The sequence below is a fragment of the Bos javanicus genome, chromosome 9 (genome assembly GCF_032452875.1).
Source record: "Bos javanicus breed banteng chromosome 9, ARS-OSU_banteng_1.0, whole genome shotgun sequence".
Classification (NCBI taxonomy): Eukaryota; Metazoa; Chordata; class Mammalia; order Artiodactyla; family Bovidae; genus Bos; species Bos javanicus.
In genome coordinates, this window is record NC_083876.1 from 91130015 (window position 1) to 91274193 (window position 144179).

General features: G+C 43.5%; 1 protein-coding gene and 1 pseudogene across 3 annotated transcripts; one reads left to right on the forward strand and one right to left on the reverse strand.

Annotated features, from left to right (window-relative positions):
* Window positions 1-314: 314 nt before the first annotated feature.
* Window positions 315-108760, reverse strand: CNKSR3 (CNKSR family member 3). 3 transcript variants are annotated; one of them, XM_061428372.1, is made up of 13 exons: window positions 108604-108718; window positions 41942-42105; window positions 33437-33639; window positions 32895-32982; window positions 26357-26398; window positions 22560-22679; window positions 20920-20979; window positions 15735-15803; window positions 15321-15467; window positions 8597-8721; window positions 5842-6047; window positions 5286-5375; window positions 315-1841 (listed from the first exon to the last, which is right to left on the reverse strand). In XM_061428372.1, exons 1-13 carry the CDS (start codon window positions 108653-108655, stop codon window positions 1543-1545), a joined length of 1665 nt encoding a protein of 554 aa, XP_061284356.1. In that variant the 5' UTR covers window positions 108656-108718; the 3' UTR covers window positions 315-1542. The 3 variants fall into 3 exon arrangements, with proteins under 3 accessions (XP_061284356.1, XP_061284357.1, XP_061284358.1); XM_061428373.1 differs by having other exon boundaries at window positions 41926-42105; XM_061428374.1 differs by having other exon boundaries at window positions 1569-1753; window positions 108604-108760.
* A 7860-nt stretch (window positions 108761-116620) lies between these two features.
* LOC133254461 (non-histone chromosomal protein HMG-17-like) lies at window positions 116621-116998 on the forward strand (annotated as a pseudogene).
* Window positions 116999-144179: the final 27181 nt, after the last annotated feature.

Here is a 144179-nt window from a genome sequence, read left to right on the forward strand (position 1 = left end):
CCCTGTAACCCCCGTGAAACGGCTATATCTTCACTGCAGTTCCCTTGGGGGTTGGGTGACACCAAAACAGCCTGACTGAATTCATTCACACAAATACACTAAGTGGTTGCCAGTTCCCTGAAGCTCACCAACTCCCTCAATCGCATCTAAAGGAAGATGTTTGCTAACTCCAAGAAATCTCTGATTTCAGGCAGTTCAGCAAAGTAGACAATTCAAGACAAATACCAGCTTTGTCCAGGGGTACAGCTCAGAAAAGTCCCCAAATGTAAACTCCACACATGCCCCCTCCATGTCCCCATTTCTAATCCATACAATTCTAAAATTGCTTCAGAGGGTTTATTTTTTTCTTTTTTAACAATAATGCCCACGGTGGCAACAGCCATGGTGGTCACTGGTAAACCTGAAAACATCTTGAACACTTTTTCATTAGCTTCCTGTAGGACACCAAACAGAAATATACCAATTACATGTGACTAAGGTAAGAAAAATATACAACTATATTTAAAACACTTAAATTAACAAGATAGTACTTTTCCATTCTAACAAAGTATCATACATTCAGTTTAAACAAGAGTTAATACAGACACACTTTTCCAAAATACCATATGCTAGTTGAAAATGAGTGACCGTGAGATTTTTCCAAGAGGTTTCTAATTAGCAAAATGTACAATTTTGAAGAACTGTCCATTCTTTTCTGGAAGATAGTCACTGAACAGGTTAAAATGCAAATTGATGTCTCTCTCATAAACCTAAGTATGCTTGCTTCATTTTTCTGAATGAGACTTTGGCTGTCAGCAAGTCTATTATAGCTTCTTTTCCCTTAAAGACAATAATATACACCATCAACAATGACACCCCTTACAAATAACCATAAACTTTGTGTGTAGTAAGCCCTATCTAAATGTTTTCACGTGTTTCTGTATTAACTGACCTACACTGATTGTTATGCAAACTGCATTAAACAAGTGTAACAGGTCTACATTTATACCTCTGCTCTGAAAGAACATCAGATGCTGCCCACGTGTTATTTCAAGGTCAAGGCTGCTACACGTTTGCATGTGGTACAAAACAAAACTTTTCTCCACTGGCTTTTTCAGGTGAAGAGGTTGGACCAAAATCCAACACATCTGTGTGACAGCGGCCACCAATTGTAGTTCGACCCTCAAAACGAACAATGGCCCGTTCTCTGTAATGATCATACCATTCCTGGCCAAGGCTCTGCTTTACAGAATGTGTCTCTGTGTTCTGACTCTTAAGGAAGCAAAAAAAAAAAAAAAAAGGTGGGGGCGGGGGGCAGACTCTCCCCATTTCTCTCCTTTGGCCGCCACAAGTCAGCATCTGATCTAAGATTCTCTGGATTTATTCCCATCCAATGACTTCAAAATTCCAAGAAGTGCAATACACAACTTTCCAAAAAAGAAACCCACGAAATTGCAAAAGATCGCTACATAATACTGTGAATGAAAATCAGAACAAGATTGCCAACCGAGGAAACAAGGCACTTGGTAGCAGGAGTCCAGGAGGCCCCAGGGAGCGTGGGGCTCAGTGAGTCAACAATTTCAGGCGAGTCAACCAGCTGACCAGCAGGGATGGTTCTGGAGACGAGGACTTGGCGGCCGAGGAGCCGGCTTTCTTTTTGGTCCCTTCTTCCGGGAACGGAATCGTGGCGCTGCTGTGGAGATCCGAAGTGATGTAGCACCTGCTGCCTCGGATGTAGTCTGCGCCTCGGACCAGCTGCCTCTCGGTCCCGGGCCTTGAGAAGCGGTAGGTGGGCGAGGAGCTTTCTTCGAGGATGGGAGGGATACGCTCGTTACTGAAATACCGGCAGAGGGCATCCTCACCTGTTATCGGATAAAGCCCACAAGCGGTCCATTAAAATACCCATCATCCACACACCCGCTGCTCAGACTTGCCCTGCTTCTGAAACAGACACCGCACCCTGCCTTCCACGCACGGATGGGCTACCAGGTCCCCCAGGCGGCTGGGCCCATCCCGCAGGGCTTTGAGAAAGCAGAAATGGAAGACATTCACACTTCAGGCTGCTTTTCTATCTGAGAGGTAACACGGGGGCAGAGAAGAATCAGTGAGCCTGCCCTTTTTAATCAGTATAGGATTTTCATAATTTCACTTGAGATCAAAAAACAAAGAAAATCTTGTAATGCTGTCACTCCTTCCACACCTGTGCTTGTTCAATACCTGCACCCTGGAGCACCGGCCCTTGGAACCACGGTTCTTACGCAGGAGCATCCCTCAGGGGCATTCAGGAAGGTGGGGTGCCTTTGCTTGTCACCCTGACTGCAGGGCAGGCACTCTCCACCTTTAATGGGTGGGGTTCAAAGATTCTACTGCTCTGCAAGGCTTGGGACATTTCTGGAGAAGAAAGAATGATCCTACCCTAAAAGTCAGCCCCCCTGGGCTGGGGAGCAGGGCCGGGGAGGTAAACGTAAAATACAGGGCACCCTGGCAGCATGCAGCCTTCTTTTGATCAAGAAGTTCCACTTCTAAAAATGTATGAAGATTGGGACTTCCCTGGTTAAGACTCTGCTCTTCCACTGCAGGGGTCACAGGTTCAATCCCTGGTTAGGGAACTAAAATCCTACATGCTGTGAGATTCAGCCAAAAAAAAAAAAAACATAGGAAGATCTATGTACAAGGTGTTTCTTGAAGCATTATTTACAATTGAGAGGAAAAAAACAGAAATAACCTAAATGTCCAACCATAGCAGACTGAATAAGTGGTTCAAATGGTAAAGAATCTGCCTGCAATGCAGGAGGCACAAGTTCAATCCCTGGGTCAGGAAGATCCCCTAGAGAAGGAATTGGTAACCGACTCCAGTATTCTTGCCTGGGAAATCCCATGGATAGAGGAGACTGGTGAGCTACAGTCCATGGGGTCATAGAAGAGTTGCACAGGACTTTGCAAATAAACCACCTACATTGATGAAAGTGAAAGAGTAGAGTGTAAAAGTTAGCTTAAAGCTCAACATTCAGAAAACGAAGATCATGGCATCTGTTCCCATCACTTCATGGGAAATAGATGGGGAAACAGTGGAAACAGTGTCAGACTTTGTTTTTTTGGGCTCCAAGATCACTGCAGATGGTGATTGCAGCCATGAAATTAAAAGCTTACTCCTTGGAAGGAAAGTTATGACCAACCTAGATAGCATATTCAAAAGCAGAGATATTACTTTGCCAACAAAGGTCTGTCTAGTCAAGGCTATGGTTTTTCCAGTGGTCATGTATGGATGTGAGAGTTGGACTGTGAAGAAAGCTGAGCACTGAAGAATTGATGCTTTTGAACTGTGGTGTTGGAGAAGACTCTTGCAAGTCCCTTGGACTGCAAGGAAATCGAACCAGTCCATCCTAAAGGAGATCAGTCCTGGGTGTTCATTGGAAGGACTGATGCTGAGGCTGAAACTCCAATACTGTGGCCACCTCATGCAAAGACTTAACTCACTGGAAAAGACCCTGATGCTGGGAGGGATTGGGGGCAGGAGGAGAAGGGGACGACAGAGGATGAGATGGCTGGATGGCATCACCGACTCGATGCACATGAGTTTGGGTGAACTCCGGGAGTTGGTGATGGATAGGGAGGCCTGGCGTGCTGTGATTCATGGGGTCGCAAAGAGTAGGACACGACTGAGCAACTGAACTGAACTGAACTGATTGCCGTAAGACAGATTACTAACGCAACTATTACAAAAAATGCACGTGTTCCTCTTACATAGTATTTCTGAACATCTATCTATTCCATTTTGCATATTTTTCCTAAGTGTATAATATGTAAATACAGAAACAATTAGAAGATATACAAAACACTCAGAGTGAGTATTTCTAGGTCGGGGAAGCGGATTACAGGAAGTTTTCTTATATTTTTTATTTGTTTTGCTTTTGTAATCAAAGGGGGAAAAAGTTACTTTTAAAAAGTGCCCGTAGGAGTCTATTCATATGAAATGCCTTAAATAGGTAAATCAAGAGATAGAAAGTAGATTTTTGGTTGCCAGGAGCTGAAGGAGGTGGGAGTGAGGAATGACTGCTTACAGGGTTTTCTTGTTGAAGTGACAGAATATTCTGGAATTAGTACAACTCTATGAATATACTGAAACCCACTGAATTGTACATTTTAACAGGGTGAGCTTTATGGTATGTGAGTTGTCTCTCCAAAAAAAGGTCATGTTCTGTTTTGTTTTGTTTTCCTGAAGTATCCATTATTTTATGCAGATAACTTTCCTTCTAAAATGATAACACCAGGAAAATGTGGAAGGTGGGATAGAGGTCAGGTATCTTTCCATTTTCCCAACCTCACACTCCCCACCCCTACACCCCGTATCTCAAATATTAAAAGACTACATCTGGGGCGTCAAAGGCTAAAAAAGACTGGCAACAAGGCTGTGGACATCTCAGATCTAAACAAAGGACTGCCCTGCCCCCTGCTGTCTGCTCCACAGATTTTCCATGTCAGCTAAGGGTGTCTTGGACCTCAGATGGCATCTTCTTCCTTTTTCCAATTTAGTATCATCCAGGTAATTCAGCTACTTAGGTGACAAACTTTACCAAGTCCCAGGGAAATGTCAGGGGTTGAGCACTTTGGCAGTTGAGGCACCAGAATTTATTTCTTCTTCCTTTTCCTATCTCAGGCCAACCTGCTGTCTATCTTTTCAACAGCTCTTTGTTCTAGCACTGCAAAATCAATGTTAGGCTGTCTTGACAATCAAACGTAATCTGGGTCAACATTTCCCTTAAGAGAAGCATCATCATCAGTAACTTGGAATAGAGTGTAAATTAAACACAAGTTTCTTTTCCAATGGTAATTATTCTCTAATATAAGGACGGGGAAGAAAAAAAGCTACGCCTGTCCATCAAAAATAAGACAGACTCCAATAATGAAAAGCTAAAAATTGAGGATGGGATCGTTTTATGAATAAGGTATTTCTACTTGTTTAGAAATTGGACCATCGATGTCTACAGCCGGTGTAAAGCACACAAAACTAATTAGGAGATTTACAAGCACTAACTAGGATTCACTGATTCAATGGACCTGAGTTTGAGCAAACTCCCGGAGACCGTGAAGGACAGGGAAGCCTGGTGTGCTGCCATCCATGGGGTTGCACAGAGTCAGACATGACTGGGCAGCTGAACAAAGACATAGGTAGAAACTTAGAGGCCTTCAGCAGCCCTGATGTAGATGAGAAGATGACTTCTGTGGTCACTGACCACACTTAGGAAGAGGCCCAAGATGAAGGCCTGGGCTTTACGTTTGGTGCTTTTCCGTTTGCTTAAACTTACTTTTCCTCCCATGACCTCGAGGTCTAGCAAAAGGGTCCACGATGCCCATCCAGCTCGCGTCCGCAGGCATTGACAGAGGCCGGGGCTTGCCTTCAGAGGAAGGGGAAGAAAAAGGAGAAGTTGAGAGTTTCTGGACTTCAGAGAACCCTTTATTTAGAACTAGACCGTCCTGCACCCCAACACCACACTCACTGCAACGTAAGCAAAACCTAAAGTAGGGAAAAAGTGTTTTAAAGCGGTGGGTTTCCTCAGCACGCCATGAGGACAGAGGCGTGCTAAACTTGAGTCTGTGGGTCCCCGGAGCAAAACAACTGCAAGTTGAAATGCAGGCACTGAAAGTTAAAACCGTAACATGATCTCACCCCACTGGGCCTGGATGCCAGGCGGTGTGATGACTCAACCAGCCTTGGCTTTGGAGAGATGAATAAAGGTCTCATACTTGGAATTTCATTGAGGTTTATGTTTTCCTCAGATTACCCTGCAAGTCTGCCAAATTCATCCAACAGTCCCAAATAAGGAAGGGGGAGGGGAAGAGGACAAACACCCCGCAGCGTACCGTAAGATGGCGTTTTCTCTCTCATCTTTGCCGGCAGAATGTTGGTTTCCACGGAATAGCCAGGCAGCTGATCAGAATCCGCGATGGTGAATCTCCGTCTCCGGCTTTCCTGGTCCAGGAAGGAATTGGGGGACTCGGAACCCTTAGGACCAGGCTGTGGCTGTTTACATTTACTGAATCCGTAAACAGAACCCCCATTCTCTTCCCTGCAGGATGGAAGGCAATAATTAAGTTGCTTACAAAGATCCTCTCAAACAAAAGAATTATGAGGCATACTATTGCCAGCACACAGAAGACAACTTAAATTCTCCTTTTCCTCTGGAGGAAAGAGCAATACTTTTTCAAGCACAGCTGCTTCTCAAATACATAAAGATCCTATTAAATAAAAGTAAATATCATGATCCTACTAAATAAGGGGAAATGAGACTTTTTCATATATGTAGTTTAAAGGATACAAATATACCTTTGAAAAGCTAGCTCTGGTTTTCCTGTACACCTATCCTATAGTAGAACTGGATCTCCTGTTTACTACAGACACCACAAGTGAAGATATAACCAAACCTTTTTTCTCATGCCAAGATTAGTATCTTTGCCAAGATCAAGCAAAGAAGACACTTGAAGTATGGCAGTTGTTAGATTTGAAAATGATGTCAAAAACTACAAAGGGGCCTTTATAGTGACCAATGGAAACTGTCTATTTTCTGAACTAAGTACAGAAAATCAGCAAAAATTGGACCACTGCCTGCAACTTAATTCTTTCTGAATGCCAGCTTATACTAAGACTTATAAAATTAATTTTAGTTGAGTCCAAGTTACCAGCTGGTTAACTTTTTTGCATTTAGTAAATTCCATTAGGGGATCATTGCAAAACAACTATATAAATACAGAGTCTACTAAGTCCAAACAGTCTAAAGATCAGCCTGGCCTACTGGTATTCCCAGTGAGTCTGCTACTTGTACCCACCCTCACTGCCACCATGAATCTGTCTCCTTCTATACTTTTAAACCTGGAATACAGCTTCCCCATTCGCAACGCTTTCCACACTCACCGCTTGTCCTCTGTGACCATTTGCATGTTTCATTCCTAATAAAATATGCTTTATTAATGGTGTCTTTCAATATGTATGTGTCCCCACATGTCTTCTCCAAATACATTAAGAGCCCCAGTTCCCTCTTGCCCTTACTATGTGCATACTCTTTTTCTTGCCATGGCTCTTGTGACCCCCTCGCTGAGACTCAGGCAAGAATATTCAGGATTAGGGGTGTTGGGGTGATCCTCCCTACAGTTTCTGATAGAACAGTTCACATGCTGGTCATCAAAGCAACAAACAGCTCCTTATAGTTTTAAACGCACTTAAGATCCAACAACCACAGGAACTCTTGTCTGTGAATACGGGGAAGAGTCTTATCTACCAACCGGAATGCCCTGATCACTGAGGTCACTGCTCCACCTGCTGTAATAAGTTCTGGGCAAACCAAGACTCAAGGAGGAGGATAATCATGTTACTTCTTTTTTGTGCCCAGGAAAGAAACACAGTGGATGCAAAGAGTTCAGCTTAAAACAAAAACAAATGAAAAACTCCAATATAAAGTGAAACATCACTACAGGTTCAGTCCAGACTTCTATCTTATGAAATATTACAGCATGATTACGTATTTCTCAATTTATTCTTGAACAGTTGACTAAGACACTGGCAGTTCTCTAGGGGCAAGAACTACATCTGTTTTGCATAAGATGGTAAATCAGGCCCAACTCTCAGGAAATATATGTTGAATAAATGAGCCAGATTCTCTAGTTTTACTAGCATATGTAAATGTGTCAGATGGTATAAATAAGCCTGTATTTCATACCTCAATCACCCCCTATATAACATCTGGCATGACCATCCTCACTTCACCATAAACATTTAAAATAGCCATTAAGAAAGCAATGATCTTTAAGAATTCATAATAGATAAATACACATAAACACATATGGATGCACAAATACAGGCCATTCACACCTGTTTTCACGTTTTTTAACTCCTATGAAGAACACGTGTCTCTCTCAACAAGATAAAACTGACTTCGATCTTGCAGAAATATTTATTATCTTTCTCCCCAGAGATAAGTTTACCATGTAGTTAATGAAACTTCAGCTTCAGGGAACCCCCAAACAGCCCATTCCACTGCCCAGTGAAGAATGAAAATGACATGACCCAAAAGCACATGCTTTAAGGACCCCCCTCCTCCCCATCAAACTGTCTGACTTCAAGGTCCATAAAACTGGATCTATCCCTACACTTCCCCTTTAAGAATTACACTTCCGTCCCCCAGTTTTTCTGAGATATAATTGACATATAATGTCATATTCATTTCAGATGTGCAACATAATGACTTATGTATATATTGCAAAATGATCACCACAATAAGCTTAGGTAACATCCATCACCCCACACAGTGACTAATTCCTTCTTTCTCCTGATGAGAACTTTTAAGATCTAGTCCCTTTGCAACTTTGAAGATACACAACACAGTATTGTTAACAGTCACCATGCTGTTGACCCCAACAGTCCATTCCCAGGACTCAGCCTGTAACTGGAAGTCTGTACTTTTCTGAACCCTTCACCCATTCCTGACCCCCACACTCAAGTCGACGCTTTCTGACAGTGGATTCGGGCCTCAGCCTCCTCTTGAGATGCTCGTGGTCTTCCCACCACCAGCAGCATCCCCAGGCCCAGGAGACGAGCACACCACGAAAATGGGCACGGACTTACCGGGGCGAGTAGGGAACACTTGGTGGAGGAGGAATATAAAGATCCAGGATGGCTGGCTTCTCCTTCTTCAGCGAGGCATCCATCGTGCTGTCCGGGGACTGGGTGGTCGTGGTGGGAGGTGAGGTCTGAAAGGGAGCAAGCGTAAAAGCTTGGAGGTTAACTCAGAGATCGTTCTCCACAAAACCAACCCCAGCCTCTGGGTAAACAGGGTCCTGGGTCATTTGCGTGTCTGCAGCTACTAGCAACATTCAACATATATTCTTCTTTGAGACACTTACAATCTCTTTGTTTCTTAATATGGTTGATTTACAATGTTGTCTTAGTTTCAGGTGTACAGCAAAGTGATTCAGTTATACGCATGTAAGTATGTGTAACTGAATATATTTCTTTTCAGATGCTTTTCCATTATAGGCTATTACAAGATATTGAATATCGCTCCCTGTGCTACACAGTAGGTCCTGTTGGTTATTTTATGTATATTAGTGTGTATGTGTTTAATCCCAAGTTACTAATTTATCCCTCCTGCCCTTCCCCCTTTGGTGACCATAAATTCATTTTCTGCCTGTGAGTTTACGTTCTGTAAATAAGTGCATTTGTATCATTTTTAGACTCCAGATTAAGTGAAATCATATGATATGTGTCTGACTTACTTCACTTAGTACGACACTCTCGAGGTCCGTCCATGTTGCTGCAATGGCATTAGTTTATTGTTTCCTATGACTAATGTCCCATGGTATGTATAAACCATTTACCAAGAGTTTTGAAAGGCTAGATGCATTGTGAGAATCCGAGGCCTGGGAGTCAGGTAACCAGGAGGTTAGAATTCTGGCTCTGAGCAAAGCACCTAAACTCCCAATCCTCGGCTTCCTCCTCTGAAAAGCAATCATACTGACAGCACCTCTCACGGAGGGCTGCGGTGAGGACAGAATGAGTTAGTTCACACTGATCACTGACAGCACTGCCACTGACTAGGAGTGTGGCCTCGGAACTCGGACTCTCTGGGTGCAATCCTGGTTATACCTCTGATTCGCTGTGTGTCTCCAGGCAAATCACGCAACTTCTCTGTGCCTTATCTACAGAATGGGCATAAACAGGAACAAGCATAAAACTCCCATGGACAGAGGAGACTGGCAGGCTACAGTCCACAGGGCCACAAAGAGTCGGACACGACTCAGTGACTGAGTGTGCACGCACACACACGCGCACGCACACACACACGCACACACACACACACGCACACACGGTAGCAACAAAGGGCAGCTGTGAGAATTAGGTAACACATGTAACGGGCTTTAGCACAGGCTCATCACACAGTAAGTACACAACCTTATGCTGTTTGAGTATTCACGAGCTAATATTTTAAATTTAAAATTCACATGGCTTCATTTTAATCGTGTTATTGGTCTCAGGGGACCTATTTTTTTTTAAATCTTGTGAGACCTTCAATCGTATCTCTCCTATAGTCTAACAGTGACGATCAGCCCTTTCTGGTTGGTAAAAGAACAGTGAGAAGGCCATGGCAACCCACTCCAAAATTTTTGCCTGGGAAATCCATGGACAGAGGAGCCTGGCGGGCTACAGTCCATGAAGTTGCAAAGAGTCGGACATGACTTGGCAACTAAACAATAACAAAAGGAACAACAGCAAGGAAATCTGAGTCAAGGCACGAAGATATGTGGGGAAGGCCAGGGGGAAGCACCATGTGAGAACTGCGCTAGGCCCTGGGGAGACAGAGAGAGACACCGAAGCCCTGTCTGGCCCAGGTGATGATTGCTGGAGACCCTCCCAGAAGTGAGAGTGTGAAATGGAGTCTGAGGCTTGGCAGGATGGGAGTAGCAGTGCTCCCAGAGCGACGGCCCCATTTGGGGGAGGACGTTGAGGCTCAGGGAAACACTCCCCAAGCATATACAGAGAGCCTGGGAGCGCTCTGCACCAAGGAATGGATCCACACCTCAGCCTGACCATCTTAGACAACATCTGAAGACACGGGGCCCAGGACCCAGGCTCTCCACAAACAGAAGTAGAAGGAAATGGGCATTTCCATAGAGCAGGTATTTCCCTAAACTCCAACACTGATCATTACTTCTAAATCAATAACCTTCGTTTACCAGGGTGGTGGCCTAAAAACAGAGCAATGAATACCTTTCTAGTAATAACATTAATGATACGGACAAGAACTAGAGATGCTCCCTCCCAGCAGAGGTGGGCACCCAGGCATACAGACCCCTGAAGAACAACACAGAGGGCAAAACCCAGGATGGGGGCTGAGAAAGTGTACAGAGTACTGGTCTACCAGAGTTCTTGTTCTGAGAAAATCGTGGACTCAGTGCCAGGATACTAAGCTATAAAATGGCCTCTGAATTTTGTTTTTGGCTGCATCAAGTCTTAGCGGAGGCACAAGGGGTCTTTGCTGCAGTATGCGGGCTTCTCTCTAGTTGTACTCATGGACACACAGGCTCCAGAGTGTTTGGGTTCTGTAGTTTGTGACACATAGGCTCTTGAGTTGGTATTCTTGCCTGGGAAATCCCATGGGCAGAGGGGCCCCGCGGGCTATGGTCCATGGGGTTCCAAAGAGTTAGATGTGACTTAGCGATTAAACTGAAGAAGGCAATGGCAACCCACTCCTGTATTTTTGCCTGGAGAATCCTGTAGTCAGAGGAGCCTGGTGGGCTGCTGTCCATAAGGTTGCACAGAGTCAGTCACGACTGAAGCAACTTAGCATGCATGCATTGGAGAAGGAAATGGCGACCCAGTCCAGCATTCTTGCCTGGAGAATCCCAGGGACAGAGGAGCCTGGTGGGCTGCCATCTATGGGGTCACACAGAGTCGGACACGACTGAAGTGACTTAGCATGCATGCATACACTGGAGAAGGAAATGGCAACCCACTCCAGTATTCTTGGCTGGAGAATCCCAGGGACAGAGGAGCCTGGTGGGCTGCCGTCTATGGGGTCGCACAGAGTTGGACACTGAAGCAACTTAGCAGCAGCAGCAGCAGGCTCTTGAGTTGGGGGCTTGGTTTTCCTGTGGCATGTGGGATCTTAGTTCCCCAACCAGGGATCAAACCCGGGTCCCCTGCGTTGGAAGGCAGATTCTCAACCCCTGGACCTCCAGAGAAGTCCCCAGCATCTGCATTTTGATGGCTGTTCTCTAGCTGGGTTGGAAGTGAAGCTACATGTTTCATTCCTCACCTTCATCTCTTCCCCCAAACTGCACAGTGAGTGGAACTTGGCAGGAAGGTAGACAAAGGAAAAAGGAAGCATGTCCCTTTTTAAGTGAATTTCCAGAGGTCAAGGAACTGACTCTAGCCTATACTTAGAAATAATGTTCACTTTCCTTCTGAACACATCCACCTGATTTTTCCTCTGTCATTTCAAACTCAGTGATGATCAGAAGACCTGCCATCTCTGCCTCCTAGATGGTTCTCTTCTGATTGTGTGATTTCTGTCACTGGTATCACCACGCAAGGTCACTGCCACATTTCACATCTGCTTCTCGCTTTCCCTGCCTGCCTACCCCTAACCCAAAGACTTTTCTAAAGGTTACTATGAATAATTAGAATTGAGATTTAGAAATACTAACTACTTGTCTGAGGTCTCACAGCTAAGATGAGTCAGAGATTGGATTTGAATGCAAGGAGTTCAGTTCTGGACCCCCTTCCTCTGTTTTGTGAGTCCTCTTGATACTTCTTCCAAAGGATCTCTTGAGTTAGTCTTTCAGAATCGCCCCAGTCCCAGCCTCACCCAGAAGCCAGGTGGCTCAGTGGTAAAGAGCCTCCTGCCAGTGCAGGAGATGAAAGTTCGATTCCTGGGTCAGGAAGAAACCTGGAGAAGGAAATTGCATCACCCTCCAGTATTCTTGCTTGTGAAATCCATGGACAGAGGAGCCTGGTGAGCGACAGTCCATGGGGGTCACAAGAGTCAGACATGACTTAGCAACTAAAAATCAAAAACAACAAAAGACATGTAGCACCTCCCACCTGCTGTTTCAAGTTTAGATAGTGTCATGGGCTAAACTGTGTCCCCGGAGCCCCCAGTAGCTCAGAATGTGACTGTACTTGCAGTCTTTAAAGATATGCTTAATTTAAAATAAGGTCACATGAGTGGGCCCTAATCCAGTCTGACTGGTATCCCTGTAAGAAGAAGTGATTAGGACACAGACATACAGAGCAAGCTCCAATACTCTGGCCACTTAATGTGAAGAGCCAACTCATTGGAAATGATCCTGACGCTGGGAAAGACTGAGGGCAGGAGGAGAAGGGGGCAACAGAGGATGAGCTGGTTGGATGGCATCATCGACTCAATGAACATGAGTTTGAGCCAACTCTGGGAGATAGTAAAGGACAGGGAAGCCTGGAGTGCTGCAGTCCATGGGGTTGCAAAGAGTCAGGCACGACTTAGCGACTGAATAACAACATACAGAGCAAAGACCACATGAAGACACAAGGAGAAGATGGCCATCTGCAAGCCAAGGAAAGAGACGTCACAAGAAGCCAACCTTGCTCTCAGATCGCCAGCCCCCAGACTTCTGAAGGAATACACTTTCATTTCAGTGACCCGGTCACTGGTACTTGGTTATGGCGGCCCTAGCAAACCAACCCAGACATTAGTGTAAAAACCAACTGTCAACCTGTTGACATTACCTGCGGGATGAGGTCCGTGCTCCTTAGCCTAGAACTCTATACCCACCTGTCCAGCCGAGCCCACTGGTCCAGCTTTCTCTCCCACCCCCTGCCTGAGAGTCTGGTCTACTTATTCGTGCCGGACAGCTGTGATGTTCACCCAGAGCCCCTCTGGTTAGCCAGTGAACCCAGCTGCTGTGAGTATCTATTGCTAAAAGCTCACGGTCACCCCCTGCTCCGTAGAATTGCTCTCAGCCGACAGCAGACACCCCTGCGTACAGCTGCCAGAGCCTGTGTTGTGTGGTTACACCTGGGTAACAGCCCAAGACTAGACTCTACCTGAGACAGCACCTTGCGGGCTTCCCCTCCTTCGTCTGCCTCCCTCCCTCCTTGCCAAGTTTTACGGGAAGTACCTGCCCTAAATCATTTCACAAGAACGTCTGCCACACTCTCTGCCTCCAGGAAATCCTATCTGGGCACCACCCGCCCTGACGGCAGTGTATCCTCCCTTGGTGGCTGTGTGAACAGCGTTCATCTACTCCACCAAGAGCCTCCCATCTGCCTACGAAATCCCACCGAGTTTTCCAGGCTCCCACCGCCTCGGAAGAGGTGCTTTCGCTCACCTGTTCATGCCCATCACCCCTTCCTCAGAACCCAACATTCACCCCCCTGCACCAAGGAGCTGGCAGAGCTGGCTGGCGGGAAGCCCTCCATCAACTACCGATGGTAAAGTAAGACCTCTTCTGTGTTAAGTAACACATTCTGAGAAATCCAGAAGTATTGAAAGACGGTGCCCTGTGTGCTGAGTGATGCAAACAGAACAACAGGGAAGGCTGGCGTGCTGCAGTCCATGCGGTCGCAAAGAGTCGGACACGACTGAGCAACTGAACTGAACCAAAGCAAACAGAAGCTGCTGGAGTGTGATTGATACGTTCCCTTTTTATTTAAGAAGTGGCTTTAATTATGTGCCCCTCCTGGCTCCACTGTCCACATCCTGTTCTTTATTTTTATGGGTCCCCTGCCCCGCTAAGGTACACACGCAGACAGATTTCCAGCGCTCTGTGCATCACGAAAACAGCCATTGATAGTGTGAGGTACTGCCGTTCCTTCCATTTGAAGATGGACAGTAAAATCACAGAGAGTTACACATAAGTGGCAATCTCAATCTTATAAAAGAGCTTTAAAGTGTGCTGCTTTTCTTTCATGGTTTAGAAATTAAACACAAAGAACTGATGATATAAGGAGAGGGTTGGTGGGGTGCATGTCCACTCAAGTGTAAGCAGTAAGGAGTGCATTGTCTGTAGAGAATTCAAATAATAAAACTAAAAGCCAATCGGCTTTTTATTCTCATCCAAGACTACTAAATCTAACAAAGGAGTGACGGAGCTCCCTGCCTTGTGGGTGGGTCTCACAGTCCCTACCCCTGCCTGGATAAACCGATGTTGAGGACTCTACCCCAGGCGGTCTCAGAGCAGTGTTCAAACTGGATTCCTTTATGGGAGTGTGTGTTTGAAACGGGAGAGGAGAAGGGCCAGAAGGGCCAGAAGTCTGCCACCGTCTGCAGCGATGACAGACAGTTGCCACAAGCGGCTACCCAGCACCTGAAATGTGGCTGGTGAGACAGAGGAACTGAAGCTTTCCTTTTAATTATTGAAACAGTCACAGGTGGCTAGTGGCTGCCATATTAGTCAGCGCAAATCCAGCAAGTCTGCTCTCATGTACGCAGGATTATTGGATGGGCTTCCCAGGTGGCACAGTGGTAAATAATCTACCTGCCAATGCAGGAGATGGGGGTTCGGTCCCTGGGTCGGGAAGATCCCCTGGAGGAGAAAATGGCAACCTGCTCCAGTATTCCTGCCTGGGAAATCCAATTGATAGAGAAGACTGGCAGGTTACAGTCTATGGAGTTGCAGAGTTGGACGCGACTGAGCAACTCAGCACCTGTACATACAGGATTATAGAATAATTATCCGTTCACAGATAATCCATACACTCCCGAAACCAATCAAACTGTAACCTTTTTTTTTTTTTTTTTAGACAACTCAGGTATTATACATTGTTCCTGCACCAATGTCAAAGAAAGGCTTTCAACCAATAACAGTACCTGCACCAGAGGCGGCTTCCACCGTAGGTTTTTCAGGGGGGCAGGAGTGAAGTTGAAGGAACTCGTGGGGCGCTTCTTAAGCAGTAACACAACTCCAGTAGGATTCTCTCTCAACTTTCTCACCAGATTTTTTAGCTGCCATCCCACCTTCAAAGAAAGATAGTGAGGAGAGGGGACTTACTCATGAATAATGAAAACTCAAGCCTATTTGAGTTCAAGGAATTCAAATTTCCTTGAATTCATCTCAAGGAAATCAGCTATGAGCAAATAGGCAGATACAAATCTGTTCATTCTAGCACTGCTTAAAATTATGGAAAGCTGGATATAAACTGCAAATTTTTTAAATGCAAGCAAAATGGTTTAGAAGTTTTAGAAGGGGAAGATGAAGTCTGAAGCTTCAACGAACAAACTCACCACAGTTTGCTGATTAACCTGAATGACTTCATCACCAGCATGAATCTTCTGAGATCTGTCTGCAGGAGACTGTTAGAGACAAACAGAGAGAGACCTGTCTTATTTTTTAAGCCTCCTTTTTCTTCTGCTTCTATTTCGTCTCCCTTCTTTCTTCTACACAAAACAAGCAATGGGAATACAATTTTCTCAAGAACAGTTACACAGTGTGCTGGAGATTCCTAAAACTACACAGCCTGTAAAACTTGGCATGTGAATACGCGTGTTATCTCCAGTGGTTTGTTACAACAGATAATCTGTCAGTAGGAACAGCCAAGGTTCATCTAACCTACCATGAAGAGTGGGACGCACTGTCCACCTAACAGGCTGATCAAAGCCACTGGTTCATCTAAAAAGTACCTTCCCTATATTCCTGTCAAAATTAATCTTGTAAAAGCTGACCAACTGCTTAACATGTAAAGATGGTCACTGTAACTCTGTCACATAATTGCTTTTTATGTGATTATTAAAACTAACTCTTTATTTTACTCAAACTTGTTTTACATGTTATCATCACATTGCTAAAATAGAAAGATAGTGAAAACAGAAGATATTTAGAAAAAATTTAAATTTTTTTTGTCTTCAGGTTGAATTCTAAATGGATGCATTTTCACAGTATCAAAACAAAGTCCAGACTTCGTGCGCTTCAAATAACAATTTGCTACAAATTTGCAAATATCTGTGTATGTATATATATATATATATATATATATATATCTCCCCACATATGTGTGTATAGGCAGATAAATATATGTAATCTATTTGTCAAATATTTTCTCATGGTTTCTTGTTCATTTAATCAAATTGTAACTCAATGTGTAAGAAATTTCATACGATTTTAAAATATGTTTAAAAAATTCTGCCAACAAACTTTACAGATATCATTAGGCTTATTTTATGGAGTTTTGAGGAAATTGACATTCAGTGGTAAATAACTCAGTTATGGACACACAGTAAGTGAAAGATGCAGAATATAACTTTATGCTTATTAGGTGGTTTTTAACATGAAAGTAATACCTTAAAAATTTTCCCCTGATAAATTGTAACTATATGTCGAAGTATTATTTCATCTTAAAGGGAACCTGTGCCATAATTTCTTCTCAACTTTTTTTCTCTCATTAATACCTTTTACAGACTAAACATTTTGACAAAGAATTTGAAAAGTATTTTAGGATAAGTGTAATGTCTAATCCTACCTAGAAGTATAGGTTTATTATCATTATTTAATTGCAAAAACAATAAATTCATGGAATAAAATAAAACAGAATTATGCAAAAAAAAGATACTTCATATGATCAAAAGAGAAGGAAAGGATGAAACTTTGATTTCAAATTCTAATCAACTGTTACTGAAGCCAGAATGTTTTATTTTGTGACTTATATAACTGAATCTTCAAGCAATTTACAACCATCCTTTATAAATAGCACCTTTGAACACAGTGATGGGGGTAGCAACTAAACTCAAGACACCCTTGCTGAACTTTCTCACTCAGCTGTTGTGATAGGCTCAACAAGAAATGAGCAGGGAAAAGAAAAGAAACGAGCGAGTAGCATTAAACTATCGGAGAAGGCAATGGCACCCCACTCCAGAACTCTTGCCTGGAAAATCCCATGGACGGAGGAGCCTGGTAGGCTGCAGTCCCTGGGGTCGCAAGGAGTCGGACATGACTGAAACGACTTAGCAGCAGCAGCAGCATTAAACTGTAGAAACAGTCTCTTGGATTCTGGGCCAACACAAGGCACAGGTAACTTTTGAAACCTGGCCAACACAAGGCCAGCTACTTTTGAAAACATTTAACTTGCCACCGTGACTACCAGCTGTGCCTCACCCGTGAGACCAGCATCGTGGGTACCACGGGGAGATGGTCTGTCTCCAATCCCCTGCTCCTGAGGCACTTCTTAAACAAACAAATGTGTCAATGCTCCTTTCTTGCCCCTGGTGTCAGATGCCGAACCCATGGTTACAGGTCAACTTTAGCAAGTCTGATCATAATCAGTCCAGTCCCAGTTAATCTTCCTAGGCTGGGGATTCATCTAAGGTAAGCGTCACTTTCTAAAAGATAGCCTTGAAGCCAGAAAGTCCCTGTTTACAGATAAGCAATCTTAAAAAAAAAAAAAAAAAGTCCCAGTGTCCTGAACTGACTTCCATTCCTAAGGATCTTCACATATTCATTTCTCCAATGTCCTACCAAATGATTAAGCGTTGTGCTTGGCAGAACACTGGTAAAGAGAGAGCCTGATACCAAAATTCTTCCTAGGGTAGTTGCTCTTGATGATCTTCACCGTGTGCTGGACTACTGAAAAATGATGCTTGATCTGGCCTACTGCAGAAGAGTGATGCCCTGGAGAAGAATGCATCCATTCTTCAGAGGCTCATCTATTTCCCAACTCATGTCAGGGGTAGGGAAGAGGAGTAGGGCTAAGATCCCATCAGACTTCTGTCAAGGTCCTGAGCAACATCAAAAAAAGAAGATAGACAATCACCAGATCCTGTTTGTCTGATCTTGGAATGATCCTGACTTCTCAGGTAACCTCAAAAAAAAAAAAGGACTAAAGGCCTGAGATGACCTGCTGGCATTGCTGGCATTGCGTCAACTGGAGTCCAAGATAGAGGAGTGTGGAGACAATTCACATGAGAAAGAAGTTGGTGAATTCTGTCCACTCTAACCCTTCAACACCAGGCTTTTATAAAAACATTCTGACTCTAAAATCATAGCAACCTTCAGTGATAGACAGAAAGCTGTCCTGGAACTGGCATTTTCTACTGGCATTTAACATTTAAGTGTAAAATATCCAGCACTAAGTATAAAATATTCAGATCAAGTCCTTGAGAAGTGGGCTCTTACCTAACTCCCCACTGTCATCGACAAGAATTACAGAGTATGTAGCATATTCCAGACAATGAACATAAGGTGACTGCAAGAATGAGGGACATTTTCCAGCAGATTACCAGACGGAATAAGATCAGTTTCCCCTTCTCTGATTTTGAACAAGAAGGAAACCATTTCTCTCTAGGATGACTTAGGTACCATCCTACGTGGAGGCACTAGGAGCAGCCACATCCAGGTAAATCCTGAATCTCTCACCCAGTCCTAAGAGTCTGGTAGGAATTCTACGGAATGTATCAGTAGACATTTGATTTGATTCAAAGCTGGTTTTCTTTAGCTTACAGTGCGTGGGGGGAAAGCAGGCTAGGGATGAGGTAGACAGTGAAAGGAAGTAACATTATAGTGTTCTATATGTTTATCCAAGATTGAAATTGGTTCAAAGACCTGATTGAGTCTGGAACTGCACAGGTCTGGGTTGTTAATGCAATCACCAAATTACTAGACGCAAAACTTCAACTGTTTAAAAGCTAAAATAGGACTTTCCTGGTGGTGCAGTGAATAAAAATCTGCCTGCCAATACAAGGGACATGGGTTCAATTCCTGGTCTGGGAAGATTCCACAACTAAGCCCGAGTGCTGCAACTACCGAAGCCGTCATGCCTAGAGCCCCGCTCTGCAACAAGGGAAGCCACCAAAATGAGAAGCTGGAGCAGCCAGCGAAGAGTAGCCCCGCTCACCACAGCTAGAGAAAGCCCGTGCAAAGCAACGAAGACCCAGTGCAGCCAAAAACAAAATAAATAAAATGTAAAAACTGAAGTGACATTCACCATCCCTCTGAATCTATCCAGCTTCAGAACAATGTACTGAGTGGTACATGAGCATATTCGTGTCATGGTGCTGCTAAATACACAAAGTCTCTGACAAGGATGAGGGAGGAACATTTGTGGTGATTTTTTTTTGCACCGGCCCCAGCCTAAAAGGAGAGGATCCTGGGCCATTTTTGCCTCTCGGGTGCCATGGTATAAAAATTCCCAGTGGTCTGAGTGCTCTCACTGTAACTCAACAAACAATGCTTAAAGACACTACCAGCTTCCACTCACTTGTCTGCCAGAACCACACAACTTATTTGTAATTCATTGAATGCCTTACAGTGCCACTTTCTTTCTTATTATAAAAATCAAATGTGTCACAAACTCTCATCAAAGACCATGCCATTTTATTTTATCAACAGACCTAGCAGCTGAAGCTCAAACTTCGACACATATTTCCATCAGATCAGAAAAGTATTTCCCTGGTGGCTCAGTGGTAAAGAATCTGCCCACCAGTGCAGGAGACCCAGGTTCAATCCCTAGGTCAGGAAGATCCCCTGGCAAAGGAATCTGCAACCCACTCCAACATTATTGCCTGGAGAATTCCATGGACAGAGGAGCCTAGAGGGCTATAGTCCATGGGGTCGACAAGAGTCCGACATGACTCAGCGACTAAAACAACAACGATGAACAAAAGTAGTCACCAAGTTTCTTGTGTCTTGAATTACATCCTCTTGTCTTATTTGATTAAATAGCAATTAATTCCATAGACACATGCTATTTTTACACAGATGCAGAGAAGTTTTTCTGACATTTCAAGCTCTGTATCAATGTCATTCAAAAGCTAGCTGTATTGTAGGTGGCATAAAGAAAGCATTCAATTAGCTCTACTTTTCACAAATTCAAAATGTTTGAGGAACTAAGGGAAAACCTTTTATGTAGCAGAATTTTCTAAAGGATGATAACAGAGTACAAGTTCCTCACAACAGAAATGGCCCTGCTTTTTCTATTCAAATGATTAAGGGGGGAAAAACTAAATTTCAGTATCATGCAAGTATTATGAAATACAGCTCTATAAAAAGAAACTTCGTCGTGCAAAAACCCGAAAATAGTTGCTTTGGTGACACATATAAATTCCACTTTAAAAAAAAAAAACACTATATTTAACACATATGGTCACCAATTCCAGCTCTTATAAGAGTGATTCTCAACAACAAAGAGATCACTGCTTTTGTATTTATGGGTTAACACTTCCAAGAGCGCAAAAAAAATAACACAGGATGGCAAAAGCTGGGCAAAGTGTGTGAATGAGAGCAATAAAGGACAATTTAAATAATACATTGATGACAGCTGGTGACGAGCAGCACACTAGCAACAGAAATAAACAAAACAGGCGCCCACACTCCCTTACAGATAATAGAACAACATACGCATAGTTAAATGAAAGGAATAGGGACGCTGTCAAATCTGCTTGAAGGTACAATAGCTTTTGCATTAAATGGATATGCACTTACATTTTCTGTGGTTCCAGTAATCACGTGCAATCCATCATAGGTCGATTTGATGTACATACCCTAGAGTGAGTCACAAACATATTAACTCATTACTCCAACGTTTAGAAACAGAGCCACAAGTGAGACTTAGACTTGACAAAACATTAAAGGCAGTCATTTCTGAACACCCCTCATTCTTCAGCCTTCTGAAACACTGTAAAACGAGATCCAAAGAGCAGTGAAGGGGAACTAACCAAATACTAGTGAAGGAAATCAGAAACGAGATCTCTTTGATATTATAATTTGTGTACCAGGCACACAGAATTTTGCTCTATGTCTGAGGACTCAGAAGGAATGTTCTCAGATCTGCTGCATGAATGAGGTAGTTCAAACAAGGCCGGTCCTCTCCCGACCATCTCTCTGTGTAGTGACACAATATATTCACTTAATTTGGTCTCAGCAGTCACTGCACGGTGACTTATTCAAGCCACGAACAACCAAACCAGGATGTAAGAGCAGAGACTGCTCAGGAACACAATATAAGAAATAAATTAGAAACAGGCATTCCTGCATTTTAAGGGAGGCATAAATATTAATACACTCCATCCTTAAATGCCCAGTGGGCAAACTCAGAGGTGAACGCAGAGCCTGGAAGAAATATCTCTGCAGTTTGAGGCACTTTGTATTATTTTTAAAAAATGTTTATTAAACTTTTATAAGACGGGGAAAGAGCAAAAGGTAGAGAGAGCAAAGAGTGGTTGCTCACCCTGGTACCAATGCTGTAATAACACAGAACCTCCTCAGGAGTCATTTTGACAGTGAACTTGCCCTGCTCAGCAATCTACAAGCCTCTGGGGATGAGTATCTCACCCAACACTAACACCTTCACGTTTCTGCCCAGGCTCTCTGTTCCTGCTATTCACTATCAGAGTAATCAGCCTCTCCCTCTGCATGGTATTCCTCTTCACAGAGCTTTGCTTGGGTAACTTCACCATTTGGAACGGCAACTCCACTTCTGCCCACTCGGGCACTTCTCCACTTCAATATGTGGATAAGCCCACCTCCAGGAAGCCTTCCATGTTTACTTCAGTATAAGCAATCATTTACTTTGAATTGGAGCAGTCTCGGTATATACATTTCTCCTTACCAAGAATGTGGACCTAGGTGCTGATCTAGGTATCCACCTGCAGACTCTCGGGGCCTGTTACTACAGAGCTCAAACAGTATGTCTAAAACATTTCTGAACTTTTTTAAAACCATCATTTCTTTCAACCTGTCTCTTCTCACATAAAGCCTAAGTGCTAATAGAGACGTCATAGCAGACTTTGTTTCCTACCCAGAGACCATCTTTACTTTGTGGAAATGTGCTCTATCTCCTTGTATTGCTAAGACCTAAAAATAAAACTGTTAAGACAATTCCTCAAGACACGAGTTTACAGTTTTAAAACTGTATTTATTTTTATACTTTGAAGACGCTTTGATATAAAACATATCAACAGTTCAAGACGGCAAATTCTTAACCGCATAATGGAAATCAGTCTAATTCTACTATTCAGAATTCTAGTGAAAGCAATATGGAATTATTGTTTTTAAAAAAACACAGCAACTTTAATAAAACCATGATGCTATCCAAAATAAACAAATGCTGTTAGACGCCTTACCAAACCTTCCCCAGGTTTAATGTTTGGTAGGTGAACTTCTTCCAGACACGCACACTGGCTCATTACAGGATCCGTGGTAGATCGGATGGTCTTGTCACAGATGCCATTTAAAACCTTGACCTAGAGTTGGAGAGGCAAATAGAGAAGGTCAATCATTAACCAAGTTTATCTCCAGCTGAATTCTTTTTTAAAAATGCACTTCACTGACCATCCTTAGCTCTGGCCGTAACACTGTGATAAAACCACCCAGTCCACGTGGCACGTGGCTTCCATATTTGCAACGTGTAGAATAGTGCCATGATTCCAGCTTTGCTTTAAAAGTGCAGCTTTTAGATTAACTTATTTACAGCCACTGAAGTGCACAGGCTGGGCGGAAACCCCCTTTCAGCAGCTAAAGAGAACCATGTATTCCCAGCCATCTCTGCGTTTTTTTAAGAATGGCTCACATTCTCTGCATACCAAATACTGACAACATAAAAAAATAATCATCTTGTCCTGCACCTTTTTTGAAAAATGCATTTCATATTTTAAAATAGTTTTAAGGACTTCCCTGATGGTCCACTGGTTAAGACTCTGTGCTTCCAATGTGGGGGGTGTGGGTTCGATCCCTGGTCAGGAACTAAGATTCCACATGTCACTGGAGTGGTACAGCCAAAATATTAAGTAAGTAAATAAAATTAAAGCTGTTTTCATTTTAGAGAAAAAACAAGCAGAAATTACAGAGTTCCATCTATTTTCTTTTCCATCTCAACAGTTTCTAACACAGCTATATTATTATAATGGTTAATAATAAGATACTATTAACATCAGGACTTCCCTGGTGGCTCAGACAGTAAAGCGTCTTGCTTACAATGCAGGAGACCTGAGTTCGATCCCTGGGTTGGGGAGATCCTCTGGAGAAGGCAATGGCACCCCACTTCAGTACTCTTGCCTGGAAAATCCCATGGACAGAGGAGCATGGTAGGCTACAGTCCCCGGGGTCGCAAAGAATCAGACACAACTGAGCGACTTCACTTTCACTTTCATTAACATCTTGCATTAGTATGGTGTATTTGTTACAACTGACCAAGCAACAGTGACACATTATTGTTAACTAAGTTCCATAGTTTACATTAGAATTCACTCTTTAGGGTGTACAGTTCTACAGGTTTTGATAGATGCACAATGTCATATATTCACCATCACAGTGTCATAGAGAATAGCTTTACTACCCTAAAAATTCCCTCAGTTCCACCCACCTGTCTGTCCCTCCTCCCCCAGAATAAACCCCTAGCAATTACTGATCATTTTATTTTCTCCATAGGTTCTCTTTTTCTAAAATCTCATATGGTTAGAATCATACAGCATAGAGATTTTGGATTTTCAGATCGGCTTCTTTCACTTGGTCATATGCATTTCAGGGCCCTCCATATCTTTCCATGGCTCGATAGCTCGTTTCTTTCTATTGCTGAATAATATTCCATTGTCTGGATGTTCCAGGTTGTTTATCCAGTCACATACTGAAGGACACCTTGGCTACTTCCTAGTTTGGGCAGTTATGATTAAAGTGGCTAGAACAGTCCATGCAGCTTTTGGTGAATATTAGTTTCTTTCATTTGGGTAAACACCTAGGTGGATAACTGCTGGTTTGTACGGTAACAGAATGCTTAGCTTTGTAAGGAAAAAAAATGCCACAACGTCTTCCAGTGCGGCTGCACCATTTTGCATTCCCACCAGCAATGAACGAGAGTTCCTCTTGCTCTACATTGGTGTCATCATGAGGTAGAGTTTAGTTACCCTATTAAGTGTGTAGTGGTACCTCACTGTTATTTTAATTTGAAATTCCTTAATGAAATGTGATGCTGAATATCTTTTCATATACTTACCTGCCAACCGGTATATCTTTTATCATGAGGTGTTTGTTCGGATCTTTCACCTGCTTTTTAATTAGGTTGTTTGCTTTCTTATTATTGAGTTTTGAAGAGTTCTTTGTGCATTTTGAACATAAGTTCTTTATCTGATGTGTGTTCTGAGAACAACTTCTCCCAGTCTGTGCCTTGCCTTTTTGTTCTCTTAACATTGCTTTGATGGAGCAGAGATATTAATTTTAATGCAGTCTACCTTACCCATTTTTCTCTCATGGATCACACTTTTTTATTTTTTCACTCCTGAGTTTCCCAGTGGACTCAAACATCCAGATGTGCTCTCTAGCTGGGATTGGCTCCATCCTTCATTAGTAAAAAGAGTCAACAAGTTGATCTATCCATAATCCAAGGCATTCTTTTTTTTTTTTTCAAGCAGACTATTCTAATCTTCTTATTTGTTTTTATTTATTTATATTTTGGTTGTGCTGGGTCTTTGTTGCTGCATGAGCTGGACCTTTCTCTAGTTGCAGTGAGAGGGGGGTGCTCTCCAGTTGCATTGCGAAGGCTTCTAACTGTAGCGATTTCTCTTGTTGCAGAGCATGGGCTCTGGGGTATGCAGGCTTCAGCACTTGCAACGCATGGGCTCAGTAATTTCAGTGTCTGGACTCTAGAGCACAGGCTCAGTAGTGTGGTGTGTGGGATCTTCTCGGATAAGTGATAGATCCCAAGTCCCCTGAGTTGGCAAGTGGATTCTTATCCACTGCACCACCAGGGAAGCCCATGGATCACACTTTTCACATCATATCTAAAAACTCATCATCAAACCCAAGGTCAGCAAGATTTTCTCCTGTTGCTGCTAAGTCGCTTCAGTCGTGTCCGACTCTGTGCGACCCCAGAGACAGCAGCCCACCAGGCTCCCCTGTCCCTGGGATTCTCCAGGCAAGAACACTGGAGTGGGTTGCCATTTCCTTTTCCAATGCATGAAAGTGAAAAGTGAAAGTGAAGTCGCTCAGTCATGTCCGACTCTTAGGGACCCCATGGACTGTAGCCTACCAGGCTCCTCTGTCCATGGGATTTTCCAGGCAAGAGTACTGAAGTGGGGTGCCATTGCCTTCTCCTTTCTCCTGTTATTTCTAGGCATTTTATAGTTTTGCATTTTACATTTAGGTCTGTGAGCTTTACAGTGACCACTCACATTCTCTGAACACCAAACACTGACCAGATAAAATTACTGTAGAGACATGAGGATCCCTATTAAGTGGTCTCCATGTAGAAATCCTAGTGGCTACGTGTGGTTATTTCTCCCAATCCCAGATTCATCTAACCTTTCAAAATTAAACAACCAAAGAAATCAGGATTTTATAAAGAGTGATGTTTTTCTTCTAAGGGGGAAGAATCTAAGAAGTGACACTTTTGCATGCCTCCAATGTGTTTAACCTCCCTATTTATGGAAAATATATTTATAGCGGTTTCATTGCTAAATTCCTCAACATCAGTAGGAAGAAGGCCTTATCAAAAGAGCACAGGCTGGCTTATGTCAAAAGGAGGAAGTGATGATGAATAGTTACAAAATGCTCTTTAAACAGTCACAGTACATCCCCCTTCCATCATAAGATTTTTGCCAAGATTTTTTTTAATTAAAAAAAAAAAAGTGAAATTTGCACATCAGTTTAACCCTGAGAGCTGAGAGTTAGCTATCTAAATATAATTATACCTTGAAGAAGTGTTGGGGGGAGCAAAGCAGAGACCCTAATATACCCAATTTAGTTGGTCTTGTTGTTAAATAACTTGTATTCTTGCCTTTCTACCTAAATTAAGAGATTCATATCCCAAAAGTCAGTATTTCAAAGCATATCCCAAAATACCTAACCACAATACATTTACTTTAATTAATGTGATTCCCACTGTTTTGGGAAAAGGAATTTTACAGTAACTTTTAGAAGGTATACTTACTACAGCCAAAACTTTATCCTCCATTTCTGCTACAAGGCAATCCTAAAGGAATAAAGAAGAAAATTAAGCTATAAGAGATAAAAACTTTCAGATACAATTGGCTTAGCTTGCTAGCTATTTCCTGGGACCCAAGGAGGTCCCTGACACACACACCTCCGACCCTGCAGCCTGTAGTCCTGAACTTCAGGGAAGAGAAGACTTCGAAAAGAGGGCAGACATTAGATTCCTCCCAAGACTCTACTGTCTCCAGATCCAGGATGCTAATCATCCAAGGAACCCATCTGACCAATTATTTAATCAGAAAGCCTATAGAAATCACCTGAACTAAACTCTACCCACTGTCCAGACTGTACAGAGAGTAGGAAGCCAGAAGTCAGAGTCCAGGAAAGTTGATGATGGTTCTCAAACCTGACCCCAGGCTGAGTTAGCACTGAGCCAACAAGCCGGGAGCCTTTAGTTCTGGGCCTGCCCATAAGAATAGCTTTCAAATAAGGGTTTGAGTAAACTTAGCCACAAAGTTTATTTTAAGCACCACTGAGATTAAATCAGATATTTCAGTCCTTAACGGATGAAAGGGGCTCAACAAAACATTCATTAACACGCTGCCAAAAAAGTGGTCTTGAAGTATGCTATTGATGACATTAAATAATGGGCCGGAATGCAAAGCATTGTTTACTCAGCTTAAGAACAAAAGACTCAGAACCCTATGAACCCAGTTAGCTGATTATAGGAATCACCATTGTCCTGACTGAAAGCAGCCAAAGTGAAACTGACAACGTGAAACTCTCCGTTAACCTTCTAGAACAGGATCTACAGCAGAAGAGCTCAAGCTACGCAGCACTGTGCATGCCGAACAAGAGGGAGACCAGTGAGGTCCTGAGAGTTTATCTGGCACCACTGCCCGCCAGTGATGAGAGATGGTGGTTCGCTCCCCAGTCTGGATGATCCCCTGGAGAAGGAAATGGGAACCCACTCCAGTATTCTTGCCCCATGGACAGAGGAGCCTGGCAGGTTACAGTCCATGGAGTTGCAAAGAGTCAGACACGACTGAAGCAGTTCAGCACCCAGCATGCACCAAGTATAATCCCAAACTGCGGCACCCTAAGGAAAATTCAAAGTATTTCATGTACGGGAAGGACACTCATCAACTCTGTTGGAATGATCAAAGATTCTTGCTTCAGTCAAAATGTCCTTTTAGGTCATTTTTTTCTGCCACTGGGAATAGGGGTTAAAATGTACGGCATTCTACCCTATGATTTTATAATCAGATTTTAGTGCTTTCTGAAAATTTTGTTTAATTTTCTGTACTAGATAAAAATGTGGGAGATCATAGTCATTCTACTGCTCTTAAAATTTACACTGACTCTCAGGCAAAGAGCAGCCTGGAGAAAAAATACTTAAAAAAAGAAATTCAGGAGTATGTTTTTGCACATGTGAGTCTGATGTAAATTCAAACTCCAGGAGCAACTTCTGTAAAATATGAGTGATGACAGCCCAAAAATGTGCTTTTCATCCTCCATCTTGTGCACGAAACCAAACCATCAAATACCATGACAACCCCTCCCCTAATTCAAACCAGCTGAAGGACAGAAATATTAAGTAAATGTCAACTTGAACAAAACAGAATATTTATAAGGTCTTGTTCCGGAAATAAAACTAATGGTTTGTGTCTATGATTTTTCATTTTGTATATGTGTGTGCACGGTCGTGTCTGACTCTTTGCACCTCTGTTGACTGTAGCCCACCAGGATCCTCTGTCCCTGGGATTGTCCAGGCAAGAACACTGGAGTGGGTAGCCATGCCCTCCTTGAGGGGATCTTCCCGACCCAGGGATCGAACCGTAAGTCTTACATCTCCTGTGTAGGCAGGCGGGCTCTTTACCACTGGCACCACCTGGGTAGCCCAGCATTACAAATCCCCAAATAACAGGGGGACTGTCATCCTGGTGAGGCAGAGAGCTCCTCTCCATACACCGGGGCCCAGACATCAAGGTGCATGTGTGACCTCGTGGTTCCTCACATTAGATTCTTTGACGGATCCAAGAGCCACCAAGAAAGAAAACGGGCTCCCGTGGTGATGGAGCCAAGTTGGGTGAGGGGTGCTCCTGCCTCCCCGAACCATCCAAGGCAGCGTGTGAAAGGGCGCGCTTTTTACCTTCCGCCCTCGGGGACGTGGGTTCCCACACCCATTCCTACCGGGAGGAAGCAGCTGCAGGCCTGACTTCATGCTGTTTGGCATGAAGGCAACGGAATGGAAAAGAGAAGCGCTGGAACCAAGTCAGGCCCTCGGGGCTCCGACAGCAGGGCTGAGGTCTGTCACATCCCTTGGTCAAGTGGATGAGCTGAGCCCCAGTTAAGGATAGCATCCGCTCCCCTCCCTCCTTATTCTCCCTTCTTACTGACTGAGGAGCCTTGGAAGATGGGTTTAACCTCTCCACACCTGAGCCTCCTCCTCTGCAAAGCCAGGAGGAGAACAGCTATCTCAGAGAATTGTTGAGAATTAAATGTGATAAGACACGTCAAGCGGGGTAGTCCACAGCTGAGACCCAACCAATAAAAGGCCCAATAAATGGTCCCCTGGCTCTCCCTTCTCTGGGGATGGTCCTCTCTCCTTCTCTGTTTCCTGGGCTCTCTAGGACTTCCCTGGTGGCTCACATGGTAAAGCGTCTGCCTACAATGCGGGAGACCCAGATTCAATCCCTGGGTCAGGAAGATCTCCTGGAGAAGGAAATGGCAACCCACTCCAGTATTCTTGCCTGGAAAATCCCATGGATGGAGGAGCCTGGTGGGCTACAGTCCATGGGGTCACAGAGAGTTGGACATGATGAGCATCTTCACTTTCTAGGGCTCATTCCCCCATTTCGTTCTACACTGGGACCCAGCGACTGCCCTGACATTTTGTCCCTCGCCAGCACAACACGTGTTCATGTCCTCACAAAGAGGAGAGAAGGAAGATAGAGGTCAGAAGGCCTTCCCACCACAGGAGGCTTCCGCTGAAATACAGCCTGAAAACTGGATGGAAGGTCTCTCCGTGGACTCGGGTGGGGTGGCTGGGGACTCCAGCCCAAGCAGGCTTAAAAGAAGTGTGCAACAGGACTGAATCACTTTGCTACACACCTGAAACTAACATGACATGACAGATCAACTGCACTTCAATTAAAAAAAAGAAAAGAAAAAAATTACTGAATACACACACACAAAAGAAGTGTGCCGTTTCCTTGCAGGCGAAAAAAACAACTCTCTATCCTTCCAATCAGGAGACACGCCCACTGTCATGGGAGGGAAGGATGCAGAGAAAGTTACAAGAGGACAGGAAAGGGGCAGCATGTGGAACAGAGGAACAAGAAAAGGGACAAACGCCTCTCTTCACAGACAGGAACACCAAAATAAAGACTCCAGGAGAACGTGTCCCTTGTCACTAGAAATAATAGAGACCCAGCTTTTACTCCTTCAATTCCCCAGGAAGAAAAAGCAATAAATGGAAAAGGCAGGCTTCTTCCTAAAGAGTCAAAAGATTCTCTGCCAAGAAGTTCTGAGAAAAACTGCACGTCCCCCAGTTGTGAGAGGGTGTGAAATCCCTGGCAAGGTGAGCCTTGCGGCTGCCATGACACCTCCCGTGGAAAAAGACAGTCCACACATCCTTCCACTGTGCACGCAAATTTTACCATTTGCCAAAGCACCTATGCGCTCTAATCTCTACAGAAAACACATGTTCCTCAGGAGCTAAACATGTTTTTTCAACCCAAGTTCATAAAATGGCATTCCATTTTATGATGTATATATTTATACATATATATGTGTGTATATATATACATTTATATATATATATAAATGTATATATTTTATACATTTCCAGTCTTAATCTGTAACAATTGTTCAAATTTCAATAAGCTAGAAAATACCAGAAATACTAACATATGTGGTAACTTGGTCTCCTTCTTAAGCCAACAAGTTTGGTTCCAGAAAACTGGTACCAGAAAAGACTTTTATATTTCCTACTATAGGTTATTATTTCTTAAGTAGACATTGTGCTTTTCATATATCTTCTTTAATCTGCATAATCTTTTTGAGGTAGAGTTACTATGTTTTAAATATTTTATATTTCTCTTCTAGATCCATTCTTACATGAATAAATAAACATGATCACATACATGCTTTTTTGTAAATGACAAAATGTTTTCTTGTCTTTAGCTTGACTCATACATCATTCTCTCTCCACTTTTCTCCCTGCCAAAGTAAACCCAACTTTTCTTCCAAATTTCCCACTGTATTTAGATATTTCTTTGTATATAGGTTTTCAGATGTATATGTGTATTACAAATACACATACATTTTAAAATGTGTCTTCATATTACACTTTCTTCCTCCTTTGTTCTTATTCCACAATAAATTGTAGAAATTGAAGCAAATCATCTGGTAAGGTAATTGTTAGTATTCCCAATTAACAGATGGGAAAATTGAGGTTCATAACTTTTAAGTGAATTGTCCAAAGTCCCAGGGCTAATTAATGGTAGAGGGAGAATTTGAACTCACAGCTATCTATCTCTGAAGCATATGCTCAATGAGTACCAATGGGAAAACAAAATAAACACAAAAACAATACTTCTTGTGTCCCTTAAGTCTGGGTTAAATTTTTCATGTTAAGAAGTAAATTCTCATCAGCTTATTTGTCAAAAGCATTATCTCATTCATTTCAACACACATTTAGAAAGCGCCAATAATCATGAACCAGGCATCACATGGCCCCGGTGAACAAGGCCAAACGCAATGAGTGGGTACCCTTCTGAACAGGATCTGTACCCCTGGGCACCCTCCACCAGAAATGCCAGGACATGATGGCTACATAATGAATACAGCATGACTGGTATCCGATTTTTTGTCAAAATTACTTTATACACCATAAAGAAAGAGCTGAAACTCAGCATCTCTCTATTGCTCTGGGCACTTTTCTAAAAACATGGCCTCAAAAGCATATGATGAAGTCACACATGCCTCAGGTTCAAGGGCCGCTCAGGACTGGACCTGAAACAACAGCCAAACTTCACTCTTCGTGTTCCAGGAACAGTCAGAAAGCACGTGGCTTTTCAGAACTGCATCATTTTATGGCGTGGTTGGAACTGAGGAAAGGATGTTCTTTACTCTGCCAAATCAGCAGTGAGAACAAACGTGCAATCTCAGAATATCTGAACCAAGTGGGACATGAAAAAAGAACAAGCTCTTCCTTACATTTTTATGGCTTCAACTCAATTTAAGAATAATTTCACAAGAGTCTGCTACGTGCCAGTTAATATCTTCCTGGCCTTCACTAAGGTTTGAAAGTCTGGCCAATGAATGGTGCATGAAACGTGTCACTTCCAAACCAGATCATCTGTCAGTGTGAAAATCACCCAGGTTCTCTGTCCCTCTGCCTTGGGGAAAAACAACGTGAGATTCTGTCAGCCTACATCCTGAAGTGAGGAGAGCTGAAGCAGATCTCCCAGCTGACCCATATACACGTAGATAATCCAGGAATAAGTTGCTGAGGAGTGAGGGATACTTGTTACTGCATCATCAATGACTGGTAAATCCAGCTACCACAGCTCAAACCAAAAAGAAAATTAAGAAGCAGATACAATAACACTGCAGATGGTGACTGCAGCCATGAAATTAAAAGATGCTTACTCCTTGGAAGGAAGTTATGACCAATCTAGATAGCATATTCAAAAGCAGAGACATTACTTGCCAACAAAGGTCCATCTAGTCAAGGCTGTGGTTTTTCCAGTGGTCATGTGTGGATGTGAGAGTTGGACTGTGAAGAAGGCTGAGCACCAAAGAATTGATGCTTTTGAACTGTGGTGTTGGAGAAGACTCTTGAGAGTCCCTTGGACTACAAGGAGATCCAACCAGTCCATTCTGAAGGAGATCAGCCCTGGGATTTCTTTCGAAGGAATGGTGCTAAAGCTGAAACTCCAGTACTTTGGCCACCTCATGTGAAGAGTTGACTCATTGGAAAAGACTCTGATGCTGGGAGGGATTGGGGGCAGGAGGAGAAGGGGACGACAGAGGATGAGATGGCTGGATGGCATCACCGACTCAATGGACGTGAGTCTGAGTGAACTCCAGGAGTTGGTGATGGACAGGGAGGCCTGGCGTGCTGCGATTCATGGGGTCACAGAGTCGGACACGACTGAGCGACTGAACTGAACTGAACTGAACAATAACATACTCAGAACAAAGATTAGGGTGAAATGTTGTTACTCCAGAATTTCTATTTTTTAAAAATTTAGTGTTCTAACATTTTAGAGAAAGCACAGGCTTATTAGGTCAACTATTTTGAAACAAAAGAAGGCAATCTTTGATGTAAAGGCTACTGGTCATTCTTTACAGAAACTATCTGTATAACACATCTAATTTAAAGCCTTTCATCTCTCCCTAGCTCTGATGGGGAATAGGGGGGAAGAAGGAGAGAAATACAGACTGGTACTTCATACCTGAATGTAAATCCTTTGAAGAAAAGGGAAAAGGAAAAAACTTTTAGAAAACAACAGTGATGCACTGACCTTCTGGACTGTAGTGGTCAGGTCCAAGCAAAGCTGAATAATTTTATTCTTCGTCACTGAGAAATCAGTGATCCCTGTAAATGGAGCCCTAGAAAGCAATAAAAATTCTCTTTAAAAAAAAAAGTGAAAACACTGAAGCCACCAGGATCCCACACCGTGTATTAACAACCACAATATACAACAAGCCAGTTTAAATTGTTATGTAAGTTTCCTCCTAAGTAACACACAATATAGGAATCTGAATAGCAAAGAGACAGAGAAGTTCTAGATTAAAACCCAACCAAAAATGAGCCAAGGGAATGAACATCCCTTCAAAAGTCAACTAATAGCCTTCATGGAACCAGATAATCAGTAATGTTTAACCTCAGTAAAGCTCAAGTCTTCTCTAAGCTGAGGTTAATCTGTTCCTGCTACTCACCTTCTCCAGAACTTCCAAAGGGACCCTAAAATGGACCACTGACCCCGAACTCCTGAGGCAAAGGACAGACTTCTACGTGCCTCAGACCTCCTTTCACAGGACAGTAAAGCACACCATCACTTACCTGTCTAGCCAAGCTAACAAGGCCTTGGCAGCACCTATGAGCTCCACCACAGAAGTCAGGAACTCATTGGGGGGCTTGTGGGAGGTGTTCCCATCATAAGCTGGACTTTTCCTCCTGCTGCTTATGTAATTCTGTAAATTGTGGGAGGACGCTCGCAGTTTCAAAACCAAGTTCTTCATATTGTCAGTTTCAAGGCCATAATTCTGGAAAACAAAATCAAAGGGAAAAATTCAAAACAATCAACAATGTCCAAACTCTCATAATAACTCAAAACCCACTGAGTCACTTGAACAACTCCTATGTCAGCCACAAAACCCTACATGATTTACCCGCAGTATTGATCTCACCCACATGAGCCACACCAGCCTTCCCTCCATTACTTCCATAGCCTACTCTTGCCTTAGGAACTTTATTCTCGATAGTTTCTCTTCCCAAAATGCTTCTCCCACAAATTTTGTCAAAGACAGCTCTTTCTTATCACTTCCATCTTGTGTGTTCAGTTGCTTAGTCATATCCAACTCTTGGTAACCCCATGGACTGTAGCCTGCCAGGCTCCTCTATCCATGGGATTCCCAGGCAAGAATACTGGAGTGAATTGTCATTTCCTTATCCAGGGAATCTTCCAGACCCAGGGATGAAACCTACATCTCCTAAGCATCCCCTGCACTGCAGGCAGATTCTTTACCACTAAGCCACCAGGGAAGGCCATTAACATCCTAATTAGCTCAAATATGCCCTCCTCTTCAAAGCTTCCAGGACCATCTAGAGCAGGTTCTCAACCTGGACCCTACTGACATTTAAAATCTAATAATTCTCTGCTTGGATGGTAAGGTAGGATTCCTATAGCCATAGAATGTTTAGCTGGCTTCCACTTGTTAAAATCGGTAGTATCCCTTCTCCAGTTGTGACAAACAAAAATGTCTCCAGATATTGCCAAGTTTGTCCTGAGGTCACTCTCTAGCCCATCACCTCTCCGTCATCTCTAGACCACCTTGTTCACTGTCTTCCTCACTGATACATGGTCCACCAGAGCTTGGCTCTGCATACATCCCTCAGAACTGCTCTTCCAGGACAGCAGACATAAAGCAGTCAGTGAGTAGATAAATGTCCATCAAATGAAATTCACGCAGAAACACAGCAGCACTGTCGAAACACCAGTTCACCTGAAAGGTCATTTCTGTCCCATGAGCTTCTAATCTCTGTTCCCTCTGAGCAACGTTCAACCTATGTGGGTGCTTTTAAAAAATTCATTGTGTATGACAATATTGCCCTAGACTACTCCTTTCTCTGCAAGGAGATCAAACCAGTCCACCCTCAAGGAAATCAACCCTGCCTATTCATTGGAAGGACTGTCGCTGAAGCTGAAGCTCCAATACTTTGGCCACGTGATGCAAAGAGCCGACTCATTGGAATCTAATGCTGGGAAAGATTGAAGGCAAAAGGAGAAGGGCACGGCAGAGGATGAGATGGTTGGATGGCATCACCGACTCAATGGACATGAATCTGAGAAAACTCTTGGAGACAGTGATGGACAGGAAAGCCTGGCATGCTGCAGTCCATGGAGTCGCAAAGAGCTGGATAAGACTGAGTGACTGAACAACTCCCTTCCAGATAAAGAACAAATCCCAAGAAACAACATGAAATTTGAGACAACCTTAGGGGGGAGGGATGAATTTCAGTATTTCATGTACATGTCCTAAATTGGTGTTCCATCACTCTTTAACAAAAATAAATAAATAAATATCTCTGGGGTATATTAAACTATGTCAATAGCATCCCAATGCAAGAATGTGGTACCATGTAAAATTTGGTCATAATATATGGCCAACACTATCGAACATGTTATGCCAGAAACTGGGCTAAGTGCTTGGCAAACATTATCACAGGCAAACAGCTTATGAAGGTGGAAGTGGTATTATCTATATTCTGCAGGTAAGCAGACTGTGGCACAGGGACATTAAATAAATTCTCCGAAGTTACACAGCTAATCCGTGGAGGCGGTAGAATCTAACCAAGGTGATCTACATCAAGGTACAAGCTTTGGATCCCAAAGCCATATATCCCCACTTCATTACCCCCTGTCCAAGAAAGGGCAAAGTGATGAGACAGAAAACAGGATGGATACGGGACAAGGAAAAAGAAGAGTGGCCAGTCACCCCAGATCCAGCCCAAACTTAACCTCTCTGAGTTCTATCCTGACCTGCTCCATTCCCTGTGATATGTTAGAAGCTTCCTTGACAGGCTTCGGCCATCCGGAACCTCACCCTTCTGGAAGGCCAGCAGATTTTCTTTGGATCTAACTGCTGCTTCTGTCCCCCCTGTATCTAGCCTGTCTTTTCGCCCCTCCTCTGTTACCGCCTTCATTTCTTTTTTTTTTTCCACTTTTTTATTTTTTAAATTATGAAAGCATGACAACATTTACAGGAGACTTGGAAAACACAGAACAAAGTTACATATAGTTCCTCTATATATTATGATTATATTTTAAGTAGTAAAATAAGATTTTTTTTAGTTGGAGTTTCAATTTCAAAGTCTTAAAAATTAATAGAATTAATATACTGAAAAGTAGAAGGATATAGTAGACCTGAAAAGCACCATGAACCAATTCAACATAATTAAGATTTATACAATTTTCACACAACAGTAGGATACAAATTCCATTCTAGCTACCATAGACTATAAACCAGGAGACAGACACTGGAACATATCCAGGGACATTAAATAAGGTACAAAAAGTTCATGGTCTTAAGGTATTGAAATTATACAGTCTTTTTCTCTTACAGCCCTCATTTCTAATGTCTCCAGGAGGGGTGAGCAATGGCCCCAAGTCAAGATACATAAAGTATAAATATACCAGGGAGTCTGTGAGAACTTTTTCTTTTGGCAAAATGAGCAATAGCAAATAGTAACAGTAACAAAAGACAATACCCTGAATGAAAACATTTCTAACTCTAATTAGATTTTATGTGAAGTTTAAATTTATGTGGCATCTTACTTCTTAGTAAAATTTTTTAAAAAATTTTAATTTAGATAGAGGGAATTCCCTGGTGGTCCAGTAATTAGAACTCCATGCTCCCACTATAGGGAGCATGGGCTCAGTCCCTGGTCAGGGAACTAAGATAAGATTCTGCATGCCACACAGCGCAGCCAAAAAAAAATAAAAGAATTTAGATAGAAAAAAATTAAGAACAAATATAAAGACAAAAACTCTTCAGCTGCATTAACTGAAAACTCTTTGCAAGTTTTTACAAAAATCTAAATTTCGTAACAGAAATGAGTCTTCTGTATCAACAGGAATGTTCCATCTAAACCTTACATTCATCCATTCTTTTTTTTCACTGTCATTTTCTGGAAACCAAAACATGTCATCGTCCTTTAATAGAGAAGACGGAAATAAAAACATGGATTTTCACCGTGGCTTTTGAAATTCAGAGAATCAAAGACTCACAACTGAATGGATAAATAGCCACCTGACGCAGCCTGTTTGAAGGACCTGTGACTATGATTAAAAGGAACTGTCCCCTTATTCAGTTAATTACTCAGCCTGCCAACTTATGGCAGGAGTTCTGAACTAAGAGCAGGAAGCTCGGCTTTCTATGGCTAGTGTCACCATGAATTACTTGGAACCTTTATTACTGTACAGTATTTATTACTGTACAGCATTTATTTCTTTAATTCAAAGAGGATTAAATGCATTTTAGTGTTACAGAAAATTTTAAACCTCAATCTTCTATTAAGCAACCAGTTTTAATATTAAAGGAGGAATGTAGCTTGTTAACTGGTTCTTTTCATTTCCACTGAGATGAAAATTGTTTTTCATTTCCCACAAATCATGGGACTAGAAGGATGAACAGATGTAGTATGACAGATTATAATTCTATTTTTAAGGTACTTTAGATATTTTAATAGGCTTTATTAAAGTATACTTTATGATCCATAATATTTACTAATCTTAAATGCACAACACAGTCACTTTTAACAAATGTATGTTGTCACATAAGCACCATCACAATGACAATTATAGAACACTTGCATCACTCCCAAACATCCTTCACACCACTTTACACTTTCCCTAACCCCTCGTCCCCAGCAACTTCTGATTTTCTTCCTGTCAGTCACTATAGTTCTGCTTTTTTTACATAGATTATGATTTTAAGAAGCAGTAAAGAAGGAACAAAGGAAGAAAGGAAAATGCCTTCCCCTTCCACCCTATTCCACAATAAGAAAACAAGAAACTGATTATATTAGTTCCAAAGAACTACTGTAGAAACATAATCAGGAAAGGATTATTGACTTAAGTGCCCCACAATGAGAGTAAATGAATAATTTCCCAGACCAGATTTGATCATTTTCACTAACCTTTTCCTTAACGTCTATCTCCTTCAGAAACTGCTTAATTGAAGATAAGGTATCGAGAAGGTACAAACTAAGAAATGAAATGAATCTCCAGAAATTTAGACATGTACTAAAAACTTTCCACCAAGATCCCACTTCATTAGAAGCTATCCATCAGGGGTCATTTCATGGTCTGGCCAGAGAAACAATAGATGAGACAGGGAGAAAGAGGCAGTCCGCTCTTCTGGTGTCATTAATTGCACACATTTTCGCTATGGACAAATCTTGCACATCTTCTCTTCTACTTTCTTTTCCCATTCATAAGCAAGACCAAGGTAAACACAACAGCCAGCAAAGATTCCTCTTCTTGAGTGATTTCTCCCACAAAAAGGATATTTGGTGGGAGGGCGGGCGGTAATTCTCTGGTGGTCCAGTGGTTAAGAATCCGCTTTGCAATGCAGGGGACGTGGGTTCAATCCCTGGTTGGGGAACTAGCCTCCCACGTCTCAGAGCAATTAATTAAGCCCACTCACCACAACTAGAGTCCATGCACCCCAGTGAAAGACCCCACATGACACAAGAATCCTGCATGCCGCAACTAAGACCCCATGCACCAAAGAAATGAATACATATTGAAGCTTTAAAACATTGTTTTAAACTGTTTTGCTGAATGGTAAATGATGAATGATGGGTCATCTCTGGGGTACACAAGTGCACAGAAGCCCCCTGGGCAGGTAGACACATCACAGGTATTTCGTTTTAAGCACATATGTAGATGGCATCACTTGATATGTGTATGACTTCCAACTCTGTTCACTTTCCTGAGCCTACTCCAACCTTAAAAATATATCTGTCCCTCTCTTGGTCTTCAGGAAACTAGGGTCTGGTTGATCTGGAAAGGAAATGGGTTTTACAGTTATATTAGTACCTTCTTATTCTTCATCCCACCCTAGAGACGAATGCTGTCCAACAGAACCTTCTGCAATGATGAAAATGTTCTCCGGCTGCACTGTCCAAATATGGTAGCCGCTGGCCACAAGTACCTACCGAGCACTTGGAATGTAGCTGTGCGACTGAGCAACTGAATGTTACTCTTTCGTTTTAATTCATTTTCATTTAAACGGTCACATGTAGCAGCTACTGGACAAAAGCAGTTCTACAGCCTGTCCCAGTCACCCCCTGCCCCAGATAAGAGGGAGGAAAAGCTGGATTCTGAACTCAGTCCTGAGAAGTGGTCTTGGTTCTGCCTCAGAAAACAAGTCTCTCTCCTAAGCCACTCTAGCCAGCTAAGGCCAGTGTTCACAAAAGGGAGTTCTCCTTGTTCTGTATCCAGAACCAGAACCAGTGGCCCATCTGTTTGCTGGTTTCGGGATCTTAATAGCAGTTCCTTACTTTAGGTTCAATAGATTCTATCTGCCCTTTTCTTTCCAAAACTTTCCAGTGTTTTTGTTTTTTCCTCCCTCTCTTGCTTCTAATTCTACTCATTTCCTGTCCATCATAAAATCAACATCCACTAAACTGTTTACATAGAAATGTCTCTCATAATACCAGGGACAATTGCAAATACATATTAACTGTCCCAGGGATGGACTAGTTAAGGCAAAGAAGTTATTTAAATATACGCTTATTAAATATACTCTTGTTTAAATATACAAAGATCTATATGGTGTAAATGGATTAAACATGGTATTGATATAATAAACAGATGTATTATAATAAGAATATTTTAAAAGGAGATTATAGCCAGGCTAAAGATATTTTACTGAATGCTCGAAAACCCTCCCTGACTCAAAATAGGCACATTCATTTAAGACCCTTCCATGACCCTCCTGTCAAATGCATTCACTGGCACTCTGCTACACGAAACATGCCCAGAAAGAGTCTGAGGTCAAAACTTTGTCTACAAAGGAAATTAGAAGGAAATTGTAGGAGATAAAACACAGCTTTAGGTTCTGGCATTTCTCCAGCTTTGTTCACTTTAGTCTAATATTTTAAGAGGTAGAGAAGGGAGGGGAAGCAGAGAGGCAGCTGTTATGTTAATTATCCTGCTTGACATCCACAATGTGCCCGTAGTCCATCCTGCCTCCTCTCCTTCCATCTTGTGGATTTCAAAGTAATTTACCTGCCCTCCAAGCCCTACCGCAAAGCCAAAGAGATGATCTGAAACAGCAGAAAAAGACCAAAAAGCAATGTTCCCAGAAAGCGCAACATGAGTAAACTCAAACATGTCTTACTGGATGAAACACGTAAGTTTTAATCATAAACAGGACTAGGACATCTTCTGGGCAGCGCAAAACACCTACGTGTTACTACACAGCTAAATGCTGGTTCTGCTGCCGTACTCTGTGGGGCAGGGAGGAAGTCTCTCCGACCCCGAACTCCCGCCCCCATCCCTCTGACCTCTCTTTGCCCAGATACACATGATCCTGTGTGATGGGCAGCTGTGTCTAAAAGCTCGCACCAGGCTCTAGAGAAGCAGACTGGCATGCTAGTACGGAGGATGGACACCTTGATCGAGCTGCTCAGCACTGTCCTGGGGCCATGGCCGCTTCCAGAACCAAGCCAGAAGGCCATGTAGCAGCTGGACCCATCCAGGAAGAACCAGGCTACTTTCCCCGGGGATTGAAGTCAAAGACAATCTCCCTGCTGCTCCTGACGCAGCCCCACGCATGAAGCCCCCAAGGTGTGAGGACCACAGGGGGGCCCACCTTGGGGTGGATTGACTCCCTGATTGGTGGATGCTGGACAGGTCACCGGCTGAAGAAGGGAGGCTGGGGCCCATCTCCTACTGAGGCTCCAAACGGGAAATTGATCACCCCTGTCCCATATGCCCTCAGCAAAAACCTCCTCACTCTGCTGCTACAGAGTGTAGGCTTTCACATCTAAGGGAGTGTCACTGCACAAATGGGGAAAACAGACACTGCGGTCTCCCTGGAGGTCACAGAGCCAAGAGTGTGCAGCAGAGCCTGGATTAAAATGCAAAACCCTGCCTCCCAGGCCAGCGCTCACACCACTTGGCCACAGCGTGTCCCTGGTGGCAGCTCATTCATCAACCACAATTTCCCCCGTTACTTTCCTAAACAAGTGTAGGGCATCTCAGAGCAGAAGACAAGGCTCTGTCCATTTTAAGAAGAACACGCAGAATGCAGCAAGTGTTATGTAATCAACGGGACGCGGACTGCCAATGGCAAGCAATCGGCAGCACATTTTTTCCCACCATTCTCAGTGATGTAATTGTATATGCCCTTGGCTCAGGTTCACAGCAGAGCAGTCCGAATGCTGCCGACTTTGTCCAAAGCAAGACAGTTAAGGAAATGGCATCCTTTGCATGGCACCACAATTGACGTGGATCCCACCCTATGCCAGCCAGTTTATAAGCACGATGCCCTTGGAGGTGGTTTTAGCCCACGCCTAAAAGAGCTATAAATACTCGCCACATCACAGATGCAATGAAGAGTCAGAACCTGGCCAGATTTAACTCACTCATGTTCAAGCCAAAACTCAGTCAACTGCGAAATGTAACTAAGTTCACATTTCTTTTTCCCCATCCAGCTGCCATTTCATAGGCTGAATATTTCAAGCACCAGCATCAGTTATTAAACTATCAAAAATATCTGTAAAATATAAAAATGATTTTTACGTAACAAAAACAGACCAAAAAAATCAAACCCCATTTGTCATTTCAATGGAGAAGATGACATGTTCATTCAGGACCATCTTCATCTTTTTATTCTTTATAAAAGATAGGAAAATAAAATGAATACAGAATTTTTTCCATAAAAGGAAAACGTTTTCTGTAAAGGCCAAGAGAGCAAATATTTTCAGCTTCAAGTGGATACACTGTTCCTGAAACAACTACCCAACTCTACCACAGTAACATAAAAGTAGTCACAGATAACACTTAAATGAATGGGCATGGCTGTGTCCCAATAAAACTTTATTTACAAAAATAGACAGCAGGCCAGATTGAAGGTTCAGGCTATTGTTTGCCAGCTCTTCCTAGAAAATTATTTCTTTTCTTCCCTTCTGATATTATCTTCAGCTCATGCTCTACTTCAGCGGATCATTAAGAAAATGATGACAAGCAAGATAGCAAAACCAAGGAGACTTAAAAGGTGAGACCCTTAAAAAACCATCATCGCAGTACAGATCACCTTTTCCTGAACTAACCAGTGCACAGAGAAGGTCGACAGCCTCCAGCACAAGTTCCTGGTGTCCAATGCGTGTGACACCCAGCTCCTCGAGATCCTGGTGGGAAATCTGTAGCAGCTGCTCTCCGTTAATCTTCTCTCGTTCAAACTTGTGGACGTACTGCTGCAGGCAATCATCTAAGCCTACCGAGAAAGCAAAACAATCCATTATTGTCACTTTGTTCCCTTACTCCAAAAAATGCCCACATTTAAATCAACCTCAGGAATCACCGGTTATGCTCCACTATTTGATGGTCCACACAATCAAGTGTGCTCTCATCTTCTTAAACAAGTTTTAAATCTAAATTTTAAATTTAAATCACAGTTTAAATTTTCAGATGGATCCCACAATTTTGACAGTTATCTTTCCATTCCCTTTTAGCTAGAAGAATAAACACTAACCCCTGGTGGTTTGAAAAACTAGTTATCTGTGCTACACATACATTTGTCTGTTGGCTAAGCAGTCTTTCTCTAGAACATCAGCCCTCCCCCAGCCCATGTGATTCCAGTGGACATGCCAATGAAGATGCTCTGCCACAGTGATTGGCCACACTATTCTATCCACCAGCCAGTAATAGGTTCAGGGATGAACACGTGATTCAAGCAGAACCAATCAAAATCACCCCTGAGATTTGATATGTGAACAAACGAAGACAAAGTCTCTTTCTTCTTTTCCAATTAGAAGTCATAAAGATACAGTCTTAGGGATTTTGGGAGTCACTTTTCTGATTTGTTTTTTTTTTTTTTTAATAAATCCATTTGAGGCAGAGAAGATGCCCCAGTAATATCCTACGTGTCCCTGGATCTAATCCTGTTTAAAGATACTTCTAACCCCAGAATATTTTTACTTATATCAAAATAAATTTCCGTTTTAGCTTAAGCTTATCTGTGTTGAATTTCTGTCCCTTGCAAATGAAAAGTTCTGATGAATACAGAACCCAGAGGAGAAGCTTTCAGGAGTGGAGCCACACAAAGACAATGTTCAATGGGTTCACTTATGGGAATTTTTCCAGGTCAAATACTACTGCCAACAGGGCTGTATTTTAATATTCTTATACAATGATTGAAATAGGTAAGCCCAACAGAACTTGGGATTCTTTATTCCTGTATAGAGAACTCTCTTGTCAATATGTTTGAATGGTTTTACTAGCATATTTCACTCTAAATCAGTTTATCTATTTAAGCCTAATAAAAGCCACCTGAGTGTTTTAAAAGACTAGATTTATATAAATTCAATCCCACACAAAGGAGGAAAACTCAATTTAACCTGAAAAAGTATGTGGAAGGCATGTTGCTGTCCCCTCCCCCGCTAAACACACACACACACACACACACACACACACACACACACACAAACTTCATTTACCCCTCCCGAAAGCTCTCTATGTGGGTACTCTGAACCAGGAAAGTAGACATAGGTCTGGCACTTACTTTTGGCAATACTAGAGTCCACGAACCTCAAAATCTAGAGTCCATTTAGCACTCAAAATGTGTTAAGTGATATCTCTGCCCCACTATTTTGAAAGTTTTTAAAGTGGCAAAAACTTTCACCATTTGCCTCCTGATAAGATGTAGAAAGAGAAACAGAGTCCTAATAACCATTTGGGACTATCAAATACCTGAAGCAGAGATTAAGAAAAAATTAATTTTATGGTAACAAGTTACTACAGTAACTAGTAGTAACTAGTCTAACCCACCCTCCCTGAAGAGACATCTGTCTCACAGAGGGGTTCTGTCACACAGCAGTGAGGTTGTGGCAACTATATAAACCCACCTCCACTTTGATGGCCTCGAGCCACCGGGGGCCTCCACTGCATGTGAGTCGAGCAGGTAGTGGAGGCCACACCAGCCAGCAGGTATCGAGGGTCACCGTCCAGGGTACCCAGTACCCAGGTACTGCAAGGGGGCAGAGTCTATCTGCAGGGCACAACAGTGATAGTTCTAGAGACAAGGAGAGCCTCCTTACAACTCCATTCCCATTTCATAGATGACTAGATCAAGGCTCATGGAGATTCTGTACCTTGTCCACGGTTACATAGCTGGTACCATGCCAAGAAGACGATTTTGTTAGCCATTTTCTTCAGCCCAATATGGAAGAAAAGAGCTCAAATTCAAATCAAGGTTTGTTGACACAAGCCCCAATCCTCTTGCATTCTACCCAGCAAACATGGGACTATAACAATTCCTCTCCAAGCTTGCTCCTAAATAAGGAGTAAGGTCTAATCACAGCTGTTAAAACAGAAGCATGGAAACCCAGGGCTCCTGAGAAGGTACTTCACATATCATTGACCCCCAAAACTGGGAAAGTATGAACAAAAGACTAATCACTGTGAATTTTACCCTAAATTACTTAGCCAGTTTTAAGCCAGATTGATTCAATATCTTATACCCTCCCCTCCTTCAGAATGTTCTCTTTCCTTGCCTGCACTTAAGCTTTAAAAGGAATTTTTGGTCTAATTTGTCATAAATGTTTAGGACAATTATATTAAACATTTAAACCCTGTTACAGCTGAATCAATCTTCCCAAGATACATATGTTGAAGTTCTAATCAGCAGTACCTCAGAACATTACTGAACTTGGAGGTAATGTTTTTAAAGAGTTGATTAAGTCAAACAAGGTCATATGGGTGAGCCCAAACCCAATATGAAGGAGGAAATGGAAACTGACTCCAATATTCTTGCCTGGAAAATCCTATGAACAGAGGAGCCTGGTGGGCTACAGTTCCTGAGGTCACAAAGAGTCGGACACGACTGAGTAACTGAGCACACAAACCCAGTATGACTGGTGTTCTTATGAGAAAAGGAGACATACGTACCCAGAGAAGAGCATGTGAAGACATATAGGGGAAGGTCTCTACAAGCCAGGAAGAGAGGCCTCAGAAGAAACCATCTCTGCGAATACTATGATCTCAGACTTCTGGCCTCCAGAATTTGGAGAAATTAAATTCCTGTTGTTTCAGCCACCCAGTCTGTGGGGCTATGTTATGACAGCTCTAACAAACCAACACAAACCTAAGGATACTTTACTTCATGTTCATCCACACGTGATAAACTTTTTCCTAAAATAAGCAAGGCCCAGTGACCAACAGAATTACGATTCATGTTTACTGTGCCAAGCAAGTTATTTGCTCAAAATAGGAGAATGAGACCGGCTCACGTGACTTCTCATGTGGAGAATAAACTAGTCCATTACACTTAAAGTGCAGGACCACACGCACCACAGGTGTTCACAAAACTCCATCCTTTAATAGTAAGTAGAAAGAAAGATGAGGCCAGGTTTCTCTTTTAACTGCGAAAAGTTCCACTGAAGAAACAAGATTTCAGAAATACCTTCAGAGCATTAAGTAAATATTTTGGACACAAAGAAGAAGGCTGATATGGGAGATGTAAAGACGTTTCTGGATAGGACGAGAGAGAAGTGAAGAAAAGAGCAGAACATTTGCTGCGAAAGGTCCAGCATCTCCTGGAGGATTCAGAGGACTATAAATGATTTGACCTCGACTAATCAAAAGATCCCCAAGATGTAGTAGAATTACCAAGTAGAAACACCATGTGATTACCTGCCCAAATACAGAATCTAGAGCGACTTAAAGACTCCCCACTGTAGAAGCAATTTAAATGCCCATCAAAAGACAAATGGATAAAGATGTGATGCACACACACACACACACACACACGCACTGGGATATTCAGTTCAGTTCAGTTCAGTCGCTCATTCATGTCCGACTCTTTGCGACCCCATGAATTGCAGCACGCCAGGCCTCCCTGTCCATCACCAACTCCCGGAGATCACTCAAACTCATGTCCATCGAGTCGGTGATGCCATCCAGCCATCTCATCCTCTGGCATCCCCTTCTCCTCCTGCCCCCAATCCCTCCCAGCATCAGGGTCTTTTCCAATGAGTCAACTCTTTGCATGAGGTGGCCAAAGTACTGGACTTTCAGCTTTAGCATCAGTCCTTCCAAAGAACACCCAGGGCTGATCTCCTTTAGAATGGACTGGTTGGATCTCCTTGCAGTCCAAGGGACTCTCAAGAGTCTTCTCCAGCACCACAGTTCAAAAGCATCAATTCTTTGGCGCTCAGCTTTCTATATAGTCCAACTCTCACATCCATACATGACCACTGGAAAAACCATAGTCTTGACTAGACAGACCTTTGTTGGCAAAGTAATGTCTCTGCTTTGAATATGCTATCTAGGTTGGTCATAACTTTCCTTCCAAGGAGTAAGCGTCCTTTAATTTCATGGCTGTAATCACCATCTGCAGTGATTTTGGAGCCCCCAAAAATAAAGTCAGACACTGTTTCCACTCTTTCCCCTTACTCGGCCATAAAAAAGAATGAAACAATGTCATCTGCAGCAACATGGATGAACTTAGAGATACTAAGTGAAGTTAAGTCAGAGAAAAGCAAATAAATAATATCACTTATATGTAGAATAAAAAAAAAAGATACAATGAACATTGAAAGAGACTCATGAAGAAAACAAACTTACAGTTACCAAAGGGGAAGGGATAAATTAAGAATTTGGGATTAATAGACACAGTACTATAAATAAATAACCAAGAAGGACTTACTGTATAGCACAGGGAACTATATTCAATATCTTATGATAACCTACAATGGAAAAGACTCTGGAAAGGAATAGAAAAATACATATATATGTATAACTGAATCACTTTCCTGCATACTCGAGACTAACACACCATTGTAAATCAACTATACCTCAATAAAAAACTTCAAAAATAAAAAGACTTTCCCCTCAAGGGACACATATATTGAATATGCTATGTTTTAAATAGTATTGTCTCCAGTTTTATTATTCCAATACATCATGGCCTATTGTTCAGTTATCCTATTGTTTAGAATACAATTAAACATTCACAAACAGCCAAATCAAACTATTATGCAGTCCCACAAAGGAGGGGAAAATCCCCAATTTAAAATGAACCGGTTTTAGAACTTGTAATACACCTTGCACTTTAACTTATTTGTCAAATGTATCTATTTACCAGTTCTTTGCTTCAAGGAACTTACAGAAAGTCTAGCAGAGCTGAGAGAAAGACATAATTACACAAAATTAGATTAAAGACATTCCATTTATACAAATTAAATTAAACACACAATTCAATGTGAAAAGAACCACGAAGGAAAAGGATAGGGTTCCCACAGAATGGAAGCCGCAGGGAGAGACACCCAGACTCGCCCCATTCTTAAACCTGCAAATAATCCTACACTCTCAAAGAAATCCCAAAGGCAAAAAGGAAAAAAACAAACATCTCATGATTTTTAAAAATACTGTTCTCTGATTTATGTCAGAAAAGCCAAGAGGGCAGCGGTTAAGAGCCCGAGTCCAATCTCCGTCCACTTCCTGCTAACTGGGTACCTGGAACAAGTAGCCCAGTTGGCTCACTTGTAAAACAGAGATAATAACACTACCTACCACCCAACTCTATGCTTCTGGAATTACTGTTCTTTGTCACCCCGTTTTGTCAAGGTTTGTTGGCCTTAAGTTTAAAGCTGGTTGATACCAGTGGTTTAGGTACAGCTGTCCGAGTTCCGGCAGTAACACCATGTTTGAAACACAGGGTGTGCTGAGTTTTAGCTCAGTTAAAGGACTGAGGAATACTTTTTGCTTTATCAGACAAGCCTTTGACCCACTGGCCTTTCTTAATGAGTCAAAAGAACAACCAGTGTCTCTAGAAGGAGAAAGGGAGGTGATTCTGTTGCTGACCACGGTGTTTGGCCTCCTTAATCAATAGAAATTGATAAGAGATCAGACAAGAAATTCAGGAAAGGCTTTACTGGGGACCCTGTTGCAGCAAGGGGAGCAAAAACAGGTAACATGTCCCCTTACTCCCTCCCCGAGGCGGGCAAGCTGGTTCCTTATATGGAGGGAGGGTAGGGGCGGGTCCAGGGCTCGTTTGAAGGGGAGGCTTAGCGGTTTGCCCAGCACTTTGGTGCTCCTGTGTGCTGGGGGCAAGTGCAATACCCTGTTTTGCTCCCAGCTCTTCAGAAGTGGCAGTTGAGAGTTTTTGGTCTTTTTGTATCTTATTGTCCATAACTTGCCCCAATTGGGCATGCACATGCTTATTTTTGTCCCTTCTAGTTTCTTTGTATTCTGTTGCTCCAGGAGATGTTTGTCCAAGCACTGCAGCAAAGGGTCCCGGGTCCCAGCCTGTCTCAGCCCCAGGGACAGCCTGAGACAAAAGGGCACAGCCAGCCTTTGCACCTGCCAATGGAAGCACAGTTCCTCCCCTCAACCTGGAAGAAGCCGGTTTCCTCCCAAGCCATCCTCTTTCTCCCCTATCATAATATCCCGTATCCACTTTAAGGAGAGAAACTACAGCCATGACTTCTCTTTTTCGGCTCAAGATCCTCTGTCTTCCCCTACTGATCTGAAAAGCAAGAAAAGCAGAATGAACTGCACACTGAAGGTAACCCAAGCACAAGCTAACTATTACAAGGGGTGAACTGATGTTTTTAACCTAATCATGACCAAATCTAAGAGAAATACAGTATCACATCTCATGTTAATGAATAGTCACACATTAAACAGGTATTTGTTTTGTGATTTTTTAAAAAAAATATTTCTTACCCCTTTGGAAATGCCTATTTCTTATATTGGGGCTTCCCAGGTGGTACTAGTGGTAAAGAATCCACCTGCCAATGCGGGAGAAGAGGGTTCCATCCTTGAGTCAGGAAGATCCCCTGGAGGATGGCATGGTAACTCACTCCAGATTTCTAGCCTGGAGAAGCCCCATGGACAGAGGAGCCTGATGGGCTACAGTCCATAGGGTCACAAAGAGTTGAATACGACTGAAGCAACTCAGCACACTTCTTATATTGAAGGCAAAAGGAGAAGGAGGCGGGAAAGGATGAGGTGGTTAGACAGCATCACTGACTCAATGAACATGAATCTGAGCAAACTCCAGGTGATAGCAGAGGATGGAGGGGCTGGCGTGCTACAGTCCAATGTGGTCCCAAAGAGTCAGGAACAACTTAGCAACTGAACAATAAATTTCTTATATTAGGTTTCATAATATGCACACTAGTCCAGCAGAATGTGTGCATTGCTTATAGTTAAGTATCCATGTATTGCTGATGTGTGACCTGGGAAAGCACCATCAAAAATCTCAAAGCTACAGGGGCTTTCCAGGAGGGCCAGTGGTGCTTTCACTGCAGGGGGCACAGGCCAATTCCTGGCTGGGGAACCTGAGACCCCGCATGCTGTCCATTGTGATAAAAAAAGGAAAAACAAAAAGCCTGAAAGCCACAGATCTCTACAGTGATGCCTCCCAGGTTCTTTTAACTAATCTAAAACTCAAAACAATTCAAACCTGAACTCCTCATCTTTCTCATCAAGCCTGCTTCTCCCCCACTTTGATCATTTTGGTCAATGACTCCAAGACTTACAGAGTTGTCCAAGCTAGAAAGTGGGAGCCATCCCCCTCCTCCTCCTCCAGATTCTTCCTCCCCAGGACTTCCAGTCTTCAGGCCTTTGCATTCTCGCCCTCTCAATGTTGAGTTGAGAGGGCCTCCACCAGAGCCCTCCATCTCATCTCATTGTCACAGCTGCCTGGGTGTCTACACTCATCTAGAAACTGGTTGCCCTGTGCAGTCCCTTCTTCCCCTTAGTTCAGCCTCCACAATCCCTGAGCAAAAACCATCCTCTGCTTAACAGATCCAAATCCGTGAGCTTAGCAGGGCATTCTAAGACTTTCAGGAACTGTCCTCTTCCAAACACCTCTACAATCCCACTTTTCTATAATATTCCTCCTTCTGCTGATGATGGAGAAAACACCCTGAGTTTCTCTGAAAGGAACAAAGGTGTAACTCAGAGACTGGCAAATACAACTGATGGGCCAAATCCAGCCCACTGCTCCGTTTGGGAGGTAAAGTTTCATGGGAACACAGCCACGCTCTTTTGTTTACATATTGTCTCTGGCTGCTTTCGAGATACAGTAACAGAACTGAGTAGTTGAGACAGAGACCAAATGCCTCCAAGGCCTAAAATATTTACTCTCTGGCCTTTGACAGAAAAGGTGCGCCAAGCCTTGGTAGAACCAACAGCAGCAACGAGTAAGTAGTTCTGAGGGATGATAAATCTGCCAACTGGAAAAACAAACAAGACTGGGAATGAGGTGACTCTGATTCCTTTCTTTTTGTATTTTTAGAAGAATCACTTGATATAATTACACCGAATTAAAAAGCAGGAAAAAAAAATGTTATCTCCCTTCCTCTCACCCCAAAAAAGTCCTGAACATGTTTTAGGAGACACTTTACAATTTTTTTTTAATAATTTTATTTTTATTTATCTGGCTGCACCAAATCTTAGTTGTGGCACGGGGAATCTTTAGTCTTCACTGCAGCGTGTGGGATCTAGCTCCCTGACCTAGAGATCAGGAACCCCTGCATTGGGAGCGTGAAGTATTAACCACTGGACCACCAGGCAAGTCCAGACCTCTTACAATTCCTATCCACTTTATATACAACAAAATTCACCCCTTTTCAGTTTACAAGTCAATGAATTTTGACAAATACATACAGCCATGTAATGACACCTCAATCATGATGTGAACATTTCTATCACCCCAAACAGTTGCCTTGGGCCCTTTTGCTGGGTCAATTCTTTCTCCATGGCCCCTGGTAAGCAATGCCTAATGGTTAAGGTTAATGCCTAAGGTTCCCTTCTAATGAAGGGAACCTGGTTTCTCACCTGGCTTTGGTCCCTGTCCTGCCATGCACAACACTAGCAAAATCACTTTATTTCCAGTTCTTGGGCCCCTCGTGTGAACTAACAGACTTCCATTAAGACTGATACCCCCACACACTTTTTACTCACTTCTTTGATTTTCTCAGTCATCCTACCAGGCTTCTGGTTAAATATAATTTGAAAAAAGAGGACCAGAACTAAAGATAATGTCTGAAAAGAACTCTCAGGGGTGGGAGAGAGGTTCAAGTAGGAGGGGATACATGTACACACATGGCTCTTGTACAGCAGAAACTAATACAGCATCATAAACCAATTATCCTCCAATTAAAAATAAACTTAAAAAAATAATAAATTTTTAAAAAGCTCTCTCGGTACTTTTCAGATCTAAAAGTCTACACTTCTCCACTTAGTACTGATACCTGCACTTACAGTTGCAGAGTATAAAGAAGGAAATAAATTGCTCAGGAACTGGAATCCCAAACCTCCTTAGGGCCAAAGACAATCATCAAAATGAAAGAATCTGGTCTTGAGAAAAACTCCATCAGGGTTTCTGCCCTCATTAGAGCTCTGAGTATACAAAGTCATGCCCAAGGCTGCCGCCGCCCCGAAAGCAGAAGCTGCTTAAAATCCAAACACATCCAAAGATGCAGCCACAGGGATACTAGAAGCTCAACTGCGAACCAACAAAGCCTCTTCACTATGTTCATGGGATGGAGCAGCTTATTTTGAGGAGGAGGGACACTCTGCTGACTATCTAGGGTGGGGAGGAGAGGGGCAGGTACCAAGCTGAAAAAATAGAAATACTGAAGACAAAATAAAAGTCTGTGCTTTTCTGTTTACAATAGCTAGGACATGGAAGCAAGCTAGATGTCCATCAGCAGACGAATGGATAAGAAAGCTGTGGTACATATACACAATGGAATATTACTCAGCTATTAAAAAGAATGCATTTGAGTCAGTTCTAATGAGGTGGATGAAACTGGAGCCTTTTATACAGAGTGAAGTAAGTCAGTAAGAAAAACACCAATACAGTACATTAACGCATATATATGGAATTTAGAAAGATGGTAACGATGACCCTATATGCAAGACAGCAAAAGAGACACAGATGTAAAGAACAGACTTTTGGACTCTGTTGGGACTCTTTTGGACTTCTCTGTGGGAGAAGGCGAGGGTGTGATGATTTGAGAGAATAGCATTGAAACATGTATAGTACCATATGTGAAATAGATCACCAGTCCAAGTTCAATGCATGAAATAGGACACGCAAAGCCGGTGCACTGGGACAACCCAGAGGGATGGGATGGGGAGGGAGGTAGGGGGTGGGGGGATTCGGGACAGGAGGACACGTGTACACCTGTGGCTGATTCATGCAGATGTATGGCAAAAACCACCACAATATTGTGAAGTAATTAGCCTCCAATTAAAATAAATAAATTATTATTTTTTAAAGTCTGTGCTTTTAAACATTTAGGAGAGGCTGGTCCACACATCATGGAAGAGCTGCAAAAGAATGTAGCTTTGATGTCTTATGGAGAAGCAACCAAAGTTTCTAAAGCAAACCAAGTTTCTTGCTAGTAACCAACCTCTTCTAAGACTTACATCACTCTGAGGACATCAGAAGATGGAACCAAATAGCCAGCCAACTCCTTGGGTTTTACTATATACATGGATTTATGACTGAAACAAAACTTGGAAATAGCAAATATATCCACGCCAGGATAATTTAAGAAAGTGAAAATAGGAGTTCAAGGATTCAAGTTACCCAGAAAACAACAGTCAGATGAGCTGCCTTCATTTGAGGTTTATGAACTAGGAAAGAATGCAACTCAACTGAAGACTTTCACCAGGAAACTCTGGCTTCCAAGATGCAGGTCTGGCAACTCCTCCCCTGTCCCCTCCCCTGTCTGAAGTTGTGTCAGACTCTGCACAACTTCTGATGCTGTGAAAGGGCAGCCTGCTATGCCCCCAGCATCCTGAGTCCAGCCTCAAAGGGGAGACCAGAGTGGGGACAGGGGAAAGGACAGAAGTTACTGTTGTCTGAAACCATCGTTTGGGGAAGATATTTATACTGCTCTAAATCACTGAAAAAGCACTGACATGTGAATCAGAATCAACCAAAGAACTGATGGTCTACAGGGATGATGAAAATTCAGAATGTAATAAGAGCTCAGCATTGCATTCCCCTTCCCTTGCCCCCAACCCCCAAAAGTATGATAAACTTGAAAGATAACACCGAGGGCAGGAAAGAAATTCAACAGTGATGTAGACGTCTGCAGCTCTGTGTGTGCGTACACAGACATATAACCGTTGTTATTAAACAAAGACAGTAAGGCAAGTGTTCAGATGCTAAAAACAAACAAACAAAAAAAAATTGTGAAGATGAACACAAAGCAAGCCACAATACTCTGGGGTAAAAGAAATGTGAACTTTCCAAGGCCGGTGTTGTAATTCAGTAACCAAACCGCTGTATCCAATTCTGGAACCATGGACCGAGACGGCAGGGAGGGGGGCAACACGTGAAAGATGAGAAAAGAATTTACTGTCCTTTGCCCAGTGAATTATACTCTCCCCCACCCCCAGCACAGTTTATTTTTCCAAAACTATAAATTAGATTTGGTCTAAAAACCAAACATTGGCTAAAAACTATTGTCACTGGCATGCTTACCCTGAACCCAGTTTCCTGGACACACAGCAAGTTCAAGTTCATGGTGCTACAGACAAGCCACTCAAGAGTGTGGACCAGGTGGCGGCCACAGGAGCAACCTGGAAGCTGCGCTCATTGCTTGAGTGTCAATACCACCCAGGAGCACGTTCTACCTTGAGGAGATGAACACGCAACACAGTCACCTCCAGTTTGCCTGAGTCCATTGAGATATCCATGGAAAAACTACAGTCTGTCCGATCCTCTGGGATTCCCAGGTAGTGCAGTGGTAAAGTACTCTGCCTGCCAATGCAGGAGACACAGGAGACATGGCTTCGATCCCTGGTTCAGGAAGATCCCCTGGAGGAGGAAATGGCAACCCACTCCAGTATTCTTGCCTGGAGAGTCCCATGGACAGAGGAGCCTGGTGGGCTACAGTCCACAGGGCTGCAAAGAATTGGACATGACTGAGCAACTGAGCACATGTACACACACACTCACACACACATGTGAGCCATGTGAAGGACAGTACTGAAGCCTGTATGAGATTGGAAGACCTGAGGGTTTTGTTACCCTCCAGAGTTCTTCGCCTCCTTCAACAGAAATTGATCAAAGGCCAGGCAAGAAATTCAGGCAAGGCCTTATCCCCCCTGCTTCAGCAGGGGGAGTGAGAACAAGCACCAGGGTGAGAATGGGGTGTGTCCAGGGGTCGGGCTGGAAGGATGACAGGTGGCTTGACGACCCCTTAGGTGGTGTTGAGGGCGGGGGGCATGCGCAGTATCTGCTTTTGTTCCTGACTGCCTACTTTCACTCTGGACTCTTCAAAAGGGGCAGTTGGGTTTCTTGGTCTCTTTGTATCTTCTTGTCCATAATTTGGCCCAATTGCTCAAGCATGTAGTTATTTTTAGTCCCATACAGTTTCTTTGTATTTTGTTGCTGGAGGAGAGGTGTGTCCAGATGCAAACGTTGCAGCAAGGGGTCCCAGGTCCCAGCCTGTCTCAGTTTGATGCAAGAAGCTGACAATATCAGCAGCTGATGAAAGGGATGTTCACATACAAGGAGAGTGGAGAAAGGCCCGCACAGCTGCAAAGTTGGTGACAGATGCCTAGGACAATGGAGCAGGTTTGTCAGGCGGCATCAATCTTTTTTTAATAACAGCTTTATTGAAGTAGCATGTACAGAACCTACAATTCACCTACAATTCACCTATATAGAGTGTACAATTCAATGAGTTCTGATATATTCTGCAACCATAACCACAACCAAATTTACATTTTCAATCCTACCCCCCCCCAAAAAAAAACCTCTGGACTCTTTAAGTATTTACTGCCCATTTCACCACCCCACCCCCACCAGTAGGCCAAATGAACCTACTTTCTGTCTTTCTGGGTCTGCCTGGCTATTTCACATAATGGAGTCTAGATATTGCACATAAATCAGGTCATATATGATTTTTGGTGCTTGACACCTTTCACGTAGACTAACATTCTCTACGCTCATTAAAACCTTCTCAACACACAGTTTAAATGTTACTCCCTTGCTCCAAGTCCTGCTGGCTCCCATGGCACCTGGGGTAAAATCCGCAACCAGTAAAGTTCAGACTGGTCTGTCTGGGTCCTGCCCGCCTCTCCAACTTCATGTCCTGCATTATCCTCCTCAGACCACCATGCTCGACATGGAGGATATTTGGTCCTTTCTACCTCAACACCTGTCCCCATGATGTTCCTTGAACCTGGAATGCGGATTCCTCCTCACCCCTCATCTCAGCTCAGATATCACATTACAGGGAGAAAGGTCTCCACTGAACATCACCATTGTTCGTCACTGTATGTCCTGTCTGCTTCCTTCCTAGGACTTAGCGAGCCTGTGAGCACCTCTTTGTTCATTAGTCTGCATTTGCCTCTCTCTCTAAAACATGAGACCCGTGCATGCTTCTGTTGATGACCCACCTCAGATACTGGCTGGATAAAATAGAAAACAGAAAAGAAATCCTGGCTGAGGTTGAAGACCCCAACTCCGAAGGGGTGAATGGTGAAGGCTGTAGGACCCCACCTCCCTCCATCTGCCATCCTCCTCTGAGGGATCCCGTCTGGCTCTCATCTCCTCATCTTTCTTTCTGGAACCCCCTCAGACCAGAGCTGTGGACATTCCTGATATTCCTGATGGGAAAACCCATACAGAAGGTCCTAGCCCTTGCAGCTGTGATGTAGCAGAGGAAGAATCTTCTGGGTTCTTTCACACAAAATCCCCACAAGTTTTCCATAATCGTGGCTTGACAAAATGTCCACTCTGGTTTCCTGAAGGATTAAAGTGACACTTTCTCCTCATTCTCCAGAAAAGTCCCAATTTTCACTACTCTCTGGTAAAACGTGAAACGTCCCACGTCCTGTGCTGCTGAGTGGCACTGATCTCATAAGTCGTCAGCCTGCAAAGTCACTTTTGTGTTGTGCGGAGTGAAGAGCACGCAGGCCTGTGACTCCAGGTCTCAGGAGCTGGGCGGCCTCAAGCAGACTGTCGCCCATCCCTCAGTGTGCAAAGGCAGGGGCTGAGAAGCTGGCCCTGTGCTCAGAAAAGCACCACATTCCTACAAGTCTCTAGTCTTTTGTTTTTGTCCTCAGGGCATGGCTTACAGGATCTTAGTTCCCCAACCTGGGATCGAACCCAAGCCCACAGCAATGTACTTGCCGAGTTCTAACCACTGAACTGCCAGAGAATCCCCATACAATTCTGTAATCTTGGGGCTTTCCTGGTGGCTCAGACAGTGAGGAATCTGCCTACAGGGGACCCAGGTTTGATCCCTGGGTCAGGAAGAACCCCTGGAGAAGGTAATGGCAACCCATTCCAGTATTCTTGCCTGGAGAATCCCATGGACAGAGGAGCCTGGCAAGCTAAACTACATGGAGTTCCATGGATCTTAGGTCACCAACTTCTTCTTCCCATCCTCAAATTAGTAAAACACCACCATCATCCAACCCCTGTTAAAAGAAAGGGCAAGGGCTCAAATACCAAAGCCAGTCCAGTCAGTCAGTTCGATCACTCAATCGTGTCCAACTCTTTGTGACCCCATGGACCGCAGCACCCCAGGCCTCCCTGTCCATCACCAACTCCTGGAGTTCACTCAAACTCATGTCCATTGAGTCGGTGATGCCATCCAGCCATCTCATCCTCTGTCATCCCCTTCTCCTCCTGCCCTCAATCTTTCCTAGCATCAGGGTCTTTCTTTTCAAAGGAGTCAGCTCTTCGCATCAGGTGGCCAAAGTACTGGAGTTGCAGCTTCAACATCAGTCCTTCCAAAGAACATTCAGGACTGATCTCCTTTAGGATGGACTGGTTGGATCTCCTTGCTACCCAAGGGACTCTCAAGAGTCTTCTCCAACACCACAGTTCAAAAGCATCCATTCTTCTGCGCTCAGCTTTCTTTATAGTCCAACTCTCACATTCATATATGACTACAGCTCCCATCCAAAGGACAGGTAGTTAGCACTATTAATACACAGTAACTAACATGGGGAAAAGAGTACTTTATAATACCTTATAAGATCATATGGGCTTCCCTGATAGCTCAGTTGGTAAAGAATCCACCTGCAATGAAGGAGACCCCAGTTTGATTCCTGGGTCAGGAAGATCCCCTGGAGAAGGGAATGGCAACCCAGTCCAGTATTCTTGCCTAGAGAATTCCATGGACTGTATGTATAGTCCACGAGGTCACAAAGAGTCAGACACAACTGAGCAACTTTCACTTTCACAAGATCACAAGGACCAGAATGAAGGCGGAATTGTAAAGTGTATACTCCTTGCCTTTGTTTTGTATATAATTTAAGGACTGGCCCTGTGCTGGCTCAGTGAGGACTCGTTCAGGACTCAGTGTAACCCACCTCCCTGGATCTACTCCCCGATCATGAAGCCGGGCCAGCAGTGCCCACTCTGTTGATGTCTCATTTCCTAACAACACTCCAAGACACAAGTGAGACAAATTTGTACTTTTATCCTAAGAAATTTTAAGTCTTTTCTAGCTCTCCCATTTTTTAAAGTGACTCTGGAAACCGGCCTTTTAGGCCAGTGATGACCATGAGAGGGTAGCAATACACCAATAAAAATGACTGCCTTTAAAGAATTAAATATCTGTAGGATTCACCAAACTCAGAACACCTATATTTCTCAGATAACTTTTCAAAACCTTGAACTTAAGAAAGGCAAGCTATCTCTTTCTGAGAGCAAATAAAAATAGGGAAGATCAGGCAGCATACTTCAAGTTTTCTGCGTGCCATTAGCATCCCAGAAAAAGACAAAGGCTAAGAGAGTAAATACAACAAAAACAAAGAGAAAGAAAGAGAAGGGGAAAATGAGAAGCAGCTGTCAGTACAGGGCAACACTTAATTGTATATCCTAAGGGCGACAGAGGAAAAAAAAAGGTATGCACCCCAGTGTTCATAGCAGCACTGTTTACAACAGCCAAGACATAGAAATAACCTAAATGTCCATCAACAGAGGAACGGGTAAGGAAATACGGTATACATATACAATGGAATATTACTCAGCCATAAAAAAGAACAAAATAATGCCATTTGCAGCAACATGGATGGATGTAGAGACTGTCATACTATGAAGTAAGTCAGACAGAGCAACACAAATATCATATGGTATCACTTACATGTGGACTCTAAAAAAGTGATACAGAGCACCGGGTTGAGCCCCCTGTGCTGTTAGCCATTTATTTTACATGTGATAACATGTGTGTTTCGGTGCTACTCTCTCCTTCCCCTGCTGTGTCCAAAGTCCGCTGTCTATGTCTCCATCCCTATTCCTGCCCTGCAAGGAGGTTCATCAGCACCACTTTTCTAGATTCCACCGTGACAACCTAGAGCAGTAGGATGGGTGGGGGTTGGGGGGAAGGTTCAAGAGAGGGGGACATACATACACTTATGGCTAATTCACACTGTTGTACGGCAGAAGCCAACACAATATGGTAAAGCAATTATTCTCCAATTAAAAATAATTTTTTAAAAAAACTGATACATTTCTCCAAAGAAGACATACAGATGGCTAACAAACACATGAAAAGATGCTCAACATCACTCATTATCAGAGAAATGCAAATCAAAACCACTATGAGGTACCATTTCACGCCAGTCAGAATGGCTGCGATCCATAAGTCTACAAGCAATAAATGCTGGAGAGGGTGTGGAAAAAAGGGAAGCCTCTTACACTGTTGGTGGGAATGCAAACTAGTACAGCCACTATGGAGAACAGTGTGGAGATTCCTTAAAAAACTGGAAATAGAACTGCCTTATGATCCAGCAATCCCACTGCTGGGCATACACACTGAGGAAACCAGAAGGGAAAGAGACACGTGTACCCCAATGTTCATCGCAGCACTGTTTATAATAGCCAGGACATGGAAGCAACCTAGATGCCCATCAGCAGATGAATGGATCAGAAAGCTGTGGTACATATACACGATGGAGTATTACTCAGCCATTAAAAAGAATACATTTGAATCAGTTCTAATGAGATGGATGAAACTGGAATACAGAGTGAAGTAAGCCAGAAAGAAAAATACCAATACAGTATACTAACGCATATATATGGAATTTAGAAAGATGGTAACAATAACCCTGTGTACGAGACAGCAAAAGAGACACTGATGTATAGATCAGTCTTATGGACTCTGTGGGAGAGGGTGGGGAGATTTGGGAGAATAGCATTGAAACATGTATAATATCATGTATGAAACGAGTCGCCAGTCCAGGTTCGATGCACGATACTGGATGCTTGGGGCTGGTGCACTGGGACGACCCAGAGGGAGGGTAGGGGGAGGGAAGAGGGAGGAGGGTTCAGGATGGGGAACACAGGTATACCTGTGGCGGATTCATTTCGATATTTGGCAAAACTAATACAATATTGTAAAGTTTAAAAATAAAATTAAATTAAAAAAAAAAACTGATACAAATGAATTGATTTACAAAACAGAAATAGACTCATGGACATAAAAATCAAATTTACGGTTACTAAGGGGGACACTGTAAATTTGATTTTTATGTCCATGAGTCTGTCTGTCTGTGGGGTCGCACAGAGTTGGACATGACTGAAGCGACTTAGCAGCAGCAGCAAAGGGGAAAGGCGGGTGGGGAGGGTAAATTAGTTGAGGATTAACAGATACACACAAGTACGTATAAAACAGATAAACAGCAAGGGCCTACTGCATAGCATGGGGATATATTCAGTGTCTTGTGTAACCAATAATGGAAAAGAGTTTGAAAAAGAACAGAAGTTTATTTATATATGTATAACCGAATCACTTCTCTGCACACCTGAAACTAACATAACGCTGTAAATTGACTATACTCCAATTTAAAAAATCAGCCAAGTAAACCACAGGGACGGGGAGAGGGGGGAGCCTGTGTATGTTGCACTTTCTAAGCAGAGAACAGCTCAGTTCGCTGGACTCCTGTATGGACTTGCATCTACCACAGAATCAGAAACAAAGAAAAGCACCTGCCCTCCAGAAGCACGGGCAAGCACGAGCAAGGACGGTGCAAAAACTGGGGAACAGCACAAAAGTGGAGAGCTCTAGCTCAGTCTGGGACCCAGGCTCTGCTCTCAGGGCAAGACTGGAGAACTCCCAGGAAGAATCCCTAGTGGGGAAGAAGAGGAAGAGGGAGAAAGGTGTCCTGAGCTGTTGTCTTGCACTTGTATTTTCTTACAACACCAAGAAAATGTAGGGGTGCTGCTCCATGAACAAGAGTTAACTGCAAAGAGAAAAGCAGGACAGGGAGGCAAGCAGGCAGGCTCAGTGAGTTCCCTCCATACAAACGCGGGCCACTCCAAGAGCACATTCGTAAGCCCAACAGAGTTAGCCAAGGAATCCAACTTAACACAATCCTATCTATACAGTACTGCACTGTAACAGGTTTATAATACTTTTCACCTAAATAATACAGAAAGAACAAACAACCAGAAAAAAATAAAGAAGACATTTTTAATCTTACAGTCCAGCACAACAGCTGGCAAACAGGGGCTGGCATCGAGTGAACAGACAAGAAGAGTTACTGCCTGGAGGAGAGACAGGAGGCGGGAGATGTTAGAGCTGAAGGATCATCAGCGATGGAGAGCAAGCTGCATCTCACTCGTGCCTGACATTGATGGCACAGTTCTGGCTCCTTGCTGGATTCAATTCTATCTGCCCCCTTGAAAACACGATCAGGTGATGTCTGGGTAGCCCTGCACTCTATCCAGTCATCGCTGCCGTTGTTTACTGTACAATAAAGTACACAAACGCACAACCACTTGCCGAGGATGTACGTATGTGACAGACACGTGACCTGACTTACATGATTGAACTTGCAAACGCACGTTCACATCTTTGACAGTTTGCAACTTGAAGGTGCATATATAGGGGACTTGGGCTTTCCTGGTGGCTCAGACGGTAAAGACTCCGCCTGCAATGTGGGAGACCTGGATTCGATCCCTGGGTTGGGAAGATCTCCTGGAGGAAGGCATGGCAACCCACTCCAGTATTCAGTATTCTTGCCTGGAGAATCCCCATGGACAAATGTGCCTGGCAGGCTACAGTCCATGGGGTCGCAAAGAGTCAGACACGACTGGGAAACTAAGCGCGCGCACACACACACACACACACACACTCTTAGGGGACGTACGGTCCTGGAAAGTAAAGAGAGAGCTGAGGCTTTGAGAAAGAGGAACTGCAGATTCGATGGCTACTCTGTTTCCACTGAGAGCCCCCAAAAAGCCTTGACATTCATCATGGAGACCAGACCTTAAAGACAACAATGGCTACTGAAATCCTTTTCAGGGGACCTCCTACCTCATCCTCCCCAAATCCCACCGCACCACCACTACCCACTGCTCGGAAGCTCACAGTATTTGACTCCAATCACCTCTATCCTTTCATCAGCCTGTTTCTTATTTTAGAAAAGCACGGTACTACCAACAAAACACGGGCTTCCCTGGTGGCTCAGACGGTAAAGAATCTGCCTGCAATATAAGAGACCCAGGTTTGATGCCTGCGTCGGGAAGATACCCTGGAGAAGGGAATGGCACCCCACTCCAGTACTCTTGCCTGGAGAATTTCGTGAACAGAGGCACCTCATGTGCTGAGATCACAGAGTTGGCTACGACTGAGTGACTATCACACATACACACCAACAAAACACAAGCTTTCTGCTCGTAAGTCCTGAACGAGTGACATTTTCCTCAGAACAATGAGTTCATTCTATCTGAGCCAACTTTGATCTATTCATTTAGCATCAACTATTTGCTGCCTGGGGCTTCCCTGGTGGCTCAGCTGGTAAAGAATCTCCTTGAAATGAGGGAGACCTGGGTTCAGTCTCTGGGTTGGGAAGATCCCTTGGAGGAGGGCATGGCAACCTACTTCAGTATTCTTGCTTGGAGAATCCCCATGGACAGAGGAGCCTGGAGGGCCACAGTTCATGGGGTTGCAAACAGTTGGACACAGTTGAGCGACTAAGCACAGCATAGCACATTCACTAGCACTGATGTGTGGAGGGTTTGCAAATGCCTTCAGTGTGCAGGGGTTTTGGGGGGGGTGTAGTCTCATGAAATATATGGTCAACAGGTGGTCCTGATGAGGGCCAGCAACTGGAGACACCACCTTCTTCCACAGTCATCATGACAACTGTTCAGTCATCCAAGCAAAATCCACGGGTCAGATTCCTAAGAGGAAACCGCTTCAAGTGATTTCGTAAAAGGCTTATGCCTGATGGGAAAATCACACCTCCAGATTATCTTTCTATTGAAAACATATTTAATTTGAAATTGATTTTTATAATTGTTTATTATTTATTCATTGATACTATATAGCATCAGATCAGATCAGATCAGTCGCTCAGTCGTGTCCGACTCTTTGCGACCCCATGAATCGCAGCACGCCAGGCCTCCCTGTCCATTACCAACTCCCGGAGTCCACTGAGACTCACGTCCATCGAGTCAGTGATGCCATCCAGCCATCTCATCCTCTGTCGTCCCCTTCTCCTCTTGCCCCCAATCCCTCCCAGCATCAGAGTCTTGATGCTTTTGAACTGTGGTGTTGGAGAAGACTCGAGAGTCCCTTGGACTGCAAGGAGATCCAACCAGTCCATTCTGAAGGAGATCAGCCCTGGGATTTCTTTGGAAGGAATGATGCTGGGGCTGAAGCTCCAGTACTTTGTCCACCTCATGCGAAGAGCTGACTCATTGGAAAAGACTATATAGCATACCATGTGTGTATATCTATAGATACACATGTAGATACACACACATAAGTGACATCATATAGAGAGATACACACACATACACACACATATGTGTGCGTGCTCAGTCACTTCAGCTGTGTGAGACTCTTTACGAGTTTGTATATAGGTGTATACTTCTATCACTTTCTACTTTTTCGCAGTATAGATATACACACACTATATCTGGCAGTATAGATATAGCCAGAAGACCAGAACAGTGGTCTGTCTCAGAACAGTGGCTCAGAATCTGCTTCCTAGAAGAGCACAGGAATGCTGAGGGTCTGCACTACACCGCATGTTCTATAGTCTTCTGCCAGATCTTTACCCAGCTGACTTTCTCAGGTCCTTCTGATCTCAACTTGATGTCACTTCTCAGAGAGGTCCTCCCTGACCACCTAATCTTTAAAAGTCCAGAGACGTGTCCCAGTCACTTCTATCTTACCATCTTATTTTCTTCTGAAGACATCACTCTGAAAGTGCCTGCTTTACTAGCTAATGGCCTCCCATCAGGCTCCTCCCTCTAAACCATCTAAAGCCTAGGAGTTGGAGTCCTTATCTATCTTATCACCTGCATGACTCCACCTCCGAGAACATTTTTGCTCCTACGAGGCACTCAGTAACTGTCAAATGAATGAAGAATGCATGGATCCACATGCTCCAAACAAAACATGAGGAAAGAACGGAGAGACGAAACACAGCAGGCATAGAGTCAGACAACCTGGCTTAAAATCCAGCTTGACTCTGCCATGTGTCCAGGGCCAACTATTTAACTTTTAGACTTCAGTTAGCTTTGAACTAATACAACAGAAAGTATTGAGCTTGAGAGTACTTTGCAAATTATGAATTATTCTATCATTGTTACGAAAGACATCTTGAGTGAATATTTGTAGTGGCCCCAATGAAAAGGTTCATGAGAATACATCTGTAAATGAGTTAATCTGGCAAGAGAGAACTTTTCTCATCTTCTGAATTAATCATATTTTAATTAAAAATTTTAAAAGTGTAAAATTCAGTGATATTTAGTCTATTCAAAAGGTTGTATGACCACCATCTAATTTGAGAACATTTCCATCACCCAAAAAAAAAATCCCACACACACTGGCAACCACTCTCCACCCTCCCTCTACCCAAATCCTGCAGTCACTAATCTATACTCTGACTCTATGGATGTGCCTTTTCTGGACAGTTCTTATAAATAGAACCCTACAAGATGTAGCCTTCTGTGTCTGGCTTATTTCACTTAGCACATTTCCAAGGTTCATGCATGTTGCAGCATGCATCAATACTTCATTCCTTTTTATGGTTGAATAATAACCCATGGTATGGATATACTGTATATTATCTTTAATTGATTCAGCAGTTGATGGACAAATGGGTTGTTTCTACTTTTTGGCCATAATGAATAATGCTGTCGTGAGCATTCATGCACAGGTGTCTACCTGAGCATATGCTTTCAAACCTCTTGAGTATATACCTAGGAGTGGAATTATTGAGTCATACCATGACTCTATATTTTAACTTTTTGAGAAATTGCCAAAATATGTCCCAAAGGAATTGCACCATTTTTCATTCTTACACTGAATTTATGAGGGTTTTAGTTTCTCCATATCTTCACCAACACTTACTATTATCCATCTTGTTTTAGAGTCAAACTAGTCAGTGTGGTGTAATATTTTATTGTGTTATCAGATTTTAACATCCAAATTATTAATAAGTCCTCCAAAATAGAATACAAATGCCAGATAGCAGGAAAAAGCCCAGATGATATCAAGGCAATGTTTCCTAACTTCAGTCATTCAAGAACCACCTTAATGATTTTGTCAACCCTGAGTGCCATTTCTACTATTTCATACTTCATTTTTTAAAAGTCAGTTCACTTTTCACTTCATTTTTTAAAAAGTCTGTAAATCACTACTATAAACTAGTATCACTTGCCACAAGCAGAAAGTATCATAAACATTATAAGGAAAACAAAAAGCAAAGTTAGCTAGCTATTAATCTCCGAGGGCTTGCTTCTTCATGTTAAAAGAGAACTTGCAAGGAACGGGTGTTGAAGAAAGGCTAGCTACAAAGACAGTTCCCTTGACCTGTCAGACTCTAAAATCATCTCTAAGACTATCATGGGCTCCTCACTTTGGAAAAGTCTACTGCAACTTTTCAGGAAATACCTCTCTGAAAGAGGTCAGGAAATGAGTCCCATCACGATGATTAGATTGGAGGGGTGTTAAAGGACTGCTCCCTAACAGCTGTCATATTTCGGTAGCCTGTTACACTTGGTTGAGGGGTGTCCCTTCTCTGTGTTAACGAACTTCGTTCAAATTTCCAATAAGTTGGCCCATACTCCAGCTGCAAGCACCTGGCCCTCCAAGTTCCAACAAAAACAACTTTCCGAGCAAATAGACGTAATGCGAATTAGAACTAAAGAGCATCTGCCCCTGGGCAGACAAGTCCAGACAGCGCGACCAGTAATGTGACAAAGTGCCTGGAAGAGCCTGACTGACGGCGCTGGCCCCGAGTGCAATGAAAACACACGCCTGATTGCGCTCAGGTACACTCAACCTCCCTCTCCCAGCCCGACACATGCACTATTTACGCACAAGTGAGATAAAAACAGTCAATGACAGCATATCCAGGCACCTCCAGGTTTGAACACTAATTATCATCCGTCATCATCCAAGCTTCCCAGAACACTAAATTGCATCTTACTTTAAGAGGAAACGAAGGAGCAGTCCATCTGAAGGTTTCCTCTGCCTCTTTGGGTACTCCGATTCACCCCTCAGATCTCAGTTGAAACATCTCTTCCAGTGGGAATATTTTCTTGGCCCTCAGTACTGAATCCCCTTAGCACGCATCTCCCAGCACCTTCACTTGCCCCTCGTGACACATCTCGCTTTATCATTTAATATTTGCATGCTGGTGTCTGTCTCCCCAGCAGGACGAGCTCCAGGAGGACAGGAAGCAGGTTGGTTTTCTCCATCATTATTCCCGCCACGGTTCAGCCAGTTCTTGGCACAAAGGAGGTGTTCGAGGACTATTTGTTGAATGAATGAGTTCAAACAATGTCAAAATTTTGCTATACAGTATAAGGCTTGCCTATGTTTACAAACATAAGGGGGAAAAGCAGAAGCAGTGATAGATTTTATTTTCTTCGGCTCCCAAATCACTGCAGACGGTGAATGCAATCATGAAATTAAGACACTTGCTCCTTGGAAGGAAAGTCAGGACAAACCTTGACAGTGTATTAAAAACCAGAAACATCACTTTGCCAACAAAGGCACGTAAAGTCAAAGCTATGGTTTTTCCATTAGTCATGTATGGATATGAGAGTTGGACTATAAAGAAAGCTGAGCACCAAAGAATTCATACTTTTGAACTGTGGTGCTGGTGAAGACTCTTAAGGATCCCTTGGACTGCAAGGAGATCCAACCAGTCAATCCTAAAGGAAACAAGTCCTGAATATTCATTAGAAGGACTGATGCTGAAGCTGAAGCTCCAATACTTTGGCCAACTGATGCGAAGAGTTGACTTACTAGAAAAGACACTGATGCTGGGAAAGACTGAAGGCTTCCAGGATAAGAGGGTGGCAGAGGATGAGATGGTTAGATGGCATCACTGACTCAATGGACATGAATTTGAGCAAACTCTGGGAGATACTGACTGACAGGGAAGCCTGGTGGGCTGTAGTCCATGGGGTCGCAAAGAGCTGGACACGACTTAGTGACTGAACAACAACAACGTTTACAATGACCATCAAAACTGTGTTTCAAAAAGACCAAAGGGCTCAGGACAGATGTTCTTCAACTTCCTAGCATTTCCTGCTACTGGACTGCAATCCAGTTCTTTCCATACAATAGAAGCCTCTCTTTCTTTCACGTAACTTCCAAACAATGAAATTAGGACTGGAGTCTATCAATGAGCCTTTATGGGGACCTGTTGGTCAGTGGTGGAGGAACTGGTGACCAGGGAAGGGAAAAAAGGCACAAAAACTAAAATTTACAGAATGTTTACAATGTGTCACATACTCTTTCTTTAATATACAAAAAAATCCTTTTTATCACATGAGACAACTGAGACTTGTAAAATGTAGTAACTTGCTCAGTCACACAGCTAATAAATGGTCAAAAAGAAGCAAGTGTCTGGTTCTCTGTGAGCTGAAGAAGTTACGTAAGTGCCAGATAGATGATGCAAACAGTGTGTGTGCTCAGTCGCTCAGTCGTGTCTGACTCTTTGAGACCCCAGAGACTGCAGCCCACCAGACTCTTCTGTCCATGGGATTTTCCAGGCAAGAATACCGGAGTGAGCTGCTATCTCCTCCAGGGGATCTTCCCGATCCCAGGACGGAACCCACATCTTCTGCACCTCCTGCACTGGCAGGCGGATTCTTGACCACTGCGCCACCTGGGAAGCCCAGTGCAAGTTGGAAAAGGCCTGAAAGAACAGACGAAAATGAGCTGAAAGAGGCAGAGGAGGGCACTTAATACAACTGCTTATAAGAGCTAATAGGTACGGACCCTTTTCCATATGCCAGGCACAGAACTAAAGCATCTGGCACACGTTATTTCACTGGTTCATCATATCAGCTTTATGCAGTGGCATTACTATTATTCCCCTTTTATGGAGTACAACTGTGGCTTCAGAGAAGTGGCCCGACCAAGGTGAGACAGTGGGTACAATGTCTGAGAGCTGAATCGGGTTGTACGAGTTCATGTCAGAGCACTAACCCCTTCCTGAACTTCCTACCATGATACTGGGAGAGAACGGTGTGAACTAGGGCCCAGAGGAGGGAGGAGGTAGTCATGCAGTGAGTGCCTTCAGCGGTGTCTACTGTTTGTCAGGACACGGCATGGAGCATAGTGACCAGAGATGAATCTCATGGATCCTGCTCCCTAGGAGTTTATTTGGAAGGAAGACAGTGAAGGTCTTAAGGCAGGTTTTAAGGCAGGTCTTAAAAGTGTAGGGTCTGGAGCCAAGTTGCCTGGGTTCAAACACGGACTAAGTTGTGCAAAGTTGAGGGCTGAAATAAAGAAAATGGTCTAAGTCCTTAATACATACCTGGCTCCCAAGCAGCATAAATCAATGTGAGCTATTATTACTCTAAGAGCTAATGAAAAGCAAAATTAGATGGAAAAGGTATGGCTACACCAAAGGACTGTGGAAGGACGGAGGTGTTCAGTGAAATCTAAAGGATGCAAGCTGGACGGACTGACCAAAGTCAGAAAGCTTCTGAGAAATCCATTCGTGACCCGATGTGAGCCCAGCACAGATGGAGACAGTAACATCACAAGAGAAAGACATTAGCTTCGCTATAGATGTCATATGAGGAGGCTTACCTGGTGGTCCAGTGGCTAAGACTCCATGCTCCCAATGCAGGGGGCCTGGGTTCTACCCCGAGGTGGGGGGCCTAGATCCCACATGCTGCAATTTTAAAAGTTCACAAGCTGCCACTAGGACCCAATAGAGCCAAATAAATAAATATTTTTTTAAAAGAAGAAGAAATGTCACATGAAAGCAAAAATTAACCAAAGATGACACCAAGGGTTTGAGCTGGGTTAACTTGTAAGAACTCAAACTCTAAGGAGAAGGGGGTGACAGAGGACAAGATGGTTGGCTGGCATCACCGACTCAATGGACATGAGCTTGAACAAACTCTGGGAGATTGTGAAAGACAGGGAAGCCTGGCATGCTACCGTCCTTGGGGTCACAAAGAGTTGACTACGACTGAGTGACTGAACAAGCAGATTAAAAAAAGAAAAAAAATCCCACCACAGAAAAGGGCAAATGGGAAAGACCTGATATGAGAGAGGAGACGTTTAGAAGACGACGTAATGCATTTTGTCCCGCACCGACTGAGTTGACTGCACCTACAAGGGAGTCAGCAAGTGGGCACAGCCTGTGGGCATCAGGAAGCCGCAGCACAGGGCCCTGAGGAAGGGCTAGCCCAAGGAAACGAATAATGACTAAGCACATACTGTGCTTCTGTGGTGCACGGTCAAATATAAGGCTCGTACTCTTCTGAAGAGTCCACAGACCAATCTTATTATCTCCCTTCCTCTTACAAGGAAGCTGATATTACAGGGATGAAGAAAGCTGCTGAAGGGGACGCAGCTGGAGAGTTGTAGAACTGGTCTTGGGACCAGTTCATCCAACTCCAGAACCCATTGTCTTTCCACTGGGAGGCTCAAAGAGAGAAGCCTTCTTCTTGAGCAGAACAGAGTCATGACACACACCTGGCCTTTCGACACCCCTCCCCTCCCCATCCTAGCCCTCTCCTCCTCTGGGCCAGCCCTCCCACTCCTGTGATTCAGCAACAGCACTCAAATCATCAAGATCCAGCAGTAACCCTCCTGGGAGAATGGACACAGGTATATGTGTACCTTCGCTGACCACCTCAAATTATCACAAGGTTGTAATCAGCAATGTCATTGTTCAGTCGCTAAGTCGGACTCTTTGTGATCCCATAGACTGCAGCATGTCAGGCCTCCCTGTCTTTCACTATCTCCTGGAGTTTTCTATACTTCCATATAAAATAAAAAGTAAAACAAAAAAAACCCTCCCACTCCATGCAGGTTTCACGAACCACTCCCCGTGCAACGTGGACATGATCACCTCCCTCTGACTCCCGTGGCCCTCGCTGTTAACGCCACCCTCCAGGCACATGCAGACAAGCTTTAATTAGGTATGCTGACCTGGTCACTATGCACCACCCTGTTGATGGACATGGCCGATTGGCTGCCGAGCCTTATTCAGGGCTTTTCCTTCCCCTTGGCTCCATCTGAGTTGTCTTGTCAAGCTTCTGGAGACACGTCTCCTGTTCAGCCCTGGTCTTTCTAGGGGTACACCACACTGCTGCGTCCCCTTTCAACGTCCAAGAGCTGCAGTTGTTTATTCTCCACCACTTGCTCTTCCAAACTAGGGTTTAAATCTCTAGGAAGAAGGCACTTCCTGTGTTGTGTTGTTCGCAGTGCCTTATGTATGGTAGATGCCCAGAAAGTCATCAGAGATGATGACAACCTTTAGTACAGAAACACTTCCAGTGACCTCATCTCACACACCTTCGACCTAAAGGAAGCAATGGGTTCTCTGGACAAACACTGTAAGAGGCTTGGGCATTTTTCTTTCCCTTTGCAAACCCAGTGTCGATACAGTGGAAGAGATAATATTATAATCTTTTTTTTTTCAGATATAGATTATTTGTTAGGAAAACTTGAAAAATAAAAAATGAGTCCTCTTTCTTTGAAATGTTAAAGCTATGATAAAGTCAGGACTTCCCTGGCTGTCCAGTGGTTAAAATTCTGTGTTTTCAAAGCAGTGGGTACAGGTTCAATCCCTGGTTGGGGAACGAAGATTCCACACGCCTTGTGGCATGGCCAAAAAAATAAAAATAAATGAATAAAATAAAATAGATAAGCAACGAAGATTTAGTGTATATCACAGCTATATTTTTTTAAGGATATGAGAAAGTCTGTGCAATAAAATCCACTCACTTGACCTATCCAGGTCTTCTGAGACGGAGCCCCACACACAGCCTATTTACTCTCATTTTACAAAGCAAATGAGCTATCTTGTCTCCCAGGCTTCAAGAGGAAGGTTGAATTAATTCAAGAAAGGCACACGTGGGTATGCTGCTGGGAGCACCCACTACCTAAAAACCAAGGATAGGTAACTCTGAAAACCTGGCATTCTGGAGTCATTTGTCAGGACTCACAAGTGGCCAGTATGTTGTTGTTGTTCAGTCACTAAGTCATGTCTGACTCTTTGCAACCCCATGGACTGCGGTATGCCAGGCCTTTCTGTCCCTCACTATGTCCCAGAGTTTGCCCAAGTTCATGTCCATTGGGTCAGTGATGCCATCCAACCATCTCATCCTCTGTAGCTCCCTTCTCCTCCTGCCTTCAATCTTTCCCAGCAGCAGGGTCTTTTCCAATGAGTCAGTTCTTCACCTCAGGTGGCCAAAGGATTGGAGCTTCAGCTCCAGCATCAGTCCTTCCAGTGAATATTCAGCCAATCAATTATCATTACAATAACCATGTGCCTCAATCATGGTGCAAAAATTCCTTCTTTCCCAAGAAAGGAATGCTGAATACACTGCTTATGAACACAAGAAAGTAAGTAATTTTAGGAAAATTTTCATCCAAAGTTGAAGAAAAAAATAAACATCCAGGTCTTAAAGTGATGAAGTTATGTTACCAGGAAAAGTTATATATGGGGAACTGTTCACTCCTTCCTCAAGTCCAGTCAACAGGATGATACATCATATTAATGCTCTCAGAAGAACTGCAGAATGTCCTCTTTCTTGTTTTTTAACTTTCCAGACAATCTAACTGCAAGACACAAATAGCTATGAGGTCAGCTGTCTTGAAACTACTAAACCTATCTTTACATAAAGAATCCATTTCATATTAAAGCATTCAAGGCATTTCAAAGAAAGATAATTCATTAAGATTTCTCAAATCTATCATGGAAGTATAAATAAATGAAATAAATGATCACCATATTCTGACATCAACCTATTTTTATTTTTATTTTTTTATTTGGCTGCCCCAGGGTCTTAGTTGTGGCATGTATGATCTAGTTCCCTGACCAGGGATCGAACCCAGGCCCCCTGCATTGGGAGCCTGAAGTCTTAGTCACTGGACCACCAGGGAAGCCCTCAAACCTATTTCTACATAAAGAATTCATTTCATATCAAAGCATTCATGCATTTCAAAGAAAGATGCTTCAGTGAAGTATCAATAAAGAAAGAAAGTGATTACCATACTACTGTGATTATTATCATATTAGTGTGATTAAAGTGATTATCATTATCATATTATGACATCAGGACATCTATTGGAATGTTCAGGCAGCTACTGGGTTGTAAAGGAGGAAAAAGAAAATTCTTGGAGCTTCTCTGTAACATTTATTAAAGTTTCAAAACATCTGCTGTAGAATGAGATCAATACTGTGGGTGTTAAGTCACTTCAGTTGCGTCCAACTCTTTGTGACCCCAGGGACTGTAGCCTGCCAGGCTCCTCTATCCATGGGTTCTCCAGGCAAGAATACTGGAGTGGGTTGCCATTTCCTCCTTCAGGAGATCCCAACTCAGGGATCGAACCCACGTCTCTTAAGCTTCCTGCACTGGCAGGCGAGTTCTTTACCACTAGCACCACCAACTGATAATTAACCAGGGCAGCAAAAGCTGGGCCCCATCCAAGGCAGCCGAGGAGCAGGATCACGGCTTCCTTCCCTTGCCCTCCGTATGCACCAAGGAGCTTCCTTCCTCACCTGTCATCAGCTGGACGTGACATTCACACTGCTCTTCCCAACACCCCGGTCACTCGTGTGACCCCACCCCACTCCTGGTCAGCATCTTCAGTGGTTCTGAGCACTCAGGGGATGAAGTCCAAACTCTGTAACATCACTGGTGTCGGCACTGGGGACACAGCCATCCACACAGGAGGAAGCCCCTGCTCTCCTGGGGTCTCCATTTGAACAATGGGGCACAGGCAACAAACACACCAGCCTATGAGAGGTCAGGGGGTAAGAGCTGGGATGAAGGCAGGGAAAGGAAATCAGAAAGGTACTAATCAGAGAAGGCCTCTCACGTGAGGGGAGCAAAGTCCAGAAGGCAACAGCAAGACCCTGTGACCTACAAAGGCCTTTGGAAGTAAGCCCTCAGGCTTCCTGACCAGGCCCCTCCCCTGCCTGCTGCCTCCCGCATCAGGCAGCTCAGGCCTCCCAGAGCTGGAGTTCCTTCTCCTAACACATCCTGCTGCTTCCTACGTTCATGCCTTCACATTTGCTCTCCTTCTGCCTGCAATGCCTCCCACACTCCTATGTGATCTGGCAAATTCTTCCCGATCTTCTGAGATTCACCTGAAGCTTCCCTTCCTTTATGAGGTCGTCTCTGGACACCAGCCACCCACCACCTCCCACCCCAGTAGAGTTCATCACTCCTAACTTCCTGCCATCTGGACGAGGTATTCTGACTCATGCCTCTGACTCCTGAGTAAAAGGGGCTTCCCTGATGGCTCAGATGGTAAAGAATCCACCTGCAACTCAGGAGGTGCGGGTTCAATCCCTGGATGGGGAAGATCCCCTGGAGAAGGGAATGGCAACCCGCTCCAGTATTCTTGCCTGGAGAATCCCACGGACAGAGGAGCCTGGCGGGCTATAGTCCATGGGGTTACAAGAGTCAGATGCAAACTTAGCAACCAAACTGCCACCACCACCACTTAAAGGCCAAAATGACACTCATCCATACACTGCCAGCACCTGGCCCTTGGAGACAGCAGTACCTTAGGGACTCAGTGAATGAATGAATGAAATGTATGTCCTCCTTTTAGACTGTCATCTTTGAAAAGGTCTGCCCGTGAGCAAAGCATAAATCCACCAATACCCTTTTATTTAAAACTGTCTTTGTAAAACTGACTTATTTTTTCCCCTGAAAGCTGCATGCTTTAACAGTCTTTGGGGGGTTTTCCTCCCATAAAATGATCTTGACACCTCGCCATGCGTCATGGCACATGAAGCAGTTATAAATCTGCAGTTGGAAAAACAGTCTGCTGTGAAGGACGCGCCCCTATGTGCCAAGACACTTTACAAGGATTGCTAACGACGCGACGAGAATGTGGCGTTGGACCCAATGAGAGCAGCTAATCCTTTCTTTCATAGCCTGGAATCCTTCCTTATCACAAAACTTTCTTTTTCAGGAGGATCAAAACACACTCTTTTTCTGGTTTTTTCTCTTTGTACAACTAAACTCTGGACCTGTAACAACTCAGGCTATACCTTCCCCATCCTCATGGTACCCAAGCAGTTGAAGGAGAAGGCAAAAAAAAAAAAAAAAAAACAGCAGAGACCAAGACACAAGACATATGGGGCTTGATAAAAAAGACAGATTTTAGGGTAAAAAAACTTCTTCCATCAGTGCAGATTTCTCTACCACTATTTTAGCTTCCACTTTGTTTTCAGGGTTGGACACATCAGAGTTTTAGAAAGGAGGGCCTCCTGTTTTGGGGTAAGGATGCCGGATCCAAGGCCAGATCGCAGGAAGACCAGCCTAAGCCACACTGCCAGCTGTCCCGCTCAAGCCCAGACTGGAATTCTGAAACTGAAGACCCTTTAAAAATAACAATGGAAAACAACTCAGCGGCTGTATCCCAACTCAAGCACAGAAGAAAGAGGGAGGAGAAATCGTTTCCATATTTCACATAAACACAGATCTTACTGCGGCCGCGAGGAATGCATGAGTCAAACCAGGGCTGACAGTGATCACCACACAAATCGAGCCCCCTGCGAAAGATTAATAGGAAGATGTGCAATTCAGAACTGTGACGGCTTTGTGAAATGGTCGTGTTCACGTGTTGCAAAACGGCTTTTTAAATAACCAAGTGTCTTTTTTCTGTGGAATTCTATCGTCTTTGGTCTGGAGGAAGCACCTGGAAGAGACTTACAAATGTAAAATTTGTGCCAAAGTCATAATTTGAGATTGTGTGCTTGCAACTTACTGTAACTCTATATGGTAGGTTCCCCCACCCCCACATGCCTTCACACTGTGGTTAAAATTAGTTCTTCCCTTGAACAGACCTGGGGTTTACTGCACTGCAGTGGTCAGGCTGGAGGAGCAACAGAGGGAGACAGATGGCGGGATGGCTGCAACTCCAGGAGGGTGATTTTTAAAGAAGTGAACTTTCGTTTTGTTGACTGTAAATCACAGAGAGTTATCCCTGATGAATGAGAACCAAGCACCAGAATGTCCAGGGCCGGGGCCATCTCATTTAAGGACAGGGGAGTATGAAAGACAAAGAAAGAAATCACAAGTTCAATTTCTGGATCTTTCTGTATTCGTAACATAAGCTGGGCACTCACTCCCAGGGTCTGATTAATCCTCAGAAGAACGCTATGATGTATTATTATCTCCATCTTCTTTCTTCTCTCTCTTTTTTCAATTGGAGGAAAGTTGCTTTACAATGTTGTGTTGGTTTCTGCCATACTAGAAATCAGTCAGTCATAATTATACATATAATCAGTTATAAATATATACATATATCTCCTCTCCCTTTTGAGCCTCCTCCCCTCCCGCAGCCCACCCCTCCAGGTCATCACAGAGCAACCAAGATGTCCATCGACAGATGAATGGATAAAGAAGATGTGGTACATATATACCATGCAACGTCGCAGGTGGGCATGCTCAGTTGCTTCAGTTGTGTCCAACTCTGCGACCCTATGGACCATAGCCTGCCAGGCTCCTCTGTCCATGGGATTCTCCAGGCAAGAATGCTGGACTGAGTTGCCATGCCCTCCTCCAGAGGAATCTTCCCGACCCAGGGATCGAAACTGCATCTCCTGCGGCTCCTGCATTGCAAGCAGATTCTTTACTGCTGAGCCACCACGGAAACCCCACAATGGAATGCTACTCAGCCACAAAAGGAGCTGATCTGAGGCAGCTGTAGTGAGGTGGATGAACCTAGAGCCTCTACTACAGAGAGAAGTAAGTCAGAAAGAGAAAAACAAATATATGTTGAACGCATATACATGGAATCTAGAAAAATGATACTGATGAACCTAGTTTCAGGGAAGCAACGGAGAGGCAGATGAAGAGAACGGACTTATTATCCCCATTTAAAAACATATACGTATTTATTTAATTTTGGCTGCATCAGATCTTAGTTGCGGTGTGCGGGCTTCTCTCTGGTTGAGGCTCCCAGGCTCAGTAGCTTAGTCATTCTGAGACATGGGATCCTAGCTCCCTGACCAGGGATCGAACCTGTGTCCCCTGCAGTGGACGGTGGATTCTTAACCACTGGACCACCAGGGAAGTCCTTATTAGCCCCACTGGCACATGAGGAAGCACGCTCTGAAGGGCTCCACGTGTAAGGTTATCCCCCCAGGAAGCACCGGAGTGATAACTCCACACAGGGTTTTCCATTCCGCCCAACGCTGGCTCTGCCTTCTCCCTCCCTCCCTGTGGTGTGACCTCCCCAGGCAAGTACTGCCCTCAAGTGTGGGAGGATCACAAGAGCAGGAAGGATCCAGGCAAACAGAGCTGTCTCCCTGATTGGTCCTTCATGTGATCAAACTGGCTGATGCTTCATTAAGCAAAGGAAGGCAATGGGTGACAAAGAACAACACACGAGCCTGTTCCTCTCATCCACTGTGACATGACACCACAGAGCTGCAAAGCCGACGGAATACCACACTCCTAACCTCTTTATCTCCCACCAACCCCAATTTCCTTGAAAACCAGAGTAAAATAGTTAACTATGCACGTTCCCTTACAGCTAGAAATTAGGATTTCTTTATAAAGCCACCACATGGCCCCACATGGTCAAGAAATGTGAAGGTCACTGCAGTGCTTATTTGATAATAGCTAATTCCAGTAAAAGATCTAAGTAACTGTCCCATGAAAGTCCACCTCTCTTCTAGAATGTTCCCTTTAAGGCAGCAACTGGCCACATGAAATATGAGAGACTGATGCCGTCAAGAAAACAGATGAGGAAAATAGGCACCCATTGCCATGTGTCCTCTGTAATGCATCAGCGTCTTGGACTTTGTGATTTTACGCATGCCCATGTTGTTATTTTTACAAGAGGCCTGATGACCATGTTCTGGTCACTTTCAAAGCACTGAAGAAAAAGAATGACAGCAGGTGGCTGGCAAATTGTCAAGCCGAGCAGGCATCTTCCCCCTTTGTCTAAACAACATGCACAGAGGTCATAATGACAGCATTCCAACAGCTCCTGGGACAATTGCTGCTGTACTTTGGGGAACGGCCACAAATGCCCACAGTCTGTTTGGGTTTGGCAAGCTCAAATGAACAATTTTAGCAAGAGGTCATCAACTGCTTCCCATGATGTCAGCAGCCCATGAATGTATCATAACAATGACTGGTCCCATTTCCCCTTCCAAAGGTTTCCCTCTCATCATTTCTGGGTCCCAGTTCGCTGGGTTATAATTCAAAGTTCCCTTGTCCCTTGGGTCAACTTCTCTTAAATAAGCTCTGCAAAATTATGAAGCACGCTTTGAGGAAAGAGTCAAGTCCCACATTCTCTCGATGAAGTCAGAGATCTTAAAGACTGTATCGGCCATCTCTCACTTTAATATGATTCTGTCAAGAAAAGACCAACTGTGTGCTTAAAACCAAGCTGGTGTCACAGTAATAAACTCTCACAGCAGGAGATCAGTTTTCCCGTCAGGCTGACCCAAGATATTTTGCCAGGTGCCAGCCCGTCTGCCATAAAACATCCTGAATCCTTGTTGGGCACCAACATATAAGCCACCACAACCTCCTGTTCCTAAAAGACACCCAGATCTCTATACCTCCATTCCCAAGTTCCTGACAAAGTTAATTAAGTTTGATTGTATAAAAAAATTACTTCTAAAATGGATTATCTAAATAGAGTGACAGACCTTTAAAACAGTATGAAATGTGAAAAAAAAAAAAAAGAAAACATGGATCAGATTCAAACTATATGTAAATCCATTTACATAAATGAAAATAATTATACATGAACCTGTATAAACATGTATGTAAATGTCTAGGAAGGATTCTAGAAGGTGCTCACACCCAACACTGACAAAGGAAAAGGGTTTAGCACAAGGGTGGAAGTTAGATATACTTTTTAATTATCTGGTGTGTGAGCTTAGTCTCTCAGTCGTGTCTGACTCTTTGCAAACCTCTGCACTGTAGCCTGCCAGGCTCCTCTGTCCATGGGATTTCCCAGGCAAGAATACTGGAGTGGGTAGCCATTCCCTTATCCAGGGGATCTTCCCAACCCAGGGATGGAACCCAGGTCTCCTGCATTGCAGGTGGATCCTTTACCATCTGAGCCACCAGAGAAACCCTAATTATCGAGAGTCAGCTTGTTTAAATTTTTTTACAAGGAAACATTTCTGTGTTATTGGATGAATAAAAATAAAAGCTGCAAGCAACAGAAAGACAATGGGGGGAGGGGGTAAACAGACAAAAACAAGCCACATTCCACAGCTCCCAGTGTTTAATCAGAGAGGACTTCGCGTGAATATTCTCGTGATGACCACGCTGCTCCATGAGGCTGCATTTCTGGCTGCCACGTTAGGAGCAGCTGTTTCCTATCACCCGTTATCTGTTTCCTCCAAAGCCATGAAAACTGAAAGGCAACGGTGTCTGGTTCCAAAAGCTGAACGTGTAAACCTGAATCCACACCTTCACCCACCGGCCTCCTGGAGGAAGGGCAGGAAGGCTCTGGACACAACCTGCTGCCTTTCTGAGTCCAAAGCCAAGCACTGTTCCTGAACCTTCTTCCCTGATGACACCGGAGCCACAGAGCCCCCAGGGACCCGGCAGTCCACACTCGCCACCGCCTCTCCCGGGCACACCAACCGTCCTATTCAAAGACAGTTCACGTTCTTTAGCCCAAAAGGAAACTGAGAGTCACTGATGAACTTTCCATATCTCTCTCCATTCTGAAACCGACTGGAGGAAGTGAACAATGTGAGTACCACCTAGAGACGTCTGCAGGCGGCCGTGATCCCACCCCCAGTTCATCCTCCAGCGCCGCCAATGGACTGCTATTTAGTTCCCCAAAATCTTCACCTAGAAGACTCCATCCTCAACCTCCATCTGGCCGGCAAACTCCCCTTTATCCTTTAAAACCTTCACAAACAACTGTCTCCTAAACACGCACACACACACACACACACACACACACACACACAATGCATTCTCTGCTTCTCTGTACAGCTTCTGGACCTGTAAACACCTGTAAATCACTGAATGCACTGCACCATATGGTATAATAATCAGTATTGCCACCTCCCTGCTAGACGGAAAGCTCCTCCCCACTGGACCCCCCCGTAAGCCCACACTCAGTCTGCATCACAGATGGTTAACCAGGCTCACTGCCCTCGACTGCAATACAGACGGGCAAGTGACATTCCACACCACTGCTGGTAGGTGGGACCTACAAGGTTATCAATTTTATAGGATTTGTGGGTAGAGGGCAATTAGGGTAAGGTTGTGGAAATACTATAATCAGAAACATCCAGAACTGGGAATCCAGAGAATTCCCTTTCTAGTCTAGGTCCTGCCGTTACATCTTAGCCATGGGACTCTCTGGGCCACAGTTTCTTTAGCTTTAAAATGAAACAACTTATTTATTCAAAAGAACATGTATTTGGACTGCATGACCTATGGTTATTGCCAACCCTCAATATTAGACAGCAATGGGGAAAAACAAACATGAAAATCAGAGTGCTGGAAGCACGGTAGTACATGTACGTGCTAAATCACTTCAGTTGAGTCCGACTCTGCGATTCTATGGACTGTAGCCCTCCAGCCTCCTCTGTCCATGGAATTTCCCAGGCAAAAATACTGCAGTGGGTTACCGTGCCCTCCTCCAGGGGATCTTCCTGACCCAGGGATCGAACCTGCATCTTCTGTGACTCCAGCACTGAAGGCGGATCCTTTACCGTGGAGCCACCAGGGATGCCCACTGGAACCATAACCCTAGGGAAAAAAATACCCTTTTCTTTATACTCCCAGCTTTCCTGGTGGCTCAGGAGTAAAGAATCCACCTGGCAATGCAGGAGACGCAGGAGATGCGGGTTCAATCCCTGGGTTGGAAAGATACCCTAGAGAAGGAAATAGCAACCCACTCCAGTATTCTTGGACAGAGGAGAAATTCCATGGACAGAGGAGCCTCAAGAGCTACAGTCCATGGGGTCGAAAAATCAGACACGATTGAGCGACTGAACACACACGTTCTCAAGGGGGAAAGAGCCTGATACAGATTTATCTGGTTTTAAGAGAACTCGTCTACATTCATCACTGCTGAAACCCTGTTCTGGAAGCAAGTAGAAATGGACTAAAACAAAAAGCACTCCCTCCACTCAAAGATGCCTGACAGAAAGTACTCTACCCATAGATAGGCAAGTGAGGTCAACTCCAAGCTTTCTCTTTAGCCCCCTGTGCCTTCCTAAGAAACATCAGGGATGGGTCTTACCCATAAGTCCAGGTCTGCTCCAGCATGGTCCACCTCACTCCAGGTACCTACCTGCAAAGATGCCTCTTTGAGATCCATGGGGACCATTCTTTCTCCCTCTGCACGGGTAACCCTAAAAATCCTTTGAAAAGTTTGCAACTTTCTGTGGTTCTCAAACTGAGGGAATCAACCCTGGGGACTAAAGAACACAAGCAATCACCATGCTGACAGCTATTCCCACAGTGCTTACAGGAGCACATCTTACGAAATAACTCCTTGGCTCCCAAGAAGAAACTGGGCCGGTTTCCTTAATTGGGGCTTGGCGAGACGGAGCACCTTCCATGTGCGGCTAATGGAGGTAGTTGATGACAGAAGACGATTAGTCAGTGGAATACACACTACGGCAGGGACACACCCAGGGATTACTGTCACACCCACCGGTTATCAAATGCCACAGCAGAGCAGGCAGTGGAGTAAGTCGTGGACTTCAATCGTGACAAAACAGAAAATACGAACTGAAAGGGCCCGTCGCCGGTGACAGCCTTTCTTCTGACTTTTGTGACCATATCCTACAGATTGCTATTGGAAGCTCTTAAGCCTCCCAACAAACGTTGGTGGAATAACTAGGGAGAAAGATTCATAAATCGCCCTATCTTAAAGTTTCAGAGGCAGAACTGGCATCTCCCATTTTCAATGCCACCTGATATCAACACGCTCCCCAAGGGGTGTGTGGGCCAGTTTCTCTCTTCACCATTCTCCTCACTGAGTTGCAATTTACCATTTGTCAAAAGCAGAGTATGTGTTCATGCACGCATGCTAAGTCGCTTCAGTCATGTTCGACTCTTTGCGACCCTCTGCACTGTAGCCCGCCAGGCTCCTCTGTCCATGGAATTCTCCAGTCAAGAATACTGGAGTGGGTTGCCATTTCCTCCTCCAGGGGATCTTCCCAATCCAGGGATTGAACCTGAGTCTCCTGTGGCTCCTGCATTGCAGGCGGATTCTTTATCACTGAGCCACAGGGAAATTCTCTCAGAAATGTGAAAAATGTTTTCTCCAGGATATCCCTGTCACGTATGTAACAAAACAAGGGCTAGAGTATTTTTAAAGCACTGACTATATGCCATAGAGTTTATTTCATCATTTATTGTGGGAAATACTTTACCAGCATTATCTCACTGAATCCTCAACATAAACCCTAAGAGTTTACTAACAGCGTGATCCCAAACTTAAAAATAAGTTAGTTGAAGGATCTCTCAGGCGGTCCCAGCGGTGAAGATTCTGAGCTCCCAATGCAGGGGACATGGGTTCGATGCCTGGTCTGGTAACTAAGATTCCAGATGCCACGTGGTGTGGCCATGAAAACTAAAACAAACTAAAAATAAAAATAAGCTAGTTGACTAAACAAGGCAAAAAACTGGTGAACATCACACATCTCGTAAGTGACTGGTAGAGGATCCAGACGTAAGCAGCCCTCCCTGGTCTTAACCACCATGTATCGCTGGAGCAGCCACAAGTGTTTTTAGGATGAGAAATGGCCCAAACACAAACACACAAATTTAGACAATCATAACAGACAGAAAAGAGGGAGGCTATGAATGGGTACACGAATACATTTTCTCTCCAGGCAAACTCCTTAAAACAGTTATTCCTCTACCACAGGCAATTACTTACAGAGTAAACACATTCCATCGACAGCCATGATTTTTAAAAGCTGACTCCAACTTTGTTAGATTTTACCTTCTCCCCCATCCAAGTGCTGACCAAAGAGCTTTATTGCACAGGCAGGCCCTCATTTGAGTAGAAAAACACCACGCCTGACCACCTCAAGTGCAAATGTTAATCCTGTCATGGGGCTTTGGAATGAAACTGTGTTGTTATTTTTTAAAAGAGAAAAAGAATATTAACTGCATGAAACAAAAAACAAAACAACTCTACTCTTCACATCTCACTGCAACAATGTCACTTTCATTATACTTTTGGATCTATAAAAAGCAAACAAAACCAACAATTATAACAAGGTCTATGAATGAAGTCTGCTTTTACAAGAAAAATAGCCTAGCTATGTTTTTATAACATTATAGTTATCACCTATCCAAGTCTATGCCCCAACCAGTAACGCTGAAGAAGCTGAAGTTGAATGGTTCTATGAAGACCTACAAGACCTTTTAGAACTAACACCCAAAAAAGATGTCCTTTTCATTATAGGGGACTGGAATGCAAAAGTAGGAAGTCAAGAAACACCTGGAGTAACAGGTAAATTTGGCCTTGGAATACGGAATGAAGCAGGGCAAAGACTAATAGAGTTTTGCCAAGAAAATGCACTGGTCATAACAAACACCCTCTTCCAACAACACAAGAGAAGACTCTATACATGGACATCACCAGATGGTCAACACCGAAGTCAGATTGATTATATTCTTTGCAGCCAAAGATGGAGAAGCTCTATACAATCAGCAAAAACAAGACCAGGAGCTGACTGTGGCTCAGATCATGAGCTCCTTATTACCAAATTCAGACTTAAATTGAAGAAAGTAGGGAAAACCACTAGACCATTCAGGTATGACCTAGATCAAATCCCTTATGATTATACAGTGGAAGTGAGAAATAGATTTAAGGGCCTAGATCTGATAGATAGAGTGCCTGATGAACTATGGAATGAGGTTCGTGACATTGTACAGGAGACAGGGATCAAGACCATTCCCATGGAAAAGAAATGCAAAAAAGCAAAATGGCTGTCTGGGGAGGCCTTACAAATAGCTGTGAAAAGAAGAGAAGCGAAAAGCAAAGGAGAAAAGGAAAGATATAAACATCTGAATGCAGAGTTCCAAAGAATAGCAAGAAGAGATAAGAAAGCCTTCTTCAGCGATCAACGCAAAGAAATAGAGGAAAACAACAGAATGGGAAAGACTAGAGATCTCTTCAAGAAAATCAGAGATACCAAAAGAATATTTCATGCAAAGATGGGCTCAATAAAGGACAGAAATGGTATGGACCTAACAGAAGCAGAAGATATTAAGAAGAGATGGCAGGAATACACAGAAGAACTGTACTAAAAAGATCTTCACGACCCAGATAATCATGATGGTGTGATCACTGACCTAGAGCCAGACATCCTGGAATGTGAAGTCAAGTGGGCCTTAGAAAGCATCACTACGAACAAAGCTAGTGGAGGTGATGGAATTCCAGTTGAGCTATTCCAAATCCTAAAAGATGATGCTGTGAAAGTGCTACACTCAATATGCCAGCAAATTTGGAAAACTCAGCAGTGGCCACAGGACTGGAAAAGGTCAGTTTTCATTCCAATCCCAAAGAAAGGCAATGCCAAAGAATGCTCAAACTACCGCACAATTGCACTCACCTCACACGCTAGTAAAGTAATGCTCAAAATTCTCCAAGCCTGGCTTCAGCAATATGTGAACTGTGAACTTCCTGATGTTCAAGCTTGTTTTAGAAAAGACAGAGGAACCAGAGATCAAATTGCCAACATCCTCTGGATCATGGAAAAAGCAAGCGAGTTCCAGAAAAACATCTATTTCTGCTTTATTGACTATGCCAAAGCCTTTGACGGTGTGGATCACAATAAACTGTGGAAAGTTCTGAAAGAGATGGGAATACCAGACCACCTGATCTGCCTCTTGAGAAATTCGTATGCAGGTCAGGAAGCAACAGTTAGAACTGGACATGGAACAACAGATTGGTTCCAAATAGGAAAAGGAGTATGTCAAGGCTGTATATTGTCACCCTGTTTATTTAACTTATATGCAGAGTACATCATGACAAACGCTGGACTGGAAGAACACAAGCTGGAATCAAGATTGCCGGGAGAAATATCAATAACCTCAGATATGCAGATGACACCACCCTTATGGCAGAAAGTAAAGAGGAACTCAAAAGCCTCTTGATGAAGGTGAAAGTGGAGAGTGAAAAAGTTGGCTTAAAGCTCAACATTCAGAAAACGAAGATCATGGCATCTGGTCCCATCACTTCATGGGAAATGGATGGGGAAACAGTGGAAACAGTGTCAGACTTTATTTTTCTGGGCTCCAAAATCACTGTAGATGGTGACTGCAGCCATGAAATTAAAAGACGCTTACTCTTTGGAAGGAAAGATATGACCAAGCTAGATAGCATATTCAAAAGCAGAGATATTACTTTGCCAACAAAGGTTTGTCTAGTCAAGGCTATGGTTTTTCCTGTGGTCATGTATATGAGAGTTGAACTGTGAAGAAGGCTGAGTGCCGAAGAATTGATGCTTTTGAACTGTGGTGTTGGAGAAGACTCTTGAGAGTCCCTTGGACTGCAAGGAGATCCAACCTGTCCATTCTGAAGGAGATCAGCCCTGGGATTTCTTTGGAAGGAATGATGCTAAAGCTGAAACTCCAGTACTTTGGCCACCTCATGCGAAGAGTTGACTCATTGGAAAAGACTCTGATGCTGGGAGGGATTGGGGGCAAGAGGAGAAGGGGACATCAGAGGATGAGATGGCTGTATGGCATCACTGACTCGATGGACATTGAGTCTGAGTGAACTCCAGGAGTTGGTGATGGACTGGGAGGCCTGGCATGCTGCGATTCATGGGGTCGCAAAGAGTCAGACATGACTGAGCGACTGATCTGCTCTCATCTGATCCCTTCTCCATCGGATCTTCCCAATCCAGGAATGGAACTAGGGTCTCCTGCATTGCAGACAGATTTTTTTTTTTTTTTTACCAACTGAGCTATCAGGGAAGCATAGTTACCAGCAAGAATGATAATTACCTTCATGGCAATGGTTTAGTTGCTAAGTCATATCCAACTCTTTGCCACCCAATGGAGCCCACCAGGCTCCTCTGTCCATGGGATTTTCCAGGCAAGAATACTGGAGTGGATTGCCATTTCCTTCTCCAGAGGATCTTCCTGACCCAGGGGTTGAACTCACATCTCCTGCACTGCAGGCAGATTCGTTACGGCTGAGCCACCTGGGAAGCCCAATTACCTTCCTTAACCCATAAGACTGTTTTCAGATATTCTGATGACAATTATGTCATTACAAAAGATTGATTTCACTGCATTTACCACTTCCAGTAAGCCTACCACAGCTACTTTTAATAAGAGAGCTTTTCCTTAGTTCCTTTGCGTTCTCCCTTAATTTCTATGGTTGCTTCTAGGCATTTGTACTTTTCTTTTCTTTTGTCATTAGTTGGTCATAAATGTTCCTTTTCTCCTTGATTCGTTATAACATGATTTTAGAAGCTGGAATTTCTATAGCAAAACTGGAACATTACATACTATCTCAAGGTAACTAGTTTTAAAACAGAAAATAGGAAAAAGGTATCTATATACATGCTACCTTAATAAAATGCTTTTTTAATTTTTATTTTATATTGAAGTGTAAGTGATTAACAATGTCTTATTAGTTTCAGGTGTTCAACAAAGTGATTCAGTTTTGCATACGCAAGTATCTGTTTTCAAATTCTTTTCCCATTTAGGTTATTACGAAATATTGAGCAGAGTTCCAGTGCTATACAGCAGCTAATAAAATACTTTTGCAACATCCATTCTAAGGCTTTTTTTTTTTTAAGACGAAGGAGAAACAGGAACACCTTCAGTGATGCAAAAAGAATTGATATTACAGAACTTCCAATTGCTAAAACGTACAGGTAACAATGTGAAATTGATTACAGTAAAAGCTGTAAAGATCTTCGAAGAGATCCCCATACTCAGAAATCAAAGGGAAGCAGGCAGGGAGGATAGAAGCAGAAAAACTGGCTGGGATTTTTAAGTGGTAACTATTAAAAACTAAAATTTTACCTTGTTAAATTATTTTTAAAACCACATTCCACTGAATGATCACTGTGGACTGTTGAAGATGGAAGCTTTCCCAGAACTGGGTATATGTTTAACCCTGGGAATGATGTGGCCACGTCCACCACCCAGAACAATGCAGAGCAGGAGGAAGGGCAGCCACGCCCTGCAGAGGTGGGTCCCCATTTGTTGTTCTTCACCCTACCATAATCAAGTCCCATTAGTTTTAAGTATAATCTGCGTGTCCTTCCAGAGTTCAGGACCTCAGAAATGAATACCCATGCAGCCGCTTCTGGTAGAGCCAGTGTGATTCATCTGGGCTTGCATCTGAAACGTTCGTAGTATGTACTGTTAAGGTTTCAGTGATCAACTGCACCAAACTAAAACTGTAATCGGGAGTAGGGGACAGCATTTCTTACATGCTCCAGCATACTTCTGGGTTGCAGGGATGGGGAGACTTGCAAACCCTTGGATGATATTTATGGCCACTTCTTTTTTTTCAAGGTTTTACTGTGAAAAAAAAACTTTTTATTTTATATTGGACTATAATCAAAAACCAGTGTAATAGTTTCAGGTGTGTGTGTGCATGCTAAGTCACTTAAGTCGTATCTGACTCTTTGCCACCCTATGGACTGTAGCCCGCCAGGCTCCTCTGTCCATGGGATTTTCCAGACAAGAATACTGCGCGGCCATGCCCTCCTCCAGGGGATCCTCCTGACCCAGGGATTGAAACCACGTCTCTTGCATCTCCTGCGTTGGCAGGCAGGTTTTTTACTACTAGTGCCACCTGGGAAGCCCCAGGTTTCAGGTGCACGGCACAGCAGGTCATGCATACACACACAAGTATCCATTTTCCCCCAAAACTCCTCTCCGACCCAGGCGGTCACATTATGACCACTTCTAGAGCTAAATTCCTACAAATAACTCCGCTCTTGCTTTAGCTCACCCACTAGAGTGAAAACTCTGACTCACATAAAGACTACATTATATCAGAGCTAGGACGGATCGTTAATCATTAATCAGCCACGGGCAGCAGACTGCAGGTGATAACACACTGAACACCCACAGCTTGAGGTGTGACCTCCAGGCCACACCCCCTTAGCCTCACTTCCTCCTGGCCCCAGGCCCCCTCCTCCTCCTCAGATGCCTTTCCCCTCCAATCCTCACCACCTCCTCCCCTCTCCCACTGCCTTGCTGCCCAACTCCTATCTCTTTTTTCAATCAAGTCAATGTTTTAATAACTTCTTTTTTTTTTAATGAAGAGTTATGTTCCCTTGTGCTATAAAAGTCTGGTCTATTTCACATTTACAGATCAAAGGAAATAAATACCCAGGAAGTCAAGTTAATTTTTGTACAAAGGCTTTAACTGCTATTTCTCCTTGAGATTCAAGGGTTTCCCGTACATTTCGTGTGTGCTCAGTCATGTCCAACTCTTTGCGACCCCACAGACTGCAGCATGCCAGGCTTCCCTGTCCTTCATCATCTCCCGGAACTGACTCAAACTCATGTCCATCGAGTCGGTGATGCCACCCAACCATCTCATCCTCTGTCATCCCCTTCTCCTGCCTTCAATCTTTCCCAGTATCAGGTCTTTTCAAATGAGTTGGCCCTTCGCATCAGGTGGCCAAAAGATTGGAGCTTCAGCTTCAGCACCGGTCCTTCCAAAGAATATTCAGGATTGATTTCCTTTAGGATTGACTGGTTTGATCCCCGTGCAATCCAAGGGACTCTCAAGAGTCTTCTCCAACAGCACAGTTTGAAAGCATCAATTCTTTGGAGCTCAGCTTTCTTTATGGTCCAACTCTCACATCCATGCATGACTACTGGAAAAACCACAGCTTTGACTAGACAGACCTTTGTCGGCAAAGTAACCTCTCTGCTCTCTAATATGCTGTCTAGGTTTGCCATAGCTTTTCTTTCAAGGAGCAAGCATCATTTAATTTCATGGCTGCACTCACCATCTGCAATGATTTGGACCCCAAGAAAATAAACTCTGTCACAGTTTCCATTGTTTCCCCATCTACTTGACACACTTCCTCCCAAAGGAAGGCCACTCCAAGACATAAAGTCCTCCATTGTCTTCCACCTGCTCAGAAGCATAAACAGGTCGCTGGGGACGCAGCCCACACCACACACACCACTCCTCCAGGCTCATGTCTCGCCACACCATCTCTGGACAGACCCAGCACAATCAAGTTCTTTCAGTTGCAAGTAAATGCCATGCCTCACTGGTCACCCAGTTTTCTCCCAAATTTTCTCTTTCCCCTCCTCTCTTTCCTCTCCTCCCTCCTCTAGGCCTGGCTACCTTCTGCTCATCCTACAGGTCTGGACTTCAATGTGGTTTCCTCCAAGAGCCCTCCACGCTGTGCCCATTCACATACTCGATTACTCCTCTGCACTCCTAGGATGGCCTGGAGCTGAAGTGCCTATGGGCTTGCCTGTAAACTCCACTCAACAGAAGATGCCAAAGACACAGGGACCCCATCACTGCACCTACTAGAGACAAAGGATAGGTGCTTGATGAATGTTTGATGATTTACATTTAAAGTTGACTGGTTTATCTCTATTTGCACCAGTTCTCCTGCTAACAAATGGCTTCCACCTCCAGGCTGTAATAAATGTCATTTATACATGATTTCAGGACTTCCCTGGTGGCTCAGACAGTAAAGCGTCTGCCTACAACACAGGAGACCCAGGTTCAATCCCGGGTTCAGGACGATTTCCTGGAAAAGGAAATGGCAACCCACTCCAGTATTCTTGCTTGAAACATCCCATGGATGGAGGAGCCTGTGCGGCTACAGTCCAAGGGGTCGCAAAGAGTCAGACACGACTGAGCGACTTAGCTTTCACTTTCATACATGATTTCACTGCATTCAAAACATTCATAAAAATCTTATATGAAGGTGAGTATCACCAACAAGGGATTCTTCCGAGGTCTTGGGTCCATCCATAACAAATATTTTCTACCTAAGTGGGTAAACTATGGAATAACACAAAACCTATATATATATATATGGAAAAACATGAGGGATTCCCATGAGGTACAGTGGTAAAGAATCCACCTGCCAATGCAGGTGATGCAAGAGACACAGGTTCCGTCCCCGGGGAGGAGATCCCCTGGAGGAGGAAATCGCTACCCACTCCAGTCTTCTTGTCTGGAAAATTCCATAGACAGAGAAGCCTGGCAGGCTACAGTCCTTGGGGCCACAAAGAGTCAGACACAATTGAGCACGCATGCACGAAGCAGAGAGAGAGTTTCTGTGGAATAACTCTTCTCTATAGAAGCCACTGGTCCATAGTCATTCAGTGAATGAATAGCTTTGTTAGTATTAATAGTTAAGAGACTCCATAATCTACAGTGTTCTGTTACCCAGTTCAGGGAGGGCAAAACATGTCTTAATTCATCAAATATCTAGTTACCAAGCAGTCATCTATTCCAAAAAATGGTTACAGATTTTAAACAATTAAAATGCATTCAGCCCTTAAGTCATACTCAGACTAAAACAGTGCTGTATTCATTTGGGAAGTCACTTTAACACTGCGTGGTCTCTCGGGACATCAATGCCTCTTCTTCCATTTGCTCTTGAGTTTATTCAGGCTTTTGCATCCATCAACCAACCAAAACTGTCAAGTTCACCAATATCTCCCACACACTAAATACTCTGGTCAAATTTCAGTCTCCCCTTATTGGCCCAGCAGCAGTACTGGGCCCAGCTGATCACTCTTTCCTGTACGTCACCCATCCACACACACACAAATGTCCTTCTATTTGCCGGCAGCAACTTGCTGGTTGCTCAACTCCTCCAGACTGGTTAAGGTGGGGATACCCTAGATTTCTTCTTTTCTCTTGTCTCCCTCTGCCCGCTCACTGGGTGATATCATCCAGCCTCAGAGATTTTAACACCACATCATATACCCCTGCTGCTGCTGCTGCTAAGTTACTTCAGTTGTGTCCGACTCTGTGCGACCCCATAGATGGCAGCCCACCAGGCTCTTCTGTCCACAGGATTCTCTAGGCAAGAATACTGGAGTGGGTTGCCATTTCCTTCTCCGATGTATACCCCAGTGGCCACCAAATGTTTTTCTAGTCCCAAGCTCCCCCATTAATGCACACACACTCATCCAACCATGGGCTTCATTCAGCAAACCAGTAAGCAATGGATATTTCAAATCCGGATATTCCCTTAACCACCTCCTCCCACATTCTCCCACCTCTCTGTGGACAGCAACTCTGTCCTTCCAACTCCCCAGACCAAAAACATCATGGGTATTCTCTCATACCACCACTCGATTTCTTGGTAAACCCACTGGCCTTTCACAACACCCAGGATATGGCCACCTCTTGCAGAGGGGCCACAGCTACCACTGGGTCCCAGCATCACCTTTCAGATGATTATTGCCCCAGTGTCTTTTTTTAGTATTATTATTTGGGGGCCATGCTAGGTCTTTGTTGCTGCATGGGCTTTTCTCTAGTTGCAGAGAGCAGGGGCTACTCTCTGGCTGCAGTGAGAGGGCCTCTCATTGCAGTGGCATCTCTTGTTGCAGAGCACGGACTCCAGGGTGCACGGGCTTCAGGAGTTGTGCCTCCCAAGCTCTAGAGCACAGGCTCAATAGTTGTAGTGCACAGGCTTAGTTGCTCCACAGCGTGTGGGATCTTCCCAGACCAGGAATGGAACCCATGTCTCCTGTAACGGCAGGTGGATTCTTTATCACTGATCCACTAGGGAAGCCCACCCCAGTGTCTTAAGTAGCTCCCTGATCCCCGCACTTGCTCACTTCTGTAGACTCAACACAGCAACCACTGTAACCTTAAAACATACATCTGATATCACTCTTTGGCTCCAAACCCTCCAAAGGCTCCTCAAACACCAAATTAAAGCCAAAGCATACACAATGATCCCTAAGGCTCTGCACGATGTGGGCCCCGCTCTCTTCTGACCTCATCTCCTGCTGCTCTCCTCCTGGCTCCCTCTGCTCGAGACACCCTGGCCTCCTTGCTCCCTCCACATGCCAGGACCTGGCCTGTCTCAGAGCATCTTCCCTCTGCCAAGAACATTCTTTCACCTGTTTAGCTGAGGTGCCCTCCAAAAGCTTTCCCCTGGTCATCCCAGCGAACGCTGCATTCCTGACTTCCCCTGCATCCACCTGTGGGCCTGGCCAGCAGCATGTGCCACACCCACGTGCTACAAGCTTTACTTACTGTCTGTCTGCCCATTAGAACGTCCGCTCTGGGAAGACAGGAACTACACTCTCTTCTTTTCGCTGCTGGACCCTCAGCTCTCAGAACAGCACCTGTACAGGGTAGGCACTCGATACAAATCTGCTGAATGACTGCCCAGTGACTAGCTACCCTCACCAAGCCTGGTGCACGTGCCAGCTAACAGGACACTCGAGTTAATAGATGGAAAAGTTAAATGCAAAAGAGTTAGGGTTGTATTTCTCCTAACATGGCCTAGTGACACTACTTCATCCAAAACTTCATTTCCAGAGCTACACTTAATGTGAAAGACATGTGGCGTCATTTCAGAATACCAGGTAGGGCAGCTAGTATTTAAAAGTCACAGTTGAGAAATGAGTAGATTTTAAGAGAAATGTCAGGTGTGCAGAATACCAGGTGAGATGTTGTAAGAAAGATCGCCCATCATTTTATGGTGGTGTTAGTCGCTCAGTCATGTTCCACTCTTTGTGATCCCATGGACTGTAACCCACTAGGCTTCTCTGTCCAGAAGGATTCTCCAGGCAAGGATACTGGAGTGGGTTGCCATTCCCTTCTCCAGGAGATCTTCCCGACCCAGGAATCAAACTTGGGTCTCCCACATTGCAGGCAGATTCTTTACCATCTGGGCCACCAGTGAAGCCCCATCGTATTATAGTGGTTCCTGTTAAGTAAAGAATCTATTAGCTTTACCTGAAACTCACAGAAAAGATCATATCTATTTCTAAGGGTTGGTAAAGCCAATGACGAATAAGAAAACAGGTCATGGCACGCCTGTGGAGGACAGACCTGTCATCCCCTTGAGTGCCAGGCCCTGGACAAGACCTACACACCCTTGGCGCTTTTCCAGCCGCTGTAATGCAAAGGAGCCACTAATCTCAGGGAACCGGCTCCTCAACCCACACAGGAATGGCAGCCAGAAACGCTGATCTCACTAAGCGTTGAACAAGACTGAAGGGATTACTCTAAGATGCCTTTTCTGAACTGAGCGCTGACTGTGTATCTCCACCGACATGCTGTCCTGTAGGACTCTCATCTTCTCTACTTCACTTCGTGTGCCATGTCTTAGACTGCGCCGTACTGAAATAATTCAGGGTGTCAAATTCATGTGTATTGCATCATTTCACACTCAAGGTGGAGGACCTAAATTTCCACTAACACTCTCCTATTTTAACACATTCTGTGTGCCAATCTGCATGATATTTACACCTCATTAAAACATGAGACGATCAGAGTGCCGCCGTGAGAGAGGGCACTCTGTTTTCCAGAGTGTTTGAATCATGCGAGATGCTGGTCCCGTGCAAAAGATGTCTCCTCCACAAACCAGAACGGCTTTTGAGGGTGGTCCCTGTAAGGTGCGCTCACTCCCAAACCCACAAAGCAGCTCTTCCCCAGAATTCCAGAGACTCCAGGGTGGCACTGCCATGCTAAGGCAGGGAGACACAAATGGTCCCCTTCTCTCCATCTCCAAGAGCAACCTTGCCAAGGCTTCAGGACCGCTCATGGGCCATGCCTCTCTCAGCAGCCCTTCCTCCCACCCCCCACAAGACCCCTGCTCTTACACAGGCCTCTTTAACTCTCTCCAAGAGGCCAGATCAAATGCCTCCTGGAGCTGGTCTCAGACTCCAACCACTCCTCCATCCAAAGCCCACCCCCACCCGGCAACATCCCACAGTTCTGCCAGCAATATGCCTTCTTTCAAACCCCTGTATTACTTCTCCATTATCCACTGAATTAAGAACAAACTTCCTAAAGGCCAGTGGCTCTCAAACTGTCGTTTATAATTGGTCTTTCTGTTCCTCGCATGAAGCAGAGGAACTGGTACCAAAAAGGAAATCTATATATTTTTTTCATTTTAAATTTTCAAAAAGAATAAATAGTAGAAATAAACACTTAATGAAAGTTTAACAAAAGATGATCCATGATGAATATGTGTATATATTTTTATAAATACAGCCTGTATACTTACATTTATGTGTGTGTGTTTATACACACATACATACACTGTTCATTTACAAATGGACTGTTTATTTACAAAGCAAGCTAGGACGCTGAAATACCCTGAAATCTTTGTCGTGAAATTTTGTGGACTGCATTTTGGGGTGAGTACTGCCCCAGCGTGAGCACTGACTACTACTTTCCCTGTCTGTCTCCCAATTCAGCACACCGGGAAGACAGAAAGACCTTGAGTAGACTGGTAAATTTTCAAACACGACCACAAAAGCCCACAGAGAAGTTAGGAGCAAATGCCTTATTTCAGGGTATATGTTTTATTTTATACATAAAATCTTACTGTACAGACAGAAGCACTTTCTGTCAGGCACCAATACCACAAACCCAGTGGCAAAGTAAACTCAATCAAGAGAAGCCAAATTCCTGTTTTCACACTAAAGAGTAACTACTCCATGGTCTGCTGGGTTCATCAAGGCATTGGTATTTCTGGCTTAATAATACTTGTAGGGAATTACATATTACAATACTAGAAATAAGAGAATTCATAAAGTAGCAACACGAAATTAAAGATAACAGATTTGCTAAATCATGAATGGACCACTATGCAGCTAAGTGTATTCACATCTTATACGTCTTTTTCTCACTAAGACCATTAACATCTGACCACAACTGTCCACAGGCTTCCCAGATGGCTCAGCGGTAAAGAATCCACCTCCCAATGGAGGAGACATGGGTTCAATCCCTGGGTAGGGAAGATCCCCTGGAGTAGGAAAAGGCAACCCACTTCAGTATTCTTGTGTGCAAAGTTCCATAGACAGAGGAGCCTGGAGGGCTATAGTCCATGGGATCACAAAAGAGTCGGACACAACTGAGTGACTGAGTAGGCACCACAGCTATCTGCAGGAGAATCAACACACTAGCCCATAGCCCATGCCAAAAAAAAAAAAAAAATGTTGACAGATTCCTAAAAACTGGAAAATGACACAATAAAGCCAGATAGCCAGCTTCATTCGAAAACAAAAAGAACAACAAAAAAATCAGAAGATTCTGGAAAGTGTAGGTTCATGGTCAGCAGAGACTGAGTAGCACATGTATCTTGGGGTTTGCCACAGTCTCCACCACTCCCTATTGCTCACTTGCCCCCACATTTCAATCTCTGACATTGCCTCCAGGCCCCTGTAGGCATCTAAGTCTGCAACTCTTGTTGCAAGTCTCAGCACCACCCCTGGTCCTCAGGGTTCACTTCTGTAGCAGCTTTTTACTTCTGGATTCTCTGGGCGTTTGTCAACTGCAGGAGGGGGCTCTCAAACTGCACTGACTCATGTCCATGGACTAAAACAAAAGAGCTTTTCACCTTAGACTGCAACATGTTTGCCACTGTTTTCTGCTTTTTCTTTCCCTCCCTGCCCTTTACAACTGCACGGCTTGTTCAAAACCAGCCCGCTCAATGAAAAAGAAAAACTATCCTCTCTCCCTCAAAGTGGAATGGGGGAGGAGGTGTCACATTCTGCTCCTGCCTGAGCACCAGGCCTGGAAATCCCATACAAAAACCTAAACAGGTGCTGCCTGGCCATAAAACATTCCCCTCATTCTGTGTTTTCCTGGGGCTGAACACTCACCTGGGTGAGTTACATAACCAAAGGATCCCCTGGGCCTGGGGTGGTGCAACTAGCTAGGAGCCCAGAGGTGCAAAGGCTTTGACCCTTCCCTGCCTACTCTGTGGAAAGGATGCTTACAGACCTCGTTGCATTGACGCACCTACCGAAATACGTAACAATGGTCCCTGCTAGAAAAGTTCTCTTTCCTAATCAACCATTATGTACTAGCTGAAAACCAACTGGAGACAAGAATTATGGAGGATGGTCTGACATACATCATTTATGGTTCCACACGAGTGGTAAACATCGGTGGTTCTCAAATTTTAGCCGGCACCAGAATCACGGACAGATTGGTTAAAACAGAGCTTCCTGCATTCCACACCCAGAGTCTCTGAAACTGTGGGTCTCAGATAGGGCCTGAGAATTTACATGTCCAAGTTCTGATGTTGAAAAGGGAAGGCGAATGGATAAGCAACCAGGCCCTACTATATAGCACTGGAAATTATACTCAATATCCTGTAATAAACCTGAATGGAAAAGAATATGAAAAAATGTGTATATAGATATACCTGAGTCACTCTGCTGTACAGCAGAAATTTGCAAATCAACTATACGTCATTAAATTTTTTAAAAAAACCTTACGCTTAATTAAATTAAAACAGGATCCAGCTTTTAAATATATACACTTGTTTAAAACAAAAAGTAGATTGCAGTTTGTAAACACTAAAAAAGAAAAAAAAAAGAAAGTTCAAGAGCAGTGGTGACAAGACATTGATCCACATTATGCCTACTTCTTGTAAATGTCAGGAACCACAGACAATTGTCACAGATTTACAGGTGTTCATTAAGTATCCCAACTAAGTGGCCCAGTGGTAAAGATTCTGCTGGCCAAGCAGGAGACCCAGGTTCGACCCCTGGGTTGGGAAAATACCCTGGAGTAGTAAATGGAAACCCATTCCAGTATTCTTGCCTGGGAAATCCCATGGACAGAGAAGCCTGGTGGGCGACAGTCCATGGGGTCCCAAAGAGTCGGACACGACTGAGTGACTAAGCACAAGTAAGAACTAGTGTTTCTCCACTTCCAAAAAGAGTCTTTCTTTGCATATCAGTTTTAGATGAGATTCTTAAACCCGGCTGAGGGGTTCAGTTTGGTCATTCAGTCAAGTCTGACTCTTTGTGACCCCATGGACCACCGCATGCCAGGCCTCCTTGTTCATCACCAACTCCCAGAGTTTACTCAAACTCATGTCCATTGAGTCGGTGATGCCATCCAACCATCTCATCCTCTGTCATCCCCCTCTTCTCCAGCTTTCAATCTTTCCCAGCATCAGGGTCTTTTCCAATGAGTCAGTTCTTTGCATCAGGTGGCCAAAGAATTAGAGTTACAGCTTCAACATCAGTCCTTCCAATGAATCAGGACTGATTTCCTTTAGGATGGACTGGTTAGATCTCCTTGCAGTCCAAGGGACTCTCAAGAGTCTTCTCCAACACCACAGTTCAAAAGCATCAGTTCTTTGGTGCTCAGCTTTCTTTATAGTCCAACTCTCACATCCATACATGACTACTGGAAAAATCATAGCTTTGACTAGACGATCCTTGTTGGCAAAGTAATGTCTCTGCTTTTTAATATGCTATCTAGGTTGGTCATAACTTTCCTTCCAAGGAGTAAGTGTCTTTTAATTTCATGGCTGCACTAACCATTTGCAGTGATTTTGGAGCCCAGAAAAATAAAGTCTCTCACTGTTTTCACTGTTTCCCCATCTATTTCCCATGAAGTGATGGGACCAGATGCCATGATCTTAGTTTTCTGAATGTTGAGTTTTTTGTTTTTTGTTTTTTATGCTTTCAATTTTTCACCATTGAGGATAATGTTTGCTGTGGGTTTGTCATATATAGCTTTTATTATGTTGAGGTATGTTCCTTCTATTCCTGCTTTCTGGAGAGTTTTTATCATAAATGGGTGTTGAATTTTGTCAAAGGCTTTCTCTGCATCTATTGAGATAATCATATGGTTTTTGCTTTTCAATTTGTTAATGTGGTGTATTACATTGATTGATTTGCGGATATTGAAGAATGCTTGCATCCCTGGGATAAAGCCCACTTGGTCATGGTGTATGATCTTTTTAATATGTTGTTGGATTCTGATTGCTAGAATTTTGTTTAGGATTTTTGCATCTATGTTCATCAGTGATATTGGCCTGTAGTTTTCTTTTTTTGTGGGATCTTTGTCAGGTTTTGGTATTAGGGTGATGGTGGCCTCATAGAATGAGTTTGGAAGTTTACCTTCCTCTGCAATTTTCTGGAAGAGTTTGAGCAGGATAGGTCTTAGCTCTTCTCTAAATTTTTGGTAGAATTCAGCTGTGAAGCCGTCTGGACCTGGGCTTTTGTTTGCTGGAAGATTTTTGATTACAGTTTCAATTTCCGTGCTTGTGATGGGTCTGTTAAGGTTTTCTATTTCTTCCTGATCGAGTTTTGGAAAGTTGTACTTTCCTAAGAATTTGTCCATTTCTTCCTCGTTGTCCATTTTATTGGCATATAATTGTTGATAATAGTCTCTTATGATCCTTTGTATTTCTGTGTTGTCTGTTGTGATCTCTCCATTTTCGTTTCTAATTTTATTGATTTGATTTTTCTCCCTTTGTTTCTTGATGAGTCTGGCTAATGGTTTGTCAATTTTATTTATCCTTTCAAAGAACCAGCTTTTGGCTTTGTTGATTTTTGCTATGGTCTCTTTTGTTTCTTTTGCATTTATTTCTGCTCTAATTTTTAAGATTTCTTTCCTTCTACTAACCCTGGGGTTCTTCATTTCTTCCTTTTCTAGTTGCTTTAGGTGTAAACGTAAATGGGTTGAATGCCCCAACCAAAAGACAAAGACTGGCTGAATGGATACAAAAACAAGACCCCTACATATGTTGTCTACAGGAGACCCACCTCAAGACAGGGGACACATACAGACTGAAAGTGAAGGGCTGGAAAAAGATTTTCCATGCAAATAGGAACCAAAAGAAAGCAGGAGTAGCAATACTCATATCAGATAAAATAGACTTTAAAACAAAGGCTGTGAAAAGAGACAAAGAAGGTCACTACATAATGATCAAAGGATCAATCCAAGAAGAAGATATAACAATTATAAATATATATGCACCCAACATGGGAGCACCGCAGTATGTAAGACAAATGCTAACAAGTATGAAAGGAGAAATTAACAATAACACAATAATAGTGGGAGACTTTAATACCCCACTCACACCTATGGATAGATCAACTAAACAGAAAATTAACAAGGAAACACAAACTTTAAACGATACAATAGACCAGTTAGACCTAATTGATATCTATAGGACATTTCATCCCAAAACAATGAATTTCACCTTTTTCTCAAGCGCACATGGAACCTTCTCCAGGATAGATCACATCCTGGGCCATAAAGCTAGCCTTGGTAAATTCAAAAAAATAGAAATCATTCCAAGCATCTTTTCTGACCACAACGCAGTAAGATTAGATCTCAATTACAGGAGAAAAACTGAATGTTGAGTTTTAAGCCAACTTTTTCACTCTCCTTTCACTTTCATCAAGAGGCTCTTTAGTTCTTCTTCACTTTCTGCCATAAGGGTGGTGTCATCTGCATATCTGAGGTTACTGATATTTCTCCTGGCAATCTTGATTCCAGCTTGTGCTTCATCCAGCCCAGCGTTTCTCATGATGTACTCTGCATGTAAGTTAAATAAGCAGGGTGACAATATACAGCCTTGACGGATTCCTTTCCCTATCTGGAACCGGTCTGTTGTTCCATGTCCCATTCTAACTGTTGCTTCCTGACCTACATACAAGTTTCTCAAGAGGCAGGTCAGGTGGTCTGGTATTCCCATCTCTTTCAGAATTTTCCACTGTTTGTTGTGATCCACACAGTCAAAGGCTTTGGCATAGTCAATAAAGCAGAAATAGATGTTTTTCTGGAACTCTCTTGCTTTTTCCATGATCCAGCAGATGTTGGCAATTTGATCTCCAGTTCCTCTGCCTTTTCTAAATCCAGCTTCAACATATGGAAGTTCCACAGTTCACGTATTGTTGAAGTCTGGCTTGGAGAATATTGAGCGTTACTTCACTAGCGTGTGAGATGAGTGCAATTGTGCAGTAGGTTGAGCAACAGTATGAAAATGCCTAGGGGTGCTTGTAACCAAATCACTTCATACCATCTACCTCTGGATGTCTTACCAGCAAGGAGTATTTGTGTTTTTTATTTAATACTTATTACCAACAATTTTAGCTTCTGGTGTAGACAGTCATTTCATAAACTCTACTCACAGCTGTGTCATCTGCTCACAGCAAGTTTAAGACTCCAGTTGAAATCCATGCTAAGATGGTGCTGACGATATCAATGATGCTTCGTGACGTCTGGTCCCACTCTACATCGTGAGCTAGTTCTCCTGTTTCAAAGGTCATATTCCAGGTAGACTTTTGACTTGATTCTCTCCAAGACATGGTAATATAAAATTATTCTGAGAACACAAAAGTCTGTTCAATTAACATAGGTTAAAGTTAGAAACACATAAACACACTCTTACTCACGTACACACACATCCACTCCTAAACCCCAAACTTCTGAATTTCCCCTCTGCTGCAAATCTCTGAAAATAGGAAATAGAATATTTCCTTTCACTAAAAGGTCTTCCTCAGGAAGGCATGATTCATATGGTCATGCTCACTGCCTTTTCTGACTGATGACACATAGAGGGGGTTTCCTCTAAAAGCCTGAGAGATACCCTCCTTAAAGGGGTGGGGCTGACATCAGGTGTGTGAGGTAAAGCTTCTAGGTTATTCTAATATAAACCTGTGCTGCTGTGCTAAGTCACTTCCTTCGGGTCCAACTCATTGTGACGCTATGGACCACAGCCCGCCAGGCTCCTCTGTCCGTGGAATTCTCCAGGCAAGAATACTGGAGTGGGTTGCCATTCCCTTCTCCAGGGGATCTCCCCAACAGAGAGAGCAAACCCACGTCTCTTATGCCTCCTGCACTGGCAGGTGGATTCTTTACCATTAGTACCAACTGGAAAGTCCCAGTATAAACTTGTGCTGTGCTGTGCTTAGTAGCTCAGTCATGTCCGATTCTGTGTGACCCCCTTGGACTGTAGCCCACCAAGCTCCTCTGTCCATGGGATTCTGCAGGCAAGAATACTGGAGTGGGTTGCTGTGCCCTTCTCCAGGGGATCTTCCCAACCCAGGGATCAAACCTACGTCTCCTGCATTACAGGCGGATTCTTTACCATCTAAGCCACCAGGGAAGCCCAAGAATACTGGAGTGGGTAGCCTACCCCTTGTCCAGGAGATCTTCCTGACTCAGGGATCCAACTGGGGTCTCCTGCATTGCAGGTGGATTCTTTACCAGCTGAGCTACCAGGGAAGCCTCAGTATAAGCCTACTGACCTTCAGTTCTCTCCCACTCACTCCTTCACTGTTGGTAAGTGATGCATTGCAGTTTTTTTTTTTTTTTAATGTGTTCAACTCTCACCTGTTGAAAATTTCTCAAAATACCATCTGCTTAATCAAAAATATGGTGACTCAATTTTCTAAAGTAAAATTATGATAGTCTTTTGGCGGAGCAAAATATTTTCCATTAGATCTATTGATCAGCTTCCTTTGACTCAACTATTTTCAAGTTTTCATACAAAAAGCTTTCTGATTTTTTACAACCTACTGAATTTTAAGGAACTGTTTTGCTCTAGTAAACACAACTGCCTCTGCCCTCCTGATCCCAGGTTAAAAACTGTTCAGTCATTTGATGTCAAAGAAAACAAACTAGGCTAAGTCCACTTTCACAAAAACCCTATTCATAGATGGATAAACAGCCTCAGAAACTGTAGCTCCCAGCAAAATGTGCCAGAAGAAAACAATGACATGAACGAAGCATGTGAACGCAGAGAGTAGCCCTGCACCTCCCTTTTAAATGACAGGAGAGTAATCAGGATGCGGGGAGCGGAGGGGAGCTCTTAACCCTGGCAGAGAAAGGAGAAAAAAAAAGAATCTACATCCCAGCTTCAAAGATAATTTTTAAATTATCCAGATGTGATGTTACCAGTGAACCAACGGTACCTAGACCTTGGCTTCTCAGATGCTGGAGTCACTAACACCTTCACCTAAGACAGTAATAACGTTATCTCCAGAATATCGCAGTGCCTTCCAGCGGGCCTCCCTAAACTCATTCTGCCTCGAGAATCCAGATACGATCATGTCACGCCACTGCCTTCCATAGTAACTAGAAAATATCGCAAACGCCTAAGACCTGTAAGACCCTCCATGATCTGACTGCTGTGTCTCTCTCTCACCCCAATCCCATCCAGCACAGCCCCACTGTCCTTGCTCTTCATGACTCCACCGTGCTTCCGCTCCTCAAAGGCTCCAAGCTCACCTCAGGGCCTTTGCACTGGCTGTTCCTTGGCCTACAATGGTCCTCCCCCTAATTTTCCAGTGACTGGTTCCTTCTTGCCTTTCATACCCAAGTATCGTGTTCTCAGAGGGAGACATCATCCAAAGAAGCCTACACAACCAGTCATGCTCCTTCACCTCTCTGCTTCACTCTCTTCTTAGCGCTGATCACGACTGGATATTTTCTTGTTCATCTGCTTTGTTCAGAGAAGGCAATGGCAAGCCACTCCAGTACTCTTGCCTGGAGATTCCCAGGGACGGGGGAGCCTGGTGGGCTGCCGTCTATGGGGTCGCCCAGAGTCGGGCACAACAGAAGCGACTCAGCAGCAGCAGCACCTGCTTTGTTTGGGTGGTGGTTTTGTTACTGTTGTTTGTCATCCCTACTTCCACCGCATTAAAGCAGGCACCCAGCTGAACCCCCGCACCTAAAACACAGATGGACCTCCAGCACCTGGAACTGGAGGTGTAAGTTCCACAATGCCTGGAGCTTAATAGGTCCTCAGCAATCAGCTGCTGAACGAAAAAAAATTCTCTTTTTACTCAGCACGGAATTTGACATCAAGGAAAGTGTTCTTCCTGAGCTCTCTCCAAGAGAGCCACGACTAAACCTTTCCATGGTACCACCTTCCTACAGGACATGTGCTCAATTGTTCAGTCATGACCAACTCTTTGCAACCCCTTGGATTGTAGCCCACCAGGCTCATCTGTCCACAGGATTTTCCAGACAAGAATACTGGAGTGAGTTGCCACTTCCTCCTCCAAGGGATCTTCCCGACCCAGGGATCGAACCCGCGCCTCCTGTGTCCCTGCATTGGCACATATATTCTTTACCACTAAGCCCCCTGGGAAGCCCCCTACAGGACACACAAGGTCCCCAAAGGAAGTGAGAGAAAAGTGCCCAAGGAAATAACAAGGAGAAGGCCGAGAAAGAAGTTAACTCACCACCTATCTATCAACACAGAGGAGGATGGAACTGTCATAAATTATTAGTAAGCGTGAAAGGTGACGATCAGTCACAACAGAATAAAATATTTAAGCAATAATAACCCAATTATAGTACACATTAACTTGGGGGTTCAGATGGTAAAAGCATCTGCGTACAATGCGAGAGACCTGGGTTCAATCCCTGGGTCGGGAAGATCCCCTGGAGAAGGAAATGGCAACCTACTCCAGTATTCTTGCCTGGAAAATCCCATGGACGGATGGAGGAGCCTGTTAGGCTATAGTCCACGGGGTCGCAAAGAGTCAGACAGGACTGAATGACTTCACTTTCACTATTATGAATTAATCAGTAACAAGTTTGTGAACACATATACGCCATAGATTATGCAAAATGCTTTCCTTACGTTACATGTTTTTAACTCTAACAAAAACACTGAGTTAATTAGCAGTCCCATTTCACAGATAAGAAAACTCAGGCAAGCTTCGGGAAGATAAGATACTTAACCAAGTTTTCAAATCAGTTACTGTCAAATACAGAATCTGAATCCAGCTCTATTTTATTCTAAACCATGCATATTATTCACCAGGCCTGATCTCTCCCATAGCAGTTACAATGAAAAAGCTGTGAAGAATCAAAGGCAAGCAGAAAATGAAGCCATAAAAATCACAGGTGCTGTTGAAGAAAGTTAAATGTATGGATGGATGGATGGATGGATGTGGTTCCATCAAATAGAAATGTTAATTGTAGCAGACAAAAAAAAAAAAAACTATCATGACACTCAAAATAAAATAAAAATCAGATTAAGAGAATCAAAAAGTGAAATGATTCATTCCATTACAGAGCTGCATTCTGAAACATTACAACACGGTCAGCAAACTACAATAAAAATAAGTAACTGGCAAGAAGTGTCTCAAATGCTTAAAGGTCAGGTCCCAAATATGTAGGGTTCTGCTCAAGGTGTGAAATAAAGAAAGAAGGAAAGAGAAAGAAAAGGAATGCATCCCAAGAGCGAAACCCTGAAGGGATCCTCAGGAAACACAAAAGTCCAAAGTTCTTTGAACTTGCCCCTCCCATCACTTGTTGATGGAGAGAGAATGGAAAGCACCATCTTGACCAGAGGAGGCATAGGGGCTGCACAGAACAAGAGAACAAGAAGTCTGTGGGGTCTGGCCTTCTGACCTGGGACAACTCATTTCATGTCCGAAGCCTCTCTCCTCATCTGTGGTAGAGGGATACCTTCACTGTGCCCCTCTGGGGCTTGTACAAATGTCAGATGAGCACAAATATGGAAAAGCTCGGGTAAATAAAACCTGCTTGAAAGCCCCGCTAATGGCTAAACCCGGGGTGAAAACCCCAGAAACCTCATGAAACGAGAGCAAAGAGGAAAAAGAGGTGAGAACACGGATGTCCCGGAGCTGGAACACAACAAGCTAGGAATGGACAAACATCAAGGTGGTGACACAGAAGCAGCGAGACAGAAAAGAGGAGCGCCGCAGCTTTCCGCAATGATGTGATCGCAGAAGGGCGGCGTGCAGGTGCTGTGCGAAGTCTCCACCGTCACAGAGCTCAGACACCCGCCCTCGATGAGCTTCCAAATTTTGAGACCTGCCCTGAATGACATTCAGTGTCATTTACCAGCAACAAAGACGTCTCCCTTCAAAATCATCTAAGTTCGGTGAACCTGGTGCAGTAGCAGACGTTACGGCCCAGTGATTGGCTAAAAGGCCATCTCATCCTCCTGAGTCCACTTGAGGATCTTAAGAGCGCACTTCAACCATACACACCCATGGCCATCCCACAACGCCCAAAAAAAAAAAAAAAAAATTAGGAAAAAAAATGTTGTTATGAGAATGCTTCATGTCCCAAGAAATATGGAAGAAAGCTCAAGAGAAATGTCTATTCAGTTTGCGGAGAAGCACCTGATGCTGTTGCCAGGTGGCGCTTATAAACATAAACACACACCCTAAGATTGCTTTTCTGCTTTAATTAGTGGCCAAGTCAAGCACCCTGAATTTAAGTGTCATCCTTGGGGAACTTAAATGAAACAGATGGAGCCCAAGTCCTATCAGACCAGCAGGACCTACCAGCGAAGGGAGAAAACGCATTTGCAGTGGCTGCTAGAACAGAGCTCTCCAGCGGCATTGAGCACAGGGATCACCAGGGCCTCTTGTTAAAATGCAGATTCTGAGTCAGCAGGCTTGTAGCTTCTGCATCTCTAACAAGCTCCCGGGTGATGCGGGTGCCACAAGTCTTGGACTAGGCGCCAGACAGGAGTCCACAGTCCAAAGCAAGAGCCAGTCCTAACGCCATGGTCAGTGGAAGTCCAGTTACTGCAAGGAAACAGTTGAGAAAACACAACTGGAACTTATTTACCCAAAGAAAGTGCATAACGTTGGCGAGAAGCACCTATTATCACACGGCCAACTAAGAATCTTCCCCTGATTAGTGATGTTGAGCATCTCTTCATATACTTGCTGGCATCTGTGTGTGTGTTGTCACTTTTTATTATTTCTGCATTTTAGTATTTTTAAAAGAAATTTGCCTAAGATGAATTAATAGTCTTTCATATGCTTTTTTCTAATATTTTTAAGGTTACTCTTCTTAATTAAGCTTTAGCTACACCTAGAATTTACTTTGCACATAGGAGGCAAGAGAATTTAATAAAATATCAACTTAGAAAAAGCCAGTGGGGGAGGGGGCAAGAAACAAGAACCTTCTTAACCAGCTACAAGTCCCACCCCGGGTCCTCTGCGTGCCTGGCAGAGACATCTCCACGACACCGACTGGTGTCCCTGAATGACAAGAATCAACGTTTTGACAGACAAGGCAGCTCAGAGAGAACAATTTATGTCCTGGAGCTATAGGATAAAAGAGGAGAGGAAGCAATAAAAACAAGGAGTAGTAATATAAGAGTTTATATAAGCTCATACAGGCAGAGGAGATACCAGGATACAAACCCAGAGTCTGATTCCACAGCCCCTGCTCTCTCTGTTCCAATACCTGGTATAAGCCACAGAAGTAATGAAATAATGGAGCATCACCGCCTATCAGCATGGGACCAAACACTCCCTCTCTCTGCTTTAGTTTCTTTGTCTTTACTAAGGGCTAATAATGGTTTATACCCCTCTCTGGGTTTTCTGAGGATGAAATGAAGAAGCCTAAATGAAGTATGTGGCCGACTGTCTGATACATAATAAATGAAGTATGTGGCCCACCGTCTGATACATAATAAATGCTTCAATGAATGTTTTTCTACTATTATGATTAAGAAAACTCTATGGCTGGAATCCAGGAGATAGAACTGGCAAGAAATTGGAATAAAGCAAAGAGTTCTTGACCCACGGCCAAATGGTAGACCTACAGCTGCCAAAAGAAAAGGACCTTCGTTTTTCAGCAACCCTAGAGGCTAAAGGAAGAAGAACAGCTAACCGGAACCAGGATGACAAAGAGCCTGGGATCCTGACAGCACCACAAAGCCCCCATGAAGTCCTAAATTCCCTATCCCCAGACTTCTTTTACAAGGAAAACCAAAACTCATTTGGTTAGTCCACCAAAAACTGGGTTTTCTGTTACACACAGTTGACCTTTTTTTGCCTGATACGTACTGTAAAAGCTCATTTGCTTTGCAAAATCCTTTACCAAATCATCTGGAAGGCATGGTGCCATGAAACGATGAATAGATATGACTTACAAATAACTTTCCTGACACATACAGAATACGGAAAATAAGACACACACAGCAGATGAGTCTTCCGCATTAACACACGACAGAGAACTCATGATGGGGCTTCTGATGGTCTCCTCATCAGCGTGGTAAAGATGCTGCCAGTCCTCTACAGGTGACCCTGGGAAGAACCTCCTGAGAAGATAGAAGGAAACAAAGCCAACCCGTCTGTGGTCAAACACTTCTCAGCTATGGTCAGGATACTTAACTTGCCTGTGCCTCAGTGTTCTCAATTGCAAAATGGAAATGACAGCTCCTGCCTCAAAGGGTGCTTACGTATTTAAGTGAGCTAACACAAGTACAATGCTTAGACCTGCGCTAACACTCACTGAGGATCTACTAATATTATGCTACAGTTTCCCTGGTGGCTCAGAAGGTAAAGAACCTGCCTGCAATGCGGAAGACTCAGGTTCGATCCCTGGTTTGGGAAGATCCCCTGGACAAGGGAATGGTAACCCACGTCAATATTCTTGCCTGGAGAATTCCATGGACAGAGGAGCCTGGGGGACTACAGTCCATGGGTGTGCAAAGAGTCAGACACGACTGAGCGACTAACACTTTCGTTTCATTTCACTTCACTACTAATATTGCAACACTGGTGGTGGTAGTGCTAGCGATTAACAAATAAAAATAGTAACAATAATAAAAACCAGATGAATTACTTCATTCTGTAGACATCAACCTTTTTCCTAGTGTATGCGTCTGCCTAATAACATCAGCATGAAAGCAAGCTGTAGATTGTGGTTGGATTTAGACAGTTTTAAATCTAAGGCTTTCTCCAGTGCTCACCATCACTGCCGCCACACTCATACGATGCCAAGAGTGGTAAAGTCTACACGAAGAGCTGCTTATCAGTAGGATGTATTTATAAAATGGGGGTTGGGTAGAAAGGTTAACAAAGACAGCTAAAAATAGTCCTATAAGCAAACAAGTTTGCATAAGCCAACAGTTCATTAAAAAGTCAATACTTTCACATCATGACTCTTGAGAAATATTCAAGTAATGTGTCACACAATTTGGGAGAATGTAGCCTCTTGTCTAAGAGTTGGCTACACACTTGCTCTTTTTATCTTTTCTAGATTCTAACAGGGAAAGTATCCGGGTAGTTCTATGGGGCTGCACCTAAGGGTCTAAAGGGCACAAGCATTTTGTATAAAGTTGCCACGTAGTAGCCACAGGTATGTACCCTAATCAGCACCCAATGCTCCAGACATCAAGACACTGAAAACTGAACCACCCATAACTGCTCTTGCAGGCCAATAGGAAACTTTCCCCCAGTGAAAGCAGTCTCAACTAAGTCACAACGTCAAGGCAGCAGGATCCCAAAAGCAGTTTAATCTGCTCTGCCTTTTAAATGCTAAACAAGCATAACAGATTGTGAATTTACACTTCTCTCCCAATCCCAAGGGGGATCAAAAAAAAAAAAAAGACAAAAATCTTGAGAGTGTGAAGACCTCACTCCAAAATCCCCCTGTGTGCCTGTTACTGCTTTTCTGGTTGTACATTATCAGGTAGGCTGGCAACTGCTCAGGAAAGCCAAAGACTGGTAAGTTTAACCCTTTCTTTCACTCCGGAGCAACACTGTCCACGGAAATACAATGGGAGCTGCAGAAGTCAGCCACCTGTGTAACTTTACATTTTTCAGGAGCCACCTTTCAGAGGGTAAAAATACACAGTCAAAACACTATCAACATGCAATGATTATTAAAAAAAAAACTAGTGATGAGATAGCTTATATGCTGTTTTCACCCTAGTATGTATTTCACATTTACAGCACAGGGCATCGGACCAGCCATATGTCAAGAGCCCAAGGCCCATGAGTGACTACTGGCTACCATATTAGACAGAGCAGCTCTCCAGATCAAAAACTGATGTCTTCAATTTTTTAGGTTGCTTCTCTGATGGACACAATGGTAAAACAGATCAACCAACTCAGACCAGGCAAGTCGCTAGACAAGGGACCTAGTAGTATCTTGGATGGGGGAACACATCCCATTTCAAAATAGCATCTAGGTCTCTACAGATTTTATGTTTTATATCAAGCACGGACATTGTTAGTTACACATTACTCCACAGAGAAGTATTTGGTGTTTTCATCTTCGCTTTAAATAAGAGCCCCCAAAACTTTGGTCCCTGGACAAACCTCTTTTCAGGAGAGAGTGTATCCTGTCCCTTCTCCCAGAATGAATGGTCAGACATGCCCCCCACTGACACCCCACATCTCCCACAAGTCTGGGACACCCCATTGCACATGGTCTGTGTGTACTCGGCAGGCGGGAGAGATGAGATGCAGAGATGACCGGGGTTGGAGATGCTGCAGCCATGGGTGAGACAGAAAGATGACCTGATCTTACCCACATTACCTACCTCTCAGGCTTACGGATGACCAAGGGCAATAACAGAGACAGAGCTCTTAGCCAACTGTAAAGCGCTACACAATTCTAGTTATTATTATTGAGAAAGGACACCATTCCTCACCTGAAAGAGCAGATAGAAGAAAGAAAACAAAATAGTAACTTGACACAGAGAGATGCTGAGCTGGGCGGGGGGGTGTGGAACCCACGAAAACACAGGTTGTTCTTGGCGGACCCGTTCTCTTGAAAGGGTTCATAGAGGCTGGAGGAACCTCTGTCACTTTTGCTTCGAAATCGTGGGAGGCACCTAACAGTAAGAGTGCCAGCTCAGAGTCCAAGCCCCCAGCCTTGGTCCAGCACCCGCGGCCTCTCCAACCCACGGCCTGTCCTCGTCCCCAAAAACGGCGTAACTCAGGATAATGGTTCCAAGCAGACTTCTTCCCAGGGTTTAAATGTGGCCTAAGACTGCGGCGCCAGCGCGGGGTACTGGCGCCTTCCCGGAGCAAAAGTCACCGAGTCCCGGGGAGTCTGGCTCCAGGCTTCTCGCCGGCGCGAACGCCTCAGTGTTGGCTCCGGTGCTGCCCTGGCTCCGGTGCTGCCCTGTCTCCTTCTCCAACAAAAACAGAGGCTCGCCGGGCCGCCGGAGTCTCCCTGTACCTGTCCAACCGCCTCTTCATGCTGCGAACTGCTCTGGGCAGGCGGCGTTTTTACGAGGTCCGAGGGGAGTCACCCACACAAAGGCGCCTTGTGCTTCTGCGCTCCCGGGTGGGCACCCGGGCCTCCGGGCACCGCACCCGGGTAGGGCAGGGCGGGCGCCCCGGCCCGATATCCGCGCCCCCAACCCTCATCCTCCATTCAGAGGCCACCCATACCCCCCGGGTTTAAAGATGAGGCTCCCCTCGGCTGGCCACAACCCTCACCCCCGAAAGCGGGCACCAGAGTGACAGGCGCAGAGAAGTTTGCAGGCTCACCGCGCTGTGCTCTCAAAGCTTCTCGCGGGCAGAGGGGCTGAGCGCCACCCCCCACCCCGGATCCCAGCTCCCCGCCGGCCCGATCCCCCGGGCTGGAGACGCCGGGGTACCCCCAGGCTCGCTCACCTCTAGTCCAGTCCACCACTTGCTTGGGGCTCCACTTGGTCACCGGTTCCATCTTGGAGGGCCGGGAACCCAGCGGAGCTGGAGTCGGCGGTGAAGTCCTGCTGCCCTCCCTGGAGGGCGCGCCCCGCGGCCGGTCCCCGCGCCCGAGCGCCCTGTCAAGGCTGCATGGCCGCCGCGGTCAGCGGGGCATCCCAGCGCGGCGCGGCCCGGGCGGCGCGGCCCGCTCCCCGGCGCACGGGACAGCGGCGCGGCTCCTCCTCCGGCTGCCACCGTCCGGCTGCAGCTCCTCCTCCTCGTCCCCCGCGGCCGCCGCCGCCGCCGGGACTCCAGACACAGCTGCCGCTCCTAGGCTACGGCCGCTGCGGGAACGCGGGGCAGGGAGTCCAGATTCCCCCGGGCTCAGTTCCGAGCGCGGGACCTTTCCTCCGCCCCTCTGCGCCCCCGGGCCGGGACCGCTGCCTCCGGTTCTCTGGCCGCGCGCTCGGCTCCCAGTCCAGCTCCTCCTCTGGGCGGCTGAGCTCTCCGAGGTCCCCGATCCTCGTGCGCTGGCGTCCCGAGCCTTCCCGCCCGCAGGTCCCACCTCCTGCTCCTCCCGGGAGGGCCGCACCGGGGCGGGGAGGAGCGCAGAGCCAGCGCGCTCGGGTTACAAAGTTCCAGCTCCCGGTGGTGAGCGCGGAATAAAAGAGGGGGCGGGGCCGGACACCCGGCGAAACTCGTGGGAGGGGGCGGGGCTGCCCCGGTCGGCCGACTCCGGTTACTTTCGCCCTGGAAACCTGCGTTCGCTCACCCGGAGAGGTCCCTGCCGACTTTCCTTTTAAGGGGGCGCATTGTAGATGCGCGTGCATCCTGGAGAGCCCGTTGGGCTTCGGGGAGGCCAGGGTCTTATTTAGTACCTGTTCAGTTTGTCTGACTGTGAGCAGCAACACAATGAAAAATAATAAAGTCAAAAACTAAAGTTCAGATCTCCGTGTTTCAGTGTTTTGCGTCAATATTGCTCTGCGATCCCGACCTCCTTTCACATTTCTTTAGGAAAAAATATTTTATTTATATCTTGGATGACATTGTGGCAATTTAACTCACTGCTCTTCTGTAAATTTATTTAAGTATGGTTGATCTGCTGCTGCTGCTGCTGCTGCTAAGTCGCTTCAGTCGTGTCCAACTCTGTGCGACCCCATAGACGGCAGCCCACCAGGCTCCCCCGTCCCTGGGATTCTCCAGGCAAGAATACTGGAGTGGGTTGCCATTTCCTTCTCCAATGCATGAAAGCGAAAAGTGAAAGTGAAGTCGCTCAGTCGTGTCCGACTCTTAGCGACCCCATGGACTGCAGCTCACCATGCTCCTCCATCCATGGGACTTTCCAGGCAAGAGTACTGGAGTGGGGTACCATTGCCTTCTCTACCATGTGTTAATTTCTGCTGTGTGGTGCCATGGTAAAGAACATGCCCGCCAATACAGGAGACACAGGAGACTCTGGTTCAATTCCTGGGTGGGGAAGAGTCTCTGGAGGAGTAAATGGCAACCCACTCCAGTATTCTTGCCTGAAAAATTCCATGGACAGAGGAGTCTCGCTAGGTATAGTCCATGGGGTTGTACATTCTTTTTCATATTCTTTTCCACTATAGTTAATCCCAGGACGTTGAATATAGATCTCTGTGCTACACAGTAGACTCTTGCTTACCCCTTCTATGTATAATAGTTTGCATCTGCTAATCCCAAACTCCCAGTCTATTCCTCTTTCACCTCCTCACACCTGGGCAACCATAAGTCTATGTCTGTAACTCCTCTTTTAACGCTGTTGCAATATTTCAACTTCGCAACTAAAATGAATCATAATAACCTGGTAGCGTTTAGCGTTCTATATTGCTGTATTGTAATACTCATCTTTGCGAAGCGAGCTAATGCTCATTTGAATTAGTCATCAATCGTGAAGGGAAAGTTGTTAGCCAGCTCTTTAAAAAAAAAAAAGCCTGTGCACAGTTTCAGCGACTGACAGAGGGCCCTTTTACTTTCACGGACTCTGTCTGAGGCCAGAGTTAACCCGGAACTGGAAGTCCTAAATTGGAATATCTACCTCTCCTCCCTCAAGTCCCACTGCACCGCCCCCGACCCCAGTCCCTGTGTTCTCCACCTCCCACTCACAGAGATTCTTTGGCATTTAGTGATTCTTACCTTCAATTGCATTATTCATTCACGTCTTCCCCTTGGAGACTGGTAACTCCTTGTGGGGAAGGGGGGCAGAACTTACCTGATATTATATAGCGCTTTTCTCCTCTCCCTCTTCCTATCACTTGGCTGGTGGCACCTAGCAGGTGCTGGTGTTTATCCATTCACTTAATATGTATCTGTGAATGCCTCCTTGGTGCCAACCAGCCACTGCATTCATGAACTATCTGTTGAATTGGTGACATGTACTATTTATACAGGTCTGCTTTAATGCACATGTTGGAAGGATGACTAACAGAAGGCCTACGCTTCTGTTGTATGGTATGATGAGCTGGAGTCCCCAAGAAGAAAAAACATATTTGGAAAAGTGAAACATCAGACCCACCTTCCATGCAACTTACCTATAGGACAGAGAAGCCATAACAACACCGATATGCAGTTATCAAATATAGTGATTTTTGTTGTTGTTGTTTGAGCAAGAGTTACCGGTAGACCAGGAAACTTGGTAAAGGCAATGACAAAATTCCAGATCGAGTAGTTGTCTTTCAAAAAAAAATGACTTTTTAAAATTAATAACATCAGTTGTTAACCATCTTTTCTTTATGGCAACAGATAAGGAGGCTCTCAACATTTGTCACTGAATTCACTGGAAAATGTAACCAATCTTATCCACAGCTTTATTTACAGTAATCACTGAATTTTGTGACTTCTTTTAGTCATGATTAGCATGACCACACAATTTATCTCCAAGCCAAGATATTCCTGAATCTGAAAGGGGATTTATCAGTACTTAAGATGGAATAACATGAATTAACTAAGCCATATGGTCCCTGTAATTATGAAGAAAACGTCAAATGATTTTACCATAGCGTTCTTCTTGTTGTTTTCACAGTGTTTTCAAACTCATTTGCATTTGTCACTACCAGAGAGTTAAAAGCTAAAATTCTGAGAGTCAAACAAGAGTTTGCAAAATTTCATCACACATTATCTGTGTGTTCATGATAAATACATCATTGCTGAAAAGGAAGGCCATGTGAAGATCTCTAACCCGGAAGACCAATTAACTACCTAAATGAATTAGCGTTCTGTTTACACTTCAAGTCCTGAAGGCTAATTACTATTTAAATAAGGCCTTCTACCTTAATTACAGCTGTTAGCATGTGAAAGTTTGAAGGAGGCCTGCCTTTCTATCTGAAATGCAGACTTGAAGATGTCTAGTCACTAATGGCAGATAATAAAGGCAGAATCTTAGGTAAATAACTCTGGAAATTAAAGTGGATACAAAATGATCATTTATAAATGTGCCAATTTTTCTTCTCTGCTTGCTATAATCTTCACCCTTCTATTACACCGTGCTTGCATGCACATTACCAAACAGCAGCCAGGCTAGATTCTTGAGAAGTAGAATTTCTCACCGGCAGCTTGATGTTTACCACAATCCCTGACACAGAACAAAGAGCTAAATAGATCCTTTTTTTAATTGAATTTGTAGAACTGATACTAGAGCCCAGGCTCCCTAGATTTCTCTTTTCAGCGCCTTTATTTTTCTGCTTTGGGGTCTCCTTACACACATAGGTCATTTATTCAGTCAATGAGATATTTACTCTGTATTAGTAAAGCACAAAACTAGGCACAGAAACAAATGCCAAGTAGCCTTTGTCAGTTCAGTTCAGTCGCTCAGTCGTGTCCGACTCTTTGCGACCCCATGGACTGCAGGCTTCCCTGTCCAGGCTTCCTTGTCCATCACCCACTGCCGGACCTTGCTCAGACTCATGTACATTGAGTCAGTGATGCCATCCAACCATCCCATCCTCTGTTGTCCCCTTCTCCTCCTACCTTCAATCTTTCCCAGCATCAGGGTCTTTTCCAATGAGTCAGTTCTTCACAGCCTTTGTAGAATAAAGATATCATGTGATTTTCAGAGGGGGGAGTTTCTTCTCTAATCTTTAATCAGAGGAAAGTACCCTGCTTGACCCAAAGAGTTCTAAGGATCAATACGATATGAACATTTTTGAGCTAGTCCATACATTATTAATTTTTTGAGAACTAGAGATGAAACAATTTGTGTTAGTAGTTATTACCATAATTTAGTTGATAAACACAAGAGAAGCAAAATAAGCAACCTGTAAGCAAATTAATCTGTAAAGACCCAGGCCCCTCCCCCAATCCAAAGCAATGCTTGCCAGAATGAGAGACAAAAAGTAATAAAGTGAGCTTCTCCAGTCTACTCTATGTCACAATTTACGATCCTTCTTTTGATTCATTTTTTCCTATCACATTGGTTTTTTTTATTATTTTCAGAACATTTGAAATTACTTAATATTCTCTGCACATATAATTGTCTCATTATATCTCTTATGTTATCTTTCATCTTGAGATATCCCAAACCATTCTGCAAAACGCTGCCTGGGAAGTATTCTACTTGGTTTGCATTGAGCATTCTTATCTGTGGCATGACCTCACTGCAAAGTCATTGGTTAAGTAAATTATCCAAGCTGTTGATGATCTTGTCTGTCAGTCAGTTCCATTTGGTCTGAACTTCACACCACAATCATGCAGTTACCCTCCTAAATATTCCGAGTTTCCTATCAGATATTTCAAGTAGGAAAGTCCTCCAACTTTTTTTGTTTTGTGTTTTTAGTTCTTACAAGGGCTGCCCTACTTATCCATATTGTTCTGATCAGTTACATTAACTCCTCCTACAGTAGGAAAGTTGATATTTGGCTTTCTTTTACTGAGCCCTATTTGTAACTCAGATCAATTTTGATTGGATAAATGTTCAGAAACCTCATCTTTTGAAATCAGAGTTGCAGAAATTGGTGACATTTTTCTAACACAAAAGAGAAGTGTTGACACTGTTAAATCCTCTTTTCCAGGACTTAGAGCTGTATTTTGAAAGAATTGTTACATGAGGCCATACTCAGAAAAAAAGTTCTTTATGTGCAACTATTAAATTAGCCATTAGGGGAGCTTGCTATAGACCAAGAAGAAACACTCAATCTTACACATTCCCCCACGAAATTTATGCTACTTTTCCTTCCAGCTCTCAAGCCGCCAAGAGTCCAGAAGGGAACCAAATGCCATTTGTATTAGTTGCTCTTACAGTTTCCATTTAACTTTGTGAGACTCATCATCTCTGAACATGAAAATACAATGCCAAGAGTTTCAGATCCAGTGATTTCTGTTTCAAACACAAGTTCCCTCTTGATGATAACAGACAAAAGCTTAGGGTGAAAAAATACTTTTGTTTGTCATAATAAAACTTAAAAATAAAACTATAATTAAACAAACCAAGTAAAAACATTTCTTTATATTTTTTAAATTGAGGTATAGTTGATTTACAATGTTTCAGGAATACAGCAAAGTGATTCAATTGTATGCACATATATATGTATCTATATATTCTTTTCCAGATTCTTTTCCATTTTAGCTTATTATAAGATATTGAATATAATTCCCTGTGCTATATAGTCGGTCCTTATTGGTTTATATACAGTAATGTGTATTCTAGTGTGTATACTATATACTATATACAGTGTGTATACTATATAGTATATGTGTATAGTAGACCCATTTTATATATAGCAGTGTGTATCTATTAATCTATTCCTAATTTATGCCTCTCCCCACCCCTCTTTCCCTTTGGATAACCATAGTTTGTCTTCTATGTCTCTGAGTCTCTTCTGCTTTGTAAATAAGTTAATTTGTGTCATTCTTTTAGATTCCACATATTAGTGATATCATGTGGTATGTTTCTTTCTCTGTCTGATTTATTTCACTTAGTATGATAATCTCTAGGTCTGTCCATCTTGCTATAAATGGCATTATTTCATTCTTTTTTACTGCTGTACAATATTTATTGTACATATATACCACATCTTCTTTGTCCATTCATCTGTCAATGGGCGTTTATGTGGCTTCCTTGTCTTGGCTATCATAAACACTGCTGCTAAGAACATTGGGGTGCATATATCTTTCCTATTAATGTTTTGTCTTTTCTGGATATATGCCCGGGAATGGGATTGCTGGATCCCACTGGTAACTCTATTTTAGTTTTTCAGGGATCCTCCATATTGTTCTCCATAGCAAACCAAGTAAACTTTTAATGTTAGATATAAAACACAGATTTGAGAATCATAAACACACTATGCCACAATTTCACAAAAATCTCTAAAGTGTTAACAGGAAGGACATACAAGTAATTGTTTACTTACTATCTTATGTTTTCCTAAGTTGACTTTGGCATAACAGCGGTATTTTATAATGTCATTTTACATCAAATAGAAATATAAATCCAAGTGCTCAGACTATAATTAAGCAGCTTTAATGAACTTTGAGTTCATTAAAGAAGTTTGCTGTTTCATTATATAGCTACAATTGCACACCAAAGAGGAAAATTTCTTCTAGTTGTAACCTATCAGAATATTTAAATTCTTCAGGCTCTGCTATTCAGCACACCCAGATTTTCACTAAACGCATGTTTATGCCTTCTATTCGGGATCTTTTTTGAGGATCTGTAATGGGACCCTATCCCTTAATTTTCCACAACCAGGCCTTGTATTTGGAAATACTGTAGTCATTGGGGATGGAGGAAAGGTAGAAATAAAAGGAACATGTTAGAAAAGCAGGAAGTGTTTCAGGCTACTTCAGCATCAAAAGGGAAAGGATGAAAATTAATACCAATCAGTGTTTTCCTGGAGGGAATCAGATGATTCCACAGGATTTTAAGAGCACTCCCAAAGATCTAATTGAACAGGAAAACTCACACTTGCTGCCAAAAAGTCAGCAAAATGGTTGTTAAACCCACAACCAGCTCACGAATGCTAGCAACAATAATTGTTTTACAGTAATCATTTTACAATATGCATGCCACTCTGGGGAAAAAAAAGAACCTCCCAGATCAAATCTCTTTTTCCATTTGAGTTCCGTATAAGTTTTGCTTCGAGTTACAAAGGAATGAGGTTGTATTTGTTCATTTTTCATGTTCTTTCCCTTCTTCTGGGTTTGGTCCCAGTGAAAGAGCTGTGGGGTGGGGGTAGGGGCTGATTCCAGAAGCTAAAGGAACCTCAGTTTAAGGGCCAACAGAAAGCCCTTTGCTGCTCGAGCTTGTGATGCCTGGGTCCTGGAAAATCCTTGGTGCTTGTAGGAAACAAACAAAGGAAGGACCCGCATAACACCAGAGAGGCCTCACCTCTGTCCTGCTCCAAATAATGTCCACTGTGGACGCCAGCTAGGTGGAGCAAGAGATAAGAACAGGAGAAATACGATGCTGGCCTCATGTGTGAGGACCCAGGCAACACGGTCAGGAGGCAGGGTTTGCCTGCCGTCTGCATCGCCTCTGCTTCCAAGGCCACCTCCTCCCACCGTGTGCCCATGTCCTGTGGTTAAAATAACCTCATCTCTACTAAGGTGCTGGCCCAGGATGGTCTTATTCTTAGTAAATCCATATCTTGAAGGGAAATTCTTTGAGATCCTAACTGACTTAATCACCCCAGTCCTGAAGCAGTCTGTAAGCCACCCTGTAACCTTGAGCAAGCCAGCTTCTCTGGGCTTATGTATTGAAGATTTAGGTCTAAAGGAACTTTGGGGATCCTTCTAGCTTCTAAATTCTCTTTTCTCGGACTTCCCTGTGGCCCACCTTCCCATGCGGGGAACCCAGGTTTGATCTCTGGTCTGGGAACTAAGATCCCACTTGCCGTGGGGCAACAAACCCATGCACCACAACAGAGAAGCTTCCATGGCACAGTGAAGAGCCAGCACAGAAGAAGAGATGAGAGGGACCCCTGGACCGACCAGTGCCCACATGCCCCTGCATGTCCGGGTGCAGCATCTACCTCCCGCCACCGTCATCACCATGCCCAAGAGAAAGGTTGAAAGTAATGCTACAGGAGATTAAAGCCAAGGTGAAAGACGAACACAGAGAAGATCTACTAAGGTTATTTGCTAAACCTGTTCCTCCAAAGCCAGAACCCAAGCCTGCAAAGGCCCTTGCAAAGGAGGAAGAGAAGGGACCCAAAGGGAAAAAGAGGAAAGCTGATGCTGGCAGGGATGAGAATAACCCTGCAGAAGATGGAGTTGACAAAACAGACCAGGCACAGAAAGCTGAAGGTGCTGGAGATGCCAAGTGAAGGGTGTGCATTTTTGTTAACTGTGTACTTCCGGTGACTGTACAACTGGAAATACGATTTTTTATGAAGTTTTATAAAAATGCAGAATTTTTTCAAGCTATGTTGTTAGCACAAAGATCACTTCATTGTTGTTTTGGGGGTTGTGGGGGTGGGGGAAGGATACATGTCACTAACGGAGCATCTCCAAGGCTGGGTTGACATGGGGGGAGAAACATCTTTCCCGTCTAGCTTTGAGAGACTTCTTGATTCCCAGGAAGGAGGGATTCCCTGATGTTGGCACACATTAGCCACCTTGGCACATGCGCCTGGTGGTATGGAAAAGCTAGAGTTAGCTGTTATGTCCTCTTCTTCCACTCTACTTCAGCGCAGACTTGACTCCCCTAACCCCAGAGACCTGTGGAACCTGACCCCCCCCCAAAATTGGTTGCCAGTATGTCAGGCAATTTGGACTTTCCAGTGTCAGCACTGAGATGGCATTCCTCGAAAGAGCAGGGGTTCCTTTTTTAGACTGTGGCTCCTCGGATTGATACCTCCCCCATTTTCATTCCCATTTCCTGAAAGGCAGGGTCAGCTTGTGAAAAGCTGTTAAACAACATGCGAAATGTGAACTGTCAGCCCTCACTCTACACTTTCCCTGTTCAGAGCATGGCACAAAGACTTCACTGGGTTTTATAGTGGCTTTCTGATTTTGGTGGTCCATTGAAAAAGGGAGTTTGAAAGTTGTATGCTGTTAACGATTGCCCATGTCCCGCCTGAAATACCATGATTGTTTATGAAAAGTATCTTTAATAGAGCTAGATACAGTTTGGCTTGGGAAAAAAAAAAAGGCCCAGAGCAGACAAAAAAAATTTTTTTTAATTTTGTTTAAATCATCAGAATTCTCTTTCCTAATGCTGCAGTATCAATTAGTCGGCAGATGAGAGGGAGGGCAGTTTGGCATGAGGAACCTGACACCCTGTTTCCTGGCTTCTATAAATCTGGACGACTCATCGTGATTGTGTAAACTGACTTGCTGACACTGAGTTTCAAAATAAGATATGAAGTAGTGATAAGAGGAGAAACAGAGGAGATTCAGTATTCTGTACATTGTTTATAGATTTTAACTCAGAGTGGAGATAGAAAAGTGAAAGAGGAGAGTGAAAAAGTTGGCTTAAAACTCAACATTCAGAAAACTAAGATCATGGCATCCAGTCGCATCACTTCATGGCAAATAGGTGGGTAAACAATGGAAACAATAAGAGACTTTATCTTTGGGGCTCCAAAATCACTGCAGATGGTGACTGCAGTCATGAAATTAAAACACGCTTGCTCCTTGGAAGAAAAGCTATGACCAACCTCAGTTCAGTTCAGTTCAGTCGCTCAGTCATGCTTGACCCTTTGCGACCCCATGAATCGCAGCACGCCAGGCCTCCCTGTCCATCACCAACTCCCAGAGTTCACTCAAACTCACGTCCATCAAGTCAGTGATGCCATCCAGCCATCTCGTTCTCTGTCGTTCCCTTCTCCTCTTGCCCCCAATCCCTCCCAGCATCAGAGTATTTTCCAATGAGTAAACTCTTCGCATGAGCTGGCCAAAGTACTGGAGTTTCAGCTTTAGCATCATTCCTTCCAAAGAACACCCAGGACTGATCTCCTTTAGAATGGACTGGTTGGATCTCCTTGCAGTCCAAGGGACTCTCAAGAGTCTTCTCCAACACCACACTTCAAAAGCATCAGTTCTTCGGCACTCAGCTTTCTATATAGTCCAACTCTCACATCCATACATGACCACTGGAAAAACCATAGCCTTGACTAGATGGACCTTTGTTGGCAAAGTGATCTCTCTGCTTTTGAATATGCTATCTAGGTTAGTCATAACTTTCCTTCCAAGGAGTAAGCGTCTTTTAATTTCATGGCTGCAGTCAACATCTGCAGTGATCTTGGAGCCCAAAAAAATAAAATCTGACACTGTTTCCACTGTTCCCCCATCTATTTCCCATGAAGTGATGGGACCAGATGCCATGATCTTCGTTTTCTGAATGTTGAGCTTTAAGCCAACTTTTTCACTCTCCTCTTTCCCTTTCATCAAGAGGCTTTTGAGTTCCTCTTCACTTTCTGCCATAAGGGTGGTGTCATCTGCATATCTGAGGTTATTGATATTTCTCCTGGCAATCTTGATTCTAGCTTGTGCTTCTTCCAGTCCAGAGTTTCTCATGATGTACTCTGCGTACAAGTTAAATAAGCAGGGTGACACTATACAGCCTTGATGACAGCATATTAAAAAGCAAAGACATTACTTTGCCAACAAAGGTCTGTCTAGACAAGGCTATGGTTTTTCCCGTGGTCGTGCATGGATGTGAGAGTTGGACTATAAAGAAAGCTGAGCGCCGAAGAATTGATGCTTTTTGGTGGTGTTGGAGAAGACTCTTGAGAGTCCCTTGGATTGCTAGGAGATCCAACCAGTCCATCCTAAAGGAAATCAGTCCTAAATATTCATTGGAAGGACTGATGCTGAAGCTGCAACTCCAATACTTTGGCAACCTGATGCAAAGAACTGACTCACTAGAAAAGACCCTGATGCTGGGAAAGATTGAAGGTGGGAAGAGAAGGGGATGACAGAGGAGGAGATGGTTGGATGGCATCACTGACTCAATGGACATGAGTTTGAGTAAGCTCCGAGAATTGGTGATGGACAGGGAAGCCTGGGGTGCTGCAGTCCATGGGGTCACAGAGTCAGATATGACTGAGCAACTGAACTGACTGACTGGAGATATGCTGTTTGTCAGGATGAAGTTTGTGAGAAGCTATCAAAAATGTAATGATACAAATTACGCTTTTCTTGTTAAATTAGGGTCTCACTTGTGCAAGTATCAAAATAAAATAAATATTAAATGCACAGAAAAGTACTTACTACTATCAGATGCCCACTCTGGCCTCACCTTGAGGGTCTGGCCCCCCATGAAATAAATCACCTGGTGTGAAGGGAGTTACCCCAGTTTCATTTAGGACCCAAACTGCTGCCTTACTTCCTGCCCATTCACCCTATCTTCTTCCCAGCCCAGGAGGTCCCACAGGCAAACACTGTTTGAATTATGATTTCAATGGAATTTTTTTTTTTTACAATTCCTATTCTATTTAATTCTGTGGCTCTTGTTTCTTTTTCTTTCTCCCTCTCGGATGAAAACATATCCACACAATAGCCTCTAATTAAATTACTGTTTTATAAAATGTAAAAATCCAAAAATCAGTGGTTGGGTTTCTTCAGGAAAAAAGTGATGTACTGGAAGTTTCTAGAACTAGCTCTGACCACATCCCTTCACCAAGTAATGATTCATGAAATCATTCCATCTATCTGGGGTCAGAATCAAACCCTCTACAAAGTCTCTCCCAGCTCTGGGTCATCATGAATTTAACCATTGCAACACTGTATAATGTTATTTAAAAACAAACATAAGTACTACATCTGAGGATTGCTTCATCTAATTCAAAAGAACCCTGGATCCTACTATGGCTGTATTCAGCACTTGTTTCCCGCCCCCCCCCACCCCCAAGGAACCATCTAACCTGAGTGAGAAGTCAGGGTTCTTTTGGGGGGGGGGCAGGAGGCTATGCCAAGTCTTGGTTACTTTGCACGGATTTTCTCTAGCTGCAGTGCATGGGCTTTTCATTGTGATGGCTTCTTTTGTTGTGGAGCACGGGCTCTAGGCATGCAAGCTTCAGTAGTTGTGGCTCATGGGCTCTAGAGCTCAAGCTCAGCAGTTGTGGCACACGGGCTTGGTTGCTCCACGGCATGTGGGATCTTAGTTCCCCAACCAGGATTCCAACTGGTGTCCCCTGCATTGCAAGGCAGATTCTTAACTACTGAACCACCCAGGGAGCTCCCCAAACCCTTAATATGGTTCATCATTTTGCTCTCAGGCTTTCCAGGTGTCGAAAGTGGTAAAGAACCCGCCTGCCAATGCAGGAGAGGTCAGAGGTGCAGTTTCGATTCCTGGATCGGGAAGACCCCCTGCAAGAGGGCATGGCCACGCACTCCAGTATTCTTGTCTGAAAAATCCCATGGACAGAGGAGCCTGGAGGGCTACAGTCCGTAGGGTTGCAAAGAGTTGGACACGACCGAAGTGACTTAGCATGCCTACATATGTAAACTAGTATGTTTTTCTGAAACAAATAGCTTCCATCCTTCTCTACAATTAGAAATGTCTCAGATATTCAAGACAGTAAACTCCCACCAATACAGGGGGAGAAAAACTGCCTCTTTTGTCCCCCCTCTCCTCAGCACCTGACTCCATCAGTAGCTTCTTCTATTTGGGGCAGGATCTAGAAGTAGGGATGAAATCTTCACATAAATGATAAAGTCTGAAATTTGATCATCTTTTATTTGTTTTTCTCCTTCTGATGGCACTTGTTTCTGCCGTTATTTGTTGTAAAAGTGGGAAGAATTCAAAGAATGGTGCTGTTTTCAGTTACTAATTAATCCACTAAGAAACTTAAGAGCATTCTTCCCTTCTGAGAAAAGGAGGCTTTAAACAGTTGACAAGAGTCTTTTATCTTTAAAGGTCCAGCGGCTAAATCATTGTCCATCTCCAATACAGCCGCTGTACTTTTAAAGACTCACTAAAGGCTTCCCATGGAAGACCGCCCAAAGGGGAAGTCCAGTCACAGAGAAGAGTTAAGCTTGATGAATTCCAAATTTATCATTTCAAGTCATTAAGAGATAAGCCCTGGAACTGTCGCCACACACGGGCCACAAAGGGGTGCCTCTCATCTGTTCCAATCAAAACACAAATATTATACCACGTAGCCAGAGAATTACCCATGCTTCTCTATATGTTATTTGCATCCTCTGAGCAACCATACACAATCTCTCACCAGGTGTCTAAGCTAAAGTGTTCGGTTCAGTTCAGTTCAGTCGCTCAGTCGTGTCCGACTCTTTGCGACCCCATGAATCGCAGCACGCCAGGCCTCCCTGTTCATCACCAACTCCCAGAGTTGACTCACACTCACGTCCATCGAGTCGGTGATGCCATCCAGCCATCTCATCCTCTGTCGTCCCCTTCTCCTCCTGCCCCCAATCCCTCCCAGCATCAGAGTCTTTTCCAATGAGTCAACTCTTCACATGAGGTGGCCAAAGTCCTGGAGTTTCAGCTTTAGCATCATTCCTTCCAAAGAAATCCCAGGGCTGATCTCCTTCAGAATGGACTGGTTGGATCTCCTTGTAGTCCAAGGGACTCTCAAGAGTCTTCTCCAACACTACACTTCAAAAGCATCAATTCTTCAGCACTCAGCTTTCTTCACAGTCCAACTCTCACATCCATACATGACCACTGGAAAAACCATAGCCTTGACTAGATGGACCTTTGTTGTCAAAGTAATGTCTCTGCTTTTGAATATGCTATCTAGGTTAGTCATAACTTTCCTTCCAAGGAGCAAGCTAAAGTGTAGCTGACCACAATTTTAAATTGTCATCTCATGGTACAGCATTTATGGTTAGACAAGTTTATGTGGGTTCTATGTAGGAGTTATGTTTCCATAGACTTTATTTTTTTAATTAATTCATTTATTTGGGGCTGCTCTGGGTCTTTGCGACTACATGAGGCCTTTCTCTAGTTGTGACAATCGGGGGCTACTCTCCTGTTGCAGAGCATGTGCTCTTGACATTCGGGTTCCATTACTTGAGGCACACAGGTTTCATTCCTCCGAGGCATGGCATGTGGGATCTTCCCAGACCAGGGATCACACCTGTGTCCCCTGCACTGACAGGCGGATTCTCAACCACTGTGCTAGGGAAGTCCATGTTTCATAGACTTTAGATGCCCCACCAAAAGTAACTTATTTGAGAACCAAAGGGGATTTTAGTTTACTCTTGGGCCATGCAGCTCCAGTCTTCCAGTCATTTAGACAAATCATGTTCAAAACAAATGTGGAGTAATATAAATAACCTTAAATTCATCAACTAATTCCAGAAATGAAAAAAAAAAAATCTAGAGTATTTTCATCTGTGGAACCCTAGACAGTGTTGACAGCATAGTAACAAAACAGCCAAAACAGTAAGAAAAAGGTAAAGTTCAGGAAACCTAAATTTTCAATGATTTTTTTTTGTCTAAAAATGATAGTAATAAACAATTTTTAAAAACCAACAGCTGCAAAATAAGGCACAACAAGGCATTATATACTGACAATGCATATTTAAAACGGCATAATTCATTGTGGAATAGCTCTGTAACATTTAATTTGCTTAATTTGCTCTTCAATGTATCTAGGTAATTATGGTGGTTTTTAAAAAATGTACAAATTCTTAATACTACCCCTTTAAATGATAAACCCTAATTCTCCCTCCTTGAGTGAGTGACTCTCTTCTAACAGAATATGGCAGAGGTGATAATGTGTTATTTTGAGACCATGGCACTTTAAGGACATGTGGCTTCTGCGTCTTCCTCTTAGATCAGCCTCAATGGGGGATCTCCGTGTTGCGACGACCCCCAAGCCCTGCAGAGGGTCTGCGTGGTCAGGAATTGAGGCAGCCTGCAGTCAAAGACCAGCACCAGTTTGCCAGCCCTGGGAGCTTCCTTGGAAGGAGTTCTTCATGCCCAATTCACCTTCAGATAACTCCAGCCTTGGTCAGTATCTTTATCATGACCTCATGAGAGACTCTGGGCTGAACCATTACCTAAGCTAGTCCTGGATCCTGACTCATGGCAAGAGGGTAAGATAACCTTTAAATTATCAGCTAATTTAGGGTTAAGCTCTGTAGCAATAGATAACTCATACAGAATATTTAAACCATTTCTACACAGACTTCTTTCACATATACAGTGTGTAACTATCTCAAACTTTATTAATTTGCCCACTGTCAAACCCCTCTCAGCAGAATATAAGCTGCATGGAAGCAGAAAATTCTATTATGTGCTGTGCACTTACAGTGAAAAACAGTGTATGGCACAGAGTGGGTCCTCAATATATATTTCTTGAGTACACAGTTCATTTGATGAATTTGTCATAATCTCTATCCGATGAAGAGTGCAGGATTTAAAAAAAATGTTTTCAACTGCTGTTTCATCAGTAGTAAACTTAACTGTGGGCTTCCCAATTTAGTTTGGGAAGGTGGTGCAGTGGTAAAGAATCCGCTTGCCAATGAAGCAGATGCAGGAGACATGGGTTTGATCCCTGGGTCAGGAAGATCCCCTGGAGGAGGGCATGGCAACCCACTCCAGCATTCTTGTCTAGAAAATTACATAGACAGAAGAGCCTGGGGAGGTACAGCCCATGGGGTCTCACAGAGTCAGACACGACTGAGAGACAGAACACACACACACTAAATAAATATCAGCAAAGGTGCTAAATGGTAATAATATTTATACTAAATATGGAATAACCTTTCTAATGTTCAGATAATTTTTATTTTATAGGCATAATATCTGTGAAGTCTATCTGTTGACAAAAGGAACAGGCTCAACTGGAGATAAATTCTATAATCTTTCCACATAATGTTAACCAACAAATAAGTATGAGAAGAGAGTTTAAAGAAACAAACGAAAACCAAAATAGTAACACACATGCACACCACACCCTAGAATCCAGTGTGGGAGAATGGACTAAAAGTTCTCTAGGTCATGTGATTAACTCTATTGATAACTTGAAAAGGCTGAGAGGCTGTAACATTATACAATGTGGTAAGTCTTCTCAGAACCAAAATAAATAGTACAGTGTTCATTTTCAACAATTACAAAGCAGCTGCTTTCCTGAGTTTACTACAGACTCAGATAGATCCATTGGCTTTCTCCATTTCAACAGCTTTCCTATTTGCATCTAAAGACCCATCTAGTCAATCTAATTATTTTCCACTTGTGTCCAGCTAAATCTTTCTCTATTAAATTAACTCTTTATTAAAGTTGTACAATTTCTCTGTGCTCTTCCATGGCACTCTTTGTGCCATTTTCTTTTTTTTTATACTCACTAGACATAAAAGAGATGCTTAGTAAATGACTATGCTACATTTTTACCCTTCAGGTCTAAGACAGCTTTAAAAAGTCTATGCTTTATCTTATCATTAATTCATGAAGGAGGTGAGTATGTACCACCAGCCCCTACTGCTCTAAGTAATTTATTAAATGAAATAAGATTTTTTTAATTAAATAATCTTTTCTAAGAGGAAATAAAACCCACTCCCTGAAATGTTATTGTAATAGACAGGATTATCACACTAGTCTTCTGTTAGGCAAGTGGAGAAATTGTATATTGATTAATTCAATTTCCTGACTGAATTATGCAACAGAAATGGAAACTATAGAAGCTTGGCAATATCAAAAATACATAAACACCACTGCAGTATTCTTGCCTGGAAAATCCCATGGACAGAGGAGCCTGGTGGGCTACAGTCCATAGGGTTGCCTGGAAAATCCCATGGACAGAGGAGCCTGGTGGGCTACAGTCCACAGGTTGCAGACATGACTAAAGAGACTTAGCAAGCAGCAAAATGCAAATATAAGTATCTAGAAATCCTCTTTAAGATAGATAAGTAACATATAGTCATCAGTTTTTAGGTAATCTGGTATTGGCAAAAAGACATGGATTAGCAGTCTGAGGACTGGTTTGTTCAAGTACACGAGTGACTGGGCTCCGTCACTAATTGGCTATGAAGTGAAGTGGCTCAGTCTTGTCTGACTCTTTGCAACCCCATGGACTTTGTAGCCTACCACACTTCTCCGTCCATGGGATTTTCCAGGCAAGACTACTGGAGTGGGTTGCTATTTCCTTCTCCAGGGGATCTTCCAGACCCAGGGATCAAACCCAGGTCTCCCGCGTTGTAGGCAGACGCTTTACCGTCTGAGCCACCAGCTATGGGACCCTGATAAAACCTTTACCTCTCTGCCTTTATTGACAACTAGGAATCTATCATACAAGAACCACCCTGATGATTAAATGCTAAAGGTGCTTCATAAACCATAAAGCACTGCACAAACGTCAGTCATCTCTTGCACTGGAAGCTCCAGAGCCTGGTGTGAGACCTGACACAGAGCTAGAATTCAAAATTCGCAGAGCTAAATGAGTAACTGATGAGCTGTGTGATCTCAGGCAACAAAAACCTCTCCTCCTCCTCTACTTCCTCCTCCTCCTCCTTTGATATCACCGTCAGCCTTGTTCACTGCAGTACAGTCATACTGTCCTTTTTCCTGTCTTCCTAAACAGCAAGCTGCCCCCTGCCTCGGGGCCTTTGCACCTGCTGTTTCCTCTGCCTGGATCACTCTTCCCCAGCTCTTTGCACGGCCACTCCATTCTCATCAGTCAGGTCTTAAGCCAAATGTCATTTATTCAGAAGCTTTCTCTTACCACCGTGACTAATGTTCCTCTCCTATCATTCACCCAATATATATTCCTGTTTTATTTTCTCTACCTGTTGACATATTACATTGTCCTTCATATAATAAAAAAATACTCTACTAGGGAAAAAAAATACATAAACATTTCAGGAGAAAATTTTAATGCCAGGTCTTGTATGAGTTGTTCAAGCTAAAACCAAATTGTCTTACACATCTTGAAATAAACAATCTTAGAAAATAAAGAGAAAGAGAACAAACAGAGAAAAACAGTGGCATGCAAATCAGTTAGTTACATAAAAAGTAACTAAATAGTGAGATTCCTCCTTTAATAGAAAAATAACAATTGATTCTTTACTAATTATTGGTGCCAGAGGAAATAATGAAAATTGTTTTATGATCTTGTGTTGGGAAGAAGAGGGAGTGAGTTGAGGGGTGTGTAGGTAACCAGAGTGGTTCCTGGATGGGTCTGGTCAGGAGAAAACCACAGTTCTCTGTTGGTCAATTATTTTGGAAATGCAAACACCAATAAACATCATGAGCCGGGTGGAAACAGCTCTCAAATAACCATAATATTAGGGGGAAGGAAAATAATGGTAAAGACAGAATAAGATGATAAAATTCAGCATCACAAGTAATCTGATGTATGAACACTACTATCTATACATAGTATAGACATGGACAGAGGAACCTGGCGGGTTAGTGTCCACAGGCTCACAAAAAGCTGGACACAACTGAACGGGCACACACACACACATTCATAAAATAGATAACTAATAAGAACCCATTGTATAGCACAGGGAACTCTACTCAATACTCTGTAATGACCTATGTGGGAAAAGACTCTTTAAAAAAGTGGATGTATGTATATGTATAGCTGATTGACTTTGCTATACAGTAGAAACTAACACACTGTAAACCAACTATACTCCAATAATATTTTTTTTAAAGTAACCTGAACTTGGCCTCCTCGCCTTCCTCCCCCGCCCCCTGAGTGCTGTCTTTCTCCCTCATCACCCACATTCCCAGATGGCACTGCTCAGCCTCCTGTGTGCCAGGCCCTGTGTTGGCTTGGGCACCCAGCAGTCAACCAAACAAACAAAAATCTCTGTATTCTTGGGGCTTACTCTTTAATGTGGAGGAAACAAACTAGATAAAATACATAAGAAAAAAAATGTCTATATAGGACAATTCAATGTTATTTTTTCACATTAAACAAATACCTTTCAATGAAATTTTAAAATGGGGTGTAGGGGAAATCTGTGATAGTGACCTACATACTTACCCTTCCCACAGAATTATCCTTCCCAAAGAACTAAGAACTTCAGTATCTGTGTCCCAACCGTCCTCGTCATGGGTTGAGGGCTGCTCCCCGGGGAGTGTTAGTTCCCTGGCACAGAGCAGGCTCCTTTAGCCAGAGATAACCTGCCAGCCAAGGGAGGTAGATGCTGGCAGTAGCTCATAGACCCAGCTTGCTCTGGAATGGCAAAGGCCAGAGGAAAAGGTGGGGCAGAGTTTGGTACAGTTTATAATTACATATTGGAGAAGGAAATGGCAACTAACTCCGGTACTCTTGCCTGGAAAATCCCATGGACAGAGAAGCCTAGTAGGCTACAGTTCGTGGGGTCACAAAGAGTTGGACACAACTGAGTAACTTCACTTTATAATTACATATGCTACATTACAGAGTGCATTGTTCACAGGCACATTTCCCACTGGGCCCCTGTGGTCTTCCTCTGTATAGGTCCGGGACCTTCCTCTGCTAAGAGGACTTGGCCACATGGAACCTATAGACCCTTCTGGGCCATGCTCTGTGGAATCCCAGGATTTCTGTCTGATAAGGGTAAATCACGTCCTTCAAACAAAAAGCAAGATGGGATCCTAATCCCCAGTACCACAGAATGTGCCCTCATTCGGAGACTGGGTCTTTACATAGATGAGTTAAAATGATGCCATTAGATATTTACATGTTTGTTTTATTTGTTTGGCTGCGCTGTGTGGCATGCAGGATCTTAGTTCCCTTACCAGGGACTGAGCCCATGCCCTTGCAATGGAAGCACCAAGTCTTAGCTACCAGACCACGAGGAAAACACCAAAATGATATCTTTAGACTGGACTCTACTCTAATACGACTGGTGCTCTTATTTAAAAAAAAAAAAAAACAGGAAATTTGAGTACAGAAGCAAACCCAAGTAGAGAAGAGATGATGCAAAGACACCCAGGGACAAGATGGCCATCTACAAGCCAGGAGGAGGGGCCTCCCAGCCCTCAGAAGGAACCAATTTTGCCAACATCTTGATTCAGACTCCAAGCCTCCAAAACTATGAGGCAATAAGTTTGTGTTGTGTAAGCTGCCCAGTACCCAACATACCCAAATGGTACTTTGTTATACCACCTTTTAGTTTAGGAAAATGTGTGAAAGTCGCTCAGTTGTGTCCGACTCATTGTGACCCCATGGGCTATACAGTCCATGGAATTCTCCAAGCCGGAATACTGGAGTGGGTAGCCTTTCCCCTCTCCAGAGGATTTTCCCAACCCAGGGATCAAACCCAGGTCTCCCGCATTGCAGGCAGATTCTTTACCAGCTGAGCCCAAGGGAAGCCCTTAAGAAAATAATACCGCCTCAACAGACCGAAGTCTGTGGTCAGTGCCTGTGCAAAGCTCTTCCTCAACTCCATCTTCCCAAGTGTGGAGAGGCTGCCGGCGTGCTCCATCAAGTTGTAAAGTGGGCTATGTGTAGGGGGTGGAGATAAAGTTTGGGTATCCACATACTCACAGCGTTAGCCTGTAGGTGACAATAAAACAAAGCCAAACCCTCAGAGATTCCCCAAGCAGTTAGATTTCAGCTCTTTCTTTTTAAGGGATCTAATCACAAAACTAGATTCAAATAATAATTCTGTTCTCAATATTAATTATTATATATAATTTAAGAGCAATGGACAAAGGCAGAAACCATAATAGAAGCATTTAGGCTAAAAAAGATCTTCACGACCCAGATAATCACGATGGTATGATCACTGACCTAGAGCCAGACATCCTGGAATGTAAGTCAAGTGGGCCTTAGAAAGCATCACTATGAACAAAGCTAGTGGAGATGATGGAATTCCAGTGGAGCTATTTCAAATCCTGAAAGATGATGCTGTGAACGTGCTGCACTCAATAAGCCAGCAAATTTGGAAAACTCGGCAGTGGCCACAGGACTGGAAAAGGTCTGTTTTCATTCCAATCCCAAAGAAAGGCAATGCCAAAGAATGCTCAAACTACTGCACAATTGCACGCATGTTACACGCTAGCAAAGTAATGCTCAAAATTCTCCAAGCCAGGCTTCAGCAATACGTGAACCATGAACTTCCTGATGTTCAAGCTGGTTTTAGAAAAGGTAGAGGAACCAGAGATCAAATTGCCAACATCCTCTGGATCATGGAAAAAGCCAGAGAGTTCCGGAAAAACATCTATTTCTGCTTTATTGACTATGCCAAAGCCTTTGACTGTGTGGATCACAACAAACTGTGGAAAATTCTTCAAGAGATGGGAATACCAGACCACCTGGTCTGCCTCTTGAGAAATTTGTATGCAGGTCAGGAAGCAATAGTTAGAACTGGACATGGAACAACAGACTGGTTCCAAATAGGAAAAGGAGTACATCAAGGCTGTATATTGTCACCCTGCTTATTTGACTTCTATGCAGAGTACATCATGAGAAACGCTGGACTGGAAGAAACACAAGCTGGAATCAAGATTGCCAGGAGAAATATCAATAACCTCAGATATGCAGATGACACCACCCTTATGGCAGAAAGTGAAGAGGAACTAAAAAGCCTCTTGATGAAAGTGAAAGAGGAGAGTGAAAAAGTTGGCTTAAAGCTTAACATTCAGAAAACAAAGATCATGGCATCTGGTCCCATCACTTCATGGGAAATAGATGGGGAACAGTGGAAAGAGTGTCAGACTTTATTTTTGGGGCCCCAAAATCACTGCAGATGGTGACTGCAGCCATGAAATTAAAAGACACTTACTCCTTGGAAGGAAAGTTATGACCAACCTAGATAGCATATTCAAAAGCAGAGACATTACTTTGCCAACAAAGGTTCGTCTAGTCAAGGCTATGGTTTTTCCAGTGGTCATGTATGGATGTGAAATGGACTGTGAAGAAGGCTGGGCGCCGAAGAAGTGATGCCTTTGAACTGTGGTATTTGAGAAGACTCTTGAGAGTCCCTTGGACTGCAAGAAGATCCAACCAGTCCATTCTGAAGGAGATCAGCCCTGGGATTTCTTTGGAAGGAATGATGCTAAAGCTGAAACTCCAGTACTTTGGCCACCTCATATGAAGAGTTGATTCATTGGAAAAGACTTTGATGCTGGGAGGGATTGGGGGCAGGAGGAGAAGGGGACGACAGAGGATGAGATGGCTGTATGGCATCACCGACTCGATGGACGTGAGTCTGGGTGAACTCCAGGAGTTGGTGATGGACATGGAGGCCTGGCATGCTGCGATTCATTGGGTCGCAAAGAGTCGGACACGACTGAGTGACTGAACTGAACTGAATGGGTTGAAACGTGTCTGCCTAAAAGGTACACTGAAGTCCTAACCCCTGGTACCTTGAATGTGACTTTACTTGAGAACTGGGTCTTTGCAGATGTCATCAAGTTAAGATGAGGTCATTAGGGCAGGCTGTAATTCAATATGACTGTTGTCCTTTTAAGGTAAGAAGACACAGAGAGACAGAGACATAAACCAGGAAGATCATGTAACAATGGAGCTAGAAATTGGAGTGACACAGATAGAAGTTAAGGGACTCAAGGACTGCTGGCAAATATCAGAAGCTAGAAGAGGCAATGAAGGATTCTCCCCTACAGGTTTCAGAGAGAGCATGGCCCTGCCAGCACTTTGATTTCAGACTTCCAGCTTAAGAGCAAGTTCAGTTCAAGAGCAAGTTCTAGAATTTTGTAAATAATTTTGTATTTATTTATTTTTGTTTTTGTCTGTGCTGGGTCTTCGGTGCTGGGTAGGCTTTTCTCTAGTTGCAGTGAGCAGGGGCTACTTTCTAGTTGTGGTGTGAGGGCTTCGCTTATTGTGGAGCATGGGATCCAGGGCTCATGGGCTCAGTTGCAGTTCAAGAGCTCCAGAGCACAAATTCAATAGGTGTAACGCTCAGGCTTAGCCGCTCCACAGCACTCGGGATTTTCTTGGACCTGGGATCGAACCCTAGCTTCCCACATTGACAGGCAGATTCTTTACCACTGAACCACCAGGGAAGCCCAATCTAGACTTTTTAACAAGTCTTCAATGAGCTGATCATGATTGCAATTATATTATCATAATTGTCTAATGAAACTTCAGAATCACCCAATAAAAGGAAAATTAAAGAATGATTAGCGACTTTCAAAATAAGTCTTTGATTCATAAAGTGATGATGATTATGATTAGCAATATGTAAAACATACGCTTCGATGGGCCAAGGATAAGATATTATTTTTACTTTCTCATTTAATAATCACAGTAGTCTTATGAGGTAGATACTAGCAGTAACTTCAACTTTCAGGTTAAAAAACTTGGTAAGAAACAGGTCAAGTAACTAGGTCAAAGTTGTGTGGCTTCCTGGTAGCTCAGACAGTTAAAAATCTGCCTGTAATACAGGAGATCAAGGTTTGATCCCTGGGTTAGGAAGATTCCCCTGGAGAAGGAGATGGCAATCACTCTCAGACTTTGTGTGGGTAATAAATGGTAGACTAAGGTTCTAAGTTGAAGGAGATCAAAACAGTCAATCCTAAAGGAAATCAGTCTTGAATATTCATTGCAAGGACTGATGCTGAAGCTGAAACTTCAATATTTTGGCCACCTGATGCGAAGAACTGACTCATTGGAAAAGACCCTGATGCTGGGAAAGATTGAAGGCAGGAGGAGAAGGGGATGACAGAAGATAAGATGGTTGGGTGGCATCACTGACTATATGAACATGAGTTTGGGCAAGCTCTGGGAGTTGGTGAAGGACAGGGAAGCCTGGCGTGCTGCAGTCCATGGGGTCGAGAATAGTGGGACATGACTGAGTGACTGAACTGAACTGAACTGAAGGTTCTAAGTTAAATCTTTCTCATTCTAAAGGTTTTGTTGTTTTTTCCTTTTGTTATTAGCTACATCTTTTAATTGAGAAACTATTACATGCATCTGGTTAAAAAATGGTGGGGACTTCCCTGGTGGGCCAGTGGTAAAAAGACTCTGTGCTTCCACTGCAGGGGGCACAGATTCAATCCCTGGTCAGGGAACAAAGATCCCCCCCATGCCACATGGCATGGACAAACAAAATTTTAATAAAAAACAAATCATGAACCATAAATGGGAGGTTTGTGTGTTTGTTTGTGTGTGTGCGTGCACACTCAGTCATATTCAACTCTTTGAGACCGCATGGACTGTAGCCGGCCACGCTGCTCTGTCCATGGAATTTCCCTAGCAAGAATATTGGAGCGTGTCACCATTTCCTACTCCAAGGGATTTTCCTGACCTAGGGATTGAACTTGTGTCTCCTACATTGGCAGGTGGATTCTTTACCACTGTGCCACCTGGGAAGTCCATAAATAGGAGGTAATCATGCTTTTCTACTCCAAGATTCTGTTCCCTAGGCATCACACCAAAAAGAACCACTATTCCTAGTTTTTTATATATTCTTCTAGAAAGTCTATGAAAGTCTCTCTTCCTCACTCTTTACCTTTAACACAAAGGGGAGCACACAGTGCTCTGCACCTTGTAAAGCAATTTTTCTTAACCATTGCATTATGCTGTTTACTGCCAAGCATCAGGATTTTCTGAGAGCATGTAAATGATGAAATTCACACACACACACAAAAAAAGGAAATCCTCAAATGCAGTCATGGAAAGGCACCGTACAAGCACACCTGTGGATAGCTAACATTTTGGAGGGGTTTACGGATGACTGTCAGACTTTACTTTTTTGGGCTCCAAAATCACTGCAGATGGTGACTGCAGCCATGAAATTAAAAGACGCTTACTTCTTGGAAGGAAAGTTATGACCAACCTAGATAGCATATTGAAAAGCAGAGACATTACTTTGCCAACAAAGGTCTGTCTAGTCAAGGCTATGGTTTTTCCAGTGGTCATGTATGGATGTGAGAGTTGGACTGTGAAGAAAGCTGAGCGCCAAAGAATTGATGCTTTTGAACTGTGGTGTTGGAGAAGACTCTTGAGAGTCCCTTGGACTGCAAGGAGATCCAACCAGTCCATTCTGAAGGAGATCAGCCCTGGGATTTCTTTGGAAGGAATGATGCTGAAGCTGAAACTCCAGTACTTTGGCCACCTCGTGCGAAGAGTTGACTCATCGGAAAAGACTCTGATGCTGGGAGGGATTGGGGGCAGGAGAAGGGGACGACAGAGAATGAGATGGCTGGATGGCATCACTGACTTGATGGACGTGAGTCTGGGTGAACTCTGGGAATTGGTGATGGACAGGGAGGCCTAGCGTGCTGCAATTCATGGGGTCGCAAAGAGTCGGACATGACTGAGGGACTGAACTGAACTGAACTGTACCTATTAGAAATAGCCTCTTAGGTTCTTCTAAGCCTTATCATGGTGGTTGAGTGTAGCTGTTATCAAAGTGTGGTTTGGAGACTATCATGGTCCCAAGACCCTCCTGGTGTTTCATGAAGTCAAACCATTTTCATAATAAAACAAAGTTATTTGGGCTTTTTGCAGTGGAATTTTCCAGTGGCTACATGATGTGTGATATTGCAACACATTGAAGCAGAAGCAGATATGAGAATTCAGCTGTCTTTTTAATTTATTTATTTTTAATTGAAGGATAATTGCTTTACAGTATCAACTGCCTTCTATTAAAGCAGATAGTGAAGTCATTTGCCAGAGTGTAAAACAATGCTGTTCTCACAAATTCTTTTGGTCTGGTATATTTTTTTATTAAAAAATAATGTTGCTTCAGTTAACATTATCATCGCTACTTTAAATGAATTATAAATAAACATATCACAATTTTCTCAGTTTTAATTTCCATTATGGGTAAACATTGGTGATCTTCCTGACTTCCCTGGTGGTCTAGTGGCTAAAATTCCTTGCTCCCAATGCAGGGAGCCTGGGTTCAATCCCTGGTTGGGAAAATAGATTCCACATGCCACAACAAAGATTGAAGATTCTGTGTGCTGCCACTAAGACCTAGCATAGCCAAATAAATAAATTATTAATAAACTTATTTTTTAATTGGTAGTTACATCCCATAAAAAAACACATAAAAAGATCCCAAGACTAAAGAGTTTGAGAACCACTGATTTGGTCATTTAGAGACTTGCTAGTACCTTATAAGTAACATAAACCTCTCTCAACTTAGAGAAAAATGATCTGAACATGAAATTCAGAAGGCAAGCTTAAAAAGCAAGAGAAAAGTCTGTAAGAGCAACTATTCCCCAGCTGTGAAGAGTGGGCTGAGAATATTTTGCCATCTAAAATCAACAGATTTTTAAAATCTCATTTAAAAATTAAATGAACTTTTTTTCTTATTTTAGAATTAGAAAAGCGTAGGATTAGCAGGGCAGCAGTTCAATATTTAATAAGCTATGGTGGAATGTTTTATACATGGAAGAAGGCTTCCTAAGATGACTCATAGATGCAACAGGCCAGATGTCAGCACAGTTGAGGATTTTTACGGTTCCTTCAAATTCAGAAGGATAAACAGAATGTGATAACATGATTCGAATGAAAACTGTAGGAAACAATCTCCAAAAATAGGGTAGTCTTTTTTTCATGGTTTGAAAATTGCAGTTAATAATCCTTGCTGAGATGAAAAAGTGGACCCGCCTCCAAGGGCCCAGTCTCCCTTTGTTACGGTTCTCCACGACTGCACAGAGATGCAAATGAACTGAGGCCAGGGCAACAAGAGGGGAGGGGAAGACAGGAATTTCCTTCTCAGGTCTCCACCTTCCCTTTTCTTTCCCTGCGCCTCACAGCATCTCCTCTAAGCCCCCCACTTCATGAGCCAGGGTTCTGGCTCAACCACCAGCTAGTTACAGGATGGCTGCTCTCTGAGTCCAAATGAATTGTTTAAAAATAGGTATAATTGAAATTTCTTAAGAGAGTAGACTTTATTTTCTTGAGCTCCAAAATCACTGCAGACAGTGATTGCAGCCATGAAATTAAAGACACTTGGCTCCTTGGAAGAAAAGCTACGCCAAGCCTTCAGTTCAGTTCAGTCACTCAGTCATGATTGACTCTTTGCGACCCCATGGACTGCAGCACACCAGGCTTTCCTGTCCATCACCAACTCCCGGAGCTTGCTCATACAGAAGCAGAGACATCGCTTTGCTGACAAAGGTACATCTCATCAAAGCTATGGTTTTTCCAGGAGTCATATGTGAGAGTTGGACCATAGAGAAGGCTGAGCATCAAAGAACTGATGCTTTCAAACTGTGGTGCTGGTGAAGACTATTGAGAGTCCCTTGGACAACAAAGAGATCAAACCAGTCAATCCTAAAGGAAATCAATCCTGAATGTTCATTGGAAGGACTGATGCTGAAGGCGAAGCTCCAATACTTTGGCCATATCTTTGGTGAAGAGCTGATTCATTGGAAAAGACCATGATGCTGGGAAAGATTGAGGGCAAGAGGAGAAGGGGGCAACAGAGGATGAGATGATCGGAGGGCATCAGTGACTCCATGGACATGAGTATGACCAAACCCTGGGTGACAGTGGACAGGGAAGCCTGACCTGCTGCAGTCCACGGGGTCTACTAAACAACAAAAACCAAGACAGTAGAACTTAAATGTTCTCACCGAGGAAAAAGAAAGATAAATATGTAAAGTGATAAACCTGTTAATTAACCAAATGGGGGAATTCTTTCACAATATTATGTTGCTGTTTAATTACTAAGTAGTGTCTGACTCTTGGCGACTCCATGGACCATAGCCCACCAGGTTTCTCTGTCCATGGGATTTCCCAGGCAAGAATACTGGAATGAGTTGACATTTCCTTCTCCAAGGGCTCTTTCCAACTCAGGGATTCACTCTGCATTTCCTGCACTGATAGGCAGATTCTTTACCACTGAGCCACCTGGGAACCCCTCACAATATATAAAACTATATCAAATTATTGAGATGTACGGTTTAACTATCTTACAATTTTATATGTCTGTTATACCTCAATGAAGTTTACATTTTTAAAATTATTTTTAAATGGGAACAGTTATGCTTATCTGAAAACACTGGTTTTATAGTTCCAGACCCAACTGGCATGTTATTACTGGGTTGGCCCAAAAAGGTTGTTTGGGTTTTTCCATAATATTCTAGGGGGAAATGGACAAACTTTTTGGCCAACCTGCTGTCATTAACCTCCTTAAATTCAGTCCATGTAGAATATTCGCACTAGGCATGCAACATGGGGGTGTCAGAGACACTGTGTGAGTCCTAATGGGAGATGGGTGAGAAATCTGTGGCTTCAGATCGGGGTGGGGGATGGTGTTGAGCAGAGGGTGAATAAGGTGCTTGTGAGGATTCTGGGGATTCAAGGATTCTGGGGAGCCAGGCTTCAGTCTCAATGGGCCCTCTTATTCCTATATGACTGTCCTTGAACTTCGGCTTCCTTCCCTATTATATCAGGTTGTTACTTTCTTACTCACCCTTTTATGATGGATTATTATCTTCTGGCTCACCCACCATAGAGTCCACAGGCCTCGTGCTCACCCCTTGGTTTCGGGGTCAGGAGGCGTGGTGTAAGGGCCCCCTAGTAACGGGTAGTGCAGCAGGATGGAGGAGGCTGGGGGAGGGTCCGAGTGTACAGGCAGGATGTTGGCTGGGGGAGACAGAAGGGATGCTGTAGAAGGCAAGGGGTCCCAAGTACTCTGTGAATAAATGTGGTTGGAGTTGGTGCTGATGATGACAAAAAGGAATGCCAGGTTTTACGGAGAACATTCTGAGCTGATTACAAATACACCAAAGAAGCAATTAAAAACCTCTGCTTTTTATTTAATAAAAAATTATTATTTTAGTAATTTATGTAAGATGCTAACCATCGCTGCTTGCTTACCATGTGTCTCTGCGGTGATTATATTTCTTGCTGGGCATATGCGAGCACACCTGTGTTGTTTTCTTTGACAATAGAGCTCAGCTGCATCTGGGTGTTCACGGGTCACCATGCGGTGTGCTCATCGGTTCCGGTCCTGAGCAAGACAATGAAGGCCATAAAACACCAAATGAGCCTGCAGGGTGGTCACAGAGGCAGCTGTGTGTGTGTGTGTGTGTGTGTGTGTGTGTGCGCGCGCGCGCGCGCGCGCGCCCCTTCTTCTCTGTGTCTTCCATCTCTCCCTTTTATTGACTTGCTTTAGTTTGAAGAAAAGGTTGGCAAGTCCTGAAGACTTGCCCACAATAACTGTGTCTCGGGTAGTGATTTAAGAGTTCTTTTAATGGTAGCAGCAAACTAAAACATTCAGACAAAAGGTCCTTGTGTGATTTTTCATCTATAAAAGAATTTGGAGAGACTGTCCTGATTTTATATTCCTTATTTGTTTTGCAATTTTTCATGCTATTGAAATAAATGACTAATTGGCACAAAATAAATTTTATCTTTTTTAGAAGGTATATACTTACAATGACCTTACTATTTTTTGTAAATCATCTTCCAGGAAGAAAAAAAAAAAAACCAGTGATGAGAAACATTCTCCCCCTAATAATTTATTAAACATGTTAAAAGCCAAGGAGAAATGCAAAAATAAATAAAATTCTAGCCCTGATTTCAGAAGTATTACAACATAGTACCAGGGTCAAACACCCGCGGATACTGTAATTGTGATATAAGGAGACACTGTGGCCTTTTCCCTTTTAGCAATGCACTAGGAAACTGCAGAACAAAAAGCTTATGTTTTCATTAAAGTTTTAGGTTAAAAAAAAAAAAGAAGAGGAGGGCAAACAATGCTTAATTACAATATGTGATCAAAATCTGCTGAACAGATTTAGCAATAATCATGATAATTTTTTAAGCACTAAATCCTATATTAAGAAGCTCATCAGTGAAATGAGAGGGTTTTGTTTTGTTTTGTAGTATGTGTCTATTTGTCAATTTGTTTTTAGTTTTTAAATACTAAATTCCTTCCCCAGCCACACATTCCTTGATGCCATTATCAAGTACGGTGGACTCACTTTACTAACTATAGCATTTAGATCACAGCAAAGATTGCAAGAGACACAGGTTTGATCCCTGGGTCTGGAATGTCCCCTGGAGTAGGAAATGGCAACCTGCTCCAGTATTCTCGCCTAGAGAAGCCCATGGACCGAGGAGCCTGGTGAGCTACAGTCCACGTGGTCACAAAGAGCCGGAGACACCTGAGACACACACAAGCAAAGCAGAAGCTGAGATTTTTGTGATCAAGTCAGGTGCAAACCTTGAACATAATGTGAGAGTTTATGGGAAAGCAAACCTGAGACTCAGAATGCTTACAGGGGCCAGAGAGATTCAGGCACGTTGGCAAGAAGTAATCATGAGCAGAGCTGGGCCTGTACAACCTGTATCCTGGTAGCAGTGAGGATAGGGCTTTGGGAAACTGAGAAATGACTAACTATACCAAACAGCTTTAGTAAAAGTTTCTCCAATTTTTTCCCATTGCAGCTATTCAGGTCTGCACCTCCTGGGATCATATAAGGACCCCAGAGACCAGCATTCATAGCTCTAGAGTATGAAGCCAGAAGAGGCTCTGAACGTGTGACTGGAGAACCAGAAAGGGGGAAAACTATTAGGATCTATTTCGTTATAGAGTAAATTGAATTTATTTAAAATCTTAGAAAAGAAGGAGAGAAAGAAAGCGCCTAGCTACAGTATATGACAAGAAATGGTCCCTTGAAAGTGACTCAGTCGTGTCCGACTCTTTGTGACCGTATGGACTATACAGTCCCTGGAATTCTCCAGGCCAGAATACTGGAGTGGGTAGCCTTTCCCTTCTCCAGGGGATCTTCCCAACCCAGGGATCGAACTCAGGTCTCCTGCATTGCAAGCAGATTCTTTACCAGCTGAGCCACAAGGGAAGCCCAAGAATACTAGAATGGGTAACCTATCCTTTCTCCAGGGGATCTTCCCAACCCAGGAACTGAACTGAGGTCTCCTGCATTGCAGGCGGATTCTTTACCAACTGAGCTATCAGGGAAGCCCCTGTACTCATTATTATTAATTTAACATGTATAAGATGCCACCAAAAACATTTTAATTTAGTGTATTATTTTCTTTATTTAAATGTAAAAATAGGCACAAGGGGCTGTACAGACTAAGTGAATTTTCAGCACACAAAGATTGTTACCAATCAGATCTTTGTCTGCTCTGTAAAGAATTAGTTTTGCTTTATACAGAGAAGCCATGCTGAGCCTCTGCTATAGAGACAGCAAACACTGGCATTCCAGTATTAACCGAACAGTGGTGAAAATGCCTCCACTATTTAAACACAAAGCAGATTGTTGATACTTGGTGCCTTCACCAAGTGTTAGGACTAAAAAAAGAGACTCACATCCCAGATATACATATAATATTTTTTAGGTATGATAGTGAAAACCATAAACCATTAGGTAGACATTGTATGCTTGTAGCAATGTTCTTAACAATACCGACTTTTACTTTACCTATTTCCAACAATGCACTCTTGAAAAACTATGTTGGTTAAAAACCCAGCCATGATTCTTTTACAAAAAGTTCCTAATGTCAGTCTGCTAAGAAGAAGAATGTGCCACCTCGCAGCTGCCACTCTCTTCTCCCCAGGATTCTCCTCTCTTTTAGGGATGTCATCGAGACGTCTCCTGGTATTTAAACAGCCAGGTTGAGAGCGCCCAAACTAGCAGACCTGGTAATGATTCCGTTTGCCTCCATGTTTTGGAAGCATCTGTAGAGCATCATAATCTTCTGAGAAACTTTGCAAAATGTCCCAACTATAGATCTCCAACTACAGGGGATCTATTTAAAAATCTGCACATATTTATTTACTTGGCTGCGCCAGGTCTTGGTGGTGGCACACAGGATCTTCAGTCTTCATCGCAGCACCTGGAATCTCCTTTGTTTCGGCCGGTAGGATCTAGTTCCCTGACCAGGGATCACACCTGGGCCTCCTGCATTAGGAATGTGGAGTCTTAGCCACTGGACCACCCGGGAAATCCCCAACTACAAGCGATCTTACAACAGCTGCAGAAGTTTTTGGGTGCTTTTGTGCTGATTAATGTTCCAAGTTTGATTGTTATTAGCTAGAGTCGGTAAATCTGAGGAAAGAATTGATTGGCTTATGGCCCAGTCTCTGATCTCTATTTTGTTATCCCATAAGGTATTGCATTTCTGAAATGTGAATTCTTTCATATCTTCTGGAACTCTGGAATAAGGGGAACTTTAGATCAAGAAAGGCACAACCTGCTACTATGATCACAACTAACAGAACTAAAAGGATCTACAAGTGAGCCCCAGAGTCAAAGCACCTGCCCAAGCTACCATCAGGGGCAGGAGAAAACACTCCCGCCGAACACACTTTAAAGAAGAGGAAAACAAAGCTCTATTTTGGAATTTACGCTGCGCTCAGTGTACTGATTTTCATTGGTTTGTTTGGTTTTTTTTTTTTTTTGGCCTTACCGTGAGGCTTGTGGGATTTTAATTCCCTGACCAGGGACTGAACCTCAGCCCTCAGCAGTCAAAGTACTGAGTCCTAACCACTGGACCACCAGGGAATTCCCTTCATTGTTTTTGAATGAAGCAAATAGGCCAGGCATAAAATTAAATTTTCTCATGATGGCCAAATTGTGTCCACTTGAAATACATAGGAATTAATGTCTCCATATACAATATTTTGGAGAAATAAATTCAATTCAAAATGACTCTCCTTAATCCCAAAGACTGGGAACACAGTTAAGCTAAACCAAAGAGTTTGGCTAAGGCTGTGCATTCACTTTACATATTCTCCTCAGGCCTAGGTCTCTTTCTTGGTTTTTAGGGATCTCTTTTCAACTAGGGTGACACTTCCTCATGATCGTGAAGCCAGAGACCACATCTTACTCATCTACAGCGATGACACTCATTTTATATGGCACAAAGTGCTATGCAATCATTCTTAATAACTTTTTATTAAATGAATTTCTTTAGTCACTTTTAAAATGAATCTTATTTATTCTTAATACGTTTTCTTGAGGGCTTGTCAGTCAAAAATCTTATGTGCTGTTTTTGTCCCATTTCACAGCTGAGGAAACTGAGGCTCAAAGAGGCTGAGTAATAAAAGCAAGGTCCCACGGGAAGAGTTGGGCCTGAATTCACAGTGATGCAGAGGCTGTGCTCTTAATAACTTTACTGTATGCCTATTTCCTACTGGTTTGCTCAATTAAAAATACATAGAGGGATGGCAGAGCCTGGTGGGCTGCCGTCTATGGGGTCGCACAGAGTTGGACACGACTGAAGCGACTTAGCAGCAGCAGCAGTAGCAGAGTTCCTGCCACGTGCCAAACTCTGTCCCAGACGTTAGAGACAGAGCAACGACCAGACAGAGCAGGCCTGGACTGTTATGGAGCTTACACTCCAGGGATATGGGAAGAAGGGGGAAGGAGAGAGAGATGGGGGAGTGGAGCTCCCCAGTCACACAGGAACTCCGTGTTTACGCACTTACAAAGTGCCAGACTGTTTTCCAAAGGGGCTGCATCACTTTGCATCCCTTCAACAAAGTATGTGGGTTCCAATTTCTCTACATTCTCGCCAGCATTTGTTATTATCTGACTTCCAAAAAATAACCATAATGAACCTCATTTTTAAACTGATATATTTACTTCTGAAACAAAATCACAGATAGTGTCACAAATCACCCGGATTAGGGGGAAAAGAGGGAGCTTCCCTGGTGGTCCAGTGGTTGAGACTCCACGCTTCCACTATAAGGGGCACAGGTTCAGTTCCTAGTCGGGAAACGAAGATCCCACATGCTGCACACTGCAGCCAAAAAATAGAGAAAAGAAAGGAAGGAAGGAAGGAAGAAATTCTTGAATTCCGGAGCCCTGGTGAAGCCGGACACCGTCTCGCAGAGCTTCTCCGTGCTATGTGGGGCTACGCCGCTCAGCACTCGGTGTTCAGGAGGCCCACCGGCTATCTGCAGGCAGGTTTCCCAGATGGTCTTTAAAGGATCAATCAGGCTGCTTTTCAACACAAGACCCTTTCTCACACAACTTGCTCCCTGCTGAGTCTGTGAAAAACCAAGTAAAACACGGCCTGTTATACAGCCAACAGAAAGCCAACTGGGAAGTATGGGTTCGTTTTCTTTCTTTCCTTTGCATTTGTGTTTTATAAGGGTCATATCTCATCAGGACAAAAGCAGATCAATAGTGTATTCGATCTTTACCAGAAAAAGCAAGTCACCTCTTTTTAAGTGGCTTACATCAGACTTGAGGTTGTTTTTAAAGACATAAAAAATAAATTGTTTTATACTGGGGTGTATTTTTACACCTAAAAGTGCAACTTTTACCTTTTAAAAGACATGTTCCAACTCTTGGGAATATTTTAAAAGCTGGCCTAAGACAGTGTTTGAACGGTGTGTCCATTTGGCAATTACATTACATATGGTACAAAATGTACTATCTAAAACCTCAGCATAGCAACCTCAGCCAACATATATTCCTGCAAGAAGATGCTGCAATTTGTAATAGGCACGAAAACTTAGTACACATTTGGACTTCCCCATTTCTCTTTGTTATGATTAAAGAACTGCCAAACTCAATAGAACAACCAACTGTATTTGTACTAAAATTTGAGAAAGAAGTGGAGTGGGATTAAAACCATGACTTCATGCTCCTTTAACTCTGAAAAAACATCAATAAAATGTAACTGAAAATTCTTACCCTCAGAATTCTTTAGATAGAAGTTACATAAAATTCTTATTTCCTGGTTTTTCACTTTGTGCTTTGATCTTATAACTGTTTTTTCTTGTCGGGAACTCCCACTGACTCCAATTTAAATAAATAAGGTTTGTTATGAGCTTGGCTTCCTTGGGCAGGCACCACTGAGAAGTGTGTGCTCAGTACCTATAGTACAGTCATTCCTTTCACAATTTTCTTTTGCCACTTACATAAAACATCTCACGCTCCTTTTCCTACAACATTTGTGACTTTCAAAATAATACTATATTAAAATCATACTGAATATAACTTGTATCTTTCACTTGAAGACCTCACAAAACTTAATTTCTCATACGAATAAAATCTCTCCCTGCCCTTGTTTTCCAAGTGCCATGAATGTATAAACTTTTGTTTGTTGAGAAAGTTAAGGTAAGAAGGTTAAGAATTTTTCATGCAGGATCTATAGTGGAAAAGATCCCAAAAAAGAATATATATGTATATATAAAACTGAATCACTTTGCTTACACTTGAAAGCAATACAATGTTATAAACTAACTATACTTCAATGTAAAAACTGGTTAAAAAGAAAAAAGAAAATCACACTGACTTCAGCAGGGCATTGGGGAGCTTTTTGCCCTGATGGGAAAATCTTAACACCTTGCTTTTGGTGGTGATTACACGCATGAATATATTTGTCACAGCTCACTATTTCCTTAAGATTCATGCATTTCACTGCATATAAATTATACCTCAATAAAGTTGATTTAAAAAAAAAAAAGAATGCTTTTGTGCAGGAAAAGACCTTTAAAATTATCTCTAAGCCACTAGTTTTCAAAATGTGGTTCTCAGACGACCTGCAAACCTATCAGAAAGGCAAATTCTCGTGCCTCACTTGGACCTATCGAATCAGAAGCTTGGGGACTGAGCCTACACAACTAGTTTTGAACACATTCTCCAGCTGATGCATGGTAAAGCTTCGAATCCCCCCCTTTTTTTTTTTAACAATTGAGGCATCTAAGCCTAAAATCATTAATGTCAAAATTGGGATTCAATTCCAAATCTCTTTCGGGCTTCAAGGTGTGAAACATAGCAAGGCGAATCTCATCTGCATTTCCCCCTGATAACTGCTTAGTTAGCTCCCTTTGCTTCAGAGTTGTGA

Coding starts and splice junctions, on each gene's coding strand:
- CNKSR3 (XM_061428372.1), bottom strand. CDS start 108,655: ATGGAACCGGTGACCAAGTGGAGCCCCAAGCAAGTGGTGGACTGGACT. Junction 32,983..33,436: donor TTGTTAGCTTGGCTAGACAG/GTAAGTGATGGT, acceptor ATTGCTTTCTAG/GGCTCCATTTACAGGGATCA. Junction 26,399..32,894: donor TGACCACTACAGTCCAGAAG/GTCAGTGCATCA, acceptor TTATTCCTTTAG/GATTGCCTTGTAGCAGAAAT.